This window comes from Vanellus vanellus (assembly GCF_965231255.1).
Source record: "Vanellus vanellus genome assembly, chromosome: 3".
Taxonomy (NCBI): domain Eukaryota; kingdom Metazoa; phylum Chordata; class Aves; order Charadriiformes; family Charadriidae; genus Vanellus; species Vanellus vanellus.
In genome coordinates, this window is record NC_138907.1 from 78,521,820 (window position 1) to 78,629,678 (window position 107,859).

At 39.3% G+C, this 107,859-nt stretch overlaps 3 protein-coding genes across 3 annotated transcripts in view; 1 reads left to right on the top strand and 2 right to left on the bottom strand.

The window, feature by feature from the left end:
* Positions 1–418: 418 nt before the first annotated feature.
* Positions 419–66,884, bottom strand: AFG1L (AFG1 like ATPase; the record flags this gene model as incomplete). The annotated part of the gene is made up of 13 exons (XM_082480522.1): positions 419–780; positions 1,514–1,627; positions 3,337–3,477; positions 19,252–19,352; positions 19,609–19,679; positions 23,084–23,166; positions 38,901–38,959; positions 41,861–41,960; positions 47,315–47,445; positions 48,860–48,961; positions 49,624–49,675; positions 58,894–59,117; positions 66,779–66,884. 13 exons carry the CDS (start codon positions 66,882–66,884, stop codon positions 646–648), a joined length of 1,419 nt encoding a protein of 472 aa, XP_082336648.1. The 3' UTR covers positions 419–645.
* Positions 66,885–73,531: 6,647 nt separating this feature from the next.
* On the top strand, positions 73,532–92,036 carry SNX3 (sorting nexin 3). Its single transcript, XM_082481023.1, has 4 exons — positions 73,532–73,737; positions 87,202–87,297; positions 87,626–87,750; positions 91,283–92,036. Exons 1-4 carry the CDS (start codon positions 73,576–73,578, stop codon positions 91,386–91,388), a joined length of 489 nt encoding a protein of 162 aa, XP_082337149.1. The 5' UTR covers positions 73,532–73,575; the 3' UTR covers positions 91,389–92,036.
* A 4,165-nt stretch (positions 92,037–96,201) lies between these two features.
* NR2E1 (nuclear receptor subfamily 2 group E member 1) overlaps positions 96,202–107,859 on the bottom strand; it is a gene marked incomplete at both ends in the record, with an annotated part of 13,846 nt that continues 2,188 nt past the window's right edge. The window contains 8 exons of the mRNA XM_082480735.1: positions 96,202–96,364; positions 98,919–99,024; positions 99,294–99,443; positions 99,828–99,924; positions 104,499–104,645; positions 105,958–106,193; positions 106,478–106,565; positions 107,348–107,493. Of these exons, the coding sequence (XP_082336861.1) occupies positions 96,202–96,364; positions 98,919–99,024; positions 99,294–99,443; positions 99,828–99,924; positions 104,499–104,645; positions 105,958–106,193; positions 106,478–106,565; positions 107,348–107,493 (1,133 nt within the window). The remainder of the gene's footprint in view (positions 96,365–98,918; positions 99,025–99,293; positions 99,444–99,827; positions 99,925–104,498; positions 104,646–105,957; positions 106,194–106,477; positions 106,566–107,347; positions 107,494–107,859) is intronic.

The window sequence follows — 107,859 nt, forward strand, 5'->3', positions numbered from 1 at the left end:
TACTTAGATCTTAATCCTGTACTATTTCAGGTACCTTCAAGGTTCTCCTCAGGCTTCTCTCTTGGTTCAAACCGTTAGTTTTCAATGAACCAGACAGAGCAACAGTCTGATTTCAAGAAACTCAGAGCTTGAAAGTCAGCAGATGGCTACACACAGGAAATAGGGGGGAAAAAAACCAAAACAGAATACACCACAGAGGAGTTCCAGCATTCTAGCAGGGACATACACAATATCAGGAGTTTCATAAAGAAAGCATTTGATTTTTCTTTCGTGCGAACTGCATTGTACACGATGGAAGGCAGTGCATGAACCACAAAGTGCCCTTTCACGTGACATTATAAATGTACTGTGAACCCTGCACGGCCTATTAACTTTGTCTCCAGACCAATTCTCCAGAAAAAGTCTAATCCCATTAAACTTCCTGCACAAAGTTGTATTTTACAGAAAAGAAAATTAAGGCAAAATTTCACATGTCCACACACTGGTGGTACAGAAAAGTAACCGAGTCCTCATGTCTTAAGCACAAAAAACAACTGATGAAAGAAAGCATGGTCCAGACAATAAAGTGCAATTATTATTTCAGTTGTGCCAAAAAACTTTCCAATTCTGTAGTTTTACATCTTGGTGATTTTATTCAACTTTTAATTATAATGGTTTTTTGCTTCTGTCCCCATCTTTCCAGTACTGTTCAGTTTGCATTTCTGTAAGCCGTGAGACAGTACGCTGAAAGGCAAAGATTTCCTCTTCTCCTGTAAACATGGAGAGTCCTTTGGCAGAATCCTACATTAATACACAAAAACAGTACCACAAAACTGTGAGAGACATAGTTGTACTGAAGTGCATCCTACCTAAATCCTAAGGCTGAGTGCTTTACAGCCTTTGCCAATACACAACAGCAGAATGGCACCAAAACCCTAAAATTAACGTCCAAACATTAAAGAAAAACAGCTAGGTAATCCTGTGAAGGAACACAGCAAAACAATAATTTGGATTTAAAACAACATGATGACATGTTAACCATCTATTTTCACTCTTCTGTTGACTAATTGTATACTGATTTAGACAAATTGTTTAAAAATTCATTAACAATAACTAGGTTATAGGGAAAAGGAAAAACAGAATAAGCGGCATGCAAAATAGTACTGTTTGTGAGGATTTGTGAGGCAGTCCTGTATAGTCGAGGAAGAAGGAGAACAGATCATCTTTTATTTCTGTATTTTAAATGTAGGAGCTAAACTTAAATCAGTATTTTCATATGTGATTGAACAGATATAATGATTAACAATCAAAATGACCCTAAAACTTAAGCAAAATGATTCTATATATTGTGACATTTTCTTTGACTATGAATAAATAACACAACATGCAACTATGAGAGTGACAGATACACTGCAGAAAAAGCAGCAAATCACTAGTTAAATGTTTACTTGATTCCTCTTCCTAAAACGCTGCTGTAATTATAAGACCAAAACCAATTTTGTTACAAAAGGGAGACGATGTTAATATCATGTACCTGGCTCAAGTCCAAATCATCCATCAACACTCTGTTGTCCTCTACCTCACCATTGTCGTGTTCTACCAGGAACAAGCTTTGGAGAGGAGTCACTGCAGAACAAATAATACGCACCTGAGAGAACGAAAACAGGCAACAGTATCATCACTTGGGCTTTGCAGAAAAGGGATAAAATACACGTTTTATGAAAAGCTAACTTCGAATTATGACCTTGGCTTTTTTCCCAGGTATTTTCCCTTTCTTTTATTAGCACTGCTGTTACAGATTTACGTGACTTAGTCATTTGGGATATTAACTTACAGGATCTTTTTCTCAATAGCAACTCATGTAACTTTTACTCGGAGAACAGCATAACTGCTATTAAATACTTGGAATATCTGTTATACAGGCAATGAGTTCACAATCAAGTCTACTTTCTAAAGTAACAGCTATAAAGTATTAGTAATCAATGCTTTCCCCCCCTATTTAGATTCCTCTGAGTGGGTAAGTTCATCACACACATACTTGCACCTAAAGAATGTTTAAATTCCAAATTTCCCAGCAAGCGGAGTTGAGCCACTCCTGCTTTCACCTATGCTACTCAAGTGAACATTATTTGCTAATAACAACAATGATGCTGCTTTCATGCCTGCTGGGAAGGGATACAATGTGCAGTGAGATACAGTATCTCTGGGGTGCTGCAACGGAGACAGACTGAAATATTATTACAGAAGGAGACTTGTTGAGGCCATGCAGGCAAAATGTTTGCATTGTGGACAGGTCTTCACAAATATGCTCCCTCGGGTAGTTTTTCCAAACTACTTGCAATGGGAGTTTAACACTTGTGGTGTTCCTATGCAGGAAGTAATAGAAAGTAGCTGTTTCCTTGCAATTCTTAATGACAGCACATAGACAGAGCAAATCACACTGCCCCCCCCCCATCTCTAACACACTATTATTAGTTTATAAATACCAATATATCCTCTTAGAAACTGTCCATTTCCAAATCATAAAGCACAAAGAATCTGTCTGACTTGAATGAGACTACTCATACACTTAGTTCAATACCTTGCTAAATCAGGGCTTTTCTGATCATCTTGCCAGGATATTCTTGAAAAAAAATCTCAATCAGTATTTCCTGATTGCATAAATATTTAAGTGTGTACATATATAATCACACATAAGATAGGGTTTCATATCTTGTATTGCTTTTTAAAAACTCATGTTAAACATGTACTTCTCTTTGTTTTACTAGTGCTGATTTTGCTTCCATGATTGAAAGCTCTGTAAATCCACACAAAGTGCTGCATTTATCATGACTATGCCGTTAGCAGTTCTGCAACCTAATGTAAACCTACAGTGACCGTTTCCTTTAAACTTAATGATGTAACCATACTATTAATTCCTCCTTGCCCTGTTCAGGAAGGCACCGATTCCCAACCAACTGCCCATACAGATTAAATTTTAAAAACTTTATATTTACTCCAGCCCTGTTGGCAGCACAATCTTTCATTATTAAAATAACAACATGGCTTCTGTGGTTTTCCTGGGTTAGGAAAGAAATAACATCCCAATTCAAGAAAGGCAAATGAGCTCAGTCTTGTATTTATGGTCATGCTTAATACTCACAGAAATCAATAAAATAAATACTGGCTTATTTGCCTTTATTGCAATGGGGCCTTTTGTGTGAAGCTGGAATGATGTTTCTTTGCAGTGCTAGTTTATTCTGCTTATGTTTTCCAAATCATTACTACAGAAAGCCTTACTTCAAACCAGTTAAAGCAATTCAGGTTTTAGGGCTCCCAATATTATTCCTGTATGTATAGGAAAGGCTTGGTTCTCACCTTATGCTCGTAAAAGGTATCAATAAGAGTAATGAAGCGACGAGCTTGTGTCCTTTTTGCCATTGTAAGAAGTGGTATGTCACGAACAAAGACTGTGTCAAAATGCTTTGATATTTCCAAATAGTCACTGGCCCCAAGAGGCTGAAACAAAACAAACCATAAGAAGTGGAAGCCCATGATAGAATGATACATAAACACTGCATCTTGAAATACTACAATTACGAAAGAGAGTGTAAAGTCCTGATCATATTCTTTTTTTTTTTTTTTTTTTTTTAATATCTTGCTTATGGAATGTTTGTTTGCCCGTACTGACAGGTATACACCTCATTCATATTGTCAGCTTTACCTGAACAGTGTTCGACAGTTAATAATTACTTTTCTGCATCCTCACAATGTTATGATCTCTCTGACAACCTCAAACAAAATAATCATTATAAACCATTATCCGTAGAAGAAAAGAGAAAAAAACATGGTACACAAATAATTTGAACAGATATTAGGATGCTTTCCAGCAGCAAGATTTTTAAACACAAATGCATCGGCTAGTTACTAAGTCATAAGCAGACCTGCATTTAGTTCACCTAAGACTCACCCACACTGAATAAAAATCTTATGCTCTAAGTACTGAAAGCAACACTAATCAGACAAAAATACAATTTTGTAGCAATTCCTTTGTTCAGGGTTTCACTTGTAATGATGAAATAAAAATCTATAATAAAGACTTATTAGTTTCTATTTGTGTATCTAAACGATCAACAGAAGATATGAACAAATAGTTGTAGCTCATTCAAGTACACAAAGACATTAATTTAAAATTACTTTTTCTTTACGTGGAACGTATTTTTTTCTGCAAGATTTACCCTATTAATACTGCAGGCAATACTTAATAGCTCAAGATAAAGTCATCACAGTTAGAAGAAAAACTTCATACTCCTGAAACTCGTCCCATTAGTTTTATTCGTGGAAGTACTTCAGTATCTTGTATGCAACTACTCCACAGAGTAAGATCAGCAGCTTTTTGCACGATATCACAACTCCCTTCCCAGCTAATGAAATGTGCTGTACCAACAGTATAATATGGTTATAAAGCACTGCAATACTGCTAATATCTTAAAAAGAGGAAATAAAAAAAATATTTTCTTTAACTGAAATTGCTAGACAAATTTGCTGTAGGCCAAGCATAACTGCTTCACTAGAACCCTTCTGCAAGAAGTTATTTTGAGCAATTATTAATGGCTGTCCATGACCAGGACTTTCGGGTTTATTTAGACACAAGAATGAAAAACCCACTGAAATGGTCTATACGCAAGCACAGGAGAGTGAAGCCCTCATGAAATTCCAAAAATTCTTCTGAAAATTAATGGATTAATTAATTAATGGATTAATTGATTAATTAATGAAAATTAATTCTGTCTTGCCCCAATGTGATACACTTTGTCATCCAAACCATATGAATACAACCTCCTCATTTCAAATACAAAGTATCAAATATTAAAAGCTGATTCCTAAAATAAATAGATTAATTAAAATTAAAGGCATCAAACTTTTGCAAAACCTGCAAACTGAAGTGCCCAACAGCTGAGCTATACATCTAAGAATTCTGTAGGCACCTTGGTGGGTACTCAGACATGAAAATGAAAAACTTGGGGAGTCAGAGGGAGGAAACAGGCAGAGGACGAAAATAAGGCTAATGCATTTCAAATGGGAAGAAAGTAAGAGGGAATACTTCTTTTGGTTTTTGTACAGACATAAAGCCACAGTTCATAGAGGGTTACAATATGCATCTTTATCACAAACAAGAATTCAATCTACTTCAGAAGCGCAAAACGCAGGCAATTCCCAAATTCCTCTAATTAAGAACATAAAAGGCAGACCATTTTGAGCTGTTTAACAAGACCTTCTGAAACACCTATGCCAGTGTTAAGTGATAATATTCTGCAAACGTTGGCAGAAACATGCCTTCGGAGACTCCAAAAATCTTATAATCAGAAAGATCTGAGCCTAGCAGCCATGAGTATTTTATTAGAGTAAGTTTGTACCTCCCTGCCAAGACTCAAGTCTGGTGACACACAACTGAAACTCCAAATGAGCCAGTCTGTTGTTATGTATGGTTCAGCTGGCATCAGCTGTAGTTCTTTACATAGAAAAGTTCTCAAACCCTCCCCTTTCAGAGTTTAGAAAGGCATAACCCTGGTGATGAAGACAAAGCTTTCAATCTTGCTCTCAACATGACTTACTCTCATATTGGAGAAGTCCTTTAATTTACTTCTGCCTTACTCTACTTACTGTGAAAAGAAGAAACAACCAGCAAATTTGCAAGTGCTCCAGGGACAGTTTAAAGTCCTTTTTGTATTCCTCTAGCCTTGGTATTGGCCCAATTTCCATGCTGCCTGCAATTGCTTCAAAGCTCTTCTAACTCACCAGCTATGCTCAGAATGCTCCAAACACAGGAGGACCATGATGCAAGGGCACCCTCACAGCTTCTAAAGTCACATTCTCACTGGCCCTTGCAAAACCGGCATGAGGCTGGCACAAGCACCCACGTACCAACTCTTGTACCACACAGGAAAGAGACAGGAAAAAGGAGTTCAAGGCCAGATTACACCACTGCTAGAGATTCTGGCTGCACAGTCCTTATACAGAAGCTCCACTGACTAACAGCTTTCGGCTATTTCAGCAGCCAACAGCCCTCCCCTCCCCTTTACAGTATTGCCTAAAGGCCCTTTTTCTTCACCTTGCAGCAAGCTACTGACTGCCAACGATACAGGCTTGGGTCAAGATGACTAGACTAGTGGGAAATGATTTCAGACACTTACCACTGTTCTCTGCGTAACCCTCCAAGACTGAAATTTATTTTACAAATCTCACCCAGTCACAGAAAGTATTCCATTCTAGTCAGCAGCATACACGAAGGTATTACTTCCTCTGAAGTTGCTAATGAAGCTACAAATCCTCCTAATATTGACACATATATATGTAATCCTCTTACTAAAAGTTTAGCCTGATTAATTTGGTCCTCTGAACAACATTCTAAAAATAACAACTTGATTTGGTGTGTGTTTCTGGTACTGTCTGATCTTTTTTTGTTTCATCAATTATTGATCAACACTCAACTTCAGAACCAGAACATACTTATGTAACAATTGTCACTTACCATTTGTTACCAGTTCTTTCACATGCTGCAATATTTATTAAAAAAAAAAACCCAAAACATTAACAGATAAGAATCTTTCTTATGGTATTATTGCTCCTGAATGTCTATATAAGGTAAAACTGTTGTAGATTTTTGTCATTAACTCCGATGCCAGGAGTCAGTGTTTTATAGGCATCATACTAATGCAAAACGCATTAGCACTAACATGGGCTACCCTCCTGACAAAGTGTTTACTCCACTTCAGTCTGCTTGACTGAGTTCTCACCTTCATTTGGTTTTGTTTCTCTGTCTACTTAATGCATTTTCAGCTATCATCATCTCAGTTCAAGTAGGATGTTTATTATTTGGAGCTCTCTGTGGACTGTTTTAAGAGTTAGTTGTCTCTTCTTTCTGTTATATATTCCATTTAATTAAAGTATAAAGCATCCTTCTTTGTTGACTCATCAATGACAAAGTAGCTCGTCTTTTAGAGATTGTCTGAAGAATACAGAATGCTTTACATATGTTAGAAAATGATATTTCATCTCAAGAGAAAATTTATTTTTGTTTATGTTGGAAGACATTTTAAGGCCAGTTCCAGTAACATCCCGAAGAATTGTGATTCACAATAACTACAATTTAGTGCAGACACTCCAACACTTCCTAAAACCAAAATACAGTTTAAGACTATATAATATTTGCAACTCAAACATTAAGCAATAACCAAAAATTATAGCGCTCCTTTCCAAAGGAGCCATATTCTGTCACTAGTAGCGCTGATAAAATAGAGCACAGAGGTAATATTTCAAGATTGTAATTCAAGAAAGGAACAGAAAAAACTAAGGCATGATCCGTGATGCAGCTGCATGCTGAAGTTTAAATAAAAATGTACGATAGTTAGGGCACGGCTAACTTGGTTAAAAAATTTAAAGACACTGATGGCAGTGCAAATCTATTGGAAAGCTCTGCAAGTTACAGGCAAAGATGAGAAGTTCATTTGAAGCGTTATTAATAAAAAGAGAATTTAATGAAGAAGGCAATTTCTTATCAAGTTTTACTGAAGGTTTCTGGTGGCAAGAAAAAAATGTCATTGTGTAATTAAAGATGAGATCAGAGGGCATACTGAGGAAAGATTAAAATAACATGCAGTTTTGTTTTGGAGCTTCCTAACTAAGCATTATGAGTTGGCCTGGAACTTCAAAATCATTATTTTAATTTGTTTGAACACTACTTGACATGAGGCTATACAACTTGTTTGTTAAAATATTCACTAATTGATTCATTATTCTTTCTTTTAAAATATTCTTTAATGTATGTTTTAGTTACTAGGAGGAAAGACACCAAAAATAAACAGACCAACGATGTTTCCAGCAGTAATCACACAAATGAAAGCTGCATATTAAAAACATTATTAAAGCTGAAAAGTCAGACACAGATGTAAGACAGCAGTTGCCTACGCACCCTTAATCTTCATCTCTTGGATACATGCTATAGTCTTGACTAAAATTAACTGACGCTTCCCCCTCTCCCAGGACCCTTGACCTACGCAGTACGCACAACAGTGATTCTCGCATAATGCACACTTATCAACACGTGTTTTGTCCTCATTTCTGGTGTGTCATAAGATCTCATTTTTCATGGGCTTTTCAAATGCTTGTGTGGAAGAATTATGTATTTCTTCAGCTTTTGTTACCACAACAGCAAGGTACTTCATGTGCAGTGATGAATTTATCTCCACAACTACGGCTGTGAATCAAGAAAGTGATACTATCTCCGTTTTACAAACAGAAGACAGAGAAATTAAAGTTCAAAGCATATGCAAGCTCTCAGTGCTGCATTAAAGACCTCCGAAAGCTGATTTTTCAGCTTTCATGGAAGTCTACCAATTCAAAGTACAACACCCACTGACTTCAGTTAAAGCCATGACTACAGCAGTATAGGACTCGGTGCCTCAAGAAGAATGTCCAGAAAATTAAGATAACAATTGCCAACAGTGAAAAGGTGGGGTTTTGGTTGGGCTTTTCTGGGTTTGGGTTGTTTGTTGGGCTTTTTTTTTTTTTTTTTTTTTTTTTTTTAATAAGAATAGTATCAGGCACTACCTCTGGTGCAGACTATGACAGAAACCAATTATGCAAGACAGCATTCAACTGTATGTGATCATGTAATTACAATGTCACATAGCAATGATTATTACTCTAGTGCCTATGCAGAAGAAGGGAAAAACTCAGACAACACAAGCAACAGCCATTATGAAATTTCCTAACTGCATTTTGGTGTTGATAGCACCTTATCTTATACCTACTGCACATCCTCTGCCTAAGTCATTTTCCAGCTTTGACACCCATGTGGATAATCAGTAGAGCAGGAATCCGAGATCTATAAACCCTGCAGTAGAAGATATTTTATAGATCAGGTAGAGCCCCCTTCTATCTCAGGTTACCTCATCACAGAATCCTGGTAAGAACTGATTTTGCTTGATCTTGCAGCAGAAGTTTTTTAGTCACGTTTCTCATAGTGGAAAGTTGTTTCAGACCTTTGCTCTTCTGCTGATTAAGATGATGCTTCTAACTTCCAGCCTTTCTTTTATTATTCATAAACAATTTTATATTCATGTATGACCGTGCTATCTGAAATAGCTAACTGAAATAGTGCTTTTCCATTCTTGGTCTTTATTTGGGGTGACTGATATGGATGAGATTCTCACATTTATTTTATATTTTTCTCCTCTGGGGAGAAGATGTGTGCCATTCTAGCCTAGACTCTCCCAAGTACACCATTTCTGTACCTGCTCCACTTGAGTTAATTTTCTTGCACACAGATGAATACTGCTTTAGTCATCGATATTTGCCCATTTCCCCCTTTTATCCCCACCAAGTTGAAATGTCAGTCTCACTACTGCATGCTCCTATGTTCATTCATCATTCAGCAAAATCACTCCTACCTTAGAAAAGCTTATCTCCTAAATAGCAAGACATCCATACTGAACCTACAAGAAGTGAGATGTCTCAAAGACATATCAGCTGGTCAAAGCTGGCTGCAGACTGGCGGAACAGCAAAAGGCATAATTCTGCTCCCATAAGCCCTCACTGCCAAATTTCCAGTTCCAACTCCAACGTACGGCATTTGTCAATGAAAAGGTCTCCAACCAAACCAAAAAACCAAAAAAAAAAAAGTTTCTGTTGCTTTATACAGTAAGCAAACAAGCCTACAAATAATTTCAACAGGTATAAGCAGGTAAAACGCAAAAGGCCATAAGTGTATATACATCAAAATTACATGTAAGTTCCCCTTAAATAAGCTACTAGATCACAATTCAAGTGATCTTGTGATTTTTTAAGTTTTCAAAAGAACCTAGAAACTATGGGAATTAGATTTACAGGTCATTCTATTTATAGGTCTATTTAAAAATTGGCACTTCCTGTTAAGATTTAAAAATTATGGTCAAAAAGTACATTCAGGCATTTAGGAAACAAACAAACAAAAAGAATTAAAAAGCCAAACCCTTCAAGCTACTATCAGCTTCAACACTCTTGTCTTTGTTGTCTTTGTGCATTCCCTGGTCTACAAAGTATAGGATCTAAAACATCAAAGTTTATGCAGCTTTCACTGAAGGGATTGCTTTCTAAAATTAAGCCCCAAAACACACAAAATAAGGTATAAAACAGAAAGGAGGTTTCACTAACAATATTACTACATTACAGTATTTCCACCTGAAATAAGTTTCTTAAGTGTATTTTATAAAACATACTTTTGAGTTATATAAGGCAACTTTTCTTGTGGGTGTAGAAACTGATTAAATTCTTAAAGCAAACATAGCTAATGAAGGGTAGACTCAGTCCAGACTGTACGCTGCAAAAGCTCATCTCCTGCTGGGAATAAAACAAGATCAAAATCAAACTAAAGAAAACTACGATTCTAAAAAGTTACTGAAAATAGTGCTCACTTCTGAACAACTCCATGGTATGCTTATTCACAACTACACCCAACAATCCTAAAGATGACACCAAATTATACAGTGGATACATTTAGCAGTTTTTAATGAAGGTGTTTCACTCAAAATGATTCAGAATCATTAAACTGCAAATGCAGCTGAGTTGTGTCATCATGTAGGGGAAATATTCAATTGACTTAAAAACAGACACTTGCATTCCTAAATCACTGGTTGCCTTTGAAAATGGTGACTTTTCCTTTTTTTTTGTGCAAGCTATACAAGTTAGGAATCACATCTACCTCCTGGTCTGTAGAGTGTGCTTATTGGCAGTGGAACAAGCACCTAACAGAAACTGTTTGCTGCTTCTTTATTGTGTTAATCTACACAAATACTGTGTTTTGCCAATTACAGAAACACTAAACAACAACTAGAAAAAAAAAATCACAGTAAGATAACCTTTTACAACATAGATATTAAATTTATTTTCTTAGGTTTGTTATGCTGTAGTAAGCTTGCTAATTATTCATAACCCAAATTCCTTGGCTCTGTTTTCCAGCTCAAACTGAAAACATGACCTTCCTTAAATTACTTTAAAAATAATAAACCCCATAGATTCATCTGGCCCCATATGCTCTAATAGTGGCCAGAAGCAGTTGTCTAGGGTGCATACAGGAACAGAATATGCATATGGTAATACTTGGCTGATATACTTTCCCAGGTACCAGTGACTTGTTTATGAACTTCCATGCATTTCTGTATTATACCTTTTGCATTAACATGACCAGTTGTTTAGTTTACCCATCCACAAAATCAGTTTGATAGATATACTGTCTTATCATGTTTAGACACTATGTTCATTGGTACTTGGCAGCTGGATGAAAGGATATATTTAATTACCTAACAAAAAGACTATAGGCTCTGCGAAACGAAATTATTCAATCTTTGTAAAGAAAAGGCTAAAATGTGTTTTGAGTACACTAAAAAGTCAGCATTCCCAGCAGAGGGCAGTAGTTGCTACGCACAAGTGAGAGGAAGACTTTAAAGGTAATATTCTGAGGAAGACCGTATCTCCTTACTCCCTTAGGACCTTGGAAAATTACATATAAGGTACACTGTTATCTAAATTATTTATACAAGATCAAGATTCAAGCTAAACTGCCACGATTAGGAGTTTTTAAACAAAATTTTAAATGAGAAGTAAAGAAAGAGGACATGCACAGGGTGATTTTTCTGAGGCGTAATGAACACTGACCTTTATATATAAACACAAAGAAATGAAACCACTCTGATGGGGCAGTAAGACTGACATTTGCATGACTGCTAGTTTAAGGATATTGAGATTTTAACATCAAGTTAAATATGTGCATTTTATTTAAAAAAAATATTTCCATCTGAACTTTGAATAGAACTCCAACTGCTGAGAAAAGGGATACGTAAAAAAAAGTTTTTTAGAAACATGTTGTTGAGTTCAAGTGTTCAGATCTGACCATCCAAAAAGCCTTCCAGAATTTGTCAAGGACAATTGTAAACTGTATTTGCTTGTCAAGAACTAGTTCCTTAGAATCCACTATCATGGCAATCTATTATTCACATATTAACTCAGTGAAAAATTAACTAATTATGTTTTGCAACAATCTAACTCCATTGGTAAACATATCCCTCACTGGAGGGACTGACAGGAAGAATTAATTAAAGGCCACAAAGTATGGGGGAAGTTAACATGAGCATTAAAATTCAGGAACTACATGTTGGTATTCTGCTTGGTGCCCCTCCCAGCCTTCTCTGGCTACATTTGTTCATTTTATGGGGCCTTAGAAAAGATGGTAAGATAACAAACATTTTGATAAAACCAAGCATAGTTCTCCTGGACGATTACACTGGAGCAGCACATTTACAGGACTCTGTTCATAGCAAGTAGCTAACTACTTTCAAGCCACAACAAACGCTACCATGTGCCATACTGCCACATAAACCCTAGTGTGACAGATCTGAAGAACTACTTCTCATTTTGCTCTAAAGCAACTAAAATAGATCAGTACCCACTCATCCAGCATCTTTTAGCCTTCCACGTGTTAACATAAGCCAGTATCACAAAAAAAGCTAAGTGTATGGATTTGATCTTAACTAAATCAGCTAAAACTTGGAATTTTCCTCAACTGGGAAACTATGATTTAAAAGTTGGTGTAAACAATAATGTAACAAGATGCTTCCTACCAAGACAACTGCATATTGCATCAGCATTGCATACAATATCTTCTCTATATTTTATTTTTAGAAGTGTTAATGGGCAACTGGTAGAAGTGTTAATGGGTAACTGATGCATCTTTTTAGGCAGAAATACCTTGTTACTGTCTTGACATGAAAAAATTTGATGATAACACACGAAACAAGAAAAGACAGACTATAATACTAGAAGGGCACCAACTCTATCTCCCAAGGTCATCAGGTATTAATTACAAAAACTGCTATTTTGAAATTCCACTTAAAACTAGATGTTTCAAATAGTATGAAGTTACAAATTGATGATTTGCTATGTTCATCTATTATTTATTGGCTGACGTTTCCTGAAATCATGCGATACCAAAGTGGAAAACATTTTATTAGTCCCCTTTAAAACAGAATTTTGATTTTATTTCAAAGGAAACATCACTGAATTTGAAAAAAGTTTTACAGACTTTTCAGTGGAAATGTCACATTACAGAAGTTACTGTCTAAATAAGCAAACGTTTGACCAATTTCAAACGCATCTCCTTTAATCCTACACCAACAAATGTAAATAGAGTTTTTAGGTCTGGATGTTTACCCCTCTGGACCGCGCAGTAACAGTTACCCAAGACCAGACCATAAGACATTGTCGCAACGATGTGAAAGCAGAGTCATTTGGTGATAAGCTATTTCTCAAACATAATAGAAACATTCATCCTTTCACACATTGACTCTTGCAAGACTTCAATTCTTCTTTCTGGAACTATTAAAGGTTATAGATGGCCAAAGGAATCAATTCACCAAGTTTTGACTACAATGTTGTTTGTTCATGCTGCAATGACTATTGAGAACCACATGAGCATTGGTATATGCCAGTTTCAGAAAACTCCCCAAAAATATCTTCCAAGATATCATTGCAACAATTCAGTGCAATAAAAAATAACTTCTTAAAACAACTGATTCCCTTCATTACATTCACTGGTCCCTCTACCTTAAATTACATACTGGTTTTGGAATTATGAACACAATATAACAGAGGAAATAAATTTAACCACAATTAACTAAATCAAATTGCATGATATTTTGAGTTGTTCTGCCAGAAGATGTTGACAATGTAAACTTTTTCACACGCACAAAAAAAATCTTGCTATCTTTTATTTACTAGATGGGAAATGTAAATAAAAGCCTAACCAGAGTTGATATCCACCTTCTGCTATGAAAATAGTTTTCATCTTAAAACTTTCCCATTCTGAACGGATGCCTCAAACTGACTTCAGAAGGACATGCATGTCTGTGTGTGAATGAATACTGATCTGTAAGTTTCGGTCAATTACTGTATTTCTGACATAAAGCTATTATAGACCTTGCTCCTCAAGCTAGACTTTCCTTTAGCAGCAGCTCAGTGATAAGTTGCAGTGCTTCCACACTGTGGACCAGGAACATCAAATTTGGAAGAAAGGTTGCTTGGTATCAGGGAAGTGTCTTATACACATCCTGTGAAACCCCACTCAAATGCAAGGAGGTTACAAGCCTCGGAAAAAAGCAGCCTGAACTCACTGCACAAATTGATAGACTAAGTATTGTCCGCTCCCAAAAGCATGAAGGTGCTGAGCACAGGATATCCACCTTGAGACAGACTGGGCACATTCCCCTGCTGACTGCTGAACTCTTACTGCATGTGGAGGTGCAGCGAGACAGTCGCCAACAGGCAGCGGTGACCCTGACTCTCATGTCTCTGGTTTCAGACAGTTTAAGAACAGAAGAGATCACAAAATCCTCTAATCTCCCAAATTTTAGAGACAGCTAAGCCTAAGAACTAGTACTTAGCTCAAATGTTTCTTCCTAAAATGACACCCAGTACAAAGGGGCTCTGGCACTTGCTTCACTGTTTCAAATGTGTGAATGGGTGTTTCTTGGTTTGGTTTTGTTGTTTTTTTTTGTAAATCTGAATCTCTCTGTAGTCTCTGGTTTTCATAATGCCTTCTTCTGCTAGATTTAGGAGCCCATTAATACCTGTATTTTTTTCCTGTGAAAACAGCTGTACATTATAAAATCATCTACCAGTCCTCTTTTTGATAAACTGAACAAATTGAACTGTAGGGCTGACATCTGAAGCCACAAATCCTTCAGCTCAAATGATATGTGGCTTTTTCAACAGCCTCTTCAGGTTTTTCAATGTCTTTTCTAAAATTCTGATGTCAAGACCACACCTAACATTCTGCCATCAATCTGAGATGTTTTCAAAATAAAAATAATCTTTCTGCCCTCCTGTTTATTTCCACTCTACCCATCCCAGATGAAATTAGGTCTAAATGCTCTAACGCTGGACCACAAGCTCCTTTTGAGCTGCCTGTCCTTTACGTTTAAATCTATTTCCAAGTCACTATGCCTAGGATACAGTCTCCTCCTCCTGTTGCTGACTTGTGTTCCAAATTTCTAGATGTAAAATTTTGTGTTTGCTTACATTTAAAAAAGCCAAAACAATCCCACTCCCTCCTCCCCAAAATCTCATTTCTGCTGAGAAATAAATTGCACACAGCATCCTCATTTTTGTTCCTCCTCTCCACACACCATAGAGCAAACCTGTGCTTTTATGTTATATTCAAAACTGCTGGGGGGAAAAAAAACTATTGTAATGGGCTTAGTATAAAAATGTGCTCATTAGAAATGCTACACTCAACAATCCTTCAGTAATAATTCTTTCTGTATGTTAGTTAACTAACTCATGAATCCATTTAACAAAACCTTTCTTGACACTGCATAATGCCAATTTCTTAGTAAGAACAGCATCTACAAAACTCAACCTCTTCCAAACATTCAGGGAGGCTGGAATTCATTTAATTTCCATTCTCTAGTTATCCACTGTGTGAATCCAGAACCAGCTTCTCCATTACCCTTTCTGGACTAAAATCTGACTGACAGCCTGCTGGTCATCACGCTTGTGTAGATTTTGCTTATTTATTTTTTAATATTGGCACACAGTAGCATTCTTCTAGTGCCACAGAACTTCTATTGCACGTCAACATTTATCAAGAATAAAAAGCTAGTCAAATGCCTCAGCCTAGTTTTCCAGGACTCCAACGATTCAAAATGTATTTACAGGCTATTTTAACGTATGCGAACGATTAACAGACTGAAAGTTATTTTATTACCCTTTAGTGAAACAAATATTTCACTCTGCTTCACCTGGAACAAATATTTTTTTGCAAAAGCTTTTCCTTCTTCCACATTGTTATTAAAAGCTCATCTATCTCCAACTATGAATAAGCCAATAACATTCAGATAATACAAACCGTATCAAAACTCCCATTTTAATTAACACCACCACCACATCTTATAGCTGAGCAAAAATATTTGCCCATGCCCTTTAGTTTCTCTTTAATTTTCCCACATTTCTTAACTAGCTGCCACTCATTCAATACTATTTGATTCTGTCTCAACGGTGACACAGGATGTACTTTTACTATCTTCTTCCTCAAAAAGTCCTTCTTGTTCTTTTTTGTTGTTTACACTTCCCTTTCCAGTTAGTTTTGGTCATATTTCCCTTTTGCTTTTGAAAATTACTCTTCCTGAACACTCTAATATGTAATTTCACTGTTTGGAAGTATCTTTTGGTTGAGTTGAATGTTAGAAAATTATGGAGAAGATTGTCCCTACGCAACACAAATTTCTAGATGAATTCCTCACTATAAGCTTCCATAAAACTGCTCAAACCAAATGACCTTGTACTGGATGCAGTACATTTTATGCTAGAAAATTATCATTTACAATTTTCAGGCTAATTACATTTCACCATCTTCTGCATTTAATCTACAGCATAAGCTTCCCATACAACGGTATTTTTTCTTTACGTGCTTTTTATAGCCAGGTGCTCAAGAAGCAATGCACCTCATTCTCTGTTTGCAACAGACCCCCGTGAGTACTACCCTCTTGGGTTTGTTAATTAGTAGACTGATTGATATGTATTCAAGATCCTTGTACTAATTAACTTTAAGGCAGGTACCAGTGTCTTTAATGTTGCATACTGTCCTCCACTCCTTTTAGCCACTCTGTCCTTAGGTAGACTGTAAGCAATGATTTCACATTCTTATTTTATGAATTGTCCCAAGAGGTTTCAATAATATCAATTACATCTCATTTTTCCCCATGACTGAGAATTTCCCATTTATCATGCTTATCACTGATATAAACCCAACTGCGAATCTTGTTTTCAATTCTGTTATAAGTTTAATTGGCTCCTACAACACCAACTTTAAATTGCGTTTATCAACCTAGGACACTTTGCTCAGGCTGTTGGTTACAGCCCTTCCTGGTTGCTACAGGCTCCAGCCAGCAAGATTCTCCACCCCATTCCCCTTCACAAAATCTGCCTTCCCATGGGACTCGGTCCTCATGTTCTGCACAAAGAAACCTGCAGATTCACTTTAGCCAAATCCAACAAAATCCCCTCCAGTATTTTTTTTGTGGATCTTCCTTTTCATTATATCTTTCTCAGTCTCCTAGTTTCCTTTTTCTTAATAGTTGCAGTCATGATGCCTGTCAACTTATCCACCATTTGCTACCACAAAGCAGTACCGAATACCTCATAGCTATGTCTCCGACAGCCTTCTGCTTTATCCCTCCACCAATAGTTCCCACTATTAGCCAGCATACTTGAATATATATGAATAACTTTATACTTCCTGCCATGTTGAATGTCTCCTGACTTTGGGGTGGGATTTTTTGGCTACAAGCCACCAGTGTGTTCTTCTGGATCCTACCTATTTTTCCTTTTCTTCATCAGTGGGAATGACTTCTCATTCTGACTGTTAAAAAAGATACTGCATGTATTTTTCCATCAAAGAGTTAGAAGATTCCATGAAAAAAAAAAAAGGAACATGGTTTCATGGTTTGATAACTGAATTTTTCTTTTGCCTTTTATCAGATTTTAAAGGCAACAGGGCAAACTGAGACACGGGGCAGGCAAAGTCTGAAATGCAGCTTATACTGATGGGGATTTTTTTACTATCGCTATGAAGCCCTACAAAAGTTTACATTCGGGGAAAAAAATCGTATTAGAGGCAACTCAAGCTGCTCATCCAAATTTAATGGACAACTCTGAACTTCATGACTGTAATTCTCTACACAGGAAGAGGGCATAGTGATACTACCTTCCCAATACACTAATGTAATGTTTATGAAGGTACATCAGTGATCTGAAGAGAAAAAGCATGGCAAAATAAATAATTGTATATAACAATTAAAGGTAGAAACAAATGGAGACACATGCAAAGAAAATAAGCGATGACTGAGGAAGCTGTTAAAAGAAAACATTTCTTGACTGCTGTGGTGTTTCAGTTCTAAGCATGTCATTATTCCATTAGAGACTGTCATAACACAACTGCAAGAGGTATCTGAATTGAGACAGCATGACTTCTCAAGTCCTGGGAGATCAACGTAACAAAAACACTGCTAAATGATGTTTAACATTTCATCAGTATTCTCTTCACTTGTTCTGAGCAAAAACCAAGCACCTCAGCTCCTTTACACCAAGATGGTCTGAACCCCACATAATTCTTCAACAGGATCCAAGCCTTCAGACCAGAGGTAGAGGCTGCTGCCATGTGAGCTACCAGAGCACTTCTCCTACGAGCAATTTATCATCATATTTAAGTACATAAGGCATTTACTGGACTATAGAATTTTACAAGCATCTAGTGTCAGCATAGTTTCCTCATACATTAAAATGCACGAAGAATAAGTCTCAAAACTTTTAGTGAAAAGCAAGTGGTTCTACCCATGACATACCTCCATTCTCACAAATGGCTAACTGGTTTTGTCTGAAACTAAAAATCAACAAAGCCTAAAACATGTCTGTAACATAACCAGGGAAATTTCTGCCCACATAATTACTAACTTGGTATCTACAAGGAAGTGAAAACATAATGTTATAGCCAAAGGACTGGTCAGCATCTGAATCAAAGGTGCCATTGGTCCAGTTTAGAGTTGTGATCATTTAACAATAATTTCAGGTGCCAGCAGAGAAGTCACTGAAGTACAATGCAACTTCCAGGGGACTGGCTTCAAATCCACTAGCGGTCATATACAGAGAGAGCTTTTCAGGAATCGCCCCCCACATGTTTAGCGGAGAATTTGGCAGTACTTAAAATTTGGCAAATTTTGAGAAGGCCTGGGACTAAACAGCCCTTGTACAGCTAGTCACAAATAAGGCATGCAACAACAGCTTTACTCTAGTGGTGCCAGGATTACTACTCCTTTGCTTGAGTATCAACTTAAACCCCAGATTTTAACAACAGTATTTGAAAACTATTTACCTATTGGTATGTTGCGACTACTAATATTCCAACAATGATGTTAGTCCAGGCACATACTGTATTAGAATTTTTGAAACCAATCTGTGATATACTGGAGTGAATTTATTGTATCACTTAAAAGTAAATTATTATTGTTCTTTTAGGGACATTTTGGGGTTGGTTTTTTTTCTGTTAAATTCAAAAATCTTTTTGCCAAGTTAAAGAAATCCCTTTTAATTTAGTATGACTTGGAAAATAGAGAGTTTCTGTGTTTGGGGTTTGTTTTGTTTTGGTTTTTTTTAAACTGTGAAAAGTCTGAGCCTTAACTGATCCAGATTTGACTGGGTACTCACTCTGTCGCACAGCTCTTCAAACGTGAAGTCTGCAATGGTTCCACACGCTTTATTCAGCCTCAGCTCTCTGCCTTGCACTTTTAGAATCCTTGGTCTAGTTACTATGGGAACATGAACAAAGACTCAATCTTCTCTGGATAATTACTATAAAATTCATCTCTTACAGATAGGAAATGCATAGCTTGATGAATAATAGCACATGATTCAACACATAAATTAGACAAAATGCTGATACAATGACTGCCACTTGAGTGTGGCATCAACCCATATACAGCAATGGAACTTATTAATTGGTCAGTGGAGATTGGGCATTGTGTTCTAAATGTATTCTCTTTCAAGAGAAATTAACTTACGTACAATCATTTTGTTTCTGAGCCAGCTCATCAAACAACTTATCCATGACAGCCTCCACATCAGCTTCACTTGTGCTACAGTGAAAAGAATAATAGAATATGAAATTAATAACACTTGAAGCCAACATCAAACAGCTGCCTGAGCCTGCTTAGCTTTTTGCCCATAAAAAAAGAGAACAGGATGTTATGCTCTAAATACAAACATTAGATTTAGAATACACTTAAAAGTAGAGAATATTAACTCTCAGGTAGATGATTCTGCCTTATTTGCATACACTGAAAGACTTCTGTGTTTTGAGCTGTTTCCAGTAATGAGGCAATACAGGCAGAGCAGATCCATTAACACTATGTGTACACAATGAGAAAAAAGGCTTCTGGCTCTATCTTGCATGCAAAATAAGAGCAAATAGACAAGGCAAGGCAGTCAAGCACCTAAAGAAGCATCCTTTGAAATTTCTGAGAGGGGACTTTGTGAATTAAATATTGGAGCAGCTTTCTTGGGGGGGGAGGGTGGAGAAATCAAGTCAACTGATTGTATTGATGAAACAATTTGCAAAATTAAACTATTAAATTAAAAATACCGGTATGATCTCTGTATTAGTAATTTTATCAGTTCCCCCCCCCCCCCCATCTGTCCCCAGTGCTATTTGGGAAAAGATCAACAACACACTGTGAAAATACAAAATATCTGTGCTGGGAGCTGAAGTAAAGTTTAAAGTAATCTTCTGGTTGCCACACGAATTATAAATCAGTCTGATTAGAGAATATTTTTTGTCACTGAATTTGTTAGAGGGCCAGCCTTTCTGTGTTTCATTCTTAAAGAAGATATGTAATACTTCTAGCTGAGTTTGAAAGCTGAGAATAGTAAATTAATGCTATAGTAGACAATAAAGTAGAACTAGGCTATGGAACACTTCACTGAAGTTTGTACGATCTCATGTTGTGCGAAAAGTCTACTTTTATAGATCATGGATGCACTCTAGTTCCATTGCTTCACACAGTTCTACACCTCCTCTAAATGACAAGTGATGACCAGCATGTTACACAATTACTTTCCTGTTCATTAGGCCTTATGCACCTTAAAAACGTTAACAGTAGAACTGAAACAACTACTTTTTAGCTCAAGCTTAACAATAGAAAACATTGTAGGTAAAAAGAATTTGGGGGAAAAAAACCCAAACTTCTGCAAATGCCATTTCAAATGCTTTAAAAAACCTTTTCTGAACAAGAGACTACAAAAAAGAAGTTCCTCTCAAGATCGATGTTTGTGTGCTGCTTTCCTGTGACAAAATGACAAATGAAAAGGAACAGACAAAACCAGAAAGGGGGAAAGGGTGCATATATATTGAAGAGTATGCACACGTGTATGCCTATAACTATCACAAAGTTTGATGTAAAGGCTACAAGAAGAAACAGCCAAATATGACGCCTAGGTAGATATTTGCACCTACTTGCCAAGAAAGTTTGTTTTGAAAATAGACACCTGAGACTAGGATCAAGGAAGTTGCTTTGATCAGGAATCCTGTAACTGTGTTACACTGTTTGCTTTCAGATGAGTATGAAACAGCTTTAAGCAGCCTTTACTGCATATTTCAAATGAAGAAAAGGCTACACAAATTACAAAGAATCAAGAGCATTTAAAAAAAAAAAGTGATGATGATACTATAACCATTAATAGGGGAACGTAAACATGTTGGACAAGAACATTTGGGGGGGGGGGCAAGACTGCTAAATAAATTTCAAAAATCTGTAGCAAAATACTGTATAGTATCTAATATTAAAACGAAACAAAAAAATCCCCACATACTATGCTAGTTCTGCAGGACTGAAAGCTCCAATGAACAAGTTTGAACAGAAGAATGAATGAGATTCCCTCCAAAAAAGAAAGGGTGATGAAATAAATACCTTATTTCCATTGGCAGCTACAGGATATTTTTTTTTTTTTTTTTTACACCCCACCCCCCGCCACTGCTTCCTAAACATTTACAGAACAAGTTCTGAGGTAACCAACATCCTTCCAATGAGAGAACGTGAGACACTTATCACCAACCTCTGCCATTCACTTGATCCAAGTTTTACAGAACACCATGAAATACTTTGGCTGAGTATTACCTCTGGGGCTTTTTCATATTTCTTCTCCTCTGAGAACTGATGCCGTAGGCACCATGTTTAGCCTATTACCTGCTAGAAACCACATACGTGCTCTTCCTTTCTTCAGACTACGGACAGTGAGAAAAGAATATGGTAGGTGCTCTCTCCCCAATTATCAAGCGGAAAGTCACAGAGTGCAAGGGGCACAGTAAGTGGAGCCACAAGGGGGGAGAGCTACGTGGATCTTGGAACAAGAGCTACAATGAGCAATTCTGAGATAACAGTGGCAGCTTCCAACAGTGGTTCCAAGCAGGCACCGCTAAACGTAAAAGAAAATAGAGCCAGGCAAGAATATAGAACACGAGTTACTTTTCTTGAGTACAGATAGAGCACCTGCATTTGATCTGTTTTCTGTATATAGAATTCTGTCATTTCATTCCCAAAGCAGGAAAAGTTACCTGTTGTAATTCTACTAAGCAGTGCTCCTCATTCCAGACAAACAACTACAATTTCTAACTTTATAAAGTGATACGGACACTTTATAAAGTGGTTGGTTTCAAATATCTGTCACATCGATGAAAATGGTGCACCTTTCTTAATGGAAACATGATGTTTAAATCAATATTGTATGTTGGGTTGAAAGACACAATGGTTATAAATCTCATTTTAAGTTATTGTTGTCTGCCTTGCTCAGGTTGTCATTGATAAAATCATACTATAAGAGCAAATACAAGAAAAATGTCTGCAATGCAAAGGTTTCTAAGTATTTAAAAAACAACAACAGAGGATGTTTCTATTAAGCAGATATACGCTGCAACCATAAGCACAACTGTGAAAGTATTTTTAAATATATTTATTTGCAAATATACAATAAAAGGCTAAAGAAATTTTATCAGGATAAACAGAAACAATCTGTCAAAATAGGAGGGTGCTGATTTTTTTTTTTAATCCACAGCACTGGAAACACCCAACATTAAATGAATCCTTGTCATTGGATTTCTATAAATACTTAATTACTTAAATACAATAAGGATGTTCTTCTATTATAAGAGAATTGTGCAGTCTCTTACAAGAGGATATTCATTACTTTCTAACCATCTGTCACTTCAGTTCTCCAAACACCACACCTCCCCAAAAAATCTAATTAGTTTTTATTCAGTCAAACATTATAAATGATGCTAGTGTGGATACTGAAAATGTAGTTTAATGAAGTTAATATCAAGGCATAATGGAAGGCGGTTTGCTGAACAAAATGGACCAGAAGGCAAAGAAAGGAAAAGTCACACTCTGCTAATTCTACTACACATTTTTCATTTCCCATTGACTAGGAAATTATTGGCTAATATGAAGGAAAAAGATGGCAAATAACATATCATAGATAAGCTTACAGGTAGTAGAGTTTTCCAGCAGCAGGAAGCACTCGTTTCCTGTAGTCTATCCCAGAATCAAGCTGGACTGTGCTGCAGTATTTCTAGAGAGACAAAAAAAAAAAAAAAAAAAAGAGAATAGCTTTCCTCATGCCAAAGCTATATTGTTGTCTGCGTTAGAGAGAAGACACACTGCTGTGATAAACTATCAGCATGAATATCTTCTGCAAAACTGAAATCAAGATCACAAAATTGAAGTCTCCTTTACAATTATCAAAGCAAAGAAATAAGCTGGAAATCATTCATAGTCAAAAGCAAAAAGTAACCACTTTCAAAAGTCCATCAACTAGAAAATTAATATAAATTGGAAGCACAGGGAATGAAATGAGGGTGGATATTACTCATTCTCTCTGAGTAGTGCTTTGTTGGGGGTGTATGTGAAAAAATAATTATTTTCACAGTAAAGTATATGTATTTAGAAACAGAAAATTGGGAGCAATAAAAATTTAACAGACCACAACCAAATTCTAGTAACAGAGACAACTGGAACTACTTCTATGTTACACACTAAAAATATTTTTTATTGTCCTTCTATTACAAAGATTAAAAAATTTGAGTCAAACATCAAATATATGAACCATGCCAAGTCTTTTTGCAAAATGGACTGAAGCATAAAGGGGAATAAACAAAGCTCTATACCAAAAAGATCTTGTTTCATTTTTGTAATGTCGAATTGACTCAGAAAAGGATCTTTTTTTCCCCTTTAAACAACCTGTAAAATTCCAAGTGTGATAAAGAGGTCCGCAAGTAGTCACAATAATTGCTTCTGTTAGAAACCTCAAAACCAGCTGCACTAAAAGATGCATTTTTTGATTCAAGGCCTGAGGTTGAGAGCAAAATTCTCACTAACCTCAGTGGGATCAAGATTTTACACCCTCTGGCAAAGGGAATAGCTCTGCTCATCTGTTATTACTACTGCCAACACACACAACTTCTGGGTGTTATATAGCTAGAAGCCAAAGAAGCTATATAAGAAAGGGAGGAAAAGTCTTAATATTTTAGAAAAATATACCTCTATCAACAATTTAATTAAAGCAATAAAACTTTTTCTGGTAGGTAATTCAACGCTATTAAAATTCTTTAGATTGCTAGAATCCACCAAATTACTCTGCTTCTTCACTGCACTATGAACTATTAGTTTATCTTTAATACTCTTGTTAAGCGTTTCATATTCTGTATGTCAAATTTTTCAAAGCCTCCTTGAGGCCATTCAGATATCAAAATTGGAAATGTCAAATCTCATTTATAGCAACTACATTACAGGAAAAAAAACCCTTCAGTTTTACAAGAACTATCATCAGTGATTTAAGGAACAATGGCCCTTTTGAACAAATGCATTGCATAGGACTTATAGATTACAAATATCTGCAGGAGTGACTGCGATGACTCATTCCACTAATTTTTTTTCCCTTGGCTTACTGAAGGGTCTATACCTATTTTAAACCTTCAACTTCTCTGCAAAGATATACAACTGAAGAAAGAAGGTGAAAAAAAAAAAATTATCCTGAAAGCACAGAATCCCAGGAAAATCCATGTATCTTTAATTCCGGTAAGTGAAGAAGCCATGCTAATCGAATGATTATCTTGGGCTAAGGCTACTGCAAACACAATAGCATTGGTGCTACAATATTATTATAATCTGTTCCCTTTCTTTTCATGAAAGCTTACAAAGAAAGAGAATAACAGAGCAGAAGAAAAAAGTTCCAGAGGCATGTAATAATATGCACAAGGGAGGGAGGATGTTTAAGCTTTTCTTCAGCATCAGGCTGGCAGTCAAGGCTAGAAGGAAGATTCCTGAAATTTCACAGTAAAGCTGGTAGACTCAGCTTTTCTCTGCCAGGCACTGATGCTCAGCATCTTTCCACCTAATGTTTTATTTTTCCAAAGTAGTAGATTAGCTCAAGTATTATTTTCTTCATGTTAATAGTGAAATAACCCCAAACATATTACTACAGCTATGCTGACTAGGAAATTATTTAGATTAACTTTGGATACTCAGATAACGCTGTTTATCATTTTATTTTTTTCCTGGAAACAACAGATAGGAAATTTTGCCTGAATTCAGCCTCATATCTTCGGCCTTCAAGACGGGTTTACAAACTCTACCACTCTCTCAGGGTGTTGTGCTGCATATAGAGCGAAGAGCGAACACTTAGAAGTGTGGTATGGTTATCGTATGGCTGAAAAAAGAAAAAGTGCACCTGAACACTAAAGCTGGTGTCCGTTTATTGTGCTGATATTTACAGCGGTGCCTGTGGCTCAGCTGCTCATGACTGCCGAGTAGGGCAGACATTCTGTGTGCTCAAATACAGACTGATACTGGGCGACATTATGCAGGTTACTGCGGCTTGATGAAATATGTGTATCAGCAGTTGGTGCTACAGTATTATAGTCCACTTGTGTTCTGCTTACAAACTTATCACTCCTTAAATACACTGACAGTATTTTATGACTTCATGTTTTAACATGACAGTGAATGAATTCTGGAGGTAAGAACTGTACATGTAAATACTACCAATAGAGCCATGAAGTAGATGCATTTCTTCTGTCTTCCCTCTTCTCTTTCTTCTAATAATTAGTATTATCACTATTCAGGAAAAATCACTATCATCAGTGACACTAGTTAAGATGAGCTTGTGTGCACAAAAGGTTATTTATGTAAGCTTTTTAAGCTACAAACAGTTGCCTAAATGAAAGATTATTTCTTTTCCTTACAAACCTTATCTTGTATGCCTACAATGTATGTACTACTATTGATTCTAATGGGATATAACATAATGTAGTTTATTTTAAAAAACAAAAAAAACCAACAAAAAACTGTTAGATATTCTGGGCTACAGGACCTTTCAGCCAGAAAGGCAATAGCAGCATCCTATTATGAGATATATAAAATACAGTTGTTATAGTCCTACTGATTTTTTTCTTCCTTAGGAGGCAAAAGCCAACAGAACCAAACATCAGCAAAATGGAAAACTGGAATTGATATACAACAGTTTTCTGTAACATATGATATAACCATAGAAGTAGGCGCCAGTTAACAGGAACAGAGAGATAGTCCTTTGGAAAACATCTGGCATTTTACTATCCTACTCCTTGGACGTTCCTAATTAATTTCGGGGTTTGGTTCGAAGTTTTTTTGGGCTTAATTCTGTCCTGTCTTTCAAATACAGTTCTGTCTCCTATTTTTCAAACCAGCATTCTCAGTCAAATTCTGGTTTATATTTTACTTCAAATCTCGATCATATTTTTCATCCATTACTGTCTCAAGAACCACCGACTTGGACCTCGAAGACAGTTCCCCCCCCGCCCCCTCCCTTTTTTTTTTTTTAATCCTTTTTTTTTTTTTTTTTCTCTCCAGACTGATGCCCTGTTCAGGAAGGTACTCCAGCCATTTAGAGCTCATGTTCTAAACTAAATTAAAACAGCCACAAGAATTTCCTAACCCCTCTACAGGTTCATGTGAGTATCCACCACTATTCACCATTAATTATTTTTACTGAGACACTTCAAAGCTCACTCACACCTATTCTGTTAGGCACTGTATAAAATATACATGAAATGGATGGTCCCTGCCATTAAAACAAAACGTTGTAATCTGCATAGCAACATGCTCCCAGAAAAACATTCCTTTAAAACATGATAGCTGTTGTTAAGACTATCAGCTTTGCAGGGCAGGAACAACCTTCTCCTTACATGAATTTATGACAGTAGAGTACAGATCTATAGGTGCTACTCGAAAATAACGTAAAAAAAAAAAAAATCAAACAGAAGTGTGAATAAAGAAACCCATCATTAAATGACAATGTTGAAGAAATTAATGACAACAAAGCAGCATACAAATATGCACTGGTGCGGGAATGCTATTTACACAAACTGAGCTCTACACAGTGGAGAAGAGAAAGGGGGTGACAGCAGTACCAGGGAATTGAAGGGCCGTTAACAAGAGGATTGTTCGCACTGCCAGGCAGTAACAGCAGTACTTCTCCTCCAAGTTAAGAACGTACCGGTGGAGATGGTTCTAAAGCGGGATTCAATACATGGTCACCTTTACTCAAAGCCAGAGTCAGAAAGGTCACAAAGAAGCTATGCGCTGAGCAGGGATCCAAAAGTTTTCCTTTTGGGGTTTCCTTTGCAGACAAGAGGACTCACCACAGTTTTTTGTTTCTACGCACATAAACATTCACTTATCTGCTTCACAGGAGTGCAGAGGGCAAAATGTTCATATTTGTGAATTTTTTTTCCAAGAGAAATGCTTTAAATGTTAAAAAGACAGTATACAATCAGAATGTATAATAGAAGAAAATAAACCACACCAAAATATTGCATAATTCCAAGCTAAACACTTAAACCACTAGATTTGCCAAAAAAAGTTAGATGCTTGCACAGTAGGGAAAAACAAATACCGCTTACAACTCTAAGAATTAAATACTGAACCTCAGAGAGGATGCACCATGAACCTTCTCTCCCCTTCATAGCTGTCAGTGACATTATACTCCTGCATCACAGGACCAGAAAAATCAATACTACAATTTACAAACCCTGCAAATTCGGGGTTGGGGGAGTGAGTGTAGGTAGGCTTCTCTACATTTCACCCTTCATCTTTTTGCAGCAGGGAAAAAGCCCTGCTAGGATTACATAAAGAAGTTCTAGTTTCTCTCTTCATCTTTGGACTTTCTGCAGCACTGGACTGATTAAACCCTACAGATGTGATTGCATCCTTACACTCACTAATCACCACCACGGAATCCTAATCAACAGCCAAAGAACTAACCAGAGTGCTCAGATTGTCAGTACTTAATTGTCAAAGCCACGACTGTAACTATTGGTTTCCTTTTTTTACGACGGAGATTTAAACTTTCAAATTTCATTTACTTGGCCTAAACTTCTACTTTTTCTTTTGAAATAAATACTTAAAATTGAAGCTACAGTTAGTCTAGTCTATTCTTGTGGAATCATCTCCGGTGTCCAACAGATTTTCTATTCTATTGAGATATTTCAAGTCTGACTTACCCTATTCAATTCAAATGCATAAAATTAATTAGTCATACAATTTATTTTGAAGTCATTTATGTATTTATGTATACAAAGAACAAATACAATTACAGAATTGAAAATGCAATTACTAAGTTAAAAATACAGCATGATCATGCACTCATATCCACTTTGATGGCAGAAAAGTTTTTATTCCAGAAGGAAAAAGGACAAAGCCTCAAGGCTCAACTTGAGACAGAACACCCAAAATGACAATCCTCAGACAAAACAGATAAAATTAGACTTTCAATATACCTACTGTAGAAAGTTATTAAATATAGACTAATATAAATACATTTTTCTTCCTCTAAGCATCTCTAATATTCCTTTGTTGCTGCAATCAAGAAGAGTAGATATTAAAATGTTTAACTGCTGAAGAAATAAAATATATGACACGATAGATCATTCAGTAGAGGAAAAAAGGTTTTAGAAAATTTAAAAGGCATTCAAAGTTAACTGGATAAGTTCTCAAGGCATGTATTTCCCATGTGTCACAAAAAACCCTGAAATGCTAATAAATGGCCTTATGGCCCACCATACTGAATACGATCTGTCCCTGGGAGCTCAAATACTGTGATCAGCTCATGACCCTTGATAATACAGGTGAGTAGATATCTCTCATCCTTACTGAAGGACACCATAAGTCAACCCAATTGTCATTCTCTGCCCTGAAATTTAATGTCATTGAAAAAAAAAAAAAAAAACACCAAAAATCAACATACATAATCATATGAATCATCGTGTCAGCCCACAGGATCAGACAAACCCTATCCAAGGACCTGCAGAGAAGGTGTAGGGGAACAGAGATAGGAGAGTGCTTCACCCTGGGATGATCATTACCTTAATTCCAACACCTGCTGAGTGTCCTCAGCTTTTCACACTCAGGTCAAACCAGACACCTGCAAATGCAGTGGCAGCACTGCATCTGCAGTATCAAATACACTTTTCCATATGAGCAAAGAGGAGTATAGTCCTATCCCCAGGCACGCAAAGCTCCACAACTAATACTCTTGGCCTCTGGTGTAGTTCTCAACAAGCACATTAGAACACCTGCTATTAATAACCAAGCCATGCCTAATTGAGAAGTGCATCTTCTAAACGCTCCTTCTGAGCAAAAGGAATCATAATTTCCACATAGGTATCATCTTCCCTTTTCAAATGCATCCTCAGCATCTAACTCTTTGTATTAGCTTATATCCAAAAAACACCTCACACCTGTCCTGCTGATTTGGTCTCCATTAACAATACACAGGATCAGTAGTATTCCTTCCCTCCAGCAAATCAGAAAGTAACGAGACTGTTCATTGGCAATCATTCTTCTTGTACATTTGCATCCAGCCTAAGAGAGAAAAATTCTCTCACATCCCACAACATGTAGACACGTGACGAGAACCCTCAGCCAGCAACAGCAGAAGAGTTCCTCAGGTAAACAGAGCTCATTAGACTTAACCATTTTTATTTTTCATTACTTGACTCCATATAGTGTTAGACTGTCAACCAGAATATTATTTCTTCTTTCTTAAAATTCTTTCTTAAGCTATTTCAAAAAAAGATTTCTTCATCCAAAGGATACCATTACAATCAGCATTTTCCCAAATGATTGATAACTGTGGTAGAACAAGAACCCTCTCAAGCAAAAATGCAGCGCGTCATGAAAAAATTATTTCTGACCTACAAAGCAGACCCACAGGTTTTAACTTTGGTGTACTCTCAAAAGTCACCAGCAAGTGACAATCACCAGCACCTTTCAGAATGTGAAACTGGTCCACCTGGGACTCGAGCTGGGCAGGTCTCTCCACACCACAGCATGCCGAGAGAAGCGTACAAAGTGCAGCGTTTCCTCTCTGGTGCAGCTCTAAAAGGAGATCAACCAGACCATTAAGTCAAGAGCAAGCATGGTACATGCGCAGGACCTTCAAAGGGCTGCTCCTTTTATACATGCTTAAAATAGGCCTTGTTTAACAAAAAAAAAAAAAAAAGAAGAAAAAAGAAAAAAAAAAAAAGAGTAAATCAAGTTTGCAACACTCCTAACTTTCTGCAACACAGATCCATGGGAACAAGATGTACTCAGGGGGAGGGGAAAGGAGAAAGGGAATCATCAGGTATTTTGTGGTGCATAAAAACTTGGTCCAAGTGTTGTTGGGTGTGCATACAGTTTTTGTCTCCCTGTTCAGATGTTGTTGAAACAGTAGACTTTAAAGAAAATGTCAATGAATCCTCATAAGCAGTATACATGACCTCTGGGGTAATTAGCAATCATTCAAAAGCAACAAGACTAAAATGTTCTATTCTTTATTACTGTCAGCTCTTGTCTTGATCAGCATTTTAATAAAGATGGTTCATTGCTAAGACAGTTTCATGAATCAGTCATAATTACATTCTGACACGCAGTGAATAGTAAAGCAAAACTAAATATCACTTCATCAACCTTTCTAACCTTTATGCAAGTATTAACTGTAAATAATTTTTACACAATCTTACAACAGAAAATCTGCATATTTCTTAGCTTTGTACATACTCTACCCTAACTGAATATCCTGTGACCTATACCTGAAAAAAAAACCAAAACCTTACAATCAGGCATAATTACTTAGTCTTGCATGATATTCAGGTGTTGCCTTTCACAGATCAAATCAACTTCAAGTACAAAAGGCTATTTGTTCTACAAAATAGTGCAATGCTTTAAGGGGTTAACTAAGTTTTTTTTACAGTGTTTTCCCCCATGTTCTTCTGCAATAACAAAATACGGGAAATTGCTACAATAGCCTTAGATACTTCATGCTTGTTCAAATTGCAAACACTGTAACAAAACAAAACACCAAAAAAACCCACAAACAAATTTTGAGGAAAACTTTCAAAATGCCATCCAAGAATACTGTACAGTGACAACGAAACTAATCATGCTTAGGTTAATTTTGAATGAAAAACATTTTATTTGTGAATTATTTTTAAATGGACCTAGAGCACAAGGATCTGGGAAGTGAAATACTGCCAAATATAATTTTTTAAATAAATCTTTTTCTTACACTTGTGACAAGAACATTTAAACTTTAAACTGAGGAGTTCAGCAGAGATAAATTTAGAGGTAAAATTCATTCAATGGAAGTTGCACAAGTTTACATTCCAGCCTTCCAAACTTTAACAACTAAGAAACCCCACTATTCTTGCTACCACAAGGAACATACGATCTATTGTACAACTTTTCAATAACTTATTTTAATGTCTAGCTACAAATCAGCTACCCCCTAGGAAGAGGAAAAATAGACAATTAACTTGTAAAATAATGGCGCATGAATAAAGACAGAGACTCTTAAAATGTACTGCTCTGTGACTAGTATTTCAGATATTCAGACAAAAGTGAAAGAATTCAGGAGGTACAGATGTGTGTGCTGGGTAGGAGACAAGTAGCCTGTCCTTTTTCCAGTCAGGGAGCAGAAGAATGGCAGAGTAAACTTCCATCCAGTAAGAACTACACTGAACAGCTCTCCCCATTTCACATCCCTTAAGAAAGAATCTTCCTCACAGACTAAGTATAAATAAAAAAAAAAAAAAAAAAGCCCAACCCAAAACCAAGCCACAAACCACTGTATAAATATTCAGTTTTGCTAAAGAACCAATAATGACTGTAACTTTCAGTCTCCTAATAAGCAAGCTGTGGTCTGTGAAAAACAAAGGCGAAGAGTTCGCTCCGAATTTATAACATGATGTTTTGTAAGCTAAGGGTCAAATTCACTCCTAATACATGTACTTCATTGGAATTATACCCTCGACGAAGTTATTTGTCTAGATTTCTTTTTTTGCTGTTGGTTTTCTTTTTAACATTTGATTTGTATTTCTTTTCACATTATTAGCCTTTGCTCCAGCCAGAACTGTTGGCAGGCAGGAAAAAAAAAAAAAAAAAAGAAAAAAAAGTAGTATTGATTTACGAAACTGGATTTCCCAGAATAAAAAAAAAATGCGATTAAGATCTAAACAAAAGCTAAAGATGGCTTACGCTTAGCTCTGATGAGGTCCACTACCTCATTACCAACAACTGAAAACTTCTGATGCATTTTGTTTCTAGGGAATCCAAAAGTCCTTGCTGTAAAGCAGGCTGGGGGGTGCAGGGTCCATTCACTCTTTCTGTATCACAACCATTATGTAAGAAGTATAAAACACTGCCTTTATGCTGCCAAACCACAATGACTCTTCTTACATCAAAGCATTTTCACCACTAGGGTTTTTTTTCTCCGAAATTTATTCAAGCCAAGGGCAGGGAGACAACAATTCATACACGCTAATTACACCTAATTATCTATTCCTTTTTTTTTTTTTTTTCCACCAGCTTCGGCCAGTGCTATTTGCTATCTGGGTTTCTCACAACCTCCCCTTGCCCTGTCCATCCAGCTCAACAGTAAAGTCTTTGAAGAAAACAGTTGTGGCTTCTTAGAATTTTAACAATATAAGGTTCAACTCAAATTAAATTATTCTATTATTAGTTTTGACACATTTATGTGTTAAATATGAAGGCCTCTTGGTTAATTTGGCAAATTCCTCACATCTCTTCATGGCTAGAATTGCTGGTAACACCCTCTCTTGTAGGAGCTTCTCCTCATGCTTTCTTTTCATGATCTAAATGAAATGTTTATTGGATTAAAGTTCTTCTCTGCAGACCTCCACGGTGGCCTGTGACAAAGAGCTTAAAAGCTTTATTAATTGGCTCGGGCTTTTTGGAGGGAGGCAGGACCTCATTTCACATTACATCACAAGCAAATAAAACTGCCACGTGTAATTAGACTAATTTACCCTGATACAGCAGGAATCAACTATTCCATATCTATGATATGCTTTGATTTACTCATTTTAATCAAGGAGTAAACAAAGCAAGCAAGAACTCAGGAAATCCTAACAGTTAAAAGAAGTGAGAAGGCAGGGAACCCGACACTGAGCTACTGTAGCAACTATTTCACCCTCAGATAAAGTTTTGATCTGCATCTAAACAAACTGCCTCAAAGCAAGCCTGTGTAAGACTGACATAGATGGTAAACAAATTGAGCAGCTTAATATCTAGAGAATATACTACAGCAATAGGTATATTATAAAATATTGTAACAGTTAAGTGCTCTAAACTACAGAATTCAAATAATCCTTCTGTTTCAATTTAACACACACACACACAGAGGCTTAGAAGGCTCAATGAAGAAAGGACTTGTAACTTCTAATCTGACACCTTGCTTTCTAAATGCAACATTTTGTTAGTTAACACTCTTACAAACCTGTCAAACTAAAATTACCCAGAAACGATACTGATGCTCAGCACAAAAATACTTGCAATCCTGCTACATTTTCTATTTTTATTTTTTTTCTATGTTTAATTAGGTATGCTTCACAAAAGACGAGTACTTCTATTACTTGCAGAGGGAGAGAACAAGAACAAATGCTCCTTCTACTTAGGAGTTTGCTTGGTTACATACTAAGAAGGGAAACAAAAGGCCCAACATCTTCAGTAATGAAAAAGTCAATTGATAGGCGAAGCCATCACAATATCAAAGGCCTAATCCCTGCAATTCTGACTCAGGTGACAGTTCACAGGGGTCAGAGTGGCTGACACTGACCTCAAAAGCAGGTTTTAACTATTCAACATACTGAAAGCTGCTGGGCTATCACACCATTAGACTGGAACAAACTGACAAATCAATTTCATCAAGGAGATGACTTTTTTTGGAGGGGGTGGAAAGAGGCAGATCCGCCAATCAACAAATCCTTGCATTTCTCACACAGGTGGTTGGACAAAAGCTGAGTGCACCATCAAAGACATTCTATATCTACCAAATGTCTTTGTACAAAACCAACTCCCACATTTTCCTCAGGGACAGCTCTAAATGTTTTAAACAAATATTTTTTGCATATTCAAACTAAATTATTGGCTGCGAAAATACTTCTAAATTCCTCAATTTCTTGCTTTGAAAAAAAGGGTCTATTTTAATTAAAACCAACCAGAGTAGGCAACAACGTCAATAAATAATCATTAACCAGTTTCAAGAAAGACAAAGAACAATATAGTGTATAAAAATACATTGCTTTCTATTTGAAAAGAGTGTACAATGCTTACTGGTAAGTCATTTTAACCAAATATTTTTTTAATAAATAATGATTTGGTACCTAATAGCAGACCAAAGAAAAAGTTCACTATAGGAAACTTACAGTAATTTCATGTCCTACTGACAACAGGCTTCTGGTTGATTCTTTCTCTTTAGTTAAAGCAAAAAATACAGGTAGCCAAAGCCAGACATTTTGTTTTAAAACTGTACCTTTTAAAGGTATACTCAGGGTACAAAAGGCCCTAAAACTTCCTGACTTTCAGTCAGAATTTAGTGCAGAGCAGGTCTACTGCATGAAGAAAACTTGACAAAAGGCAAAAGTTACTTATTTGGTATTTAAACTCAACTTAACGTTTTAAAACTTCATGCTACAGTTTCAGGAAACCTTCAGAAGCTCAGGAACTGCTCATTTAAGTTACAGACTCTACACAACAAACTATTTGAGAAGCGTTCCTTCCCGACTGTCCAAAGAATGAAGCACTGAACTAGTCAGTGCATTAGAATTCGGATTCCAGAACAGTTCAGGTTTGATGTAAATGTCTTCATTAAATGTCTGAAAAATTACAATTTTGCCAAAATTACTACCAAACCAGTAAATTAAAATGTGCTTTCTCTTTTTTTGAAGAGCCTCACTTCAGCTCTTACATCAAGTTGTTAAAGATACATAGTTTTATTTGTAAACCAGTTTTAAAATACTTTGAAAATTGTTGCATTTGTTATTGGTTTAGATTAATAATTTTTGGAGCATTTCTGCTCTAAGCATTTGAACAAAGTAACTGTGAGCAATGAATGTTTTTCTTTTCAAGAACTGCCTTTGTTAAAAAAAAAAAAAAAAAAAAAAAAAAAAAAAATTACTCAGGAGTTCCACACACTTTAAAACGCTCAGTAAGAGATGCTGCAAGGTTAAAAGCTCAATCAGAAGGGACTGAATCTAATTGCAATTATAGAATTAAAAGATTTTCCTTCCTAATACTTCTTATCTCTTTAAAGCTCTATCTTTATAAAATTTCATGGACTGAAGAAGCACTAAAGCCATTCCATAAAGAATATTGCGTCCCAAAGAATTTCAGCCACAACAACAAACTGATCAATTGATAGTTTTTCCCTCTTTATGAAAACTATCACTTTAAGTTACAGCATTAAAGAAATACTGAAAAATTATATCTCAAACTATTTAAGATTTCACAGAATCACACAGAATCACAGAATTATCAGAGTTGGAAGGGACCTCTAGAGATCATCTAGTCCAACTCTCCTGCTAAAGCAGGATTGCCCAGAGCACATTACTCAGGACTGCATCCAGGCGGGCCTTGAAAATCTCCAGAGAAGGGGACTCCACAACCTCCCTGGGCAGCCTGTGCCAGTGCTCTGTCACCCTCACCGTAAAGAAGTGTTTCCGTGTATTTGAACAGAACTTCCTGTGTTCCAACTTGTGCCCATTGCCCCTCGTCCTGTCACTTGGAACCAATTTCAAAAGATCAGAACACTGGGATAGGTTCAGAATTGGGCAGGGTGTCACATGCAGGGCAGGAAGAGCTGCCAATAGTCTTACTGGCATGCCCAACTACACTTGTCCCCAGCTATCTACCACCTAGAAAGCAAACGCAGACAAACTTTGCAAGATAACTATGTCTTCCATAGAGTGCCATTTCACCTTTTCACTTGCTTCAAAGAAACTGGTTTGTAGTTATCCTTTTAAGAAATAAAAACCCAAAACCAGATACTGGAATTATATAAGCCGAAGAAAACACAGATAACAACAAGAGCAAGGATGAACATGGGTAATTCTAGATCTAGGAAAGAAACAGTTTCTTCTGATCATCTGAAGGGAAAGATTTTTGTGTAAGAGTTACCAAGGTATCCAGGAACTATGCATTCCTTTTATGAGGAACAGAAACAGCCTGAAATCTATTTCAAGTGAAGCACCTCTTCACAGAAATGTGCTGTCGTTACTTTCCATTCATTCCATCTTTCCAAGAATATTTAAAGGAATTCACAGCTCCTGTGTTGAACTTGAACTACTTTTAGTGCTAAAGCCTTATTTTAAGATTTACGATCATAAAAGTTAACTTCCCAAACAAAGCCAACCCACCCATTCACGTCCGTCCATTCACCAAAGGAAAGCCCTGCAGGAGGCTCCGAGTCCAGAGAAAACTAAACCAGAAGTTAGTCCAAGTTGTCAGAGCCACCATCAGGGAACAGGTTAGATGAGAATGACACTACCACACGTGGCACTTGGAATGAGGTGAATGTACAAAAAACAGTAAATCACATTTGCAAGCATCCAGTGTAATATTTTTCCATTATATCTCCACACAAAATCCTGGGAAGTGACCCTAAAGTCACACATGGAACTATACACCTATACACAGCTGATACAGAAGCTATTCCATCCATTAACACCACTGCCATGAGAAGAGACACAGGGATGCCATGGTACAGAATACACACGTGTTGGGGAGGCCTAAATCTGCACTTCTCAAACCACTACAGCCAGAGTATCAATTAAATTTTATCCACGCCTTTGTAATGTAAAGGTCACTTGTTAAAATTTTACTTTACAATACTTTCCACTGCATTTTTTTTTAATGCCTAATTCTGAAGTCTTGAATTCAAAATGTACATTTGGAAATTTTTTAATTATTATTTTTAATACTTTGCCATTACCCTTCCACTTTGCAACTACAGTCAGAGAAGCATTTGTTGATAAGCTTCCTCTGATCCACCTTTCAGGCATTATGTTTTTGGGAAAGAATCATGTTATATTGGTAACATTTATTAAAGTGACATTAAAGACAGATGTATTTAGAGCAGTGTTAAAACACAAAGATGTAGGGGAAAAAACGATGATGTGGAATCCAGAATTTTAGAAAGGCCCTTGTGAACAGTGTTGACTGAAACCTTTTTTCTCCCTTCATTCATCATTATGGTAATGTTTGTCCATCTCTAGTCTGGATTGTGCTACTTGTTTCTTTCGCACTACTTCATCCTCTGTTGCAGCTCTAAACCAATCCACTTTAGGGCTTCTCTCAGCATTCTATCCACAACGTCCCTCCTAAAAATTTAGATTGTTTTCCCAGTCCTGATGAGGTGTCCTGTATGCATAAAGTACATTTCACTTTTTTTCTTCTGCTAGCCAAAAAGAGAAAAGAGGAACCTACAAATAAGCACACACGATAGATATCCTTTAAGTCTGATCATCAGTGAAATGAACAAGCCTTACATTTATCAAGGAAGAAAAACAAGAGTCAAACAAGGAAAGATACATAGAAAAGAAGGATTTGCCATGGACGCTGCATTTCAAAAAGCAAATGCATATGATACTACTATTCTTGATAACACCCTATGATCAGGATTCGTCCTGCATCCAATGCAGTCAGCTACAGAATAAATCCTTTTCAGGAACCTGAAGTGGAAGTGGTTATTCATTTATTTTTATGTATCTTACTTTTGTAAAACCATCCAGGTAAGAACCGCTTTGACTGGTAACCTCCCTGACTCTATACACAGCCATCCTGAGAAATATAGGAGTGCCACATTCATGTCAATGCCATATGAACTTTGAAACCTCGTAATTGCTCAGATGTCAACGTTAGACGGGATTTGCAAAGGTGCTTAGGCAATTAAGCAACCTTATGATTCCAAAATGCCCCACTGAAAACCGAAGGCACTCTCAGCTGCTTTACTGATGACCACCTTAACAGAAATATCCAACCAATGTATCTGTTCGGCAATTCCAAATTTCTTCTCATTAAAGCAAACCTACCCTAAACTTTACCTTACCTTTCTTTTGTCTTAGATACTGGTAGAGTTGACATTATTTATGTATTTATGATGGCAATAATGTTGTGAGGTAGAGCAGTGCTGTTATTTCCATTGTACATGTCATGTCAATCCAGACAGAGCAGGACACAGGAGCTGTAGGCTAGCCCTCAATAACATTACAACACAACCATAGCTCGTGAATTAAAAAGATCTGCGACTTGCCCAGAACTTAGAAGTGTGAGTTCAGCACATGTTCTTTTTAATAGCAAAATAAGCGCCGATTGTATTATTCACATCAAGAGAGGAAGCGCCATTTTTTAATCTAAATGAAGCAGTTCTCGCTCATGGGCTGCCACACCACAACACGCAGACTCTAGGAAGCTTGCTTCAGAACTGCTGCTTGTTGAACATTACGTGAAGCCTCAGGAATACCCATTCAGAAAGCCACTTACACACAAGACCCAGAAGCAAGGCAATTGAGGGGTACATACTGAACACTACTTTCCTTACACCAAAGGAACACCAAGTTTTTGTAGCGTAATAAATGTAAGATGTCCCCAACTACAACACAGTATAACCGTTAGAGGGGTGCTGCGTTACACAGCACACACACACACACACACACACAGACCAGTAAGAAAGTCCTATTCAGACAAACGAATTCTGCTACCTTAGTCAAAAAGGTAACTTTTTGTCATACTAAAAATGTCCAGCTTTCAAGGCATGTTAATTCTAGAGAGGAGGAGTTTCTTTTTGCCTTACCTTCAACTATTTTTGCCCCAAAACAATTAAAGCATATACATCTTATCTGGAAACTAGTATCAAAGCCATCCTGTACAAATCTCTAATTTATTAATACAGCAGGCGAAATTGAAAAGCATTTAACAAGTGACTCTCCTTACCTTCAGCACAGCAATGAATGGCACAAAATTAGCTCTCTGAAGACCATTTTTATAGAGATCTGAAAGAAAGGAAATAAGTACCATTTTGCTACTTAGTCAATAACAATGTCAGCTTGTCTTTTAGTCTGGCAAATAAAACTCAGTGTTGCCAGAGACAAGAGGAACAAAAGGGGGAAAAGGAGAGCTGAAATTGATTTCTCTTCTTTTGCTGTATGAAAATTCAATACATTCTCAAGGAAGACAGAACATCCTGAGAAAATCAGAAAAAGGAAGGAAGTGAAAGATGACTTAAATCTCTAATGACATATAACCGATTTTAGCAGAAGAAATAAGACTAGCATCTGTTTTAAAGTAAGGACATAAAAAAGGATTTGTAATGCTAGGTATACGTTGGTATGATTATACGATTATAAGGCCAAAACTATGCAACTGCTAAGTACCAAGTATTTGGCACAGGGGAAAAACCCAAGGTAAACTAAGAAAAAAAAAAAGCTATTTGAGTTTACAAAGTTAGTGTAATTCTGATTCAGTGTACCGTGGTACACTTTATCTTCTAGCAATTCTACCACGTACACCCCCTTTTCCAAAGCAAGAAAAAGCGCTATCCCTAAGGTAAAAAAAATAAAATTAAATTAATACATAATCCTATGCAAAGTTGCTAAAAATACAACAGAATGTAAAAAAAAAAAAGAAATGTTATGTAACAAAATGCCAATCTGCACTCAAAGAAAATGCATGTTAATAAAAACCCTATAAAGCAGCATTTTATATCTTATTTATCTCTGTATTTTATACAGCATAAACTTCTCTCAAAACTATCCAACTGCCCAACATGTTCATAACAGAATGACTTGTTCTTTGAAAATGTTATCACTTAAACCGTATGATGGGCTGCTCTGTTTCTTTGGTATTACGAAGCCTTATAAAAGGCAGTACAGCACCTACGAATGTCAGGAGGAATAAATAAGAGAATACATACACCTGGCAGAGATGTCACCAAAATTCAAAAAAAAGATAATGTCCCGTTACTAATACCACCTATATTCCCCATAATGTCTGAAGGCTACAAGTAGGCTAAAGCTTTTACGCTCTACCAACACCTCATGGTGGACAGAAGATACAGTATGCATGAGAAACCAACAGGACACCTACAAAATGGTTTTAAAAAAATTGGATACGTACACAAAAACACTTAGGAAAATTATCCATGAAGGTGATTCCACACCCTAATTACTAACAAAGTTGTATGAAGTCATGTATCACTCTCATTCATAACTCTGCAAATCATGATAGCTATATATTTGTTAAAACTGCAATCAACTTTTTACTTGCAAAAATTAGCAAACATAATAGTACTATAAGACAGCTACTTTTGTTAGTTCTTCTAGTTTATAAGGCTGTGAGTTTTATATTGTCTCTGTTTTGTGAGGATTAGAAAAATAAACAGTAATTTTGGTGGACAAATGAAGACAGGGTTCCCCAAACACTGCACCTGACTATTTCCTTTCATATTCCCCTGGGGCAGAAGTTTAACATGGGTAAGCATATTGCAAATGGTCAGCAGCTGGGTGCATCTGCTCTCTAATGAAAAAGCCACTTTTCCCCCTTTGTATCCACAGGAAACAAACCTCTCAATTCAGTCTTAAACCCTAATGTAGCATACTACACTAACCCAACTCTTTTTTCCTGTGGGAGGATTTCAGACACACACCATGAGCACACGGGAATAGTGAGAAGGGAACAAGAGACAGGCATTGACCAACATCTGGACTGCAACACAGCTCAGTTTGGGAGATGCTGTTCTTGACATTCTCTGTTGGGTAGTTAGTACAAGTGGACATCTTTCAGGTTGACACAGTGACCTAATATGTATTAAAAAACCCATATGACAGTAATGGTCACAAACTGATAACTTAAATTAAAGATGTGGTATAAATCCCCAAGTTATGATAAAAATCTCTCCTGAATTTTAAAGAGTAGTGCTTCAAAACACACAAGGATGCTTCCCAACTGAATGAGGCACCAGCATCCAGTTTATCTGTAGTTCACCCAGGTACAGCAGTTATTTCACTTTGTTTGCTCAAACAAGGAAAATAAACCATTGGGACAATATTTCCTCTCCAGTAACAACATTTGAGTGCATTGTAAGTCTTTAGTGATTCTCTTTTACCAAATTAATGTGGGTGGAAAAATTAAATGGTAGTTACAGTTAATACTGTAACTCTTTAGTATTTTGGGCAAACATTTGAAATTAATCTGAAGTGTCATAGAAGTTGCATAGAAATCATGCATTATACTAACTGCTAACACTGCAACATTTTGCTCATCTACAAAATACTGTGATTACTACTTGGTTAAAACCCATACTGATTTGGGGGCTTTATAGAAGGATCTACCTAGCTAGTCATGCTCTATGTAAAAATATTGTTAGAAATGGTAGCAACTCTCCACCTACGTAATTCCCAATAAGTGACCTCAAACCAGGCTGTGAGAATGGCATCTTGATAAGGGGCACGACTTCTCCTTTAAGCTGGTGAATCAAGTCTGCAAGTTTCCTAGATACAAACCCGGAGGGAATGTACTCTCATTTCCCCTCTCTTCTGCTGAATATGGTCTTTTCCTACCCTGGAATACACCCAAAACAGAGGCAATATTTCACCTCTCCTCAACTCCCCTGTCCCTAGATACCACTGGTTTGGATAGAGTAGAGAGCATCAGAAAACATGAAAAGACTTGAGGGGAGGAACACCTTGAGTTTCAGAAAAGACAGGAGTAAGACTTAGTGAAAAACCTTTCTTCCTTAAGAACACGAAAAAACAGGGCACAAATTGGAGTATCTCAGATTCTTGAAGACTAGAGAGTTTATTAGCATTAAATATTATATGATTTTAATTCAACTGTTTTGTAAGATACTGAGATTCATTGTGTTTGGATAATACTAGTAGCATGTTTGTTTTTACCTTCTGGCGGCCTGTTAGATGTTGCCACAACGACAACCCCATTTTGGAACAGATTTTCAAAAAGCTGCTTCAGAATCATGGCATCAGCAATGTCAGTGACCTGTAGAAGACAACACATTTGTTTTATCTTGCTTTCAGCTTCTGCCGCAATAGATCTGCAAGTGGCTTTATAGCTAGGAAAAATGCTTGTTAGTGAAAGCCATGGAGAAAGATTCTAATTATTGCTTGGTGAGAAAAAAAATAAAAGGGATAATTAATAAGCAGTGAATGTACCATGGTCTTTCAAAACTTGCCCGCTCTTTATTTCAGAACTCCACAATTTCTTTACCAATTGCTGAATGATTCCATGTTAACTTCTATTATAAAACTACAGGTGGGAGACACAGAAAACAGACCTAAACATTTAAGAGGCCTAATTAATTAGAAACAACAGGAAAAAAACAGAAGACAGAAAGAAAATACACACCGATTGTTTTACATTTCTATTACCTTTGAGGCAAAGGTTTGCAGAGGTGAATTTAAATGGTCATGGGACTTCAGAAATAAAGACAAGTAGCCAACTATACATAATCAGCTGCTGTTGAAAATAGAATGATATGACATAGATACTATTGTGTGATTGTTGCAAAAAACAATTCAACAGATGGCCCATCACAAAAATAAGCAATTTCATTGTTCTTTTTAAGTGCCTTCTATTACTGTCCATGAATAATCAAAAGGCACGGCAGTCACTTCCAGCACAGTCAGCCTCTTCTAACCTTCAGGCACAAAATACTAACAAAAAATAAAAATGGGTGGGACAAGTGATACTGGGGAAGAAAAAAAAGAAAGACAAAAAGACTGAAAAATAAGCCATAAAGTAAAATTTCTTTAAATATCTAAGTTTAGCTTAACTAAGATATAAGGGGAATGCAAAACAGAAACCACTTTGTACAAATTAAAAAAATGTATTTTTTTTTCCCCCGAACAAAAAGCCCCCATTGTTACAACAGCAATTTCTATTTCACAGGAGTTCACCAGCTGAGATCCGCAATCCTAACAAGTAAACCGGCTTTACTATCATTACACTTGTTTCTCCTACATTCCCTTTGATTATAATATAGTCACTTGTTGCATTTAGACTTACCAAAGCAGACTGCAATTCTGAGGAAATAAAAAAGTGGTGGCATGCCAAGAGTTATACACACTCATTACACAACAGATTGACAGATTGCTATGCTTTCACCAGTTTAGATGTGCATGTTGTGATGGTAACATCTGCAGAAAGACTTTAACCAGTATAATTTTTTTCCTAATCCACTACCTCTCCTCCCCAGTTTCTAAATGGCCTTTCTGGGCAGAAAAAAAAATTAATTGTAAACTAGAGACAGTATAAGACTTAGGTTACACTTCTGAGAGCTAGTTTGGAAGCAATAATGTTCATAGAGAATCATAAGAAAACACCACTTTCCTTCTTCCAAAGATTTCTTCTAGTTAGCTCTATGGAATCATTAATACAGATTTTTATTTTCTTTTTCAAAACGAAATCGTTGTACACAATCAGTAACACATCCCTCAGATTAGCACATCTCTGATCACTAAGATCCCATATTCCAAAAAGCTTGTAGAAATTCACTATTGTACTATATGTCTAATGTAGCTGCTTATGCACCCACCTACCAATAATTTATTTCTTCTAAATACTAAAATTTAGGAACTTTCCCTGTTCCTAAAAAACACCACACACAAAGAATCAGTATATAAGTGCATTTTAAGGGTAACAGAATTTCTTGTATCACAAAGCAAACCTAATAGCCAAGTTTTCAAAATGAATTATATAGATCACTTTGTCACAAACTTTTTTGTTTAAAAATATTATAAGGCATGCTACCTTAAAAAAACAGGGAGAGAAAGAATAGTAAAGCTTAGATAAAAGAAAGCAATAGCATTCTCTTATTAATGATAACTGTTAGTTGATGCTGAATTATAATGTTTTCACTTCATTACAAAAAAATTGACTCTTGAAAGTTCTGTCAAAAAGCAAGAGCGTCTTTGAGAACTGGGATGCAAATGTGAGCTCCTTTTATCTACAACAGCTTGGGAAAGACAGAAAATTTCTACAAGGTAAAGCAGGTAGAAGACAGTAACTAAAACATTGTAATTTCTCATGTTCTTTACTGTATCCAGCATCCATTGCAACGGGGAACAAAAGCAAAGGCTACAAATTACCAATAAGGAGAGGCTGCTAATGGAGAGAATGGAGAAATTTCATTAGCATTTAAGAGAAAAGATTTTTATGACCTAGTGCTGCTTTCCATTATGACTCACGTTAAAAAAAAAAAAAAAAGAAAGAAAAAACACCAGACTAATAGTTAATTTACATGTGTAAGTGCCTGAGACTCAGTCATCCACTGATTGGTACAGTTCCATGTAATGAATGACAAACATAAGCATGTATTATCAGTAATTAGTATTAGCACAAAAATAAGAGCCTAATTTTTATTAGAGGCTTTTAATAGCATGCAGGTTAGTAAAAACTCCCCAAATTGTAGTTTGCTTTAAGTCCAAGTGGTACCAATGGTATATATAAAGACTAACACTGTATGATCATCCAGCTTACCAAGAAGTAGGGATTCTGTTTTCATTATCAATACTAACATAGGTTAAAGTCACACACCAAAATTAGAACTTCTAATTACCTGTGTATAGTTATTTGATCACTAAACAATAACTAGTCTCTTTTTGGTGGCCGCCCTCTGTGTTTCAAAACATCAAAATTGTAATTACAAATGGCTTAATTCTAGGGTTTTTCTTCAGAATGAGGACTCGCTTTTAGAATGGCTTAAGAATTCTGTGATTAAAAAAACTTTAATATTTACAGTAAACTGTATGACAAAGATCAGCAAGAAGTAACAATGCTTTAATAACCTGAGAGTCTGTGGCTCAGACAAATGCTGATGAAAAAAACTGCTTCAGAATAGACAAACTCAGAAGCTTAGTGCCATCGCTAAGGTCTGGGGTTTCACGCAGTATTTGCAAAAAGAAAAATTTAAGACTAGTAATTTTTTTTTAACACGACAGTATTGTGGAACACAAAACTACTTTTAAAAGCACTGAAGTATTTTTCTACATCAACTCTCCACTTGTTTGACAGTTCTCTAGGCTTTGCAAGAAGATCCACTCAGAGTATCTGTTTTGCTTTAGCCCACTGTCAAAGAGGAATGTGCAACCTCAACAATGCTTTTGTCTTTTGAAGTACTGCATTTGGTTCCCTCTGAAATCTGAGCATTAACATTACTTCTTGCTGTCCCTGTTACCATATCATGTCCATGTGTCTGATTTTAAGATAAGTAAATAAGTAATTTCAGCTTATTCTCCTTTTTTTCCCCAAGAGGTATTTGAAAGTCATTTGAAGTGTTTAAAGCAAATCTCCACAGTTTTCTGATGTTTCCTTCATACACAAGTATTTTGCCAAGGTAGTATAGACCTAACTTGACTTTCCACCTGTCAAAACAGATAGTAGCTTTGTCTGCAAGTCTGAGCAGTGTATGTTCTGAGCCTCCAGTTCTTTTCAGTTTCATTTTATTGTAGCAATTCTTTAAATATGTGTGAATCAAATTGCAGTGAAATGTAGCCATTATCTCCTCTGGGGAAATGAGCTGTAAATATCCTGAATTAGATACGGCTCCCTATTATCAGTGATAATTGTGTCACCATGTGAGCTGCTCTTCCAGTCATTGCACTACTTTATGACTATTTAAGCAGAAGGTTTCTTATCCCAAATTCAGTGCCTTCTGCAAAAGTTCAGAAAGCTGGGACTCCTCTTCTGTAGGCAAAGCCTGAGTAGCGTTTCAGGATACAGAAAATCAGTCAAGAAATACAGCTGTTCAGAAATCAGTGAGTTTAGAACATTAGTGCACCGAGAACAAGTAGATTTTTAAAATTCACGTAAGAATACAACGTCTTAGATACACATTTTAAAGTATAGTTCTTGTATTACTTTCCCAACTGTGACCCACAGACAAAACCAGGTGATTTTTACAAGTGAATTGATTGATGTACCTCAAGCAAGTCAGCAGGGGGAGCAAGCAATCAATTTGGAAACGAGAAATGCCAGTCTCTCCCCTTAAAATGTGGAAACGTGACAGACAGCCTGGAAACAGCAACAGCAGGACATGAAAGCAGTGGGCATTTATACAGAAAAGCGGGTATTTACACTAATACATGGTACAGCAAAGATGCTTCTTTCTACCATTTGACCATTTGATGTCATGACAGTTAACACTCCTCCCTGCCCTCTCCAAACCTTCCCATTTCTTTACAGTGTAAATACAACTGTCTCTCTATTTAGATTTTATACTGCAAGTTTTGGAAGCCTAGCATTCATATTCACTAGATAAAGCACAATTTAAATGATCAATCAGCAGCAATTGCAATGACCCCACACATTCTGAAACCACAGATCAAAGGACTACCTACTGTCAAAAAATGGAAGAGTAACTTAAAAAACAGGAACACCTACTACTTTACAGCTACAAAAATCCCCTTCATGGGAGCTGACTGTAAACCAGTTATTTTCTCGGGTGCGCAGGATTGTAAAATAATAGCTAGGAAATATAAATTGCTCTACCTATTTCAGTAGTGTATTAATTTAAGAGCATAACAGACAATTAGTATAGACGATTCTTTTAGTATCGGTGATTTGAGAACTATCACAGATCTGTTCTTGCTCTGCATTTTTCTCTCTGAATTCAAAAAATCTCAGCTGATTAGAGTTGCTAAATACCTATAGCTTCTCTTCTAAAAATTTTCACAAAGCAATTCTACACTTAAATTTGTGACATGCCCTTAAAACAAAATTCAGAAGCTGTGTAAAACAGATAAAACAACCAAGTTAGCTTGGGCAAAGATAATTTTATGAGTTTATTTTTAATTTTCACATTTAATTCAATAAAAGTTTCTTAAAATGTTAGTTACATGGATATAATCTGGCACTGCCTTGCCAAGGCTCCAATAACTCAAGGAAAGAATTTAGGTTGAATTTGACATGTTATTTTGATATCCTTAATCACACCGAGACAATTTTGTTGCCCTATATTAACTACAGCAAAGACCAGGCATGCCAAGCAAGTACAGGCAACTACTCTCCTGGGCACTGTACAGCCTCAGTACGGGATGACGGTTCCTGCCCTAAAGTATTCATGAGCCTTTCACCAAAGTCCAATACTCCCTTGTATGACTAGTAACTAGACTGGTGACCGAAAGCACTAGAAGGGGACTTAAACCACCAACTTGCATCTTATCTCCTGGAAAAAAAACACCCCACCATCTTCAAAACTGTGAAACAACTTCTACAGTTCACTACTGGCCAGTGATTCAAATACTATATTAGCAGTAACAAATGTCGTATTTTAAGATGAAAAGTAATTTCATTAAGTTTCCCTTGAAGTGAAGGAGTAATCTCTGACTTCTTACCTGAAATTCATCAAAACATAAGAGAGCAGCTTCCTCGCTTATTTCCTCTGCTACTGGTGCAATTGGGTCATATGATTTTGCCATAAATCCTGCCTTTCTTTTTGGCAAGCTCTTCTTAAGGCGATGTATTCCTCAGTTGATAAAACAGAAAACAACAAATATTTCTTATTTCTTTTTCTAAGATAGGGAGAACAAAATTATCTAGCTACCAAATAAAAAGACATCCAGTCCTGTAAGAATAAGAAAGTTTCAAATCTAGCCCGATTTCAAGAGGGCAAAACAGTTTTCAACCACATCCAGACAACTATTAAAAGCTTACAGATCCTGTGATTTGTATTTTCTTGTTTAGAAATATGTAAAACAAAAATCAAAGAACACTTGAATGCTATACACATATACTTTATCTCTTAAAAACTGATATAAATTACAGTTTAAAGATGCTCCAATTCATTACCTTAGTTTCAGTTTCACTTTATAATTTGGCATTTTCTGTCTTAATTTTCTCTCTGAGCACGCAAAACCCTTACGGTGTTTACAAATCAATGGCACGGCTCTGTGCAGTGCATGCTCTAAAGGTACACTTAGAATGCATTTAGTTAAAAGAACCCAGATATAGCAACACAGTTATATTTCAAAATGTAAAGATGATGATACTGGCACAAAGTAAGATTATTACACCCATCTTTACTGTCCAATGGACTGTATTCCATCTGACTGTAAACAAACATTCGGAAAACAAAGATCCTGCAGTAAAAAGCTACCTTTGTTAAGATTAAGCACATACAACAAGAAACAGAAACAGAAAATTTCAACAGTGACCCAACGATGATAGAAAAGAGGGCACTGAAAGTGGCAGAAGTTGTTTACATCAGTGAAAGCTTCCCAAGAAAAATGCAGCTGTTAAAATACTTGTAAATTACAGCATTACTTAACAATTTCACAGTACTTTAAGATTACAGAATTTAGAAAGAAAAACTGTTTTAGATATTTCAAAATTTGCATCTCCGTCAAAACAAAGCGCCTTATTCACCCTGTCAGAAAATTTTCTGAAACTCAAGATGAACTTCCTTCTATTTTTTTCCCCCTCTAAATTACTGATAGCATTACTAAGTTTGCCAACCAGAATAGTTCTCATTCTCCTTGGCATTTATACCTGATTTAGTTACTGCTTATTCAAAATGCAGACTGAATTTAACCTTTACTTTTTCAGTTTTAGCAACTGCCACCTTCAGATTGCATGTAAGCTAATTGGTAACTGGAAAACATTTAGTTAAGGATTTAATCATAAATACATACCCAAGTTTTCTATACAATCAAGTATACAGAATCTTTGAGAAAAAGATACTTGAGAAATAATATGCAATTAATATCTAGTCAGGTATGACAATGCTAAAATCCTTTAACTTCTCTCCTATTTTTTACTTTTTTGGCTTAAATACTTTTAAATAAAGTTACGCTGATTAATATGGCTATGAGAATGAGACATACTTTTTAATAGATACTGTATTTAATAAAATTATTGTAAATACCTGTGTCTGCACTTACTCTGGTGTACATCTAGCATGAAGCCATGAAAATGGACTCTCTTTTTCCTTTCTACTTCTAAGTGAGAATAGAACATGTCCATCACCATTGTCTTCCCTGTGCCTTCAAATAAACAAAAAACAAAACAAACAAACAAAAAAACAAAACAAAAAACAAAAAAAAACCAAAAAAAAACACCCAACAGGTAGTTAAAGAATAGTATCCACTGATTACAATAGTGCTTGTTCATTAGCTTTGAACTAAAGAAATTACATCCTTCCACAGAATAAGTACAAGACCAGACTGTTTCTGAAAAACAGTTATATTTTCTGTTCAAAAACTTGGAATTTTTATTTTTCTGTTTTAAAATTTTGATCCATACAGAGATGGCCCAAAGGTTGCACAAATGGCTCCATGTGCAGCCAGAAAACATACTTAGTATTGAAAAGCAAGTGTGTTTTCATGCTGCATTGTTGCTATTAGAAAACATAAATTCTCTCCATGGCCCTCTCAATTACTTCCCAATTTCTTAAATCGCATTCTTAAATATTAGTGAGTGGTTAGCATTGAAAAAAACTACATGTGGTAATGTAGTCCAATCCAACAGCTTTCAGAATTCAGAGTGTAATTGTATTAAATAACATCATAAAGTGGAAGAAAACTAATCCTGGAAAATTCATTAAAGCAGTAATGCTACATAAACATAACACTTTTTGACACTTCAGAACTTGATTAAACATGCATTTAGAGAAAATTCCATTGAAATTGATGGAGCCAAAACTTACCAACATCTCCATAGACATAAAGACCTTTTGGGGGTTTGTTTTTTGTAAAGAGCTGCAAATCAAGAGAAGGAGAATAAATACAAATATGGGGTAAAACAAAAGCAAGCACACTGCTGTGGTAAAGTAAGAAAGTAGCTACAGTTAACCACCAAAGTAGCACTAGCTAGCAAAGTGTAACCTTGAATAAATCATCAGCTCAGAACTGGTAAGCAATCTTAATGCTGTTATTTGTGCAAATTCTATAAAAGAGGCCAAACATACAGGGTTTGTTTCTTTTTTTAGATCACTGAGAAAATGTCCCCATCCCCACTCCTAGCACACACACCTTTTTACCAGAACACATATAAAACGATTAAATGTTTCCCAATCCATCATCATCACAACAAATGCCTTTCCTCATTAAGCCATTTCAAAGGGTCCTAGGAAAAGGATACAAAATTAAGCAGTATTGTAGTATTCATAGATATATAGCTATTAAACCAGCTCTGCTTAAGGTATAAACCATTAGGATTTAGAAAATCAGCACTGCAAAGCCAGTGAGCATTGTAGGTCCCCTTTCTCTCTGCTTTGAATCTTAAATGCGGAATCATCTCTGGTTTAAACATGATTAAAATCAATGGAGTCACAGTAAAAATATGTACCTATATACATGAGCGTGCGTGTATATGTATATATAAAAATATGGCTTTTATTAATCATTTTCTCACGAGTTATGTTTATCTTGAATGAATACTGTTTAAGAATTTTTAATCTTTTAATATTACTCAGGACATCTATTATGATACCTGATGGTTTATCCTATTTTACTCAAATATATATTTTTACAGAAAAACTTCAGATAACATCAAGATTTTCAATTTGAAACAGTCCTTCCCCTCCAGTATTGTGCATAGCCACTTACAAGTTGAATTCCGAAAAGAAACAGTTTCCAAAAATATGGAAATCTTAACAAAATTCTCATCAAATCCATGAAAACGAACTGACATCCACAAAAACACTGCAGAAGAGTATTTGGTTATTTTAAAGTGCTCCACTTTCAGAGTTCTATGAGCTTAACCAAAACGGAGGAAAAATAAAATTGCAACCCTGTGGTCTCATTTGGAGCTGGGTAATTGCTAAACAACTTGAATCTAAAGCACTTTTCAAAATACAGTGACATGTTAAAGAAGTGGGGAATCAGTAGCAAAACACTAATTAAATGTGAAAGAAAATATATGACCAAAAGGTAGAAAGATAATGTCTCAGGTCTATGGTACCAGTTTATTCAGAAAATATGCAAGCATAGCTCTTATATAAGACCCACTTATAGATTTAATTTAGAGCTATATTAATAGGATAATAAAAAATTTGTATCATCAATCTGTGGCTGAACAGGGTTTCAGATGTTCTGAAACCATTCCATTAATAGACAAGGCTGCAACTATTTGCTAGTGCTTTGAAAGCACTGCAAGACAATTTAATTGACGAACATTTTTCAGTGTGTTCTTTTTAAGAGCTTGCAATCATTAAAACTACTGATGCTCAGTTATACAGTGAAGAAAGGAGAAATGGGGAAAAAAAAACAAATGAGAAAGACATTCATAAGAATTTGAGATTAACAATAGTCATTTTAACAAAATAGAAGACTATCACATTAAATTTATTACATAAAAAGGCTGTATTAATGTGATTTGCAGTTTCACAAGGAATGACACAAAGCTTGAAAAATAGATCAATGTTTAGAGTACTGCTTTACCTGTCTTTGTAAAGTTTATATAAACAGAACAAGTAGTAATGCCTACATTTTTACACCTTTTTTTTTCATTATAAAGTGTTTATTAATTACATTTAACCATTTTGAAGTTCACCTTTTTAGGCATATTTTATTCTCACTCTAGTACTTACCATTTCTTGAAAACACGTTAGAGAAAAAGTTTTTTTTGGCTAAAGGAAACAAATATAATGGCTTGGGCTCCATAAAAGTCTAAATAGTCTAAATCAACTTCTAGTTGATTTAAAAAATGGAATTAAGTTTTTTGTGAAGACAGCAATTTTTGAGTGATATCTAATTACTAAAAAAAAAAAATAAAAAAAAAGATGGACACTGGCAGATCCAAACACATTTGCTGAAACTGACCATCTCCAAAAGCAAAGCAAATGCCAGAAAAACTCTTATCCTCTTCCAGTAATTAAAGACATTTGTAGGAAATATTTTACATATACTTCTGCCAGAAGTGACAGTACTGACGCTTTTAGGATACTCACTTCCTCAATATTGTATAACACTAAGTATTTTTATATTCTTACATTGATTTTTTTTTAACCTATAGTTTATTTAAAAAACTAAACTTGATCAGTAGATTTTAATATTGAAACTCAGACATCCTCAAGCTATTCTGCATAACAATAAAATGAATTTTTTTTTAATTACTTTTAAAAATTATCCTTATGCATCCTCTGAAGCCTGGAAGTTGCGTAAGAAAAGTAGAAACTTCCACTAGGATTTCTGATAAAATCCAATCAACGCTGTTGGTTCAACTTAGAGCACAGCAAGTAGTCAATAAAGACAGTGGTATGTGGGTGCGAAGAAAGCAGAAGACTGATCTTGGCTCTATTGAAACACACACTCCAAAAGAAGGAGGGGGGAGATTTAATGCAGAAGATCCCCAGTTACCCTAAAATAAGAGTAGTCTTGTTTGTTTCAGGGAGGGAAGGGAGAAAAGTGGGAGATGTACAAAGACAAACTAAATGAATGAGCTTCTCCTTGCTTCCATATTATCCTGAGGTGTATTTGGGGTTTCAGTACAACATCCACTTGGTTGACAATAAATTTGCTTTTGCAACATTGATAAGGTTTAAGGATGTTAACGCCAGTATTTAAAATGTACAAACCCAAAGATATTAAGAGACGCACAAAATTTGAGTTTGAAGGGGAAAATTTTGAAATCCTTAGATGTTTTGAATGCTCAGCACATCCTTTCAAACGAGGGTATCACAAGTGTGTCAAATCCCTTGAGTCCTCCCAAGTTTCTTAATTCCCATAACGTTCTTTGCGATAACTTAAGAAAGCATAACTTAAGTGCTTCACCAAGTTTCATTATCATCAGGACATGCTACAGCTGGAACTTTTTTTCCTTTTATAGATCAGTTGACCTATAGACTTTTCTTTGAAAATCATTTATATGCTAAAATGTTTACAATTCCACAAGATGACACACACATTAGCGTCCCCAGATTTACAACATTCTCTCCTCTACTATCAAAATGTTTAATACATTTCTGTTTCAAAATTGCATTCCTTGCTTTGATTTTATCACATCAGATTTTTCTTTTTTGTTTAAACCTCAGTTTAATCAATCAATATCCTACCTATCTAAGGAATTATACTAGTCAAAACATCTCTGTCATTCTGACAACCTCCTATTCTTTCTTAAATATCTTTAATAACGTGCAATGTCTTCCCACCTTCTCCCATGCTCCCTACCTCAGACACTAGAAGCAAGCAACTCACTTCCTGGGAATATTTACACTCTGATTTGAAAATCTTTTAAGTGAAAATGCATGTCAATACTAAGCTGGTTAATTAAAATATGCAAAATTCAAGAGACAAGTCTCCAAACTGCAGATTTTTTTTGTAAACACTAACAAAACTGCCTCTTTCTCTCCCTATTTCAGGCCTCCTTTTTAGTTGCTGTTGTAGCTGAAGACATTTTCAAGGTCTTGAATGGTGTTTACTATTGTTCATACCTCTTTTCAAAACATGACCTCACTTATAATTGAGCTTATTTCAAGTCATTAGTACAGCAACTCAACAACTCTTAAGATGTCCCAATTGGTATTATTTTGAAAAGCTAGAGATCTGAAACGTCTATGCAAACCCTTACGGCCTTGAACTTCAATTCAGAGGATCTCAAAATATCTCAACAGACAAGGCCATGCTTTCACCAAGTTGAAGATCAAAGTCATTGTTCAAATTTGAGTAATAATTTTGAAAAACAGAAGCCTACTTGGATTACAGCAAGACTAATTTTTTCCCCCTCAAATTCATTCTAACATGATGCCCCAAAAAATTTGTATCGTAAAAAATTAGTTTTATTATCATAAAGGAAACGGCTGGTGCCATGTCCCCTCCCCCAGACTACCAATTTCAAAGAGCTTTGGCCTGTGAGGTAATGGAAGTCTCTTGGATAAACATTAAAATGCTTCTATTGTACCTGATATAAGTATCTGTTCCCTAATCCTACTTTTACCATATTTTTAGTGAATAAAACTATTTAGACAAAAAGCGACAAATAAAGAACAAAACTAAAACCAAAGCAGACACTTCTTGTAATGGTTCAGAAGTGAAAGAAGCTTCTATTTCTGGAATAACTGTTACTTTAGAAGAGGTTTCTGCAATTCTATTGCAGAATAAATCAGGCAATAAAATAAGGAATATCAGACTACAGAAGAAGCTGACAGACAGAGGCTTTTCTCTTTCCCCCCTTTTCTTCACTGTAACCTCTCAACCACATTCTCTTCAATGACAGAGCCAGGAAAAATGAGCACGCTTGAAATGCCAAGCACCCTTATTTTTTTATTTCTAAAAAGCTGCCAGTAGATTCTTTTCAACACGGGAGACTTCATACTAAAAGTACATTAGTCAAGTTGCTAGAAAGCTCCTGAAAAAGCAAAAAGTCAATTTATAACCTACTATGTGTAACTGATCAAAGTGTTTGACTTATTTCCAAGAAGTCCTTAAGTCATTTAAAATACATCAATTTATTTTGTTTACATCTATTAAAACCCATTAAGTAGTAACATTAAACAAAACCAATGCCATTCGTTTTATCATAAAATAATTGAACATCTATACTCTAAGGTTTATCTTTTACTTCCTAGTGTATTCAAAGTTACAAAGTACCAGGCCTCCATGGGAGGACACTGCCAACGAGCTATTCATGAATACGGTATTTACCTGTGCCCTATATCCTTAGTACTTCCTGGAGATGCCTCCTACTAGCTACATGAACTACCTTGACTCATAAGCCTACACAAATCCTATTAAGCCCAGGTCAATTCCAGAGAGCAGTACTCACCACCTCTTCTAGGCACAAAAAGCCTCTTCAAGACTGAACCAAGTCTGCAACAGCATCGCTACCCTGAAAGTCCATCATAGAAAAACATGTATTTTGCTTACATAGAAAACTCCTTGACAGATGCAGACATATGACAAGCATATGATGCCACTGTCTACAGCTGGTACAGTGCTTGATAGCTACAATTTTACCAACTACTTGTTCACAGCTATGACTCTTATTCTGAGGAAAACCTTCATTAAGGATGTTGATTACAACTTTGCTGAAGCAAAGCCTGGCCCACAGTAGAATTTAAAGCATAGTTTCTTTGGCTTCATTTTATGTCAAAAAGACCTCTGTTTGAACCACCAAATAACTTCCTCAAAGACAGCCGCAGAGAAACACAGTTGTTGCGACTTCTTCTCCATCATGAATCATGATTTGATTTAATTACACAAGCTAGCAGGCTTTAACAGATTTACAGAAAAGTCATTGCTCTCCTCCTTTTCTGGCGTTTTGATGTATGGCATGGTACTATAGTGCTAAACCTGGTTACCAATCTTCTTAAGATTTCCTCAGAGATATCAAGCTCTAGAAGAAAAACCTGCAACAACATTTAACCCAATAGCAAGTAGTTCTACAGCTGCTTCTCACTCACTGTGGCATTCCTCCCAAGGTATCAGTGAGACATGCAACAAATTTTAAAAGCTGGTTTAGAATTAAAGCATGGAATTCAAGCAACGTTAAATGGAAGAGAGGCGTGCTTTAAAGGAACTAGTGAGAACCGCATTCTCAACCTAAAAAAATGGCATTTGACTTCTTCTTTTTAAGAAAGTGTCAGTCAGTCTGGTTGTACTGCGATTAGCTCTGTTATACAGGGATAAAGTAGCATCACAATTTCCTAAATAGAATAAGATTAGTATTTGTTCTCTGCAATAGAGACTTTCTTCCCTATTCATGCTTCCCAATCAAAGGAACAGCAAATAACAAACCCACATAATGCTTGATCTACAAAGCCATTACAAGACACCTGCTCTAACAACTATAATGATTCAGGGCACTCCAGTTAACACAAGTCAGCTCTTAAAACTATTCTCAAAGGCAGCGCTTTTAGAATAGAATATCCAAATGTCCAAAACAGTTTACCAGAAAAGATCAAAATGCTCTAGCCTACTGATCCCCAGGTTTGACAGTAAGACCACTGCCTTCATCATAACGTTTTTTCTAAAGAATGAAAATGAATACACGTCTGGCAGCATGTCCAAATCATAATGCAGGAGCAAGCCAGATAATGGGCTTCCTTTTGAGTGACTTCCTCTTTTACAGTCCAGGTACAGTATCTAAAGATAATTTTGAGATAGGCAATTTAAAAGGTTACAAGCCCAACACCAAAGCTTAAAAAGAACCCCAGACAGATGAAAAAAAACTTTTCACATCAAGCATCCTCAGGATATAAAACTCTCACCTACTAGATCAGAAGTAGTTTGGCAAGCTGAATCCAGCTTGACCTCCTTACACTTATGCAAAAACAGTTCCCGTTCAGGCACACCACCATTTTGCTTGGGATACCAAGGATAAGCAATAACCATTTTTGAAAGAGGAAATTTCTATTTTTTTTTTTTATTTGGGACGTGCTCAAATTGAATTAGGAACTGGTTTGTAGGCTAACTCAAGAGATTGCCTACAAAGGCATCAAGGCAACATGGATCCACAGGGACACACCCACATACAATATAAATAAATGTTTTAAAATACCATAAACATACAGTTTTCAGACTATAGCTACAATTTTTACACTGTTTTTATGTTTTAAATAATTTTAATTAAAGAAAACCCAAAAGTAAAAGGTAAGTAATGCGATGAGCTGACCCAACAGCCAGAGCAGGCAAAAAATATACCACAAACCATTGTTTGGCTCCAATTCCCACATCAGAGGTAGAATCATTGAATGATTTAGGTTGGCAGGGACTTTGGGGGATCTCACAGCCAAACCCCCTATTAAAAGCTCAAGTTTAATATCTCAAGTTGGAAGGGATCCATAAGGATGATCGGGTCAACTGCTTCCAGAACAGAACTTCCAAAGACAGGCTCGTTGCCCTCTAGGAGCAGTCTTGCCCTAGCAATTTGCTTCCTGTACTTCACTACTCTTGTGTTTTCCCTTCCAGAGTTCTTGACTTCTGCTCCATGGAATTGTTTCCCATTCAGGTTTCTTCTCACTGTAACTCAATTGAAAGAAAAAAAAAAAAAAAAAAGAAAAAAAAAAGAGCTCCTTCCTAGGTGTTTAGTCTGTTGCCTTTCATCAGGAGGCAGGAAGAGGTTTATGGCATTTCCAGTCAAGCATATGCTTTGCAAATACATGATCCCCAGCTGCATCTATGAGTTTAAAGCATTCGAGGGACGTTGTCGGCAGCCTGATAGGCAAGCACGTGTCCCAATGCTCTGCACCCTGCTATACTTGCCTATTTGAAACAGGCACATTTACAGGTATAACACAGGCCTTTTACAAGTATAACACTTGTTCCCTTACCAACATTCTCTTCTCTACGTTTTTCATGCCTTGAAGCTAAGATACATCGCAAGACCCTTAGAGTGGTAACTTGTCATTTGGTGCCTAAAGGGCAGAGAACGGCATGTCATTTGGAGGCACTTGAGCGCTGGAGACTTTGGTTCCTCTGATTTCATGCTACACCAGTTAGGCTTGCCGTGCAAACCAAATACAATATTTGTGCCAGGTATAGGAGATTTGGGGGTTGTAATGGGAAGTATATGGTTAGGTAACAAATTCAATAGAGTTAGATATTTAGATTTATGCCCATGAGATGAGGTGTGGTGCATAACAGATGCTGAAAAAGGCTGACATGGAGATTTATTAGCAAGGTCTGCAGCTGACAGCATACATTGACTGTAAACATGAAAGTGACTTCTGACAAAAAAATAAAAACAAAAGCAGTACAACAGAAAGAGACAAAGACAAAGGAAAACACTCAGCGGCTGGCTGGGGAGAGCAGTGACAGCTTCCAGACATTCTCCTCTTAGGGGTAGGGAGGTGTCTCTTCAGTGCAGGCAGGGAAAGTGAAGATAATAATGGCAACATTTTGCCATGCTTTTTTCCCAGCACTATACTTTTATCATCAGACTCAGTCAAACGCCGTATTCTTGTTGTTTCTCCTTGCCATGTTTATGACCATTTGTGCTGACTGGAGTATGTTAATCAGGTGCAAATGAAGCATATTCACTGGTTGTCCAGCTTCTGTGCACATCTATGATTGCCTAATATTTACCAAGTAATTAAATGCCTTGTCTACTTCGCCGGGCGCTATGTTTGGTTTTCTGGGATATAAACTCAAATCTACACAAGGAGGCAAGCAAAGCTGAAGGGAGATCCTCACACCAGTTCTACTTGCTTCCCATGAGAACCTGCCATAACAATGCTATCAAGATTTGCAGGTGCAAGGCCACATGAGCAACATTCTGAGAACAACAGCATGAGAACAAGACATGAAAAATACTACCACAGAGGTTCTGGAAAACACTGTATCAACAGCTTCAGGGAAAAGTTACAGAGCTGCAACAGCAGGCTATTAGCATTACTAATGCTAAGGCAGCATGGTTGCCAAGGCGCCGTGCAACAGGGATGTGTCTGAATTTTTGTTAATACTTTCAAAAGGAGCTGTGATGCTCCCAAAAAACACAGATCACACCTCTTCCTTCTTTCCTTACCTCACCTAGAGTCTAACAACACTGGAAAAAAACAGACATTTTTTTTAAAAAAAGTCATGTCTGATCTATGTGATGTTTTGCAAAGCTAAATTATTTAGACTCTGCTGGCTAATTTCACTTATAGTCATGGAAGATCTATTAGAACGCAAAACACTGTTCAGTATGTGTAACCCAAACACATTGTTATACCAGTGCTTGAGACTTAAAACCTAGTCTAGGCCCCTCTCTCTCTCCCCTTTCCATTTTTGGAAAGGCAGAGAGCAGACATAACCAAAATCATATCAGATTTTCTTATAGAATTATTTCAATAATGTATAATTTGCTTACTTCTAGAGTGCCACTGGAATTTTACAAACCAAAAAAAGAAATAACAGGGATCCAAACACAATGATCTACCTGCAAAGACCCAGCTGCAAAAATAAGACTCGTGTTAATGACAGAAATGTATGTATTTTAAGCACATTCTTAGGAGCAAATATAAATGCAAAAAAAAAATTATCATTATAAATCTCACCTTTGAGAGAAGATTTTTTGAACTGATGCTGTAGCCTTTAAGGCTCTCGTGCAATTTCTGCAGGTGCTGCACAACTCTTCTTTGTTGCTCATCATTCCTCAACTCGTCTTGCTTAATCAGAAAGTCATAATGTTCTAAAGGTCCACTGCAAACCAATAAGGCTCTGGCATTAGCATCTGTAGGGGTACCAGGGACTGTCTTCTCATCTCCCTGAGCTGTGTATGCTGTAAAATGAAAAGCAGATTATTAATAAAGAAGTTTTGAAAAGCATTCTCTTACATTCATAAACAACACACATTCTTAACAGTTTACACAAAGACATATATACATTACTTACCTATACAACCACTAGAGTATGTTACCCCTTCATTTTTCATTAAATCAACTTCTAACTCCAGTAGTAAACACCTCTAGTAGTACGTTTTAACATTTATTTTTATTATTAACAAGCACACACACCAAAAAGATGAGCTGGAGAGTTGGTGAGATTTAGATGAGCTGTTGCACGGGAAGTTTTGACTTTTTTTTTTTCCTTCAAAGTAATTTAAAAATTGCAAAGCTCATTTCTCTGAATAGATTAATCCTTTAGAGAGTGGTGGGCTAAACCAGGCAGAAAGACTTTAAAAGCCAGCAAACAGGAGACCAAAATGCAAAAACTTGTTCTGTAAGCAAGTTGAAAGAGTCAGAGACCACACTAAGCAAGGGGATAGCTGCGAGGCCCTGCAATGCCACAGCCTGCTCTGTGGGCATTATCATTTTCCGAGAAGAGACAGGGCCATGCCCAAGTAGGAATTCTATTTATTAAAAAAAAAAAAAAAGTCAGAATTGATAAGACATAAACCGAGATATAACTAGGAAAGGAAAGAACATACAGGATTACAAAGAAGGCTTGCTAAATCAGTAAGATCAGAAACTTAACAATGGAATACACTAAAATGGTGTTTAATATCTTCTTTGCTTCCATTGCCATTTAAAAGGTTAAGTGTAATCTCAAGTAACACAATTTGTTGCAATAATAAAAGAAATAGATTTGCGTAGCAAAAATGTGTATCATAGACTACATAGTTAGATATTTTGAACATTGTGAGATCTGAGGAAATTCACCCCTCAATGCTTTAGGTAAGTTTCCTAAGCAACACAGCAGCCTCTAACAGCTTTCTCTGAGACCTCACTGAAGGCAGGTGAGGTTCCTAAATAATAGGAAAATGAAACAATTTTTGTCTTTAAAAAGGAGATTAAGGCAAATCCAGAAATTCACAGGTCAGTCAAAACAACTTCAGAATATCAATATTCTCAAACTCAAAAATACTGGAACAAGTACAAGCAGATTTTTTTTTTTTTTTTTTTTTAAATAAAGCACTTAAGATAACAAGATAACAAATAAAAGGCAACACCTCCCTCAGGAACAGTGCAAGATCAACAAGTTTTCCCTCTCTGATCAGGTAACATGCATAGAGGGTAGAGGAAAAACATCTTAACTGCAGTAACACTTTTGTCATCGGGTCACATAGCGTTCTCACATATGAAGTAGTTGCAATTGAAATTACTTTTGAGCAGGTACAAAAACAGGTAGAAATACTGTGTGTAACGAATAATTACTACAGTTAAACCAAGTGCATATTTGAGGTAGAGTTTCAGAGAGGGCTCAGAATTCTAACTTGGTGCAATCCAGAATTTCCATTCATGACCTGTGTATGGCAAATTAAAGTACACGGACTGGCAACACAAATAACTGCAAGTCAGAGGGGGACTGCAAACACCCTGGAAGGCAAGGCAAGTCTGACAACCTGACAAAGAATCTAATACAAATAGGACACAATTCAACAGGCACAAAGTACAGTGGTTAGGGGAAATAAGTAACTGAAGAGATGGGCAATGACCAGCTAAAGAACAGCTCTGCAGAAAAGGATCCAGGGGCTACAATGGATTGCAAACTGACAGTAATAAGTCTATTAGAGAAAAAAAATAAAAGAAAAAAAGAAAAAAGTACTCTGATGTATATATATGAGGGGGCAATGTAAGCACACATGAAAAAAAAATGTTCTATCCAATACTGGTATAGTCTGCCCTGGAACACACTTCTCAGTTTTCACATCATATTTCATGAGGTATGAATTAAATGGGAGAGCAGAAGATGATTTAAAGGACTATTTGTTAAACCATTGGTCACAACCCAGCGAGAATTTGTAAGAGGCACAAGAAGAGCTTTAAATTGTTCTAAGAAACATAAAATAAGTATAGTTATAAAAGAGAAGGATAAAACTGAACAATTAGATCAAATTATGTTTATTTATTGCAAGTAACACCTTAGTTTCTCCAAAGCAAGACAGTCACTGTTACATCTACAGACAATAATTACACCAAATTCTCATGCCCTGAAGGAACTGAGTTACTGCTATGAATCAAAAATAATTAGCTCATCCCTAGCTAAAAAGGTCACATAAAGAGAGTTGAGTTCAAAGTCTGTTATTGCAAACATTTGAGTAAAACCTTTAGACCTGACTAAAGAAAAGCACATAGCTATCTCCAGATACACACAAGGTACTGAGAAAAGGAAATAGACTGTATTTATACAGTTACTTTAATAACTGTAATTAAGGCAGTGAAATCGATTAATAGTCTAGAAGTTGTAAAACTTTCATTGATGGGGAGTGAATTTTAAAAATAAGTTTGACAAAAATCTGTCAGGAACAAGTCAGCGATACCTGACCCTAGCTGATTTAGGGATAAGAAAGGGTTTGTTGTTCACGACCTTCCTGGCCATGGACAAAGTACACCAGCAGGACTGCTCAGAAGTGTGGGTTTTGTCTCAGATTACATTTACTTACAGCTAACCATCCCAGGAGTGGAATAAAATACTTTGACATTAGCAGATGACAGAGATGGAGAGTATGCACAAGCGATGACAGGGTGACGTAAGACAAATTACTCACTGTTCTCCTAAAATAATATCGAACACTGCGATTCAAATAAGATGGGGGTACACTATAATACACAACCTGGAGAAACCCAGTAACCAGTAAGTGATAAACTCAAACTTGTGGCTGCAAAACAAAGGCATAAGCTCTTAAAAAAAGCGTGTAGGGGTTTTAGAGGTAAGTCAACAGAAGACAATTATTCAAGTGACAAACTAACCTAAGAGACAGAAAAAAATGTGGGTCTTCCATTCTAATCTGCATTTTATGGGACAGATTGCAAAATCATTCACACAACTGTGCTTCTATAGTAATCTACCCCCAAATTCATAAAGAAAAGGAAACTTCAGGAATTTTAATACATAGCAGAATACCAGGCAATTACCTTCCGTAATTTTACAGCAAGGAAACTACAGTTAGAATAGGAACCACCTATGATTCAGTGCATTACTCGTAGTCCTACAGCCTTCTCCTCCATACTGCAAAAGATGGGTTTTCATTTTCGTCTTCCTGTTTCATTATCTAATCTTTGTATTACATAAACTGTTATTTCATTTTTATTAGCTCCCCTGTGAAATCTTTAAGTATCACACACACAAAAAGCATGTTCTATCTCTATGTAGTATTCTAGATACAACTATAGAAAAGTTCAGCATCAATTCATTATTCACCTAGTTTTACATAAAATGGTGTAAAACTACAGATACGCATTTCTTTCCCACATCCAGGGTGCATGACAGTGTTGGATGTTACCATATTTAGCCTGACATTAGCCACTTATTTAGAGTTGCCACCAGGTTGCAACTTTTTATTAAATTCCTGATCCTAAAACATACATATTTAAGTGTAATCTCACTTTATTTCAAGCCATAAAATTAGCTGCTTGCATTTGCCTTTCTGCTTGCCTATCTAAGGATCACAGACCAAGCTGCAGCGAAGACCTGCTGTGATAAACACAAAGTCCTGCCTCGGAGAAGTCTGAGAGGAAAAACTCATTAAAGCTAAAAAAACTTATTAGTGTATAAATGCCTAATGAAAATGCCAATCTGAAATTATAAAAATCTCCTTTAAAGTGGGGGAACTTAGGACACATTCAGTAAACTGGCATTAATTTACCACTGCAAAGATAAGTGCCTACATAAAACCATGAAAAGAAAAAGTGGTCTTAACTCCAGGGACCTTCTGCTCTAGAAAAGAGCAGCAAATTGAAAAAACTAATCACTATGTTGTCGAGTTTTCCTACTGCCTTTCCTTAGAACTGATGTCTGAGATGACACAGGAAAAAGGCATGCGAGTTTCAATGACACCGCTTATGAAAGCAACAGTCACAGCTGAGGCAGGCACTAGAGTTATTTATGTAAGAAGACAATCTGAAATGGAAGCCAGGTTGTGGCATATCAAGAACTGATCTTGACAGTAGCCAGGAGGTTGAGAGCACAGAAGGGTAACTGAGGTAAACACCACTCACCCTGGTAATCCTAATTTTTTTCCTAGTAGTTGTATTTCATTATGTAAGGTTGTGAACTGCAATGTCTAAAACCTCTCAGAAGAGAATTCCCATGACAAAAATCCTAGCAGGTCCTTGGAAAAGAACCTGGGCTTCCTTGACACATATTTTACCTTTGCTTTCTTTCCATGACTGCAGAAACTGATACCTTAGAATTTATTAATCTGTGACTTTTCAAGCAATGCAAAAAGATTTCATGTCAATTTAAGATGATTATTCACTTCTGAGAGAGAAAAAGTTATTGGACTTCCACGGATTAATTAAAGTTTGGTCTGCAAGATTTCTTACTGCCTTCAGACTAAACAACTTTTAAACACGTGATTAGAATTTTAGACCTTCAATGGGACGAAAAAGAAAAACCATGACGGATAGATAACATCCAGCTAAGAAGCAAAGATTAAACAAACAGAAATGAACTCCCTCTATTGCAAAAGGTAAGTCATGCTTCAGATTACAATATTCACTTCACTAGAGGGTCACTCACATATAGTATACCTGAAACTGTGTATTATTAATTCTGGAAACAAAGTTGAAACAAGCACTTCAGGGGACTGAAGATGAAAAGAAAAAAAAAAAAAAAAAAATCAGCTTTAACCCTTGTGCCATATGTATGCTTCAAACCACTCCCTCATGGGAACAATTAGACATAGTTTTCATTCATGGAGATTAAGACTGAGGACAACGTTGACCTTTCTAAGTATAAGGGAAGCTAAATTTATCTAATTACCCCGAACTATGCTCAAGAATTGTGTTTGATTACAGCTTATTTTGAAGAAAATATATTCTGAAGACACAAGAGCTGGCAAATTAACCATTTTCTATGCCACTTTGCTGTAATGGTTAATTACTATTTGTCTTAACGATAAAAAATATTTCAAACTAATAGCTGTTCCAAGAACTGCATCTAAACCAAACTCACGGAGGTGACAACTGCCCCAAAGTTAATGACCCCAAAATCACATAACTGCCACCTTTGCTGACAGTCACAATCAAGAAGCTGGAACATCTTCTGCTAAACCAATGTTAAGCCAACGTACAGGAATCACATCTCTGTCATTACTGCTCCACAGGCAGAATTCTGCCTTGGAAGCTTTACACAAACACTGGAATTTGGGGGGAGGGGGAGAAAACAAAAAAGGTAATACAAAGCAGTTTTTAAAAACTGTCCTGTTTTCAACAAGCCAAGCTGAAATTCAGAATATTAATTTGGGTCACAATGAAGCCAAACTGCTTCAAACCCCCAAACCATTAATGTAAAGCTGCTAAAATTGCCCATGAAACACAGCTGCCATGACAGAAGAAGAGGACTTTGAAGTTATCAACAGGCAGATGGTGGTATCAGAGACCTCGCTAAACTTACAATTAAGCTGATAACAGAACTGCTGCAAAATCTTTCCTTTTTTTTGATGATACCACAGTGACAGGGAAGAGAAACGGTACAGTCTTACGGCTCCAAAGGTTATTTTTATGCAGAGTAGGAGTGAAGGCAGCAAAAGATCAGAAAAGACAACTTGTTTTGCAGGCTAGTACCTGTAGATAATAATAATGTTGTCTCATTTTTTATTAAATATATGTGCAAGTTTTGCAGAATCAGTTTCAAACAGGTAAACTAACCCATGGTGTACAAGGTGTACAAGGATTTAGATGAGTTAAGCACATGTGTAAACCTGAAGAAGAACAAAGACTTGGCATGTAAGCTTCTCAGGAAAGAGATCATACACTGGTTATAAAGCAGAAAATACATTTACAGTCCTACAATAACACCAAACAATTGCTCCTTTCAAAATATTTCACACTGATTAATGAGAAGAATGGGAGAGGAGGCCACCTGAAAAAATTATTTACTTTCCAGTGCTTAATACAATGCTTAGAAAAGCAAAGTCCAACCAACCATACAGGGGGGGTGGGGGGCAAGAGGCTAAGTTATCTGCACAAATTGAAAATGTTAGGCCAATATCATATAAAACAAATGAAAAAAAAAAACGGCTGCTGAAATGAGCAGTTCAAATCAGAAGAGTAGGTTGCAGCTAAGATATAAGAACAAGGACTTGGACTGTCCTCCCATCTTTGTCTCATTATATGACTTTGGGTGAATCACTGAACCCCCTATTTAGCCTTCTTGCAGTCCATTCATTAGGGCAGTATATGAAGCAATATTTAAGCTTCTAGAGAAACATGAGTTGTAACTAGAAGCCCGCTTTTTTTGTATACATGCCTGTGATGTTATTCTGAAATAAGATTACTGGTACTATTTCCATGCACATGCCATTTAACAATCTGACCTACCGATGAAAGTAGAAAAAGACAGAAAAGGTTATCAGTGAAATTGCAACTTTACACAAATACTACTTGTCAAGTCTTTTAATAATGAAAAGGTAAAAAAGTGTGGAAAGCAAATCACAAAACCAAAAAACAAGACTATAAACCAGTGACCATAAAAACGAGATTATAAATCAATCCAATGGTGCCTGCCCACCCCTGTAGATGTCCTCAAATAACATATTTAAGGGCTACCTTCCCTTGAACATGCAAGCTGAGGAACTACGCCTAAAGCCACTGGATTTGCTTTGACAACTTTTTTTTTAAATGGTAATATGCCGGTTATAAAAAGCAATCTACATAAAGTGTTAGACCAATACCAAATAAAACTTATACAACTATAATACTAATACCTCGGGGACCCACCTGAACCCAACTGAACTCCCACGTTTTTGTCAGACCGGCTGAGAACTAATATAGCTCTCACTAAAGAAAAAACATCTCTGTTTCTAACCGAAGCCTCAAGTTAACAAAATCTAGTTCCCCTTAAGTTTGGGTATTACGCTGACTTTTTAAGCCAGACGGAGCTCAGCTCTATACATCGGAGGACCCTTTTTGGGGGCGGGTGGTGGTGGAAGCCCCAGGGACAGCCTACGGCACCGCGATAGCCCTGGCAGGCACCAGCGCACTCGCCGCCCACCAACCTCCCGGTGCGGCCGCAGCGCCCTGAAGCCCCATTTACACGGGGGAAAGCGCCACCGTCGACTCGGGAAGTCGCGGGGCCGCTCACGGATCCCCCGCCCCACTCCGGGGGAGGCCGATTCTCGGCGTCAGCCCCCGGAGCCCCTCCGGGTCTGAGTCGGGGGAGAGGCCGCCCCGGCCTGCCCGGGCGGGGGAACATGAGGACACGGACAGGGCCCCGCCGGCGCGGCGGGGCCGGTGCGCGTCCCCCCGGCGGCTGCTGCCCGCCCCGCCCGCCCACCCGGCACCGACAAGCCCCCTCCCCCCGGCCCGGCCCCATCTCGCCGCGGGAGGGGAGACCCGCGGCGCGGCGGGGAGGGACGCACCGGCTCCCGCGGCCGCTTCACGGCGCCCTGCCTTCCTCCCTCCCCCCCTCCCCGCCCGGTGCCCAAGCAGCCCGTCGCTCGCCCTCCCTTCGCCCGGCTGCGGAGCCGGCGAGTTCCCTTCCCGCGGCGGTACAGACCTCTCCGCAGGGCGGCGGCGGGCGCCGGGAGCAAGCGGGCAGCGCGCCGCGCCGAAGCCCGCAGCAAGCAGCGCGCAGTAACCAAGGGCGACACGGGCGCCGCCATCTTCCCGGCCCGGCCTCGCCTCGCCTCCGCGGTGGGGGCGCGGGGCGCGCTGGGAAATGGAGTCCCGCCGCCCCCCAGGGCAACGGCCGCGGGCCTCGGCCGGTGCTGGGAGAGCCGCCCTGGCGCGGGGGACTGTCCCCGGCTCCTCTCCTTCCCCTTGCGCTCCCCAAACCGAGCCCCAGGCTGTGAGGCAGCCCCCGGGGGAGCCGGGCGGCCAGCAGGGGAGGCAGGGCCGGCTGCGCCCGCCCAGGGCCGTGCTCCCCACTCAGCCGCGTCGGCCGCTGACCCCCCGGGTGCCATTTGCAGCGCCTCACTGCCGCATCCGCCCACTCGCGTTTTCCGAACAACTTGTTTGTCGGCGGCGATTTGTACCGTGTTTGCATTGAGGCAGTCGCCAGTGCAGCAGCTTTCCGGCCAGCTTGGCCACCACTGAGGGGTTTCGGCAACCGGGTTGGCGTTTGTCAATGGTTCCAAGCTTGCATTGTTTACCTTCAAAAGCCTGGACCATAAAATATTAAGGACAAATATTCCTGGCCAGAGTTACAGCCTATCTGTGCACCAGCAGTACAGCAATGAATGTCTATTTAAACCACAACGGCACGATATGTTAACGTAAAAGCCATTTCCCTGAAGATAATGCAAACCCTAGAAGCTGGTTCAGCCCTGTTGGGCCGGCGTGCGCTTAGCGCACAGTAAGCGTCCTCCTTGGCGGGATGTGTTCGGATACCCACGGCAGGCTCTGGAGAACCCCTCAGTAGAACGCCAACCGCCTGCCTCCTCTGGTAGGTACCTGATGGTCTTCTCCAGCCACCTCCACTGTGGCTGCAAAGCTCTTTCCACAGAAAGGCAAAATGCCAAAAAAAAAAAAAAAAAAGCCGACGGTCCAAGGGAAAGGCACCGGCACTTGGGAACCCGCTAAGCGTAGCACTGGCCTGATCGCTGGCAGACTCCGTTCCCATCAGAAACGCACCCAAAGGGTCAGGACGGGGCTTCAAAAGATGTTGCCTACGGAGGGCATTGTGCAAGAAATAGATAACAAAATGCCTGCTCATGGCAAAAGCGCCGAGGAAATGCTTTAACTGACTTTTGGGTTTGCAACATCAGGATTCCGATACCTTATTCTAGCATTAAGTTTCCGTGCAACATGAGAAAGCAAGCCATTTTCATAGACTATTAATCAACTTTATTTTTTATAGGAGTGTAGCAACATGTTGCATCAGGGCACTATGAAACGGCTTGCAAGCAAAAGTTGATTTTTTTACTGAAGAGTATTGCTAATTTTAAAAATAATGTTTACAATCTTGAAAATATTAACAGCAACTGAAGTTATGTTCTAACACGTTCAGCTGTTTTAAAATATGTAGTTGCTCCAGACAAATCTTCAGTACTATATATCTAATTAAGTAGTAAACTAAAGTGCCAATTTATCACATCTTTAAAAAAGCTGTTTTCAGTGCATTTTCTTTCATCTTTCCTTTATTGAGCATTTATTGGTTTTGACTCATTCTAGCATGTTATAGCTCTCAACACCTGTACCCATTTAGGAATAAATTCCAGTACAAATCATAGTGAATTGAATGGACGTCTCAAAGATGCATCACAATTGTTGCAATATTTTTAGAAACTCAAACAAGGAAACAAACAACTTCAGTAAAAGTGATTTAAATAACAAATAACTTATCTTTATAAACAGCTTATCTCCTTGAGAACAAAGAATAAACAAGGCAACAAGAGCTGTTTTTTCTTCCATTATTAACTCAGATCACAATATGAATGGGTGAAATGTCAAGAATAATTGGAGAAAATGACAGCATAATCTTCAGCAAAAACATCTGATTTATTTAAATTGTTACTGTTTTTTTCTTAACCTTGTTATCCAAGGCAGCATAGAAAAACTTCCCATTTGGGTCTATTCTGACATCTTCTACCTAAGTGAATAAACCCTCTGCAACGCTATGAGTCTTCTATATGCTGGCAAACTCTGTAATGCCACTGCACACTGAATTGCACACCCCAGCAACTCAGTCTGCATTGGCTGTAAGCACTTGGCAAAAACATGTTTTGGTGTTAACCTAAAAGACAGGACTTTCAAGTATTTGGCATGTTTAACGTCCTGTAACAGACACAGATTCATTCTGTAAAACATTTGTGTACTTCATTCACCATACCTGTCCCTTTGCTCACCTCCAAAAATGTGACATTTCAACTGTGTAGAAATTAAATAAACACTTGTACAGCCCAGCTACTCAGCTGCATTATTAGTCTGCCAGCTAGGCAAAAGTATCAGTGGTCTTTAACAGGAATAAAAATCGGGGGTATAATAAAACCCCTCCAGAGGCCCACTCTGGCCTCTAGTGGTATAAAGTGCACTCCTTTTAGAAATCCTGATGTACTGAACCTTATGTGTCCAAGGGTCTTTGGGCCTCTGCCAGACCTTCTCTAAGTATCTGCAGAAGGAGGGCAGGGGTCTACCTGCCGGCACAGCTCCAAGATATTCCCACCATGGGAAACATCTTTGGCTCCCATACGTAAACATACTTTTGATCTTAGACTGACCATTCAGCCTACTCTACGAAAATGGATTTTGGGGCTAGTTTTCATCAACACAGTTTCCATGAGAAGCCATTTTCCTGGTCTTTAAAAGCCATTTTTCTTGAGATTATGTCAAAACACTCAGGAGTAAACTTGATATTAATTTCATCTATTTTGAGACAATCAAATACACTGTTAATAGTCTACATTGCTTATAAAGCTTCAGATTAATAAAGCTGCAGAAATGTTCCCAAACTTATGGACTTACAGCCATTTCCACTATCTGTTTACAGCTTGCATTTCAGTCAGGTCAAACAGCTCAATGTGCTAGAAATTCATTGCAGTTTTCCAGCTACAGGGGCACTACTCAGCATCTCTCAGAACAAGGGGTTCATAGTTGAAATTAATGCCTGTGAGCTGGTGGATGACATTTTAAACGCTAAAGAATCTAGAAGTGTATATAAGAATCACCCTTGTTGAAAGGGATAATATAGTGTAAAAAGGGAGAAGAGGAATTGAATGCAACAGTTAAATCTGAATATATATATAAAATATGTAGATATAACAAATTCTATTTGTATGCATAATATTTTCCTCTGGATGTTAAGTATACAATGCAGACATTCAAACACCGTGCTTCAAAGCACTGACAGCTAATGCAGGAAACAGGAAGTCATTTTTCCACATAAAGCATTGCACAATTAGTTCAATGCCTTGTGGGTTTTGCCTTATCCTGAGTCAGCATTCCCCACAAGTTGTGACAAAATATGCCCATGCCAACTAAAGTGCGTTAACCTGGGCACTTGTCAGAAAGCTGGAGAATCCTAACTGGATAATGGAGAGATTTGGTTTCCCTTCCAGTTAAATGTGACTTTCTTTTAAAAACAAAGGAACAAACAAAAAACTACTTGAGAGTTTAATAAATAATCATCCATTAATGCTTGCTTTTGTGGGTACATGCTATAAGACTCTGGTATTCACATTGCCACTTGAAGTTAGGCCAGAAAATCTTTGTGTCATAGCTGAATAAATAAGGTGTAGTAACAAATCTACGAGTACCGAATCTCTTGGTTGTTACTCTAAATGCTTGATTTCTTGCATCTAATCTTTGGACCTACAAACACAGCTGACCTTTCTCCCTCCAGATTTGAAATTTGGCCCAAAGTTCATGTCAGAAACAGAACTAAAACTTTCTTTTCTGAATTTATGCTCACCTTCATCCTGAGTAAAAAAACCTTTCTAGCAAGCAAAAACAACTACAGATAGTGTAACTCTAGTCTTATGGGTCGAAAAAAAAAGGTGAAACACAATTCAAAATAAATTAATTTTCTGAGGGTTGGAAGGAAACAAGGAGGCTCACAGGACTCTAATTTTCCCCCACCTTCGTTCCTTCTCTTTGCCTCATTACCCAGTGTGGCATGAAAGCTTTCATGTGATATAAAGGGGGGTTGTCATGAAGCAGGGAATCTTCCCCTTTGTCTCCCCAGTCAGAGGATTTGTATCCAAGCTCAATGAAAAAAAAACTAGAGATATGAGACCTTACCAAATCACTGTAACCTCCTTACTTACCAATGCTACTGACACACCGGCACTAAAATATTCAGTCCCTGTAGCCTGCCTCTGTACAGCTCTCCACCACCAGTTGTCTCTGTTACGAAAAGCAGATAGAACAATGGTGCTAAGACAGTATGCCATGAGAAAAAATTCAACTTACACCTCACTCTTAGTATTTACCCAGTGTGAGAACAAATTATATTCTTGATTCATCATAGGCTCACCAACTTCCCAAATGTACAATATTAGGCACTTCTTTTATTTCTTTGGAATAGGTAATGAAACCAGGCTTTGCCAGGAGGCAGACAATATATTCTACTTAAGACAATACCAGTGCTCTGCTGTATTTTCACATTTGCCATCAGATGTGGTAGCATAGGTTGCGTAACAAATGCTTATCCAGATGAGTGCATATGTAATCTCACTAGAATTAATGAGTTTTTTCTTGCCTTGCTGCAAGACCAGTTTAATAACTGGTATAATTCAGGTACAGCTCCCTTTCTCTCCCACTTTGTAAAACTCTGTCAGCTTAATTTCTGTTTATAATTATAAAGTGAATAGTTGGCAGCTATTAGCAGAAAGAAAGGAATTAAAGAAGGTGCACTAGTAAGGGGGAGAAATAATACTGGAGTGATGAGCAGGAAATTAACAGAAAAGTTACCAAGCAAACCACCTACAGCATACTGGTTATGTGGATGGGCTATTTTTGGACCCTGGGTTCATCTCTGCTTTCTGATTATCTTTTTTATTAACATAGACAACTGCTAACCAAACTTGCCGGATGTTAACTTTGAGTTTCTTGGCCATGATCTGTGGGCAGCCTGCCATTTTGCCTACTGCCTAGACACAGATTTTCAGAAAAAATAGAACTAGTTTTCCTACAGTCTCATTCTACCTGGGTAGTAATGGAGCGTCTCCAGAATGCTTCCATAAGGAAGGAAGGAAGAAAAATGATACACGCATTTAATCATTGGAGGGGTACTGTTAACAGACGTAAAAAAAAAAATCTGGAAGACCTCTAAAATGATAGAGTAATTTAGAAATATTAGCAATGGATTAATATAATTTCTATTCACTGATGTCCTAGATGCATCAGGAGAAACATTCCACTTCTTTTGGCAACGTTTTTTTTTATCATAACACACCATCTACTTGAATCAGGCACTGAAGAATCAAAGACTTTATATCTTGGAAGGGAACAATTCCATCAGCTCCCCTTCCCCCTTTCTCTTTTTTTCTTTCTCTCTCTCTTCAAGTTAATAAAATATTAAAAAAAAAATTCTGTAAACACGATTTTCCTTTCCTATCCTCCATGAATGAAATGTAAACAAACTCTTAATCTTTGTAAGATATGATGATATAAAATCTGGGCCAGTTGCTTATACTGCTATTAAATGCATGTAATTTGTGAAAATTCAGTAATTTTTAAAAGCTTTAATTCTACTACAGACAACATTGCTACCTTGCTTGCAGCTTGGGTCAATGATCTAGATCTTGTTTTTAACGCAGAGCTTTTGGTAGGCATCTCCTCCAGCCTACATTTGTAGCTGGCAGATTCCTTTTGCCCAACACCTTGCATATACAGCATTTCCTATCCCGGCTTTTCATCCTGGCTCTCACCGATTCATATCCTGATTACAGCATTGCCTTTTCCCCTCATCCTGACATGTACAGTTTTGCTCATGTCCACTGACAATGCCATGCCAAAAAAATAAATTTCTTATTCTATTACACCGAGACCTCGGTTATGCTTCTGGGTAATATACCAACCTAACCAACCTGCAACGAACAGCAATCCTTCCTTCCTGCGCTCTTTAAGGGCCGCAGGTGAAAAGTTGCAGCCGGGAGTAATGCATTAGTCATGTCTTGTTAAAACCTTCTTTGGTTTAAAAAAAAAAAAAAAAAAACCCAAACAAAAACCAAATCACAACCGAAACGTTACGTTGCTGCCGCGCTGACTGAATCGCATCCCCGCTGTCTGTCTGTGCTCCCGATCCGTGCATCAGCAGAGGCCTCGGCCTCACCGGGGGCCGGGCCTAGCCCCGCCACCCCCGGGCTCGCCTCACGGCGCGGCCTCCCGGGGCCGCCCGCACCCACCGCACAACCCCCCAAAAAAAACCACGACCCCGCACAGGAGCTCCTTCCCTGGACGAGAGAAGGGGACTCACAGCGGGACGAACCGGGCCGTCCCTCCCCGCAACCCCCGCGCCGCCGGCTGAAGGCAGGCCGAACCCCGCAGCCTGCGCCCGTCCCGCCGGCCGGGCAGGCGGGTCCGAGAAACCAGCTCTCATAGCCTCCGCGCTAACCCTCCCGCGCACGCCGGGATCTGTAGTTGGGCAGGAGGGCGGCCGGCCCAGGCTTCGCGAGCGGTGCGGCCCTTGAGGACTACAATACCCAGCCTGCCTTGCGCGCGGGCGGCGGGCGCATCCGCTGGCGGCGGCGGCGGCGTGGGTGCGGGTTGCTGGGCAGTCAGCTGGCCGCGGGGCGATAAGAGGGCGGGCGGCGCGGGGCGGCGGCGCTCGGTGCTTGCTCGCGTCCTGCCGCGCTCCGTGGGAGGGGGTGTGGGGGGGGAAAAAAACCAAACAAAAAAGGTGCCCGCTCCGCCATGGCCGAAACGATCGCCGACACCCGGCGGCTGATCAGCAAGCCGCAGAACCTGAACGACGCCTACGGGCCGCCCAGCAACTTCTTGGAGATCGACGTGGGCAACCCGCAGACGGTGGGGGTGGGCCGCGGCCGCTTCACCACCTACGAGATCCGCGTCAAGGTGAGGGCCCGGCCCGGCGGTGGCGGCGGCGCTGAGGCCGGCCCCGCTCCTGCTCACCGAGGGGTCGGCCCCGCCGCCCCCCGCCCTGGCCCAGGCGGGTGGCCGGTGGGAGCTCCGCCGGGTACGTGCTCGCCCCGGGGCCCGGCGCCTCGGGAGCAAATGTGAGGCTTGAGAAGGGGAATGCGGAGCCTGTGTGTCGGTGTCGGGCTCCGGCCGGCTCTTCTGGTAAGCGGGAGGAGTGTCGCCGAGGCCGGGGGTGGCGGTGATGGGCCGCCGCGTCCTTCAGGGCTCGTTTGGTGGGTGGTGAGGTGAGTGCTGCCGGGGAGGTGATGGCCGGAGCAGCAGGTGAACTTCACCCTCGGCGTGAGAACAGGCCCCGGCTTCTGCAAGCGACTGGAGCGGATAACTCTCACGGTCTCGTGGTAGCGAAGACAAAGTGTCTCGTTTAAGATAACCAAAGGACAAACGCTTTTCTGGCACTGCTGCGCACAACTGCTGTCAGACTGAAATGTTGCTGCGCTGTGAGCAATTGTTCATGTGCTTTTTTTGGCTGGGATGGAGTTAATTTTCTTGGTGATAGCTGGCGTGGGGCTGTGTTTTGGGTTTGTGCTTGAAAACAGTGTTGATAATACAGGGATGTTTTCGTTATTGCTGAGCAGTGCCTACATGGAGTCAAGGCCTTTCCTGCTCGTCACAGCACCTCACCAGGGAGTAGGCCACGTTAAACCACAGCAGCTTGTCTATCTCTAAGTAAATAGAGGAGGGCAAACTCTCAGCTGTCTGAGATGTAGTAATATGGGTGGATCTGCCCTGAGAAGGAGGTCAAGTTTGGGATTCCAGCAGCCTCAAAAACCTGTAGAGAACGTGTAAATAAGTCTAGTGGGCACATGTGCAAGATCAAAGCTAGCTGAAGTGATAAGGTGGGTTGTATATGGGGGAGGGGTTCCTGTTTTCTTTTGCACTTGAAATATAAATTGAGTGCCTAATAAACAGGGCTGTTTCCCACTGTGTGCTATCACATACTTTTTCTTTGTAGCATTAGTCTCCTTCTTAGCTGGAAGGGCTGTGTTCACTGGCTTGCCCCAAAGGCTAGTAATCTTGAGCTTGAGAAAAGCTACGTGAAGTCATTACTACATTCCCTGGCCTTTCTAGTTTCATAAACAGGGCCTGGTAGTGGAGAAGTGGACAGAACTATGCAATATTTACAGCATGGTCCTTGCCCGTGGCTGGCAGGGACTTGAGGCAGGGCACCCTTTTAGTTTATGCCGCCAGGGATAAGTTGGGTTGAGAAGGACGACCTCTTACAGTTTTATGGGTTTTTTTGTCGTTTGTGGTAGAGTCTACTGCCTTGTATAGCTTTACTTTATCATAGCTGACTGAACCTGGTCAGTTTACAGGCAGTAATAGAGGGGGAAGAAGCCTCATTGACCTGCACATATTCTCTGCAGTATGAGTTCTGCTTTCACTGGACACCATGGAGTGCACATACCTTCATGGCAGGGAAGGTTTCAGACAAGGGCTGCTGCCTTGGTCACTAAAATTCTTTAGACAAGACTAAAACACTGTGTGGATTTTCTGGTATTTAAGTTCTCAGTTTATTGTAACTTTAGATCTCAGTTGATTTTACTTTTTTTTTTTTTAAAGCTGTGAGGGACCGTTCTTCTTTAATTCTGGTGCTCCTAAATTGTCATGTCCAGTAGCTATTCTCATGTTTCAGGATGTGTCCATAGGGCAGGAAGAATAAACTAAAATAATTGTAGCCTGTGTTTGGCCTTTGTGTGAGGACAAACTAGAACTTGCCAACTTGTGTTGCATTACACTGCCCTTATCAGGACCCTAGCTGTCCACTTAGCAGAAAGATGTAACTCTACCTTGCTGGGAAATAGTTGTGCCTTAAGTTCCTGATGACTTTTCTTTCCATGAGACTGAGCATTTGGAATTGCTGGATCTGGGGAAGATGATACAAAAGGGACTTAGCCATGATATGGCCTTGGGAATGAGAACAAATTTGCTGGGTTTAAAAAATAATAATTTTAAAATCCCCAACTGAAGTTCTTCAGCAGAAAGGAAAGCAGAAAAACGGGTTTTGAGACAGGTTGCTCTTAGCCCATTTACTGTTCGGGGTAGAAAATTCTGGATTCCTGTTGTAATGAAGACCTACAAATGACTTGAACAAACATACACTGCGATAGTACTGTGACCTTCCTCTAGTCTTTTTCTTAGTCCAACTACTATGTAACTATTGCTTCCTCCACCCTCCTTACTTGCATCTGTGTATGCATGTATCCAGGGCTATCTGTTATAATATATGATCATTCCCTTTCCAGTTGTGCACTCCTGTACACATATTGCATCCGTGTTTTATACATTCATGGCTATCATGAACTGTAAAATTGAGTTTTATGTCTCTGTATGCTGGAAGGCTACCGAGCAGGTAATACAAGTCATGCAGAATTATGTTCACTGTCTAAACTTGTATCAATTAACTGCTTCTCAGCAGAACACAGGCCATGTTGCTAATATGCAAGTTTGAGCATGGGAGAGGAGTTGGAACTTGAATTACTGTAGTATTGTATTTCTAAAAGGTAGGCCTTGTACTATAAGCTGCTTGTGGCAGACAATAGCCACCAGCTAGCCTCTGTAGTTTGACAACTGCTTGTGGTCACAGAAAGTAGCAGCTGACATTTGCAGTTACCCCCAGCAGTGCCAGTAGTGGCAGCAGAATAAACTGGAGAAGATGGAGTGAGTTACCTATGTCATATCTGGAAACCTATGTCATATCTGGAAAGCTATGTCTTCAACTAACACCAACATTAAAACGTTAAATGGTGCAGAAACAGATGGCTTAACTGCTCTCAAGTTCTGGTAAAAGCTATTGGACAGCCTCATGTTATGGCTGGAGATCACACTGAGCCAGAAACATTGTCAGAGAGGATTCAGGTTTGCATTGAAGCAATTGGACTCGTACCATTGTTGTGGTGTTCACAAACCCAGTCCAAGGGTAATTCTATCTTGCTTTGTCTGAATATCAAAGCTTAACTTTTTTGAGGAAGACTGAGTTTGCTAGCAGACTCTTGAACTGATGTCTGATAACTAATATCTTGCAAAAAGTAGTTGTGGTGCAATTCTGCAGTGTTTCCCCCAAAGCTTTCATTGGCAAGCTTTCTACTGGTATTGCAGCTGAAGCCTATCTGTTGCTTGGAAAGCAACAAGTGGAACAACCTCATACTTTAGTTCTTGTATTGCCATACTCATCAACTTCTGGTGGAAGTTGGAAAGCCTAATGGGGAACTCAAAAGCTTTGGGTGGACTGCTCAGCCATATACTACTGGATAAGCAAGTCAATTGTATTTCAGTACTTAGGAAAGTTTTTCGTAGCATGTGTCTATATGCAGGCTAGTAGGATGGCTGTTCATTGTGGTAAATGCATGGTGCTTTCACAAGAAGTTATGCTGTCTGAGTGCTGCAAGTAGAACCTATGCAGTACTTTTAATGGGACATCTTACTTCACAGATGGTCAGTTGGCCAAAGTATTGACTTTCTGAGCCTGAACTTGCATTAAATAACATTCTGTTCTCAGCAAACTGGACAAGGTGATGAGAAAGCTTTCCACTGTAGCGACCAGTATAAGGCACACAATATGGCAGTATGCTACTACAGTACAGCTTGGCAGTGAAAGTCAGATCTCTTGTTCAGTAATGGTAAATGGTAGAAAATGCCATCCTGCAGTGCTAAAATAGCAAATCTGAGTGGATCATGTTCTTGACAGGGTCCTTGAGAATTTGCTTTCCATCAGCAGCATTAGGTGGTGAGTTTGTACCATTCTAAGGTATCTCTTGTGTGAAGGCCTAGGGTGAGCTAAAAAGTAGAACAGTGCAGTATGGTATAAAGCTCCAAGTGCTATTTTTAGTGAAATAAAACTTGATAAGGTAGTCATCTCATCTAAAGGTATCTAGATGATTACAGTATGGTGACTATGCAGTGGTTTAAACTAACACAATCAACTAGACAGCCTTCTAAAGCAATACAACAAACCACTGCTGTTACTTCTTGAGGAAGAGTGAACAAACAGTTCAGTTTTCAGTGGAAATACCTTTGCATGCCATATGCTCTTTCTCATGAGTCTTTACTAGCTCAGGAACCACCACCAGAGGGATGGTGGTTCCCTTCTACTTCTTACACCTTTTCAGGGTGGGCATGTGCATGTCAACGCTCTTCAACAAGGGCATGCAAATACCTGTTACTATTTATGGGCTGCAAGCCAGTCTTCTCTCTGAATTCTAGGAAGCAAATGTAGAACAAATGACAACTGTCATATTATCCTACAGCATGTCTGCAGTCCTCAATCCAGTTCCAGGTATCATTTGACTTCTACTGTAGTTGAAACTGATAAGTGAATCAACAGGAACATCTTTGCTCGAACAGATTCTATGCAACAGCTTCAGTTGCTAAATCCTTTAAGGAGACAAGACTTAAGCTTTACAAGCTAACTCCCATCCCAGCAACTAGTGACGCAGTTCAGAGCTGTACACCCACTGTAAAAGCAGTGCCTGAGGACTTAAGCATATCTGTTAGAATACTGTCAACAAAGCATATGGATATCCAGGAACTTGCTGCATTTGGGAAAAATATCGTCCCTTTGTTAACAGTATTTAATGTGTTACTGTTTCTGTAGAAGTAAAAGTGATTTCTGTGCTGCCCATTTTAGTTGGGTTTGTCACCTAGACTAAAAGGTTCAGTTATCTGTTTATGGTTAGTGAGAACTTGCAGAGAAGTCATTAATATTCAAGCTGACACTTAGGACTAAAATAAAACACCTGTTACAGGAGCTACTAGTCCAAGTAGTTAAAGAATTCTTTTTAGTCAAAGTTAGTCAATAAAGGCTTTATTGTCTTAATTCTGTTCTTTAATGTTGAATGGCCTGTTGCCTCTAATCAGTGTGATTAAACTGAGCACTAAGGCACACCTTAGCTTCTTGCTGTTCCACTGCTCAGCGGCTTGTCTTGAGGTGTAGAAAGGTAATGCCTTGCTGCTGTGCTTCCACATGTTGTGAAATGCATCACCAGGGTGGTGCCAATGCTCTTTAAGGCAGCAGTTGCCTTTCCTGTATCTTTTGCAGAAGGACTTCTGTAGACCTGCAGAGGTACTTCACTACATAGGCCCAGTATGGGGAAGGAAATGAACACACAGGCTGGGAAGTGCCTGTGGTGTTAAGACTAGTATTGGTCCCAAAGGATTGAGGAAGTGTATCAAAGTACTGCTAAACTTGAGGTGCTTTTGAAAGTCTGTTCTCAACCCATTTTTTCAAGACCTAGCTTGGATACAATGTTTGCATTTCAGCATATTTATAGTAGTCTGACCTAAGTGACTGGCTGATTTGAGTCTGACTTCTGTGATCAAATCAAGTCAGAGTAAGATGGTAAATGAACTGAAAGTATAACTTCCTCAGAAAACACTTCTCTTATGCCGTGGTTTTGCGAAGTGGCACGTTTTGTCTGATGAATGTGTCTTTGAAATGTTCTGTCCTTGAACAGTACGAAACTTCTTGTCCTTCATGTATTCAGTAGGGTTTGAAGTTGCAGTCTCTTCTCCCACTATGAGAAGAGTCAGATCTGCTTGTATGTGTAGTTGAGTTCAGCATTGTTCAGTTTCATAGTCAGTGAAGCTTGTGGTGGAGTAATGACTAAACACTGACTCAGTGTGGATGTGTTTAGGAATGCCTAATCAGCACTAATTCTCTTTCTCTACTACTGCAAATCTTGCATCACACTGCAAGTCTGCTTTAACTGTAGTTAATTATGCTTTTAATGCCCCATTCTAGACACTGCTACCAGCTAAATATTTTTAGACTCCTTTTCAAAGAATAAAAATGCACTGATTCAGGTGACTTGATTTTTCTGTTTACAGCCCAAGTACTGCACCTTTACAAACATTAACTGTTCCCTTGAGCAATAATTCAGAGGATAGCTGGAAGGCTCAGATCTTACCAGGACAATGACTGGGGAGACATAGAAGTGAAATGGCTTGGAAGAAGGAAACTTCCAGAGCAGGGAGAGTGGGTTTACAAGTCTGTTGCATGTATTTGCTGTGAGCAGCTGATTTTTCTGTAGAGGCTTTTGACTGGACTAGGCTCTTGAACCTAGTTTAAAGGTATTGAACTAGTTTGGTGTTGACATCTGTTACTGTGTAAATAAAATAACCAAGTCTCTGAATGGTGCTTCTTATTAGTGTATTAGTTTAACTGATGACTTGGACTGTTTTTATTTCTGCGTGTACAATGTGGGCCTTGATTGTCATGTATTAAGAGTGCACGCTAGTACAGTGCTGAACAGACCAAATCAAATGGAACAACGACTAATCTTTGTAGGGCAGATGGCTATGATCCAGGTAGGCATGTGATGCCAGAGTATTTTCATACATCTTTATTTTTAGGTGGCTTGCCAAAAAAGTGTCAGCCTGAACTTTAGAGCAGTAAGGCCTCTACTGTTTTTCATCTGGGGAAAGAAATAATGCAGTGTAGACTTATGATCTTCTAACTGTAGGGTAGTTATTTTCTTTAAATTTTTTTTCACTTGGTGATGCAATGCCAGTTGCACTACTGGAGGCTGTTTTAGCAAGTATGTAATCCAAATGCCTTATGGAGCACTGAGTGAAGGGTCTGAAGTTGCTGTTGCTGCTGTAACTTACTTGATGTGAGAAGGATGGAGAAACCCTAACCTTCTGGTCAAGGTATAAAAACAAATATTTTGCAAACTGAAGACAGGTCCATGAGCATATGCCTTCTGTGACTATTTCTTGAGAATCCAGCTCAAAACTTCTGTTGTGGGAGGATCTTCTGGGGCACATGACAGTATAGTTTGTGCTGCCCAAGAAGCCAATCCTGAAAGTATAACTATAGGCTGGTAAAATCCAGAAGAAAATTAAGCTATATCTTAAGTGGTTTAAAGCCACCTCTACATCTGGAAATAAAGCTTCAGAGACTATTTCTATGGGCCTAAGCTGCAGCATCCCCTAAGTGTTAAGCCATGCTACAAATTAATGAACAGGAGCTATTGGCTTTTCTGTATGTGTTGGGTGGATACTTAAGAAAGTCAATGTTACTGCTCCAATAAAATTGGAAACATGAAGATAATTTATTGCTACTTAGTATACTTACTTCTGTGCTAGTTATCTATCTCTTGTTTCTTGCAAGGTTGTGAAATGTAGGGATATTGGACTGTCTAGTTCGCAGAGCACAGTAAAACTCTTCTTCCTGATAGAAGCTATCAGTTGCAACAATTCACTGCAATTGTCATCCCCATTTGACCATAGCATCATTAGCTGACATCTACCATCTAAAGCATCGACTTAACATGATCCATCTTAAGTCAGTCCCAATGAAAAATGAATGGTAACCTCACAGTAGGCCAAACCAGAGCATATGGCAGTTATATCTTGCAGTTGTGTAAAAGTAGCAATCCCTTCTCTTTAAAAGGAATATTTGCTATTTCAAAGGAGGCTTTGGCTTGCTAACCCTGAAATAATTATCTAGAGTTACTAATTCTGTCTGGGTGTTGTAAAAGCCTTTGCTTGAAGGTGTCCTTTGTAAAGTGGGCTCCTGTTTTTACCCTTGACTTCTGTGGATACAACATGAAGGATAAAGAGTTGCTAATCTGTCTGTTTTTCTAGGCTTGCCCTGCTTTGAGCCTTTTGACTGTGGCACAGCTGTTCGTGATATTGGTGAACTTGATCAGGTGGTGATAGATGCTGCTTGGCAAAAACCCAGGCACCCCTACACTGATTTTCATAGAGCAGCTCTAGGCTCAAGGCATTGGACTTGGCAAAGGTTAAGTCTTGTTTAAAGACTGATAGCTTGTGTGGTTGTATTGCTATTAGGATTTCACTGCCTTAGTCTTTAAGACGGAAAACATCCGAGCTCCATGTCTCAGTACTGTGGAATGGGAAGTTCTATAGTGCTTGGTTTAGCTTAAGTCATCATTGTTTAAAACTTGGGTGTATACATATGGTCAGATTTTTCAGTGTTCTATTAACTATAGACTTATTGCATGTAATGTACTTTCAGTAGACCTGGACACCAAGTGGATAAAAGGGGAGATAGGCCTCCACTGTGATCAAAAGGACTGAAGCTTGGAAAAATAGCAACCTCTTATCTGACCTTTTGCAGTGGGGAAGGAGGTTTTCCTTCAGTAAAGTACACAGCAGAAGTCTAAATTTCTAGCAACTGAAGTTCAGAGCATGTTTGCCTTCTTTCTTGCTTTTTATAATTGTAGGAAATGGGGAGGTAGCTGCTTATGTCAAGTCGGGAAGGAAACAAACCACTGGCAAGGTTTCTGCAACAACAGTGGACTGCTGGAGCCAGTTTCTTGTACTAAAGGACAGCAGGCTCTTGCATTAAGAAAACCACAATACTTTATCCACCCTGAATGCTGCTTACTTACTGTAATACCCCAGAGCTCCCATTGGCTGACTGTAAATGTAGCCAAAGGGTGTAGTCTTTTGACAAAGATTACAGCTTGTATGAAGAGATAGCAAGAAGCTTGAATTTAGCTTCTGAGAGTCAAGGCCACAAACTTCTATCAAAAGTGAGCCGAGTGCTTTCTTTCGCTCTATTTTAATGGAAATAGAGTTGTATCAAGGCTACCATAACCTACTTGAAAAGACAACATCAAAGTAGGTGCTATGGCAACAGTGCAGCTTTATTCTCAGTCTGTTAGGAGTGGGAGATGTGGGCAATACAGCGCTGCTGATGAGTGTTACACTGGCAGATGAGAAAATGAATCAAATTTACCTCAAACTATGCTGGGCAACTACATCTGTGGAGTTTCTGCACTTGTGGGGGTGGACCGGGCTGCAGTGACATTCAGAGCCAATCTTGTGGAATGTCAGCATGTTCTTTGAAGGAACGCAAATGCTATTTGTGTTCAATTTATGTCTGGAAACAAATTTGTAGGAGCAAGTCTGGCTATTTGCAAGGCTTTTTCCACTTGCTGGATGAATTAATCTAGTCTTTATAACAGAAAACACTTAAATTAGTTTAGAATTCTAACTGATTTATCTTAAATAAATTACTCTAGTTTTCCTCCTGCGTTTAAGGTAACTTGTATACCAGAATGGCTGCATTGGAGAGCTGTGTATCTGAAGCTGAATGGAGAGTATTGACCAGTGCTCAAACTACTTGCGTTCTGCCTGTGAAAGTCTCCTCCCTTGTGTATGTAAACGATTTTTGGACTTCTAACTGGGCATAGCTCAGGGATTTACCATAAAACAGATGGAAGACTGTTATCCAAGGTACTGGTTTAGGACTGTCATTTCTAAGGTGAATTGGGAACCTCCTGAGCTTGGAGTTGAACTTGTAGTTTGAATGTGTTGTTATAACATAAATGTAGCTGAAGAAACGTTCTTTTTGTGAATGTAGGTTTTACCCTGAAATATAACCAGTGCTTCCCATTGCCTGTTTGTTGAACGCTAGCCAAATGACTGTAGAAACTTGTGGGGTTAGGCAAAAGAAGGGTTAAGTGTGGCAGAACTAATAGGGAGGAATAAGCAGCTGCAGCACTGTTTTGGCAGAGGATGAAGTTGGGTGAAGCTACTCCTTAGATAAGGAGGTGCTGCTCACAGGGAAGAGAGATTCCCTTTTCGGTGGGAACGTGATCTTTTAGAGTACACGATGGTGTAAACAAGTAAAGTAGAAAATGACTGGCCTTGGTGGAAAAGTATATAAAGAGCACGCTTGCTTAATAAAGCTGATTTTGATCCTGCATATTGGAGTCAGTGTCTTCCAGTTTGCCACAAACTCATTTGGCATCCAAGTGGAGGAATGCGGGAGTGACTTAAGGGTCTGGGTTTGTCATCTGCTGTTTAACTATGTGATTTAACTTGGCAGCAGTTCTGACAATGTTTACTCCAGTCTACTGGCTTGGTCATTAACTCACCCAGCGGAATACTGAATATTTGTTTGACAGTAGTCAGAGAAAGCCTAATGGTTTTATACATATAATCTGATACAGAAACAGTGCTAGACAGAATCTGTCTTGTCTTAGCCCAAAATCCTAAGCAGAAAGATGCTATGTGGGACTTCTGCAGAGCTGGCTTATTGGTCCTTCTGGAATAATGCTTTATCTGCAGTTCTAGCTAGTTACTTCTGGTTGTCTAATGTCTTGGGTATCATATAATCCTTTCAGGTTGAGGACTTGCATTCAAACTGCTAGGAGGCATGATTTCAGACTAGGAAGTTGTTGAGAATGCTTTTGATAAAAATGAGACTAATTGTTACACTGTAGAAGAAACAATTGCTGCAGTAATTATGCTGAATTTATCAAAGGAATGAGCTATGCTCTAGGGGCTGTGCCAAACTGGGTCATGAGTTTCATGACAGTAGACTTAGCAGATCAGCAGGCCAGAAAAATGACACTATAATGTTGAAGAAGCACAGGGAGAGACATCTGTAAAAATGAAACTAGCCTGACTTCAGGTTTTGTGCCTTAATCTCATCTCTGTTCTAGCAGGCAAAGCACTAACAGTGTTAAGAATAGCTACTGGCACCTCAGTGACTAAACAAGGATAACTCTCAAAATAAACTGTGAGGCTGAGAATAACTTTGTTATGCTGTGTGGTCTTCAACTGACACTTCAGTAGAAATTGAAAGTTTCTGTTGTCTTGTTCTACCAAGTTCTTGCCCAATGATGGCCTGTGCTTTAGCAGCTGTCTGGCTTGCCTAATGAAAATCATCTGTTCGTGGTAGATGGAGTCAGTAGGACATGCAGAAACTCTTCCTATTGAAAAAGTGGTCTGCTCAAACAGGGTAATAATCCTTCATGAGAAAGGCACAGTGACTTCAGATGTGAATATATCCTGACTTAAAAATAGGGACCTAAGATGTAAATGAGTTAAGCAGTATAAAACATTACTCTCAAATTGCTGTTTTTAAATAGATCCTTTCTAACAGCTGCATATCTGAAGAATGCTGCTTTATTGGTACTGATTTCTAGAAGAAGGAGAATTGCTGCAGTTTCTGGGTTTTAAGGAACATGAAGTTTAGAAGTTGATCTCAACAAATAGCGCTGATTCATATCCAGACCAAAGGACAGGAGGTGCACATTTTCCTTTAGGATGTAGTTGTCAAGTTGTGACTTGTAAGCCACCTAATTTAATAGCAGCCTTCTACCATATGCTTCAGTTTGAACATTTCCAGTGGTTATTATCAAAATTGGAGAAGATCTTTCAACTCAAGGGGAAAACAAGTACTCTTCAACTGTCCTTTTCTCCAACTTGCTAGCTGCGTTAGCATGTCAAAAGTTCAAAAGGGAATGTAGAAGGTAAAATGAGCTCAATTGGCACTTCTACCCCCACATTGTACCTGTAAGCCTGATATGTTGTTCGGAGATTAACTTTATAGACTTCATGCCCAGAAGCATGAAAAGAGTTCCTGAAGACCTGGGAATTCATTGGGTTTTAGCTGCTTTTATTCAGTTCTAATCCTTCTTACAAGTAACTTGAGAGGAGAATGGAATATTTTCTGCAGGTGAGAGCCTATATGTTAAATATTGTAAAGGACTTTCTACCCGGGACACTGACAAAGAGTTCATGTCATGTGGAAGGCTGAACTTGGTTAAAAAGCCAATAGCTGAAATCAGAGAAAAATAATCCAGCACTTCACTTCTGGGAATCTCCTTCATGCACTGTGGGGGACCTAGCTTTATTCACTCTTGAGTAGAGTATTCTTATCCTCAAGATGAGAGTGTTTATAAATAAAGCCTGACTTCTGACATAATAGTCTTAAGTGCAATTTTATTATTATTCACTATGGACATACAATCAACAATGTTTTACCTGGGAAGGAGAGCTTGAATACTTTTAAACATTTAGCAATAAGATTTCATAACAAAATACTGTTCTGTACTTGATCATCTGTAAATTAGGGACTAAACAGCATAACAGGAAAGTACACAACTAATGTCTTGAGTACTTTTGAACTGAGACAGACAAAAACTTACTGGCTGGTAGTTATACAATGGCTTCTAGTCATAGGGCTGCCTACCACAGGAAAAGGATCTCTGCAGTTAAACCTGTTCTAAGCAGCCAAAAGTATCACTCAATGATAGCTTAAGCATAACAGCCTACAAATGATATTGTACAAGGATACACACTCAAACTGGGACCAGAAGCTGCATGAGATGGCTTGCAACTTAAAAAAAAATAAAACAACGAAAGCTAGAAGACGCTAGTTGAGAATGACTACTGTGCTTCTGCCAACAGGAAAACTGTGGATAATTGTAGTCCCAGTGAACATCAGCCTCCTAGGGTGCTCCTTAAGAGTCCTCTTTCAAGGTTTATAAGACAGACAACAGTAGTCTTACGCAGTCTGACAACACTAAGCTTTATTCTGTTCTGGTTATGTATGGCAATTATAAACTCTTGGTCTTGCTGTTAGTAAGTCATAACTCACACAAACATTTTTGTAACACTTTAGCCAGTTTGCATCTCAACATTTGAGCTTCAGATTGTGATCCTGGTGCTTTCTGTTCTGGGTAGGAGAACAGAAGGAGAGTGCTTTCCTGATATTTACTCTTAAAATAATGTGCAAGCTGGATTACAACAATGGAACCCTGCACCTCAAGAATGAACAGAAGTAATATAGGTGTCCTTACACTAACTTGTGTAAAAGCCTATCAAATGCTCATGTATTTAACATGGTCTTGTGCAGAATTATAGCTTGGCTCCCATTTGATGTCTCTTTCAGGGGTGCTGGAGTTGGGTGCTGACTCCTAGCCTTGCTTAGGAAAATTCTGCCTCATCAAGCTCTGCTTGGTTTAACTTTAGCAAAACAATCTGATCTCATCATCACTGGATGTTGTGTTGTATCTTGGCCTTGTTGGCTTCTTTGGAGCTACCTAAACTTGGCAGCTTATACTAGCAAATCTTCAGTTTCATCTGGCCTGAATGGATTCACTGTAGGACTTGGTCTTAAAGATGTTGGAGGCCATATTGTATCAGGTAGCAAAGTACAGTAAGCTCGGTTAATGTCTTCTGCTGGTACCTGAAATGCTTCTTTGAATGTAATAAAAGGATCCTGTATGGATTAAGAAGACTTTCTATTCCTCCCTCCTTGCAATTTTGAGCATATATTGGCACTGGGAATCTAGTTCCTGAGAAAGCAAGAATAGCAGATGCTTGTGCAACCTTAGGAACATCTCCTCAAGTGAACAGCAAATCTGCTATTCTACTAGGTGATATGGTGGCAAAATACCAGTGATAAGGATGCTGTATAAATGAGGGCCACAGTTTGAGGCACAGCTTACTCGTATGGCTTACAGAGCTTTATCTGTATTTCTGTGTCTTGATTGTTTCTCAATACTGTTGTTGTTGCTAAGGTGGAACTAATTGGTTGCTTAACAGCTAGTTTCTTGCTTCTACTTATCAAAACTTCTAATTTGTCTAATTGATAGCTTACGTTCTTGTTTTCAGACAAATCTACCCATCTTCAAATTGAAAGAATCTACAGTTCGAAGAAGATACAGTGACTTTGAATGGCTAAGGAATGAACTAGAAAGAGAAAGCAAGGTAGGTAAAATGAAAGGTAAATACAAGTCTTCACAGACCTAAAGCATATATATCATATAGAACAGATACTGTGGTTGAAAATGTCCAGAACTGAACCATTGTGATTCAGCAAACCTCAGTTGTACAATGTTAGAAGCTATTTAATGGTTTTGAGTTAATTCAGGGTTAAACTACTTGAATTCAGCTTACCTCTATGGTAGGTACTGTTCTTTGGTTGTGTTATGACTTCACTAGCAATGGGATTGAGTTGGGTCCTCTAGGACAAAGAGGTGGCACAGGACATGTATAAACTGGCTTACACTTAAGGATGCTTTTCTAAATCTTTCAGGTTGTGGTACCACCTCTACCAGGAAAAGCTCTTCTCCGTCAGCTCCCCTTCCGAGGAGATGATGGCATATTTGATGACTCCTTTATAGAGGAAAGGAAGCAGGCTCTTGAACAATTCATAAACAAGTAAGTGTTGGGTCTAGTTATCTGGAGACAAACCCAGAACTCTGCTCGGGAAAATCGAACTAAAGCTGCTGATCCTCTAACTATGGTAGCTGTACTACATTCAGAATAATAACTTTCACATAATCTTGCAGTAGGACATACTAATGTTGCTTATCCAGTGTTTAGTTTGGGTATCTTAATGCTTACCTGAACAGCTGAAATGAATGTTAGTGGTGATGTTAATTTATGCAAATTGCTGCTAAAATTATAGCATTCAAAATAGTTCTACTTTTTTATTTCTGAAAAGGTATCCTCCATTGGGTGAACAATGGAGCTTACAATGGACTTACAGCAGTTTACTTTGATTGCAGATGTGAGGTATTATCAGCTTGTGTAATGATGCATATTTTCTCTAATCATCATGAGAATCTTTCTGAAATGTAAAAACACTACCTGAGGTATGCGCATCTATAGTTTGAAATAAACACTTTGGGTTCTGTCACTACCTTTCAAAGGGTGAACAGAAATTATAGTAACAAAGTCTTATGATTCTTTTTCTACCATCTGACAGTACTAACTGCTCTGCATCTAGTGACCTGAAGAGCTACTTTAATCTCTTTAACAATGTGGATCCAAACAGTGGGTAAGAAGGAGTACTGTCAGTGAACCAGCTCTTCAGGTCTCCAGAGCAAACACTGTTCAGACCCTACTGGGTTTGAGGCTGCTCCTCCTAAAATGTTCGAGCTTGTCAGTTCCACTAGCATTTTAATCTTGTTCAATAGTAATGCTGTTTAGCAGGAGCAGAGGGTGTCTGTGAGCGAAGCCAGAACTTCATCTGCTTGTCAGTTGTTAGTCAGTTCAGGCATGTGGCTTGGAGTTGCAAGTGACTAGTTCACTAAAACTCTTTCCTGTGTAAGCAAACTAAGTGTGACTGTATGAAATCTCTTAATGTTTGTTGTTTGTCTTTTTTTATACATAGTTGCTTGTTAGCTCAATTTAGAGGTATTGCTAATGGTTATGAGCAGGTAAAATACTTCAGAATGCTATTTTCTCACTTCAAACACAAGTGGAATGAATTTCCAAGGCATCTAGTTTTGCATTTACACTACATGAAGGCAGATGTGCTTATAGTAAGATGGAATGTGGTTTTTTTGTTTGTTTGTTTTTTTTTTTTAAGGCTGTACAATCAAGGCAGTCTTGACTGCAAAGTACAACTTTTATCCATGCAGGCTTGAGACTCTACATTAAAAGTGGAAGAAGTGCACTTACTGAAAGTTTTGTATGCTGAGTCTAGCAATGTGTGTGGGAAGAGGGCTGTTCATGTTCTGGAGCAGCTGATAGTGAAACAGTCATCTGAACTGGAATCTCTGAAAAACTCAATACAGCTGACAGAAATGGAGTGGCCAGTTTACTGGTATCACTTGTTCAGTCCTACAGCAAGTAATACATTGATCTTGTGAAAGTGTAAAACTTCTTGGTCAATTTTTCCTCCTTTAAAATAGTGGCAGACTTGAGTACAGCTGGAACAAGATCCTTCAGGCAGAGCTCCTAGCTATTCAACCTCATCATTTTATCCTAATGGCATGACAAACTCATCAAGCAAATATTACTAGTTAAAGTTTCAGACCATGTAGAAGCTTTAAGACTTCTACCACGTACTCTGGGTACTAGTGACATTAGTCCTGAAGTTAATTTACATAATACATTCACATGGCTGCATTCTCAAAGCTGGTCTTCACTCCTAGAACTAGAGAAGAGCCCCTCAGATAACCAATATCGCTGTATCCAAAAAAGGTCTTGATGTGCCAATGCCAGTTCTTGATATTTAGGATGTCGTTGAGAAGCTTTGTCCCTCTAGATCTAAAATTTAGAGGGACTAAATAACAGCAGTGCAGCTTGCTTGAGTCAGCTCTCTTGGGCCAGCTTGCTGGCACCACCATCAATACTACCTACAGTGACATTCACAGGGGTAGCTAAGTTGCAAGACACTTGTCTGCCTGAACATGGCTTTGGGATAAATGAAAATTTTTGAAGGAGCAGCTGCTCTGTGTAAGGGTCACCTTAGAGAAGAGTACTGAGGAAAAGCCTATGCAGAGTGAGGTATTCATGTGAAACCAAGAGCTGAATCTGGGAGATCAGACCTAGTCTTGCAATTTGGCCACCAATTTGCAAGCCTTCCTGAAAGGCAGAAGGAATATGATGCTGCCTCATCTTCTCCTATATATCTTTCTCTTGAAGTTTAAGGCCAGCAACTTCAGTCTGATGGGGGTAAGAAACTCAAACTAGTTATTTCAGACTGTCTTCCGTGTGAACTAGTGCTGGAGACTGCTGCCCAATTACCATAAACCTGGCAAGATTGATAGGTTTTATGACTACACTTGAAATAATCTATCAATGCTGAATAGGAGAGCTTAGCTTCCTCATTAAAGGACACAGTCAATGACAAGTGAGTAGTGACAGGTGGATTTGTCCTGTGGTGAAATAAGTACTAGTAGATATATTTGGAGAAGATGCACAAAAGTGCTTGGAAGTACTGATGCTGAGCCACTGGAATTGACTATGTATTACACCTGTTCAACTAGATAACTTCCATTTGGAGTAGAAATGTTCTGACAGATATGGAGGCCATAAGGCTGTCCTAGAGAGGATGGGGGGCTTTCTCTCTTAAAGGGAGAAGCCTGTCTTGATTGACCAAACTGGATGTAATTATTTTCAAACCAAACTACTTTAGGTTTTTGTGTCCATAAGTGATCAACTTCCAGGGGGTTTGATTCTACACAGAAGGCTGCATGGTATTTTAAGTGTTTAAATGCAATACCTTGTGGCTTTCTTCTGAGAGTGTTTTCTAATTCAGTTTCACCTCCTTTACTGTTAAAAGGATGGTGGCTCAGGCTACATGTGGAACAAAACTAAATCTGCAGTAGAGGTGCTGGTCTCTTCTAGAGCAGACAAGCTCTGTGTCTCCCCTATTTCATATTTAAAGACATCTGCAATTAACAGAATGGCCAGTACCTTCTGTCTGTGCATCAGTGCTGCTTGTATGTGCTAGGAATAGTGACCATGGTAAGTCATAGTGTCGGAGCCTTCAGAAGACCTTCATACCCTTTGATGGAGTAAGTCTTTAACTCTGCCTGGGCTAACTGCTATTGAATTAGGGTGAGAACCGAGGGGTTCCAGCTGCTTTTAGAAAGGTGTCCTGTGACAAAGGTATAAAGACCTGTAAAAATCCACTTGGCTTGCTTAACTCTAGATTTCTTAATGCTAGGATGGGCACTTTGATAGTCCCCATCAATTGCAGGTGGCAGATGATGACATAACATGCTTCCAAATGATCAGAAGTAGCTCAGCATTCCTATGGACTAGCTTCATCTGGGGCAGAATGACAAATCTTGCTGCCAGACATCATTCTAGTCACCAGCAGTGAACTGGAAGTGGGATCTATGCCTAAGTGCAGAACCATAGGTTATTGGTATAAAACCTTGCTCCACTGGCTGTAGTGGCAAGTAGACTTGATTTGTTAGCACTAATGCTTGTTGGTTTTTTTCCTCTCCAGGGTTGCAGGCCACCCACTGGCACAGAATGAGCGCTGTCTTCACATGTTCTTACAAGATGAAGTAATAGACAAAAACTACACACCATCCAAAATAAGACATACTTGATTTCTGAAGGCATCTTCCCAACATTAGTGGTTCTTATGCTTGGTTTTAAGAGGTTGTAGTTTGTCGTAGCATGCTGAGGATAAACAGGCACGAAGTCTTCACTAACATCAGTACACTGCTTGGTCTTTGCATATGCTTTATAGCATTAAAGAACTCACTTGTCTTCTAGCTAAATCCCTCTGAATCCTTGATTTAAGAGTATTATACTATGAGACCATCCACCCCCTGCAATGTCTCACAAACCTCTCACTCTTATTTGCAATGACTTAACAATGTTTACTGACTTGGCCTTACTTGAACTTGCACAGTTGTAGTGTCACGTGTTCACTTGTATTTGACTAAACTGCTATGCTGTTTCTGAGGTAGTCATCTGTCTGAACTTCTGTAGAAAGACTGCTTTATTTCTGATACCCTGTGTGAGAAACACTTATGCAATTGTCTTCAAGCTTGTAAAACACTTTATACTGAAGTAATGAGGGAATTATCTTTATATTCTGTAAGAGGAAAAATCAAATTTATATACTAAAGTAACTTGTCTAAAGTTTTGAAATAAAAGTGAAAATGCACTTCAAATGTTTTGTCACTCTTGACCTTGAGTGTGGGGTATCTTATGCTTTCTGAGAAGCAGGGACTTGACTAAGTGAACTGGTATTTCAGCCTTGCTGTGATGTAGTGTTGTGTTACTAAGAGCCACCACTAAATGCCCTTAGGTGCTGGCACTCACTACTCAAGTGTTAAAAAAACAAAGGTATCAAAGGCTGTTCTTGTGTTATGGAGACAGAGCTGGAACCCCATTCATGGTAGGCAGTCAACAGATCTGAGGCTTCAGTAAATTTGGGAAAAGAGTACCCTTCTACTTGTTGTAAGGAGCCTCAATCTAGCTTCAACTAGCAAGTGAAACTTACATCATCATACAGAGAAAGGAATGTTGACATAACCTATAATATATTATAATTTCAGTCCTAGATTGAAATAGCTCTGCTCTGCGAATACAATTATGGACATGAAGTCACACAAACCAACTGTACTTGACTGAACATTAAAGGAAGGGGAAGCTATAGCATTGTGCTTGTATGACCACTGGTGAAATGCAAGTGGTTGATGCCTGCACTGCAGTTCACAAGCAACACTGCTGAAGTCTTCTTTCTCAGGAGATGCTTCTATGGCTGAAGAAGCCTCCATAGTGCTTCCAAATGTGACATGGGAGTTACCTGTCCAGATGCTCTTGAACACAGATTCAAGGACACTCTAGTAGCAATCTAATTCAGTGTTTTGTGCTATTTGTAACAGTACGTGTTGGCTTAGACTTGGCTTTGTTGCTTTTTCCTTCTTATAGTATTACTTATCACTGTCAAGAACATCATACAAACTTACTGGCAAAGTTATTCATTTCTGTTAAATAAGACTATTAACCTCATTGATGGAAATCAGGATGTAAGAGTGAGCTGACAAAACAGTGGTGGTGACTGGATTATACGTAGTACTAGTGACTGGCTACACCGAATAGTTAGATGCTCAAATAATTGCTTTTTCCCCCTCATACTTAACAAAGACTATGTTGAATCTCTCCAGCAGTCCTACTGATAAAACCTGGGACCAAAACTGACACAGTCCACGTGCAGCCTAGAGCCATCTAGCTTCTCAAGAAGCTTTTGATAATGTAAAATCAATTAAAAAATTACCTGTGCCTGTTGAATCACACTTAAAAGTTGAGTCACTCTTGGAAATGGGGAAAGAAGGGCTAAATGTATATTAAGTTTTGTTATTTAGGTTTAGATACTTAGTAAGGTGTTATTTTTCTTTTCTCAAATATTTTCTGGGAAGCTTCTTTTAGAAATCAAAGCCAATGCCCCATCTTATCCTTAAAAGATGATGATGCAATCTGTATCATCAGCTGTGGGGGGAAAAAAATAAATAATAAAGTAGAAGAGGGAAAAGCTGCATGCTTGATGTCAAAGTATTCCTAGTTCTGAAGTGAGGACTTTGGAGTGTTAACCTCTGAGATTGACAGGACATCTGCACTGGCCTCTAAAATTTCACCTGGACTTCAGTCCTTCAAGGCTAACTAGAGACCCTAATTCTAGTGTAGTGTGACTGGTTCTGCCTCTGGGCAGTCTGCGGTACTGGGAGGAAGAAGTTGTCTGAGATCAGCTGTGCCTAAACAACGGGGATCTGGGCACTGTTCCCAGCTCATGAGTCTGCTCTGCAGCTGGGCTAGGCCTTGCAGGTAAGAGAAAGAGATATGGATGTGCACCTATTGCTCTGCCTGCTTTGCAAATGGGAGAAAACCAGTACACTTTGTTGCATCCTCTTGCCTGGGTGATCTAGGAACTGGGGCTACAGCAGACTGATGAGTGTGGTTGCCTCGCAGCATGGATGCAGTTCATGTTTATTGCTGCTCCACACCAGCAGCATGAATCTTATTGAAATGAGTGTTCTGTCATGGGTTCTGCACAGCAGTGGGTTCAACTTCTTTAGCTCATAAACTGAATTGTCACAGAGTGGCGAGCCACCATCGATTTTCTGCCCTGTCCAGTTCTTTTTAGTGTAGAGAGCAGAAAATAGTTATTACAGGCACAGTAAGAAAACTTCATAAAGTGTTTGTCGGTGTCTTTCTAAGAATGTGCTCTGCCCTGTGGTAAATGCATTCTCAAGTGCTCCATGCTAGTTTGTCCAGAAGATGTTTCAAAGTCCTGTAGTCCGTGCTTTGTCTCACCTGACTCATGGAAAGACTCAGATACTTTACGGTTTGGCTGTCTTGGGAAGGGCAGAATGTGAGACCCAGCAAATTGCACAAATGGAAGAGAAATGGGGTGAAAAGTTTGACCTCTGAAATGTGACATTTTTGTGCTTGGAGTCAATGGAGCTAGGATTTCAGTTGTAATCTGTATTCCTGAAAACCAATGAGCCACTGATATACACTACATTCCCACCTGTCATTTTAGTGTGTGTGGCTCTTTGGTCACTCATTGCCTCATGAGTAATGTGTTATGTTTCCCTTCTCCTATTGCCAACTTGTTCCTGTGCATTGGCAGTTGCTTACCTCTCTCTTTGGTGTGATTACACAATTGGACACCTTAATAAAACCGCAGAATCTTTTTAATTGAAGCAGTGTTTTTGTACTCATCACCCTTTATAGCTGCACAATTCCCCGATATTAAAAATTGTAATGACACGAAACGGAAGACTTACGCTAGGTTAGACCTCTGGTCCATTTAGTATTGTGTCCTAAAAAAGCTCTGCGTCAGCTCCTTGAGAAGGCAACCTTGCAGCAGGTGTATATTTGAATTACAGAAAACAGCTCTATGCGGGACCTCAAAGTCCCTTTGCCCCAAGCCGAGATCACTGAAGCTATTTCTTGAATGTTTGTCTAACCTGTTTTTTAAAACCTCTGGTGATGGAGACTCCACAGCATCCAAGGCAATCCATTATAGTAGAGAATACTTCTGTTCCCTGGCGAGCATGGTACATGGAAGAAACTAATCCAGAAATAGAAGGACAAGCATTAAAAGAACAGTGGAAAGTAATTTAAATTCAATATATTTTTATTCTTTGTAAATACAATGAGTACAACTTTTTAACTTCACAAATCAGTTAATCCACTTTGTACAGGAAAAGTTTTACTCATTCTATGATAGTCCAAGTGCTGATTTTTCTCAGTGCTAGTTCCTAATAACAAATCAAATTTTGAAAAGTACAGCAGCTATCTTTAAGTGTTTTTTCTACATTTTTCATACATCAAATAAGCAGCTTATAACGTTTTTTGTATGTGAGAGGGTGTAGGCGAACAAGGCTTCAAAATTAGAACCTGGAGTTTTCTAAAAAGGCATTGGAGACTTTTGGAAATTGTTAGCATTGTATCAGTCAATAACCCTTACTTCTTTGAAATGAAATTCCTTCCATTGATTTTTTTTTTTTTAATAGTCATTTCACTTCTCTGCACATCTCAATGACAAAGAGTTTGGCCACCGTTGCCTTTGGTTTCAGCACTGTGCCAACGGGACAGCCAGCAGGTCACTGACGCGGTCATCTCCATTGTATTTGGTTTTGCTGTTTTAGTCTTCCTTTCTTGACTTGTATCTTTTCAGGTGTGTATGTGAATGTGTCTCTGTGTGTGTGGAAGAAGAAGGAGGGAAGGTCGGGGAGGAAGTGTATAAAGCTCTTCTGTCTTTGAGATGTTAACCAAACGAATTGTGGTGACATCCGCATCAAAGATCACCAGTTCGTTTTGCAGGAAGAATGGAGCTGCCGTCATAAGCTACTTTTTAATCAGTTCTGAAGGCCACTTCATGATGTATTATAGCAGAAGCAATGTTTTGGTAACCTGGTCTTAAATGCCGCCTATCATATTACAAACATTTTCCAATGTAGGCTACTTTTAAAACAGTTCTGAAGGCCACCGCTTCTCGTGTTACAACAGAAGCCAAGTTTGGTCACCCGATTCCAAATACTGAACAAACTAAAGTACCTTCTTTCACATTTTGTCTCAGATCTGCCAGTTAAATGAGAGAATAGCGCAGTCTTTGTTAACTATGACTGGCATCTGAATTGCCTCCATCCTGTAGTAACAGGAATAGCAGCCAAATTCCAAGCACTTTCACTTTTTCTGTAGAACAAAGCATTCTCTCCATGATCTAAATCACTCTGTTCAGAGCAGCAGAATCATATCTACTGGGGTATTTTTTGTCAATGAGTTTAAAGGCTAAACATTCCCAGGCTTATGCTTCCTGTAGATTTTGTTAGTTGAGGCTTATTCTCCATAGATAAAAGTTCTTCTCAAACTGTCCATCCTGATTGTTTATTTTAAGGTAATTTATATGTCACTGGATTTGTACATATCTGAAAGCAGTCTTGTAATTGGTACATTCCCAATGGTCTTTTTGAAAAACACTTCTTCTATCGTAGATGGACTAATCGAACGTAAAGCTGGTAAAAGCAATAAAAGTTTTCCAAAACGACAGGGTTGTGTGGGGTACCTGGGGAACAGAGAGAGAAAAGTTTTCAGATATTTTTCCAAAGAAAATCTTTTACTTTACAGAAAAGACCAATATTCAGCAATTTTTTCATGTGCCTGCTACCTGTGCTAAACCCCTGTGTTTTTTACTCACATGAGGTTGACCCCAAGGAAAGCTCTCTTAATGGAGGTTAGCAGAACATAGACCAATGTCTCTGGGTTTTGATTAGCTCCTTTGTTTATTCCCTTGGAACTGTAGTAATACAGAGACAGGATCTGCTCTGACTTGTCCCTCAGACAACAACTATGCTCTTGATGCCGTTCAGGGAAGAGCTTGACCTACAATAAATACCCTGTCATTTAAAGTGCAATTTAAACCTAGCTGGATTGTCATGGTAATCATTTTGCCCCCTTTTGCTTGCCTTATACGTTGAATACCAATTCACATTTGGAATTTTTTTTTTTTTTTTTTATTAAAGAAGCTGTGTTTTATCCCCAGGTAATATATTTGTGTAATAGGGAATTTTCCATCTTTTCTCCCAGTTGTGCTTACACTGACTTTATAGCAGTGTGAATCTCAAACCTCTGCATACAGCAGTCTCCCTAAAAGTAATAGGTGGTTTGGAGAAACATTCTGCTTCTCCAGTCTGCCCTCCCTTGTGTCCTGTTGAGAGCGACTCCACTGCTGGAACACTGGCAGGAAGGTAAATTCAAGCCTGAGGATGAAACGCAAGCTGAAAGCCCAGTCCCATTGGAGTCAATGTGACAGTCTGTCAGTGGACTGCACTTTTTCTCCTTGTCAAAGGGTATCTTTTACAACAGATACTGTTTAGCCCAGTAGTTAAATATTTCCAGCAATGCAGAAGTGCAACGGAAACCATGACCACATAAAACCATTGCTCCTTGGCTTCCTTCTCCAACAGGCCCTGGCTCACTCAGAGTCTCCAGGGAGTGATCTTCATGGGAAAGGCCTTCCGTAAGAACAGGAAGAGGTTGCTATGCAGCAGTTATTCTTTTTGCTCTGAACTAGCTGTAACTGGATGGTACTTGCATTTTTGCCCCCATCCCCAGGGCAGGCTTTAGACTAAATAGACTAAATAGAAGTGCTTCAGAGACTACTGCCATCTAATTTCTGATACTGAGTGGACTTCTGCTGGACAGAGCTATCATGAGAGCAGATCAAAGTTTCAGAAGGAAAAAATGATGTTAAAGTTTCTCTTCCACTGCTTCGTCTCCCACTGTCCTGGTCCCATGGACCTCCACTTCATTTAAAGGACTTAGAACTGGACTTTACAAGACCTGTCGGAGCTCTCCCCAGAAGTCCTGAACCAACTAGAGCATCTGTTGCAGAAGATGTTAGGTGCAGCTTTCAGGCTTCTCCCCTGTCTCGCCGCTCTGAAGTGGTCCATAGGAGGAGGCTACTGATCTGTTCACAGCCAGCTGTTCTAGAGTGTGGGGTTGTACTTTGCACAGTAAATTTTGTGCGCTCCTGGGCTCACCCCTGTACACTTTGTTGCATGACAGCTACAGCTTTTACAGCAGGTTTTAAGATTTCTGTACTCCATGGGACTTATCCTGAATGAGACAGGGCAGAATATTTTCTTCCCAAACGATTCTCATCGCTTCAATGCAGCACCAAATGGGATTCGCAAGTTCTGGGCTTTTCATTTCAACCTGAGAACAGACTCAGAGTAGTGTCTTAGAAGAGCCATTTAACTTCCTTGTGTCCTTATTTCTGTGTCTGCAAAATGGGGGAAATGACATAGGGATTGTAGGTCTTGGGTGAAAAGCGCTCATACTGCTGAGAGATATGATGTTGTTTTGAGAACCTCTATTAACAATATTTAACTGAATAAAATGTAGAGGAAAATGTAGCCTTCTGAAATGCAAAGTGTTCCACAGCAAATATCAATTCCCAGAGGAAGATCTCTCCTTGTAGCGTTTTTCCATTTGTCTGAATAAATTGAGGTGCTGGAGCATGTCCAAAGAAGAGCAACAAAGCTGGTGAGGGATCTGGAGCACAAGTCTGATGAGGAGCGGCTGAGGGAACTGGGGTTGTTTAGCCTGGAGAAAAGGAGACTGAGGGGAGACCTTATCGCTCTCTACTGCTACCTGAAAGGAGGTTGTAGCGAGGTGGGGGTCAGGCTCTTCTCACAAGTAACAAGCAGTAGGAGAAGAGGAAATGGCCTCAGGTTGAACTGGCAGAAGTTTAGACTGGATATTAGGAAAAATTTCTTCACAGAAAGGATTTTCAAGCATTGGAACAGGCTGCCCAGGGAAGTGGTGGAGTCGCCATCCCTGGAGGCATTTAAAAGGCGTGTAGGGGCATGGATTAGTGGTGGACTTGGTAGTGTTAGGTTAACAGTTGGACTTGGTGATCTTAAGAATCTTTTCCAACCTTTTCTGTGATTCTCTTTCATCAGGAAATGCCAAATCCCAGCAGGCTGACAGCCAGTGTATACATGCTGTAACAGCCCGGTCCCCATTTCAGTCGTCGGAAATGTCACCTTCGCTACAGTGGGAGCAGGATTTTACTGCTACACCTGCCAGAAGTATTGAGAGAAGACACTGCTCACCTGGTATGAATGTAGCTGTTCAGAGTGAGCTGGGCTTCATCTTGAAGGGCTGCTATGGCGGCAGCGTTTCGGAAACTCCTCAGTTCGGAACCACTGTGTGTAGGCACTGGAAAGCAGATCAGTTACTAGTTCAGCGTGACTCTTGGGTGGGTCAAAACAGTCCAGCTAGTGCTATCAATGGAAATTAAATGTTCCCATCAGTTCCCCAGCACTCCACTGTCAGCCTTTCAAAATGTGGCACTGACTATTGGAATTCAATACTGGGAAACCTGTTGGATGATATAAAGCTACGTCTGATTTAAAACGTCATTTTTGCTTTAAAGTAGCAACCTCATAATTACCAGACCAGACAGGCAAGAGGTTCTTTCTGCTTACCAGCTTTAAAAGTGACAATGCATTTGAGACAGGCAAATTCAGTAGCATCTAGCCGAAGTTGTCTAAATCTAGCCACAACCTCCTGTAAAGCCTGTATTTCTGAAATAATTTTATTCAGCTTCTGAGAATCTGTATTGTCACCATTCATGCCTAAAACAGAAACAGATGAAATAAATAATATTAAAGGCATTTGCTTTATTTTATATTGATTTCTGACAAAATCCTCTGTATCAATATCCACTCTATTGTCACACTTGTCTATCTGGTTCCATTACACTGACTATATTGTATGAAAGTTAATATAAAATCTTCTCTTGGATGATAACAAACACAGTAATTTGCATTTAAATGACAATGCAAGCAGTCATGAATACAACAAAACAACATTATTTGCATTTAAATATAGATTTATAAATGACAGGTATGCTCTATTGTTCAGTAGGAATTTGTTATTCTTTACATGTTGTTCTTTTTTCAGTAATGTATTTTTATGGTAATTTTTGTAACAAAGTCATTAAATTGTGCAATTCTTACCAGATACAGCCAGTAGAGTGTTAGCATCAACTGGAATGGCCCATTGTGCTATTCCTAGAACAAACAGTTCTCTCCAAGCATCTTCCAAAAGCATCAGCTGTCATACAATAGATGTACAATATAACATAGTGTATAATTTATAGATTTATAAACAATTTAAATATGTAAATTTCTGTTATTTTAAAAACCACTTTAAATGCCTGTCATGGTATTTTCCCCACACCATTTGTTAGCTCTTCTCTTAGCTTTTTGAGAAGGTGTCTAGAAATAAGTCTATGCGTTGTAGAAAAACACGGAGGGTTGGCTCACTGTGCACCATGTTGTGGACCAAAAGGGATGAGCAAGAGAAAGGAGAGTGAGAACTCCCGCCCCAGAGAGCTTGCACACAACATGAACCCTCGCCTGTGTTTCTCAGCACAGCATGGGCTCTCTCCTCCTCTCCCTGGGCACATATAGCTGTCCTGGGACAAGTTGGAAGAGTACTCTCCTATTGCTCTCTGGGCATTGCCCTCCTTTCCCTCGGGAAGGCAGGATTTGTGAAGAAAAGCCTGGAACACATCCTGAAATTACATCGCTTGGTAGGGAGCACTGCTTTAGAACACATACTTATCTTTAACCCCTTCATTACTAAGCAAGTCTTTCGCTCTTTCAAGCATAACATCTGGACACACGTATGGTTTCTCAGTGTCACCTGGGTTTTTTTTTGCTTTTTGCTTGAAATCACTCAGTATTTCCAGGCACTAAGAGCTGTTTCCTTTCAAAGAATTGAGTATCCAAGCACCTACGCTGACAGCATTGCCATTGTCTGCAATTCTTGTGCATTGCCTGGTTTTACAGAGGATGTGTATTTCTCTGTTTGGAGGCAATGCCTTCGATTTCCGTGGAGAGGCAGTGGTGCATCTGAAGCGGAGACGTGACCCCTGGTAATGCAGACTGGCAAAGCCAGAACAGACATGTTTAGTCTTGAGGGCATTTGTGGATTGTTGGCCCAGACCAGCTCTTAAGAGGGCTTTGGAGGGCCCCCAGTTTGGCTGAAGTTCGTGGCCTAGAGGACATGCTGTGGTGCGTACACATTCCTGGGACCTCATGTCTCTCAGTAGGGTGGGAGAGATTTGGAAGGGTGAGAACTGTAGTGAACTCAGGAGGGCTCATCTGGTGGCTCCATGCAGTGAAAACAGATTGCCCAAAACTCATACACAAAAAATAGCAAACCACGAGTATTAATATTGCTATGATTCCTGAAAGTATCAGCAGCTTAGTTTCTTAGGAAGATTGGAAGGAGTGTATTTTAAGTCTATAACAAAGGAAGAACAAAGTAAAACAGTATGTCTTACCAAATGAATTACGATTTCCTTGGAATCAGACATGGGAAGGTAACAGATGATACAGAAAGCACACAGCAAGAGTGAATCCTTTATCTATGTGTTAAGTCTTAACAGTACTGAGTTTTAAACCACCCGGTTCCAATCGGAATGGGAGGAAGAGCTCTCAAAGCCTCTGCTCTCAGCTTGTCACTGCAGGCTTATGCCCATTTTGTGCCTTTCTGTGCTATGGGCTTTGCAGAACTTCTATGTAACTTGACTAAGGAAATCGTGACGGGAAAGGATTTCTGTCTCTGTTTGCATATAGTTACTGTTTGAAATAATTACATTGGATTTTACAGTACTGGAAGCTGCCCAGATTATTGTATGCAATATGGAGGGGAAGGGGGTCTAGGGTGCAGCGCCCACCTCAGACCTGTTCTGAGAGCAGCTGAAACTGCTTGTAAGTCTCCTAACTGCTGCAGCCTGCGATCCCAGCCCCTCATCCAGATAATCCTGCCTGATGGATGTGCAGGTTTCTATATGACATAGGAAATGATTCGCCAGCCTTTCATTTGCTTTTGTAAAACTTTTTTTGTCATTCATTCATGCAGATACAATGGTAATGAATGGTGGTTCCTGGAAGATATCAATTTCATATGTTCTTTCCCACTAAGTCTTTAAAGTCAGAATACTTTAGAAACAAGGGGCTATTCCAATAGCTGAAGCTTTCTTCATGCCTATGCATAAGTCTGTAAACCCACCAATTAAAATAATTCATGCTGAAGTCATACTCAGCCCTCCTTCTTCAAAGAAACAAGAAATACCAGGATTTCTGAAGGACTGGTTTTTGCTTCTTAATCAACCCCATCCTGTAAGTAAGAGCTTTTGTTGGTGACCTGCATTGGGCCAACCTGTCTTACGGACAAACTGGGTGGATGCGCAGGCCAGCAGAACGTGAAGCATGGCATTTTTGTTGTGTGGCTTCCAGTCCACAATGGGATTAGTTCTGTGGAGCTGGGGAAGGGATACAGCCTCTGTTTTACCGAGGGTAGTTCCAGCAGGGTAGAACCCAGCAATTCTCGGATTTGTGTTTTGCCAGCAAATTGGTTTCTACTTATTTCCTTGCCTTCGAGATGAAATTGTCAGAGTCCTGGAATTACAATGAGCTTGTCTTTTCAGAAGAGCACAAGCTAAAGCGAAATCCAGGAAAAGGTTTTAGGCTCTCTTCAGGCAGATGTCAGGAATACAAAAAGAGAAATGCAGGCATTTACAGCTGGGCCATTGTCAAATTAAATAATGCAATTATAAAAATCATCTGTCTGATTATTCATGAAATAAGGTGATTAAAATCAGAGATGTTTCTTCTCCAGCTCTCCTGAATATGATGGCGGAATCACGCAGAAAGAGGCCCAGGTCAAAGCTTTAGAGCTGAACAGCTCTGATTTTTGAGGAAACTGGCTTGTGCTGAGGTGCAGCGAGTCAAGTTGATGTTAAGGAAAAGCTGGGGTTTTAATAGCTAATTCACTAACGTCAGTCCCTGATGTGAAAGTCAAAGAGGGTTACTTAAGATAGCGGGTTACTTAAAGATAATGGGAACACTCTGGTACCTATGCTGTCTCGGGCATGCTTGATCATGCCAATGGAGCCTTCCCTTGCTCCCCAGTCCTGCTGCCCCCTCCTCTGCACACTAACAGAGATGACCTTGTGGGAAATCCATCTGTTCTATGTCAAATGAAGCTTTCGCCTAATGACCCTCCTGTGGACCTCGCTGGTCTAGAGAAGCCCAGCCTCCTCCTGCGCGCTGAGGCTCTCGCTGAAGTGGCATGCTTGCTGTTGCCCCTCATATTTTGGCCTGTTTCTTCGGTTGCTTAATACGACAGAGCCAGTGCTCTGCAGGAGTAGTGACAGCAGAAGACAACATTAGAGAACAGCATGCTGCACTGGGACCGCTGTCTTCCTAATAGCATGTGTAATGAATGTCCCGGGCCCTATCTCGTTGCTCCCTTGATGTTTACTCCATAGCAGTACGGCAGAACTAGAGCGGCATCCCCTTTTGTCTAATTTCACAACAGGGATTTCCAAACATGCCTCTGGTGCTAGAAGAGGAACATTTCAATGTGCCTTAGCTTTATATCCCGTTGTGACCATCCTGATTTACCTTTAGGTAGAAAACACGTTTGTTTTCCTAAGCAGCTCTTCTCTTTCAGTTCAAAATACGTATTTGCATATCAACTGCAACACTTGCAGTGTGCATCCGTGGAAGGGAACTAGTTCCCCTGCTGACTGCTATGTAACATCTAAGGCACAATGTTTCTAGTTACCATTTTGGGAAATTAGCTCAATCATATCAAAGTATTAGATGTCTTTTATGATTGGAGTGTTGCGTAGATTTCTCCCCTTCCATTTTATAATTATCTGATTACTTTTTTTTTTAAATTAGTGCATTATACAAAGCACACTGAGTCCTCATCAAGAATCAAATCATTAAGAAATTGCTTCAGCTTATATGGTTCACATATGATTTACCTGAGGCAAAGGCAAATTGTCATAGAGGAAAACAAGACAAATTAAGGAATATTTTAGCTAATGGTGAAAAATATTGGGGGCTGGCCAAATTCTGCTTCCACCATATTGGTGTAATTGTAATGTAAGTTCACTGAAGTCGACATGAATAAGAAAAAATGTTGGCTGTGTAAAAAGAGGAGAGGAGAGGAGAGGAGAGGAGAGGAGAGGAGAGGAGAGGAGAGGAGAGGAGAGGAGAGGAGAGGAGAGGAGAGGAGAGGAGAGGAGAGGAGAGGAGAGGAGAGGAGAGGAGAGGAGAGGAGAGGAGAGGAGAGGAGAGGAGAGGAGAGGAGAGGAGAGGAGAGGAGAGGAGAGGAGAGGAGAGGAGAGGAGAGGAGAGGAGAGAGGAGAGGAATGGTCTTCAAAAATCACCTCAGACATATCCTGAGGGCATATGCTTAACTAAGCACTTCTCATCCCAAAATAACAAAGTAAGATGCTATTCCCCATTTTATGGAGGGGAAGGTTGTCCCACAAGTAGAGAAGCAGATTTGACATGCTGAGTTTGGTCTGAAGCCTGGTGACTTTTCCTCTGGAACTTTTCCTCCCATAACATTTGCTTTATATTAGACTTTTTTCTGGGTTGATTTTCCTTTGCTTCATGAAATAACAGTTGGAGGAAAGCAATTTCTAAATCTGTTTCTTTTTTTAGGGGCAGACTGAAACTCTGCCCTGAACTTCAGAGCTGCTGAAGTCCGTTACAGATTTAAAGATCTAGGGCTGAAGGTTCAAGACCCACTCTGAGCTCTGAGCACTCTTTAACAGGCAGTCCAGGCCAATGCTGCTCCCACTGCGGGTGCCTTACCTGGTCTTGTAAGGACAAGGTGGAGAAGGCTGGGACACTCTTGGCCCACTTGATGCTCATGAACAGAAGTCTGGCTGCTGACTCACAGACGGACTCGGTGGCCACTTCGTAGAGATACATAGGGGTACCGTTGACTTCATGTGGGTACTAATGTCAAAAAGAAAATAAAGCATCTTCATACAGTGTCACCAAGGCAGCCTGGTCTTCCTCTCCCCTACAGCTGCCATTGAGTGTGTCATGCTCACGCTAAATACAGAGTGTGCACTCTCTTATTCTGCAAGCAGAGGGCATTGCGTTCAGTGGGCCCACTCCAAACCGCTCTCTGCTACTAATCCATGTGGATGAACTGTACCACAGAAATGATTCTTTGGACGTTGAAGGGAGAATGAAATTATTACATCAGAGGAAAAAAATTACCAAACTGCCGTGTCATCCTTTATCCTGTTACACAATAGCACACCTCTGGTAGCAGAGTTAAAAAGAATACAAATTTCATGAAGAATTTGTGCTTTGTAACCTGTGCTTCAGAGCTGATTTAGCACTCCAACCTTGCTCAGCAAAGCAGTAAGTACTTGTTTAGCCTTAACCTTCATCTAGTTCCCTGATTGCAACAGGCTGTAAGCAGATGCTTAGAGCTAAGCGTAACTACCTAAAGAGTGTGTGGTGTTGGAATGGAGTTACATTTTCAAGCATGTGCTATGTTTTCTTGCTAAATAATTTCTGATTCAGTATTTTCCAAAATTATAGTATAAAACTGTATGTTGTGATCATGTTCATGATGGATTCTCCCAAGATACCAACTCTGGAAATGGAGAACTATTTAAGTTGTCTCTTCTTTGAGTTTTTAACTGCTGTGAATATGCCAAATGCTGTTGCAAATGCCTTAATGAAAAACAGCACCTTGTGGTTAATTCCTGTGCAGTTGAGGCCACAGCAGCTCTTCCACTGAGCTGCTTAGGAAATGTCACAGCCAAGAAGCACAGAGCCAGCTTAGAAATGTTTGTGTCTCTGTGGACAAGCTGCAGGCTTTGGTCAGTACAGGTAGTGCTTTCTGGACTACACTGCTATGGGGACGGGCATTTTGCTGAAGAAAACTCAGTAATTGCAGATCATCCTCATAAAAGAAGGTTTAAAATCAACTTGTGGATAGGCTCCAGGCAGGAGGAGCACTTCTGCAACCATGAGGGTGTAAGAATGTATGACAGACAGAGTTTGTGCAGAACATATTATCAGTCAATCCTTCTGCATACCCCTTCTGCAGAGAACCTTTTACCCCTTGCACTTTGTATCTTCAGAGATTTTAGGGACATAACAAAAGAGTTCCCATCACAACCCACAAGGCTTCAAGCCTTACTTTTTGCCATGTCTACCCCAGAGGGAAGAAGGAGGAGCTGGGGGTTGCAGGCACCCCAGCAGTGGGGTCTGCTGGCCCACCAGGGGGGCTGGGGCAGTGGCTGACCTTTGGGGTGGGCTGCGCCAGGCCCACCAGAGCCTGCCTCTCGGGGGTGCCGGCGACAGCAGCCAGCTCCAGGCTGTGGGGCTCCAGCTGGGAGACGGCGGTGAAGAAGGCAGGTGCTGGCAGGGCAGCAGTGGGGAAATGCGGGGCGCCGCCGCTTTCCTCCTTGTGCCCGCGGAAGTAGAGGGCCACCTGCTTCCGTATCGTTGACGTCCGGGGGCCTCGCTCATGCTGCACTGCTGCAGGGCACCAAGGAGAGGCAAAGGGGTCACTGCAGGGTCCCGCACCAGGTACCCCATGTTGCTTGGCTGGGCTTCCCTCCCTCCCTGCAATTTTTGGTGGCCAACCCCATGTCCCAAGGGGTGGGTAGCGAGAAATAGGTGAGGTTGCCATGGGATGAGGGGTCATTAGGGACCCAGGAGGGGAGACCCCGCAGTGACACACCGCTCCCCGGTTCAGACCAAGACTCGGCTCCCTCCTGCCGCCCCGCCACCCCCGGCCCCGGGAGAGGGGGAGCAGGTACCGTCTTTATTCATGTTGACCTCCAAGCACTTCTTCAGCCGGCAGGCCCGGCACTGGTTCCTGTGTGTCTTGTCCACCGGGCAGCCTCCCTGCAACACAGCCAGCCGTCGAGCGGGGCGGGGAGGGAGGGGGGGGAATACCAGTGCCCTCACCCCGACGACCCGGGCGGGCCCGGGCCGGGGGATACCGTGCCGGCGGGGCGACCCATGGGGGTACGGGGGGGAGCCGTGCCGTGCCGTGCCGTGCCCGGCGACGGGGAGGGCCGGGCCGCCTTCAGCACCCGAGACAGCGACGGCGGCACCGCCCCCTCGGGGCGCCCCGGTTCCCTGTGCCCCCCCCCCGGCGCCTGCCCTCCCCTTCCCCGCCAGCCGAGCCCCGGGGCGGCGGGGGCGGCGGGGGCTCCGCGCATCCTCGCCGGGGCGGTCCGGGGATGGAAATGAGCACCGTCGGAACGGTAAGAGGGAAAAAGCGGAGCTGCCGCCGCCGCCCGGGGTGCGGGCGCGACCCGCCGGGGGTGAAAATCGTGTCGGTTGTCCACCGACCGGCTGCGGGTTGTGGCTGGTTGAGGGGGTGCCCCTCTCGTTCCTCGCCTCCCCCTGCTCCCTCCTGGCGCATCCCCTCCCCCTTCCCCGGGGCGCAGCGGTGGGCTGCGGCCGCACGGCCCGTGGAGGGGGGCGGGGGGAGAAGTACCGGGGAAAGGCGGGGTGGAGGTACCCAGAGCCCGGCCTCGGCCCGGGACCCCCTTGGGGAGGGAGGGGGAGGCTGCGTGGCAGATGGATCTTACTGCTGCGAGTGTTTCTGTCGGCGGGGGTGGCGGTACGGGGCCCTGGGGAAATGGCAAGGTAAGAGGTGCGGGCGCTGTGGCTGGTACCTGATTTCCCGATTTGCACACATAGGTCCTATTCCTCCTGATGCTCCGCTTGAAAAATCCCGAGCACCCATCACAGGCGTAAACCCCGTAGTGTTTTCCGGAGCTGCGGTCCCCACACACTTTGCAAGGGATGTCTAAAATGCGACCTGAAAGGAGAGAAGGGAGAGAGAGGGAGAGAGAGAGCGCTCAGCAATCTGACCTCCGGAGGGATTAGCCCCAGAGCCGCAGTACAAGCAAATAATGAAGTGATTTTATAGCCAACTTTCTTTTCCTTGAGCAAGTGTCAGTTTTCTACAATGAGCATTATTCATGCCCCGCTACGTTTATTTGGATCTTCTATAATCGCCAAGACCCATTTTGGAAGGGAAGATTACGGCAGCGGGAGCAGCAGACTTGCCTGCTAGAAGTGGGGATACGAAGGGAGGGGGCGGGAGGGGGGGCGGAGGGGGGGGGGGTGAGACGGGGTGTCCCTCGCTTTCTGGCGCTCGGCAAACAGAGGACGGCACTTTGCC

Bases quoted from the DNA above. Each gene is read 5' to 3' on its own strand.
- SNX3 (XM_082481023.1), top strand. From the start codon at position 73,576: ATGGCCGAAACGATCGCCGACACCCGGCGGCTGATCAGCAAGCCGCAG. The intron at 73,738-87,201 runs GTGAGGGCCCGG...TCTTGTTTTCAG, and splicing joins CCTACGAGATCCGCGTCAAG to ACAAATCTACCCATCTTCAA. The intron at 87,298-87,625 runs GTAGGTAAAATG...TAAATCTTTCAG, and splicing joins AACTAGAAAGAGAAAGCAAG to GTTGTGGTACCACCTCTACC.